General features: G+C 48.7%; 4 protein-coding genes across 4 annotated transcripts; 1 reads left to right on the forward strand and 3 right to left on the reverse strand.

Moving 5' to 3' along the window:
* Positions 1 to 1,141: 1,141 nt before the first annotated feature.
* LONRF3 (LON peptidase N-terminal domain and ring finger 3) lies at positions 1,142 to 21,427 on the reverse strand. The gene is made up of 12 exons (XM_063142040.1): positions 20,683 to 21,427; positions 18,381 to 18,499; positions 16,954 to 17,076; positions 14,464 to 14,619; positions 12,598 to 12,829; positions 11,203 to 11,293; positions 9,682 to 9,796; positions 9,323 to 9,444; positions 8,820 to 8,978; positions 8,133 to 8,295; positions 7,277 to 7,426; positions 1,142 to 6,423 (listed from the first exon to the last, which is right to left on the reverse strand). The coding sequence occupies exons 1-12, from the start codon at positions 21,425 to 21,427 to the stop codon at positions 6,262 to 6,264; spliced, it is 2,337 nt and encodes a 778-aa protein (XP_062998110.1). The 3' UTR covers positions 1,142 to 6,261.
* A 2,784-nt stretch (positions 21,428 to 24,211) lies between these two features.
* On the reverse strand, positions 24,212 to 35,531 carry COMMD5 (COMM domain containing 5). The gene is made up of 7 exons (XM_063141778.1): positions 35,330 to 35,531; positions 33,243 to 33,403; positions 32,963 to 32,991; positions 28,416 to 28,466; positions 27,511 to 27,606; positions 25,606 to 25,681; positions 24,212 to 24,521 (listed from the first exon to the last, which is right to left on the reverse strand). Exons 1-7 carry the CDS (start codon positions 35,514 to 35,516, stop codon positions 24,420 to 24,422), a joined length of 702 nt encoding a protein of 233 aa, XP_062997848.1. The 5' UTR covers positions 35,517 to 35,531; the 3' UTR covers positions 24,212 to 24,419.
* Positions 35,532 to 36,523: 992 nt separating this feature from the next.
* On the forward strand, positions 36,524 to 45,803 carry FAM199X (family with sequence similarity 199, X-linked). The gene is made up of 6 exons (XM_063141690.1): positions 36,524 to 36,918; positions 37,795 to 38,014; positions 38,338 to 38,487; positions 39,539 to 39,700; positions 41,702 to 41,965; positions 42,226 to 45,803. Exons 1-6 carry the CDS (start codon positions 36,725 to 36,727, stop codon positions 42,394 to 42,396), a joined length of 1,161 nt encoding a protein of 386 aa, XP_062997760.1. The 5' UTR covers positions 36,524 to 36,724; the 3' UTR covers positions 42,397 to 45,803.
* A 19,281-nt stretch (positions 45,804 to 65,084) lies between these two features.
* Positions 65,085 to 71,739, reverse strand: ESX1 (ESX homeobox 1). Its single transcript, XM_063142041.1, has 5 exons — positions 71,637 to 71,739; positions 70,888 to 71,170; positions 69,266 to 69,311; positions 67,517 to 67,803; positions 65,085 to 65,307 (listed from the first exon to the last, which is right to left on the reverse strand). Exons 1-5 carry the CDS (start codon positions 71,737 to 71,739, stop codon positions 65,085 to 65,087), a joined length of 942 nt encoding a protein of 313 aa, XP_062998111.1.
* Positions 71,740 to 141,997: the final 70,258 nt, after the last annotated feature.

A 141,997-nucleotide genomic window follows, 5' to 3' on the forward strand; every position in this document is an offset into this window, starting at 1 on the left:
ATTAAAAAGCTAAGGAGGGCAGAAGTTCAGGGGAAATGTTAAAGTCTTCCAACAACTAACGGAGCCCAGGCATACATATATGGAAGTCAGCAGACATTTCTCATGCTCAGGAACAGGCAGCTTCTCTGCCTTTCCCAGCTTGGAAAAAGGCTGCCATAGATTCTGGAGGCAGCGTGATCTTGTCAGTGTGCTCAGCTCAGGTCCGGATTCAAATCCCTCCTCAGCCATAGAGCTCTCTCTGGTGTACCTTTGGTCAAGCTCCTTGTTCAGCCAAACCTCCCCCCAAAATACACATCCCAGTGAGGACGGGGCAGGCTCTGAATGTGGGGTGTACCTGAAGGGGAGCAGAACACCCTGCCACGTCCTGTGGCAGATTCTTGTACCTTTCTAGAATGCTTCTCGTATAGAAACTGACCCTGTGCACATCTGCCACTGACACTTTCAACTGCCTGGGAAAGTGGTAAAACACACACACACGATAATATAATAGTGTTTTATTTTTCTCTCTCTCCATCACACACACGCTTTCCAGGCCCCCGCTCAACTGAGGCAGGTTATGTCTCAGCTCCCTTTTTCAGTGCTAAGCAGGGGAAAGCTCTTATCTCTGATGAGTAGCTGACTGGAGATAAGAGCTCTTCCCTGCCTGGGCAACGCCCCCTGGGCCAGAGGTTCCCCATGCCTGAGTGTCAAACTAGGACTGCGGATAACCAGGTTCAAATCCCTGCTGACTAGGTGGGGCAGCCAGTCTCAGTCAGCCTCACCTCACAGGGTTGTTCCGAGGATAAAAGGGGTGGGCAGAGTCACATCTACCACCACAAGCTCCTCAAAAGTAAGGTGGGATATCGATGTAAAGTGAAACCATTAGAAACTCTTGGTTGTATGACATTTTATTTATACCAGTTTGATGTCTTCCAGAGGTCTGGGACTGTAATTTCCATCATCCCCAGGGGCAATGGATGTTTTAGTCCAACAATCTGAAAGGCACCAGGTTGAGGAAGGGTGATTTATGTCTTTCAGGGGGAAATAATACTTCATTCTCTCCAGGGGCTGGGAGTTGTCTCGAGAAAGTTTTGCAAACTCACGGTGATCAGCCACAACGGCACTCCTATTAGTTCAGCCACCGACCCAGGAGGCGAGAGAGTAAACAAAAATCATGTTTAATGACCAAACCACTAATCACACAAAGCATCAATGCAAATGACATCGTTAATACATCCTAACGCAGGTTTTATTAGTCCTGGAAATACATCTCAAACGTAACAGACCTGAACAAAGTGAAAAGTAATAAAAAATAAAATTATTTTACAGAAAGAGGTAGCTGGACCATGATAAGAGTTTAAACTTAATTTCACTTCAAGTTCATCATAGTGCAAGAGGTTCGCTCTCCTTCTGAAAAAGGCCATACAAAGAGATGGAACTACCAAACCCCACACGCTGGACACCTTGAACTGGCTTGATCCCTGGCATTAGAAAGATCATGTAGTCCCATGGGCTCCTGAAAGAGCAGACCTGGGTGCCACATTCAAGGGCGTTTCTCAACAAAGAGCCATTGTGATGTCGGCCTGGCTGAGGAATGCAGAGGAAGGCGAGGGTCAAGTATCGCAGCGGTAAAACGGGCTGGAGCTCTGGTGCTCCCCAGCTGGGTTGGCGTACCACCCCATAATCTACAGCTGGCATGGCCACTGGCTGCTTTGGCCGGGGATGATGGAAGTAGTAGTCCAACACACCCGGAGGGGTGCCCAAGCTTGCGTTGCTTGGATGAAGGCCAGGTTCTATTATCATGAGCGACAAGCGGGATGCCATTCTTGACTGCTCCGCCTTTGTGTCAGAAATCCACACACACAACTTGCCATGTAAGAAAACAGGCAGAGCAGGAAAGAGGATGGGCTCAAATCTCTTCTGATAGACTAGTTGTCTACTTGCAGGGAGGTTTGTTTCTTCATTTGTAAACATGGGGGTCGTTCAAAAAGGCTACAGGGTACCTCAGGACCCCCCTGCCTCATCCCCCTCCCTGCATGTGCAGCCTAGGCCGAAATCATGCCAGAAACATGTAAATTAAAAGAAAGGGTTTTGCTACACTGCTGCTTTGTAAACCACTTTTGAGCCTCAATTTTTAGTCTCAATTACTTTTTTTTTTAAAAAAATGCTTCTTCAAAAAAAGAAGATGGTATATATATGGCTCATGCAGTCTGAGAAGCTCATGGATGGCAGCCAACCACCACTGACTGCAGGCACGTCAGTCCAGGCATTCACTCATTCACAGGTTATGAAAGCTGGCACGTTACGGGCAACTCAGGGCCGAAGTCATTGGAACGACGCGGACCGCAGAAGAGCGTTTCAGCCCCTGCATGGCAGCCGCCAGCGAAGGTCGCCTTCTGCCCCACCATCAGGCCGCCTGGGCGAGGAGCTGGGACTCCAGGGTAAACCCACGTATTTTGCACAGTGTTCACTTTAGAAGAACAGACTGGTTCGAGTTTTGTGGTCTCTGGAGGCGAAAGGGGCGACGGGAAAACCATGATGGCCAAGAGAAGAGCGTGGCTGCAGACGATGAGACAGGGCCGATACCCCACGGAGGAAGAAGGTGTCTCGGCTAATTCACTGCATGAATCTTGGGAGCGGCACCTGACTCTGGAGTGCCCTCCCAGGGGAGGCCCAGCGGGCGACATCTCACGCCAAGACATCGTGGCTTTCGGCTTCATTCTGAGCCATTGCGAATGGCCAAAGCTCTATTGATCCTGCTTCATGGTATCCTAGGCTGACTCCGTACTGCTTGTAGCCGTTACTCGTTTTGGTTGTCGTTTCGTATTTTGTAAACTGCCTTGGGCACTCTCGGTGGGAAAGACATAGAGGATTTCCTTTTAAAAAAATAGCCATATCTGTAATAGAAAAATGCTAAGATCTACACTCTCCTGATAAGATATAGCCCTGCCTCAGTGGTTTGGCGTTTGAATCCATCTGGTAACTGCACCCAGAAGGGATGCAAATGTTAAAGAGACTTGACCTTGTTTTAAGGGATTGATTTTCAGTATGAGTCAGGGGGAAGATGACCGGGAATTTGTCACGCAAACTACATCTGCTGGAATTCCTCTTTGACACTGCTGTTATAGAGGTGCAGGAGCCCTGCTCACATTTGCATCTGCCCACCTTAATTCCCCCCACCCCTTAATTTGGACATATTTCTGAGAATTTAAGAAAAGCCTGCCTGGAAATACAATAGGAAGACATCTGCCCCAGTAGAGATATTACAGAAAAACTGCATAATGTGAACTCTTCTTTATATTAACGAATTCAAAAACAAACAGTGAATCAGATAAAAAGTTTTACATAAAGCTGGTAATGCCAACTACTGCCACTCTTTTTCTATTATTTATACCTAGGGGTTTTATTAAACTGGCAGGCTACGTTTATAAGGAGAGGTTTTTTAAACTTCCCTTTGAATTCTACAGTATGTTTCCTAATAAGTGTCTGTTGAAACTCAAGAACAAAAGAGCAAAGAAACACCCGCACACACACACAAATCCAGTACTGAATTATTTCAGTTCTCTCAGGCGGGCACTGCCCTACCTCTTCAGACTTAAAGAAGGAGAGGATGCCTTTTATCTGTCAGATGATCTGACCTTGTTTTAACTAAAATGCAATTTTGCAATCACTGTAATTCTTAGTGTACGTTCACTCTTCTGAACGGCTATTTCCCTCCCTGTTGCTAGGCCGTGAGATCCTCATGGGAAAAAGCAAGGCGATCCCAGAGGCCTGAAATCTGCCCTTCCCTGCCTGAAGTACAGAACTTTTAACCATCAGCATTTGCACTCGAGCACTTTAGCAGACAGCAATGGCAATGTGAATGGCCAAACAGCACTTTAAAGGGGACCTTCTCACATCTGAGCTTCGGGAATGTACATAAAGCAGCTCTCCCCAACCTGGTGCCCTCCGGATGTGCTGGGGCTACATGGCTGGGGCGTGGTCGGAGTTGCAGGCCAAAACATCTAAAGGACACCAGGTTAGGGAAAGCTCCCAGCAGACCTTTTCTTCTGCCCCACCCCCCAAGGCTGTGGAAGGGCCTCTCACGGAGGAGATTCGTCAGCTTAATGCTCTCTGTGAGCTTAAAACAGCTGTGAAGACTCGTCTCTTCCAGCAGGCCTACCCAGGTGGATTTTAAACCTAAGAATTTTAAGATGTTGTGATTGTTATTTTAATATTGTATCGGTTTTATATGCTCTTTTAACTAATTCTATGTATTATATTTTATTTAGTGTCGTTCCCCACCTCAATCCAGAGGGAGAGGCATATTATTATTCCCCAGGCAAGTACATTGGGAATTACCCACTCAGGACTGTAAACAGATGGGGATTCTGCTTCCCCTTCTTTTCAAAGGCTTCCGCCTCTGGCCTCAGGCTGACTATTGGTCTCCTCCCCCTTCCACTGCTTGCCCTGGGCTCAGTGGCTTAAAGAAAAGCTTAGAAAATCCTCCAGAAGAGGTGCTGTCAATGCCCAACTTCCCTGCCTTCACTGCAGCATTCACTCCACCCCCAAACACCTTGTTTTCCCACCCTGTCACGGCAAGCGCTTCTCAAAACAAAGGAAATGAAAACGCGCGGGGCCGCCCCGTGCCCCAAACACTCACAACCAAGAGATCTGGCACTCTTCGCTCTCTTCACCTCTAGCAACCTCGCAGGTCTCCAAGGGGTGGGTGTGGGTGGGGTGGGGTGGGGTGGCACGGCTAGCCAAAGCAGCTAAGGCTCCCCGCCACAGCTGGCCTCCCCCCCACCCCCCATGGCCACACTGAAGGCACGGCCGCCCTGGGCCTGTTTCAGCGGGAGAAAGTCCTTCATCTCCCAGCACTGCTGCCTGGGGAAAGGCGGAGCCGGAGGGCTCCTTTCTGGCAAAACCCACCTGGAATGGTGCCCTCCATCTAAAGCCAAGGTAGACCTTGACCCAGTAGCCTCAGGCTTCTGCTAGCAAGAATAAACAGTTTGAACATCCACCACTCACTGGTTTGGGCTTTTTTAAGAAGAAGGAAAAGGGGACTTCAGGGCCACGTTGCCTGGACACATCCTTGAAAGGCAGCAACAGCGGCGATATGCAGGAAACCTGTTTAGGCCCCCAGGAAACGTTGAAGACAAACAAATTATCAAAGCAAGTGATTCTGCATCCCTAATTCTCCTACTTCATTCTGTTGCTTCCTCTGCTCCAATTCAGTATAAAAATCATAAATTAGTAGAGCGGCTTAACTTTCCTGGATGCATACATAAATCCGTACACACATAGGTTCTGATCCTAAACACATTTACTGAGGAGTAAGTACCACTGAATACATTGGGACTTACTTCTGAGTAAGCATGCACAGGATTATGCTATGCATTCACAACTGAAAACAAAAACATTTTAGTGCAAAAATAAATAAATAAAAGAGCATTTTAGCAAAAGTTCATGAGCATTTTATATACAGATATATAAAAAACCTGAACCCTTTGAAATAAGACTTTAGCTACTCACTGAAATAACACAGCAATATTGTTAGTATTTCAGCTTCACATTAAACCAGACAGTTTTCAATGCAGCTATTCCAATAAAATAAAATAAAATTCAAATTATGAAAAACTCTTTAAAAAAAGATTAATGGCAAACAAGTTCACTTCTGTTTTGTTCACTTTCACTATATATTCACCTTTGTTTATATTCACGAAAGTGGGTGTGTTCATTCTGTATATAAACAAACACTTAGGTAATATGATCAACAGTGCAGAAATCGAAGAACCAACTCAAGAACATTAAGGCTGCAACCCTAAGCATAATCATTATTATCATACAAAAGTTAAGACCCGTTATGCTGTTTGGGACTTACTTCCGAGTAAACATGCTTGGGACTGCACTGCATGCGTTCCACACAATATCTATCAAAAATTCCGTATAGAGCTTTTGCTGTGTTCCCAAACTTGAACCATTTCCTTCTCCAAAACACTTCTCTTCAAAACATTAGTGCACCTACATATCGGCTCTTTCACCCACCAAGGCTACAACTTGTGCTTTCCCTTCAACTGCCAATGAGAATGAAAAAACTACAGCAACCAGAATGTTCACTTGCATTACAAATGCCTCTTCTCCGCTGATGTCTTCTGCACGACCAGCCGTTGATCAGCATTAGCGTGTGTGAGAGACAGAGAAGCGCTCGAAAGATCTGGGCGTTCGGAAGCGGCCACAGGAAGCAGGGATGGACTGGAACGCTCAAGTATTGCCAGAGGTTCCACAGGCCACTTCGCGGCATCACCGTGACCGTGCACGGGACATGAAGGCAAAGATGCGCTTGATGCCGTTGAGCCGGTCTCTCAGGGACGTCATGGCAAGGAACGGGAGCTGGGCTCTGCTCTCCAGAGGTAGGACGGCCAGGATCCACCACCCCCAGGCTGGGCCATTAGGGCTGGTCTGCTGGAGAAGAACAGGGGAAGCAGACAGCGAGAGGAAAGTGTCATTCGAGAGTGAATGGCTGGAGCAGCAGGGCAGGGAGAAGGAAGGGCTCTTGCACACGGCTCACGGTTCAACAATGGTGTCCACTCCCTCCCCCACCCCCAAAAAACCATAGTGACGGCCACCACACTGGATGGCTTTACAAGGAGGCTAAACAAATTCCTGGCGGAGAAGGTTATCAATGGCTGCTGAGGGCTGCGTGCCGCCTCCAGCATCAGAGGCAGTAAACCTGTGTACACAATTGCTGGGGAACATGGGCAGGAGGGTACTGCCAGAAGTGAGCAGGGAGGAGGGCATGGAGTTGCCCTGTAACACAGGAATAGTCCTCTTGGTTTCCCTCCAGATGTTTTGGACTGCAGTTCCCCCAATCCTTTGCCATAGGGGCAGATGGGATTCATAGTCCAAGACATCCGGAGAGCCACCAGGTTGCCAAACCTTTCCTACAACAAAAGGCCACCCTGGATTTCTCAGGACACGCATTACGTGGAGCTGGGAAGACCTGCGTCGAGAAGGGAGCCTGGGGACCAGCAAACAAGCGTCGTGTGCCCCCTTCTCACCTCCCTGTTCTGAGCTCCCCACCTGTTGGCAGGGCCCTCATCCCCAGCCTCGGGGGGTGGGGGGCTCCTTGCCTTCAGCGGCTTTTCTTCACGCAACCTTCTCCAACCTGGCTCCCTCCAGATGTGCTGGTCAACACACCTGGAGAGCATCAGGTTGAAGAAGGCTGCTTTAACTGAAGGCTGTTTGTGTGCAAACAGATCATTTCACAAAACCAGGCTGGAATCCATTGTTTCGGCCCCAGCTTAATGCCCCGTACCTGCGGGTTGGAGTCCTTAGCAGGCATTGGGCCAAAGTGACTGAGGATGCGGCTCTGGAGCGCCGGCTTGAGAGAACCGAACCACACGGAGGCCTGATCGTACACAGAATGGTGGAGAGCCGTCAGCCCGGCGTAGTCTTCTCCTTGGACCTGGAAATGGCCAAGAGCGTCAGCAAAGGAAAGTGGTCGTGCCACAGGGTTGTGTAAAGGCAGGACGGCGCTGGCAGCTTTATGCCCAATCCCTTCCCTAATAGCTTTATGCCCAATCCCTTCCCTAATAGCTTTATGCCCAATCCCTTCCCTAATAACGCCTAACTTGGAGTCAGCCTTCACTTCCATCGAGCTGCCCACCACAGCCCCCGAGACCTCTTTCTGGGTCGGTCGCTGCTAGCTCCGATTCCAGCAGGTTGTACTTGAAGCTGGGTTTGTTTCCCCAACGGGCATCACTTTACACTCCCCAATCGGGGACCCTCCAGATGTTTTGGACTTCAGCTCCACTAACCCTTTACCACTGGCCCTGTTAATGAGAGTTACCCTCCAAAACATCTGAAGGGCACCTGATGGAGGGAGGCTGTGGCAAAATGTTTATAGAGGGCTTTCCGTGTTCGTGTTTCGCATAATCCTCCCGGCCGGCATTTGGGGGCCACCTAGAAAGTTTGTGGCAGAGGCAAGTTTTGTGCCCAGGATCTTCCATCCCAATCTCTCGCTACGTATTTATTAGTGGGGGGGCTGTGACCTGCTCATGCTTTCCAAGGCGCCTGCCACCCTCAGATGCGCTTTAGACGAGGGCTGGGTGGGCCCCCCGCCCTGCCCCATCTTGGCCCCTTTCCGCCAAGCCCTTCCAGGCCATGCTCACCGCTTGATCTTCTATGTACTCAATATCTGCCGTGTTGTATCCATCCCGCTGGCGATGCTGGGTCACCTTGAACCTCCTCTTGCCAACACTGTCCACCACAGATCGTCCATCGGCAAAGAACTCCACGTTTCTGATCTCCAGGATGCAGCCGTAGTCTGCAAATCTGTTGGCCGGAATGGCCAATAGGAAGAAAAGGCATTGGGTCTTCGCTGGCTGCACTTCGTGCAGGTAACTGCACCAAGCATGCCTCGCAGCGTCCCTCCTTGCTATGTCTACGGATGGTTTGCATTTGCCTGTTCCGTTCGCAGCACAGCCGTTTGCAGAAATTAGGTCTTTAAGGCCATCTCCGCAAACGGATCAGGTTTAAAGAGACTCCCACCCAAATCCAGGAGAGCGAAGGATGGGAGTACAGTCCCTGACACGTGAGAATAGTAGGCTGGGTGCTTGGATGCTGCCCTGAACATCCGGCGGGAGGCGGCCAGGGCCGCCCCGAGACATGTTGTTGCCCAAGGCCCTGGCCCATGCCATGTACAAAGCCCGACTGGACTGGCAGTTGAATCTTACTTCGAGACTGGGGATGAGACAGTGTCCCTGGGATGTTCCTCCAGCCACTCGATTTATTGATGGGTTGACTGCATTTTTATACCGCCCAACAGCCGAAGCTCACACCCTCCCGCCCTCACTCACCCTTTAACAGGGTCCCCCATGCACATCCCAAACTGCCTGGTGCCGGTCTCCATGCATCTGCGGATCATCAGCCGGTAGCAAGGCTCAAAGATGTGCAGTGGGCAGGGCACAGTGGGGTAGGCCATCGTGCAGACGAAGATGGGGACGTTCTTATTCAAGCTGCAGGACAAACTCGTGTGAGGGCCCTGAACCCGCCGCGCCTGCTGGCGGTCAACGCAGTGGGGAGGCAGGAGGGGAAGAGAGGGCCCCCCGGGGAGGGCCGCGGAGATCGCTCGCTTCGTTGCTGCATGCGAGGACTTCGGGATGGTTCGCTTCGTCCTCTCTGATCAACCCATCGTGTGACCTGCAACTTTTTGCCTCTGCTGCACGGCACTACAGCTTGCCCCTGAAACAGCTCCCATGGGGAAAGCCTGGAGACTGGCAGCCCAGCCCCCCAACACAGCCTGTACCCCCTTCCACGAGACCCGCTTCTCCCCACCCCTGAACGAGCGACTCTGACATACTTGGAAAGTTCCACCATTTCCTCTTCGTAAAGCTTCCTCCTCTCTGTCAGCTCTGCAGGAAGGTACCTCGCGATCAGGTCCTCCATCAGCGCCGTCTGACGGTGCTTCCTTGTTGCCAGGCACTGCAGCAAAAATGGGGATTCCTGTGAGGCACAGCATGGGAACTCCCGTCCCCTGGCAAAAATGCCCAATCCGCCTGCTTGGCTGTGGGCGGTGTGCATGCACCCACTGTGCAGTGGGCCAGTGCCGGGTCTGCAGCAGCTTTTCCAGGGCATCCCACCCCCAGTCCCCTTGTCGGCCAGCAGGGGGTGCCCCCATCCAGCAACAGCCCCTCCCCAAACACATCGTCTCCGGTTTACCTCCGAGAGCTCCTCCTTGCACAGGGGGCACTTTGGGTTGTGATCCAGGCACCTTTCGAGGCATTTCAGGCAGAACGTGTGTCCGCAAGGGGTGGTGACAGGTTCATAGAAGAGTCTGGAATGGGGGAGCCGGGGGCAAAGGAAAGAAAAGGGAGAAACACAATGCCATCTTGCAGCAGCCTCCATTTGCCCATGAGCGGCGGTCTGCTTCACCCACACGGCGACCAAGACGTTGAACACCTCAGCAGAATTGGAAATGCTAGGAGGGCTACCAGTGGGGCCTGCAACAAAACATTGCAGCGTGGAGGGCTCCTGTTCAAGGTTCCAGCCAGTTCCCCGCCCTCCCCTGTTCTTCCATTTCCTTCCCCTCTCTGCATGTTCAGTCCGCACTGGGGTCTTTTACCCACTCCCCACATACCTTAATTTCCCTTAAAAATATGACAATTCTGTAAACGGCAAGGGTCTCCCTGAGCCTGCGGATGCAGCCCTCCCATGGGTGGGTGCTGGTGTTCAGCTACATAAAGATTCACACTCTGACAATGAGTCCGCTTGTGGTATATAGCGAGGGTGGCAGAACCACTTTCAGTCTGAGGGCTGGATTCCAGTTTGGGCAGGTTTTCGGGGTCCGCATTCCAGTGGGTCAAACACTAAAGGGGCGGGGCCAATGTTGCCACCCATCCCACACCTTTTGCCTTCTGGCTCTCCCACCCCTGGAACGCCCCCCCCCCCGCCCTTTCTCCAAAATGTCATTGGGCGAGAGAGAGGCTGCCCAGTCCGACCGGGCGCATCACAGAGACTTTGCAGGCATCTCGGTTTGCCGGCCGGTCAGTACTCGTGGCAACGGATGTCAGTCAATGGCACGTCTTGCTTGGGCAGGCAAACTAGGTGAATAGCGGCTTTGGTTCATTGGCAAGGAGGTCACGGGGCCTGCAGATTGCTGGGCATTTCGCAGTGGACAATCAACGTGCCTCAGGCTGAAACAGACGGTGTCGGCCTGTGCTGCGTTTCCAGGCTGCAGCTGGCCTGGGAGCCTGAGCCACGGGGCAGCTGCCAGGTGGCTGTTCTGGCCACTGTTTCCTGAACTTGCTGCTCCCCCTCCTCAAGAGGACGGATGCCACTTCTGGCCATGAGAGTCACTTTGGAACCACCCTTAACCACGGTTGAAACAAACCAGCTTCCATCTTAATCCAGACTTAATTCCAAGCGGGTTTCATATCCTGGTTAAAAATGGAACTGCTGTAGATATGGTTTGGATGCGGAGGAAAAGGACACGGACCCAAACGCAATCTGCTGTCAGACGGAGCTTTCATTGTGATACATGGAACAATCCCCAAAAATGCATCAAAAATGCCCACATTCCAAAAATGTGCACAATGGATGCCTTCATGTGGGACAATGCACATGCAAACACGCATGAGCTTTTGTGCAAAAAGAAAAAACAAAGCTCGCAACCCAACATGCCGGCCCTGAGTCAGAGCGAGCTTCGTGTTCTGCCCCCCCCCACATAAAAGTTTTGAATACCTCAAGCACAAAGAGCACTCCAGGTCAGATGGGTCCACGGAGTCAAAGAGAACACAGTTTCCAGTACCAGAGCCTTTAGCATCACTTGCATCTATTAACAAGAAGAGGGGGAAAGTCACACACGGCCACACACACGTCACAGAGCTGGAAGGAGCATGTTTCCCACTGATGCCAAACCGATGTGCTCCAGACACCCACAGCCAGCAAGTGAAGGACCCGTTTCTCAGAAAAAGGTGTATTATCCATCTCACATTTTGGTACCTTAGAATCACTCCTGCAAACCCCAAATCCCAACATTCTGAAGGGTTTAATTCAAATGGTGGGTGTTTTTTTTTTCTATATTAGAGGACGTGGCTGTCAATCAAAGTGATGGCCTCCCACTCTCGTGCCCTCCAGATGTATTGGGCCCCCATCATCGGAATGATAGGAGTTGCAGTCCATCACATCCGGAGGGCACCAGGCTCGGGACATCTGCCCGAGACTCTCATGTTTAATCAGGAGCCAATCTACGTATTATTATTTATTAGTATTACATTTCTATCCTGCCTTTTTTCCTCTTGCAAGGAACCCAAAGTGGCATGAGGGGCCCTCCCCTTCCTCCCCCCCCTCCTCTGCATTTTATTGACAGAACATGCAGAGCCAGGGGGTAGAAATCTGGACTGTACCACTTCAGGGTAGGGCTTATATCTTTGCAAGCTCCCCAGATGTAAAAAAAACCCAACCCCCTAAAAACTCCCTGCATGTAGTGAACTAGAGCCGTCTTCAAAGGTTCTCCCTCTTCCTGATATGTTAGCTTAACACAGTCTGCTGCCTCTTCTGCATATTGCGTAATTTCCTACAAATACTGTTATTAAGAAGTTGTGAAATTAAATAAGTATCTAGTCTTGCATAAGCACAGGTGAAATCTTGCTCAGGGCTTCATTCTGCCCCCTTTTAAGTTCTTTTCGTCTCAATTGCAAATTGGATTTTGGTATTTCGTATGGATGTTTGTGTGTAACTTTTGGCGAGCATTTTTTTTTAAAACGGGCACAATTTTGTGTGCACTCTTGCAAATGTGGGCATTTTAGAAAGCAACCCATTGTGGATGTTTTCAAATGTATGCATTTTGTGCACATGTTTTGAAATGTACACTTGTTTGTGCTCTGGTTTTTTTGGGGTTTTTATTTTCCTCAAACCGCATTGCAGACTTCAGACATGCATAGATCTCGGTGGTAAACTACGTTCCAGTTTGCGTTGAGGTTCGGAAAGAGCAAATTTGGCAATTTCCCACTGAAGTTCCCACTGAAGTTTCTCACCTGTTCCTGCTGTTGCACTATTTCTTCAGTCACCACATGCACTGATTTGAAAAGGAAATTGCATTTCGGCCCTGAAGCAGAATTAAAAGCAGCAGCTTACCCCTTTTCATGATTTTGCTCGGTCGGCTGGCACTCGGGACCTCTTCTGAGCAGCGCTTTTTCTTTAGATGTGTGCACTGCTGAGAAATCAGGAGGGCAGTCCCTGCTGCTGCAGAGGCGTCCAGGTCCCCTTTCTGGCTCTCCGTCACCTGGATGGGTTTTCTCAAGCTGCTGCAGTCTGTCGTTGTCTGTCCTTCGTGGAGAGCAAAACTCATCTCCTTGTCCGCATTTGCCTGCGGACAGAAAGGTTACTGCTGACAGGTCCAGGCAGGTCCTTCTTCACAAGATCTTCAAAGGAGTCCTTCCGACATACGCTCACCTAGACAAGCTGGCAGGGTACACAGCAGCCCTGAAACCCAGAGGCTTTAAGCAAGGAAGCAAGCCAGGCTCAGTCAATGTCTCAGAGGGCATCTTGCTAAAGAAGCAGCTACACATATGTGTGATGGGATATGGGGGATGGGCAGAGATCAGTTCCAAATTCCGCCCCACTCTCCAAACATGACCAAGAAACAAAGAAAAGCAAGTTTCATACTTAATGGCTGAGATCACCGAGGTAGGGAAGAGGTTTAATGCCTAATGGTGGAGTCCTCAAGACCTGTCTTCCAGCCCTGATGCAGGATGGCCCGTGACACCATCAGGGGTGCAATGGGCATCTTTGTGCACAAAATATACTCTACTCCCCCACCCCGCACACACACACCATTCTTGGAAATCTAAACTGTACACCAGATAGTTGGGACTAGAACTCCCATACTCCCTTGAGTACTGGCAATGCTGGATGGGTCTTATGGGAGTTGTAGTCCAAAACATCCAGAGGGCATGGGGTTACCCACCCCTGAATCTATGTTCATTCTCCCCACTGGATCACTCACAGCAACAGGGCTTTTGCTAGTGAAATACAGCACATTCCAAGTGCTCCAAGTACACTTCCACATACATTATTTCGGTAATCTTTACAAGAAAGCCGTAAGGTAGATCGGTATTCTGCCACTATTGTAGCTGTAGCAGAGACAGAGAAGTGAAGCAGGGCCACCATTAGACTGCTTCTTCAGGCTTGGGCTCCCCTGCAACTGTCGTCCAGCAGCCCTTCCATCAGGCTGGAGAAGAGGGAGAAGCTGCCCCACTCCATCAACTCAGCTGAAAGCCCAGCCCCTTTCAGACCCTCCTCTCTTTGAGTTGTTTTCATTCCAGTTGGTGGTAACAAGACCAACAACATCTGGCTGCACTACAGCTGTTATAGCATTATGTCCAGATGTTATAAAATTGGTATAACATGAAGAACGGGTGCCTCAATTTTCTTGTTTTCCTTTTCCACCCGAGTCCCTTTTTTCCTTTTGTGTCGTGTCTTTTTAGACTGTAAACCTGAGGATGGGACTGTCTGACTTTTACTGATCTGTAAGCCCACCTGGGAGCCTCTCCTTCAGAACAGCAGGAGAGAAAAGGCTTTAAATAAATGCAGCCAATGAACACATGCATCACTACAAACACCAGTTTGAACTCATCGGCCTGGAGGATCTGCACAATCCACTTCTTTCCCACTCAAGAGATGCCCATCCTGAAATGTCCCTGTGGAAAAGAACCCCACCCACGTGTTTCCACGGCCACGGTCAAGGGGAGCCTCAGGGGCTTCGGGAGTCTCTCCGTGGCATCCCAGGGGCCAAGGTTGTGCCCAACGGGCACTGCGGCCCTCCGCAAGTGGGAGAGGAGACCCCCGGCATCCCCCGGCGATATGGTGCGAGTCAGCCCCATGGAAACCAGCAAGAGGCACGCATGCAGGAGGGGCTCTCGGGCCAGAAGCAGCCTGTGCCGCCTCCTCACCACAGCAAAGAAAAGCACGTCAAGAGTGATCACCACAGGCGAGCGTTACCTTGGGCGAGCTTCGTAGGCCGTGGCCGGCGCCTCCAGATCCCAATGAACTTAAAGGGTTCCCTTTTAATCTAGAGTGACGGGACAACAGCTGCAGGATACCGGGCAAGTTCTCCTGAGCGTCCCCCGGGATACACGAAAATAAATTACGTAGAAGCTGTGGTATAAAACAAACACGCACACTTCACTATTCAGTCCCGTGATGGAGCCCCTGCCTTGCCCGCGGGCGGCCCGGCGCCCTTGATCCCCGGAAGCTCCCTGGTGGAACGAACCACCTCGGCCCAGCAGCTTGAAGGGCTACGGCTGGTCAGAGGAGGCCGGTGGCACCGACAGCAGTGGGGCGGTGAATCCGCTCTGGGTTTCGGTCAGAACTCTGAAGGAGCTCCCCAAGGTGAGAAGGCGGCTTCTGGCTGAAACCCCCCCAGCTCCCGTCCTCCAGCTGTGTTGGGACTTAGGGAGGTGTCAGGAACTCGTTAAGGTCTCCTTGGGTCAGGTCTGACACAGGCGGCGCCTCCTGGGCCAAACGTGGACCCCAGGCTCACAAAGGGATTCAAGGACCAAAATCACAGCTTGCGCCCAACAGCACGTCTACACTTGGAAAATGTGCATGAAAAGAATCGTCCTTTTGGAAGAAGGGCACAAAGACACTTCTCTCAAAGGGAGAAGAAGGCGCTCGTTTCAAAGATGCGCACAACGGATGCATAGGTTTGGAAAAAACATGCGCGGAAGCACAAGTGGATCGGCTCTGCCCCATGTTGAAAGCAGCCCCATGCCCTTTCCGGCTCACCTGGCACAAAAGTGGCTGCAGTGCCTAAGAGCAGGGCGCTGGCCTTGCAATCGGGGCCAAAACGGTGTGTGTGTCAGACTGGTCCCCAGAGCATTATCATCCTCTGCAGGACCAGCAATTCTAGCTAAGCAGGCAGCCAGGGTGCTTCACAGAGTGGGGGCCGTGGCGCTCGGCCAACACCGCCTGGCAAGACTCAGCTGAGATCTTTGCGCCGGGCTCCGCAGCACAGGCGCAGACACCGTCATTCTGCTGACCCGAAGCCTCAGCAGTGAAGAGCCTCCTCCTCCAACCAAGGCGCTGTCACTGCGGCTTTAGAGGATGTACTAGTTCAATACAGCTCCTCGCTCAGGCAAGCCATAAGCCAGACCCACCAGTTCAAAAACAGCAACACACCACGCCGCGACGGACCAAGGCTAGGGCTTGGCAGGAGAAAAGATGTCAGGAAGGAAGGCTATTATACATCAGACACCGATGAATTTGCCAAGAAGAAGCAGTTAAGTTTTAAAACCAGTTGCAAAACTGCTCCAAGGACTGGCAAGAGGAAGGACAAGATGGCGTGTTGGTGACATCATAGTCACTAGCCAATCGACACACCACCCCAGCCAGCTTTTCCCCAGTTCTACCTGAGTCATGCCAAAAACCTTGCAGAACTGGTTTTCAAAGTGCATCCCAGGATGGAAAACAGTGTGTGTGTGTGTTTGAGGGAAGCAACATTGCTGTTATTGAATTACCTCTGCTTCTTTTCAAATGCTGACCCTAAAACCTTTTCAAACCTTGACCCTAAAATGGCATTGCTTGGATACGTGAGACAATAACTGATAGCTAATTGGCTAGAAACGTGATGATGATGATGTACGTAGTGGCATCCATGTGCATTGGCACTATACAAAGTAAGAGGGAACACTTCCCTGCCCCAGGGAGCTTACACTCTAAAATCTGACACCGTAAGACAACAGAGGAAGAAGAAGGGAGTGGAGGCAGGGGTAAAACAGGGGAAGAAGATGGGATGACGATTCAGTTACACATTCCGAGACAGCCAGAGCACGACGACGTGGGAACCGGGGAGCAGTGCCAGAGGATTTACAGAAAAAGTGAGCCCCGAGGATAAGTTTGAAGAAGTGGGAGGGGGCACCGTGCGGGCGATGCAGGAGACCATACCAAGAAAATGGGGCAGCGAGGGAGGATGTCACCCACCCAACCCACAAATCCCTGGAGCAGTTTTAAAAACGGCTTTTTCTTCTTTTCTTTAGCGGCAGTGGGGAAAGCATGAATCAATGTACCTGCAGCACTTAAAAGAATGTGAGCATGAGAAGGCGGAGACAAGACTTTATGACCAAGCAAATATTCAACTTGCTAGCCTGTAGGTTTGCCACACTGTGCACAGCAGAGCCAAGAGGAAGCAGGGTCAGCCTGTGCGTGAGGAACCTGTGGCAACCTCTCCATCACTGTCAACATAGGACCATCATCCATGTGCAAGGCAATTTATACAGTAACAACAAGGCAAGAGGTCTCTGCCCCAAAGAGGTTACATCAGTTATACCCAGAGATTACGACCCTGGGGGCCATACTGCAGCAGCACTGCCAGAGTGGAACCATGTTCCATAAACAGACAGTCTATTTCGTTTCTAATGGAAGAGGGGGGCAGGGAACACAGCTTCACATTTAGACATGCAACCATTGGCGAAAAAGATATTTGGGACTCACCCTTTGAGCCTCTGAATTGGCTGTTTTATTCCCACCATCCAAAGCAAGGCAGAATAAAAACTCGTGTAAAGCTTCTTCTGTCTTTCCAAGGTTAGCCAGGGCTTGGCCCTTCCGCAAGTGGCCCTGGAAGAAGAGGGGAGGGAGAGGGAGTCATCAGTGCCTTTTCGAGGCCCTCCTGTGAAACCTCAGCATTGGAAGGGGGACAAGATCATGCCGCCGTGCGGCAGAGAAGACGGCACCCAGAGAGCCTGCAGAGGAAGGATCTCGGTTCACATCACCCCTGGGCCATCTCTCACTGGCTGTCCTTGGGCAAAGAACAGCCTTTCTTCGCCTAAACTACCTTGCAGGGCTGTTCTGAGGATACAGAACAGCCCGTGTATTTTGAATGGTGCTACAGATGTAACAAACTTCTTCTTCTTCTTTTTTTTTTTTTAAAGCATCCTCATAATCATCTCCAGGGTTTTGTTTGAGCCGGAGAAGCACTTTCAGAAGGCCTGAAGTACGTGCAAGGATGGAAATGTACTTTGAACATGATCAGACGCACTCCTGTCACAAGTCAGTTACAACCCAAGCCACTTCCCTGGGGTTAGGAGGATGTGTGGGAAATGGCCACGGCTCAGCAGTGAGGCCCCCCACCTGGCATATGAAAGAGGCTCCTTCGTGTTTCCTCCCTGGACTCTCCAGGCAGGGCTGGCAATGACCCTCAAGCCCTGGAGAGCCACGGCAAGTCAGTACAGGCAACGGAGAGGCCAACAGGATGGCTCAGTAGAGGACCGCTTCCTACGCCAGCGTTTGCCTTCAGGCAGGCTTTAGCACAAGCTTGTACATGTAAAAACACACACCTCTGAGCATCCAAAGCACTTCACAAACATTGCTGTGTTGTGAGGCTTTATGATAATTCTGGAAGGTAGGCAAATATTGTTATCCCCATATTGCAGATGCGGGGGGGGGGGTGAGGGTGGGCTGGGCTGGGCTGGCTGGCTGGCTGGCTAGGAGGGAGGGCGTTGCTTAAGGCCACCAAGTGGGTGGATGGCAAAAACCAATCAAGAGGCATTTGTAGCTCAGTCCCTGTTGATTGTGCTAAATCAGCTCATTTGTGGCGAACAAGCCACAGGCAACCAGGCAAGGAATCTTTTGTATACTAGGTTGATCCCTTCCTTTCAGCCTACTGGTTTGCCAGGAAAGACCAAAATGTTTGAGGACGAGTAATCTCTGTGGCCGTATTTGCTTTGGGCTGTCCTCCCTCATCTCGAACGTTACCAGTTCAGCCACCCACAATCCACAGACGTGTCTCAGATCGCCATTCAAGGAACTTCCCGTTGAGCACAAGAGGAGGAAGCCGTGGGACATGGGCTGCTGCTGTGGCCCAGCCTGTGGCAGCCTTGCTCCATGAAACAAGCAAGTCTTAACTTGAAATTGGAACTCACCTTCAGCCAGTACGGCTGGAGCCTACAGGCCGTCTCCGCATCATTCAACGCTTCTTCGCAACATTTCAAGGTGGAATTAATCTGGGACCGGTTGCTATATAACAAATGATCATTGGGAGCTGTAAGTAATGGAAACATTGACTCAGTACAACGATTAATTGAACTATTGGCATGATTAACGGACACCCGCGCTCTCCCGGAGTCCCTCGGCTTCCTTGGCTGTCTTGGGAACCTCCATCAGCCATGTTTGAAATTGACTAGAGGCCCCTTTCTCTCAGGAACTGATGTTAAGAGAGCCATTGCATTTGTCTTGCGCAAAGCGCTTCAAGAGTTGCACAAATGCGTGAGGTGCCAGGAAGATAGAAGATGATGCACACGGTGTGTGTGTGTAGAGAGGGCATTAAGGGTCTGTCTGCAGCAGGGGGCATTTCAGACTCCCTGAGCACCTCAGGCCCATGGATCAGGTCCAGGTGCAGCCCTCTCAAGACCCCAGTCCAGCTGCCCAGAGTTCCCCAGGAAGCCACGCCCCTTCCCTGGCCCCTCCCACTTCCCCCCAACCACCAGTTGCCTGGGGGTTCCCTGGCTTGGGTGCTGTTTTCCCCCTCTTCAATCGAAAAGGTGGAAATGCCCCTCTGAAGGCTGGAAGAGCTCCAACCTCCAACTTCCCTCTTGCAGCGAACAAGTGGAGCCGTGGTGGCGATCTTCATCCTGACCACTGGAGAAAGGGTGAAACTACACCGCCCCCCCATGCCCCAATTGCCATGTTCCCAGTCCTGATCCCCATGGCTACTTAACTACTACTTCAACAACAACAACAACATCCAGACATATTAAACGCAATCACACATTTAATGTCACGCATAGTTTGGCTCCTTAGAAGAAGACACATCCAGAGGGTCATGAATAAAAATCACCAATGTTGTGATGTGTACTTGATCTGCACAACATCCAGACACACTGCAGAAAAGGGGCAGCAAGAGGTCATTGATCTGGCACACAACAGGTACCCCTAGTTTGGAATATTTTTTATCCCATCAACCTGGCTTTAAAAAAGATACACCAAGGATGGCTCATTTTAAAAGAAAAGTTGCAATCAACAAGTCAAGGACCCGACATGTTGCAGGGCTGTTTCCTGTCTAAACAGGCTCAGGATTGCACCTTTCGTCTACCACACTGGAGGTCGTTATTAAATAGTTTTACCCACCACATTGTAGTTAGGGAGTTCTGGGCTTCTGCAGCCTGACTCTTTCTTTACGCCCCCCACCCCACTCTCACCACAGCAGAAAAGAGAAAGGCACAGGCCCTTGATAAAGAAGACCCCGAAGTGTCTTAAGACTGGCGTTGAACCCCTCAATTTGACATAACAAAGACTTCTTTTAAAGCACGCTGCTTTTAAAAAATCGGTGGTAGTGGGGAGATTCCTTTGCAGGCAAAATGCAGCAATTCACATCCAGAAATAAAACCTCAATTCTGCAGAACGAGCGAGGGACTGTGACAGTGAGTCATTGGCAATTTGGCTAAATACGATCAGACCTCCAAGAGGATGCTTTCGGAAACACGACCCATAACTCCCTCACTTTCCTCGTTACACAACCATGGCGGTGGAGGGGGAGGGGACAGAGAATTCAGACCGGGCTACCAAGCTTACACAACATAGCGTTCTCCTGACCCACTTTCACTTCAGACTTACCAAACAGACTTTTGTGAAAGTTTAAGAAAAAAGCCTCCCCCCACACCCCCGTTTCATAGCTGGGAGAGAAGGCGATAACGGGGAAGCCACATCATTGGCCGGCTTCCTCTTCTCCTTCTACTGTAAAGAAGAAGACCCGATGCCAAGTCCATGAAGGGCTTTGGGTGCTCGGGTGCTCTTCATACCTTCCGGTGGGTGCGAAGCCTGAAGCTTACCAAGAAATACTACCTAAGCCTGGATATTCAGCTTGAAACTTGGATTGATATGGTCAGAGTCCCAGAAGGAACACACGCTACCCATTTCTTTTTCAAGGGGGTGGGGGAAAGGTGTCGCGGGAGTGAGCGCAGGCTGGTTTACACGTGTCTATTCATTTCTGGGTGCCTGCAGCTTCAAAGGGAGTTCTGCACGTGTGAGCTAGTCATCCTACGGATCAAACCCTGAGCGGAACTTTGCCAGCCAGCAAGGGAGCAGAGAAGACCTGTGTCATACACCCGCCACGTGTGAACGAGCCGGAGGCACGAGAACGCTCCCGAGCCCTGGGGAGGGGGGAAGCGGCGCCGAGGGGCTCCTCCGTCTCCCCAAAAGGCGCGGGGCGGAGGGGAAGCGCGTTACCTAAGCGGACGGCCTCGTCGTACTTCCGAAGGGCAGCCTGCAGCTTCCTCTCCTCATACAAGCGGTTGCCTTCGTGCCGGAGCCGAGACGCCGCCACTTGCCCGGGAAACCACTTGGCCAACAGGTGGCTGAGGACCACGTTGACCCGGAGCCGGGGCTGCGCGCCCGGTCCCTCGCCTGCCGCCGCCGGGCAGAGGCCGCAGCCGGCCGCTCGGCGCGCCCGGTCCCTCTCCAGGCACGTCTTGCAGAAAGTGTGCCCGCAGAGCAGCGAGACGGGCTCGTAGAGGAAGCCCTGGCACTTGCGGCAGCTGAAGGGCGCCTCCCGGGCCGCTGCCCCGGCGCCTGCTCTGCCGCCGCGGAAGCTGCGCGCTAGCCCGTCCACTAGCTCGCCCAGCTGCTCCGCCCGCAGCGCCGGCGCCGCCCGCGAGTGGCCCGAGGCCAGCCGCACGAGCTGCAGGGCTTCGGCCAGCGGTGGCCCGGGCGCCAGCCACGCGGCCCATGGGCGCGCGGCCGGGCGCGTCGCGGCGTCTGCCGAGGAGGCGAGCGCCGGCCAGCCGCGCGTGGGGACGGCCTCGGCGCCCGAGCTCAGCGCCAGCTCCGGCTGTGGGGAGCCCATGGCCGGCTGAAGGGCGCGCAGGCGGCGGCGGCGGCGGGGCGCGGCGAGCTGGAGCCCGCAGCCCTCGCTGCTGCCGCGGTCGCTGCGTCTGCCCCGTCTGGTCCCGGGCGACGGCCGCACGCGCTCCATTCGGGCGGCTCCTCGCCACACACGCCCCTCTGCAGAAGCAGCCCGCCGCCGCGAAGTTATGTAAAAGGCGCCCATGTGACGCTCGCGCTTCCGCCCGTAGCCGCCGCCCCCTCCCCGCTCGTTGGGCAGCGCCGCGCCGGAGCGTTACAAAACGCGAGCAGTTTCAGAGCACGCTGCTGCCACTTGGGGCGCGCTGGCGCGGGTGGGTTCCGCAGGTGGCGAAGCGACCGGCCCCGGCCCTTTCCCCGCTGTGGAATGCCCTCGACCCTTCTTTCCTTCCCGGATGCCAGGGGCCGAAGGTGGGACTTTGGCCACGCGCAGCACCGCGCTGCGCTCCTTCCCACACAGGCCTGGCCCGTGAACTCCTGCAGGTCGCTCTGGAGAACGACTGTGGGACACAGTCATTCATTGTATCCCACCCAGGGAGCAGACGAGTCTGGGGCAAAACGCGCACGGGCCTCCGCGTGGACAACTGAGTGCGCGCGCACTACCGCTGGACGCCTGACTCCAGGGTGACGTCCAAGGGGTCCGTGGCTCCTGGAGACAAGGCCTGGCTGGAATGGTGTCGTCTTAGCAGTCACTTCAAAGCTGCGTCGAGCAGTTGGTGTGTTTGTGGAATACCGCCCCCCCCCCCAACCCCAGCCGATTGGGTTCAAAGCCTTCACCGCTGCAAAGATAACTGCCCCATTTACGTGTATTTAAATACCGAAACGGATGTTTGTGCACGGCGTGCAGACACAGTGAATTAATAATAATACTATTTAATAATAATAAATTTGTTACCCGCCTCTCCCTTTGGATCGAAGCGGGGTACAACATGAACGCGAACATCATGTAACTAATTAAACCATTTAAAACATACATTATTAAAAGCAGCACATTATTAAAAGGCAAATTTAAAATTCAAAATTGCACCGAATTTGGCCTGTTTAATTCCTTTTGACAGCAGAGCTGCCACTCGGTGCATTGTGGCGCAAAGCGCTGGGAGTGGCCCTGGCTAAGAGGCGAAGGAGGCTCAGCTTTCAACATGCACGGCGGACGCATGTTGCCACTGGGAGCACAACACCGTTCAGAGGCCGATGATGGCCTGATCGCCGCTTGCAGTGGGAACCGCTGGTGCAGTGTATGGACGTCGAAGCAAGCTGCCAGCGGTGGCTTTGGCTTGGGAGAAGGGCGGAGCGATGAAGAACAGAGAAGGCCCCGGGCCTGCGGCACTGCGGCTGGCAGCTCTTCCCAAAGGCCTCTCTCTCTGTGCCCCTGGGTCGAAGGGGGGCGTGCACGATCATCTCCCACATCTTCTTGCAAGAGCTCGAGACTAGCGCAGCTCCGCCTGGGCCACGGGGAGGAGGATCGCTGGGAGGGGAGAGGCCTGGCAAGGTCTCACCGCTGCTGTCCAGGGCTGCTACTGCCAGGCGAGGACAAATCGGAGCAGGGATGTTGTGGTCACTCCACAGAGCCACCTTCTCCAGAGGGGTTGACCCCAACTCCCATCACCCCCAGCCAGCTGTGATGTTTGCACTGGCTGGAGGAGCCCCGGTCGGGGACGTCGTCTGCAAGAGAGCGAGGCTTTCTGAAAACGCTCAGAGGCACTCCCTCCATTTCCGAGGTTCAAACAACAAGCCCCAAACAGCCCCATCCATGCCAGGGCAGGAAATGTCAGCAGAGTTGGGGGAATCCAAAGTTTGGAGCTGTACAAAATACTTTGGGCAGAGCCCCCCCCCCCCCCCCCTGACTAGACTGGTGAGGACCAAGTCCGCGAAGCGGCCACAGAATATTGATTTGACTGCCTGGGAGCGAGTGAGACCCAAATCCCAGAGGGAGCAGCACTCCGCACCGCAACGTTTGCTGCCGGTCGCCCTTCCCTAGAGGCGTTTCCTCTGCGCCCTTCATGCTGTGGCGTCCCTGCTTTCTGCTTATGGCGTAGTGCGCTTTTCATTGCGTTGCTTAATCATGGGTGGGCTGGATATTTGGAAGAATCCTGTGCAGGATGAGACCAAAGGTCTAAGTAGGCTGGCATCCTGCTTCCCATGGTAGCCAACCAGGTGCCTCTGGTAAATCCATGGCCCTTCGGTGGCAAATGCAGCCTCTGAGCAAGGAAGCTTCCTTTCTGCATTGTAGAGGAAATTCCTGCCTTTTCAGCAGAGGTAGGCAAACTATGGCATGGACCACAACTCCCACCAGCCCTAGCCATCAGGACCAATGGTGAGGGAGCACAGGAGTTATGGGCCAAAGCAGGCTTCCCAGGCGAAGTCAGTCATCCCAAGACACGTCAGTCACAAAGAGACTGATGGCATTATATAATCCACAATTTCATAAGAGATGTCTGGAGGCGGTGCAGCAACGTTAACATTTCAATGATCCCCCGCCCCCCCTCAAAAAAGCCCAATGTGCCCGGAAGGGCTGGAGTTGCATGGCCTGGGAATATTTCCTTGCTCCTTCATCATACTGAGGCCTCTCTTAAATTCATTCCATGCAGCATGAAAAATGTACCAAACAGGATATATTTTAAAACAACCAAACAGAGGAACAAATTAAACTCCATTGCTGATGCATTTTGCTGATTTCCAACTAAGGTTTTGTTTTGTTTTCTGTCCTTTGAAAGCTGCTCTGCTTACCCTCTTCTCTTACCTTTGCATGTTGATGGAACAGATCACTCACAAACTCTCTGCAATGATTAGTGGGATGAAACACAGGTCGTTTGGAAAAGGGCTTCTTAGCATCCTGAGGAACAGCTGTTTTTGAAACCTTTTGATGAATCATACAAAATGGGGTCATCAGCACGGATAATGCTATTGTTGTTTATATGTAGAATTAAAAAGTAAAAACAAAAATCGGGTAAAAAAGCACCTTGCAACATATGAATGGGAAAATATTTACAGCCATATCACAAAGATTATGTTACAATACATGTCACTGCAAAACCGGAGTTTCTTGTCTTGCTGTTTTGAGTGGCTCCCATGTCATATCCAAGTCCCTGATGAATCAAAAACCTTCAGTCCTGAATCTTCAGAATACTTCTTTTCTCCAAGTCATTCATGTCTTTCAGGATCAGAGCAACATTGTACCTTAATTCTTGGAACTTTGCAACTGGCACCTGGGATATAAAATAACAACAACAACAGTCAGATAATCAACTGCACGTATTCATTCGTAAGTCTATTCCATCCTGTTTCCAGATCAATGTGAGTTTTTAAAAATATTTAAAAAACTGGAAAAAATCAAATTATTTTCGGACTCCCCCCCCCCCAAAAAATACATGTGTTTTAATCCAAAATATGTATTTTTATACACATTTTGCTATGCTTTTGGATGTAAGAACTGCACTGCAAAATTCAGAGATGCAGAGGACAGTTCCTGAGGAGAAATCTGGGAACCAGTTGGGTTACCTGCCTCCAAAAATAAAAGGATGTTCTGACCAATGACAGATTTGCTAATAACTGCCCCCCAAAAGGTGCTAATCTGCAAAAAAATCTGGCCCAGACATGGCTGTGTTACTCAATAGCCAGAGAACTTTGGCTATTGAGCAGTACAGAAATATAATAAATATAGAAACGCAATAAGTAAGGACGCTGCTGCCTCGTCCAGATGTGATCAACTGAGAAATCTGTTCCTCTTTCAGCCTGCCTGACAAGCGTCGTTTCTTTCCTCACTTTGCCAAATCCCATCATTAGATTCATGGCCTGGATGACAGATAAGCTGGAGAAACGGCTACTTGCCTCCCTCACGACTCTTCATCTCCCCAATCAAGCGCCCTGAGGGCAGAAGCTCCATGTTTAAGAGCTGCTCCATGGAGTGTGTGTTTGCAAGCCAGACCAGGGGTGGGTAAAAGGGTGCTTGCCATTTGGGAAGTTACTGCACACCGTGGCATTCCACATTTATTAATGCAGAACTACGTGGCCCCCTCCCTCTTCTGCCTGGTGGCCCCATTTTGGCTGAATCACTGACGGCACCCACTGCCTGAACAGTGTAGATAAAGGGAAGGGCCCTTCTCAGAGCATTGCGGGAGCTTTCGTAGGAACGGTGTTCGACGTAGGCGGAATCCTCAGGAAGGCTGCCTCACGGAACAATCCGGTGAAAAGAGCCTATTTCTGAAGGCTTTGCACTTCTTCTGATAGCTATTTCGCTTTACTGCAAAGAATTTAATGGGAGTCACTTCCCATGGAGCTAACAGAACTTACTTCGAAACGATGGGCTGACCCGTCGGAAAGCTTCAGTTGCATCAGAATGGACGGCTGCAAAGCACGAGCCACGGAGCTGGAACCAACCACAGGGTGACTGTTAGAGCATAGCGGCATGACAGGCATGCCCGGAAGGCGCCAAGGTCTGTCTGTCCAGGGCCTAAAGCAGAGCCAGGAGGCCGCTGCGGCCGTGGGGTGGAGGCCGCTCAGGCTGGGTTCCGGGGGTGGGAAATTGACCCCCAGCCTCTCTGAAGTGACCCCCTCCTGCTGCACACCACAATGCCAGCCAGGGGCACTGGTAGGCACTTAAAAGATTCGGAGCCCATCACACTCAAATTTGCGTAGGCTAATTGGGATCTACATAGGCAAAAGTGGACATAATTACCAGGATGGATTTAAATTCCACCAGAGGCAAAGGCAGCCAATCCGTTTCTCATCTCAAATCGTCCCAAATGAAATGGTCTCACAGCGCCCGCGGAGGCACCTCCTTCAGGGCTGCCGCCTTCTCCTCTCCCCCTCGCGCCCCACCCCTATTCTCCAGAAGCCTGTTCTCACCCAAGGTCGCTCCCCATCCTGCCAAGAGCGCTCCCCATCCCTCCCATCTAGCAAAAGGCTTGATTTCTGTAAACATGACAAGTGCCAGCGTTTCTCAGTGGGACAAGCATCCCGCCCCAAGCAAAGCGACGCACAGGAATTCCACACTGAGGAGTAGGAAGTGGGGAGTGCATTCCACCAATGCACTTTTTTCCTGGGGAAAACTCTGCATTTCTAAAGAAGCCTTGTTTCAGAAAATGAATTAGCCACAGAATGAATGGATAACTGTATAAGTCAAACTGGGCAGTTTCAACATTGCAATTAATCTGAAAGGAAACCCCCACCCCCACCATAAAAAAGCCTGTTTATTCATAATGGAGAGGAAAGGGGTTAAAAGGAGGGCACACGTCAAAACCAAGAGCAGACATCATCCAGACATGCTAAATCAGATCCAAATCCAATTAGAGGCCTGGAAAACGCTCAGATTTAAAATACCCACATTGCTGGGCTACATCTCTGCAAATGGGTACAAGACCTCCCGGCCTCTGGGCCAGGGAAAGCACCCATCTCAGAGGCAGCCTTGTTTTATTCCTACAGTCCCCCAGACAGTGACCCCATGAGTGGCAGAAGAATTCACTGAGGGTGCTGGTTCGGTCTGCCAGGAGATGCTGCCAGAATTTGGGCAGAAAACAGCAGACAGAAGAGCTGGATGGTCAAGTCCGAAGTCTCTCTGTAAAGGCTGTTGTCAGGTGATGAACAGGACGTTCCCTGGGAAAGGCTGCGAGGGATGGAAAATGAGGAGGAAGGAAGGAAGACCCAAAACAGAACCCACACTGCTGCGTGCACAGTGCGCACGGCCACTGGTCAGAATGTGGCCTTTTGAACTTTGGCTTGTGCAAACTGTAAGCACAGTGGTTGAGAGATCACACTATTGACCTGTGCTGTTCTCGATGGACGTCACACCTGCCTGCGCCTTGCAAATCTGAGTCAGGGGTGGGAGTGGGGCACCAAAGGCACTCCTCTCCCAAGGCGCTGCTTAGCCAAGGGCCGGCTCTGGCTGCAGCACAAAGCTATGGGTTCAGACAGCCCAACAACCTGTTTCAACAACAAGCCATGGATCAACGGCAACCCACACTCAACCCTGATTGTGAGTTATCGTGATGCGTGAACTGTAATCTTGTACAGTCGTAAGAGGTTTGGGAAACACTGGCATAATCTAACAGCAGATGTGGCTTTCAGGAGTTGATCCAGCGCCATCACTTATGATCCACCAATAATCGTCAGCTCCAAAACAGAAGTGGCGGCCCAAGCAGGTTCGACCCCCCCCTACCCCAAACCACACGGATGCTATAGGGACACACGGTTCCATACCTGGTAGAAATGGCCACATCCACTCTCCACCGGAAGTCGTTGATTCTAGGCAGTTTATTGGCCTGCTTCTGAATTGTGGCTTCAAGAGCAGGTCGCCTGGCAGTGAGAAAAACATATGCACAGAAACACGTTTGCCTACTGGGAAAGTAGTGTTTGGGGGCCGGCTGCGCCCACCCACAGCAGCCGTTGAATGAATGGGGAAAGCCCACCCCCACGGCACCCATTTTGCTATTGGTCCATGTTGTAATGCAAAGTATTAGGCCAGGGGGGTGGGGGGTGGGGAGAGAATGTCTTGATTTTGAAAGGCCAATTAAGACCCTTCAGTTTTACAAAAAACAACAACACCCTGCTTCTGCATGTGGCTTACAGCATTATACTGCAGTAGTTCTTAACCCTAAGAGCCCAGATGTTGTTGGAAGCAACATTTCCCATCAGGCACTGGTTGGAAATGATGGGAGATGTAGTCCAAAAGGTCTGGAGGGCACCAGGCTGCCTCTCCTTGAAATCAGCACCCAAGGGGCACGAGCACCTGCCTTAGGACTCAAGGCTGGGAACCACTGGCCACGGGAGCGCCCCCGTGCCCCTGGCAGGCAGGCGCCCTTTCTCTGAGCATGTGAGGAAGGATGGCCAGGTTTCACTTTGGAGGCTGCTGCAGTTATATTTCTGCTGTTCTTCCAAAGCTGAAGCAAGGTGTTACAGGATGAAATTCAGCCCAGGAAACAATACCAATATTATTATTATTAATTATTATTATTATTATTATTTATTTATATAGCACCATCAATGTACATGGTGCTGTACAGAGTAAAACAGTAAATAGTAAGGCCCTGCCGCATAGGCTTACAATCTAATAATCCAATATGAAGGGTGAAGGTTGCAGCGGCCTTAAACAGCCCTCTACTAACCTGTTCCCAAAGGCGATGGTGGCAAAGTCAGAGATGAAGTCTTCCGGAATCCTTGAACAGGGAAAAGGACAAAAGGAAGGAAACAGGAAATCAACCCAGGGAGGAAGAATTCTTTCCCCACTAATATATTTACTCTTTTGTTGTTTGTAAAGGCTGCTTGGGCTCTGGTGTCAGATTAAATAGGGAGCGAAGAATATATTAACACTTGGCATTTCCTTCCACATAAGCAGACCATTAAACTGGGAAGTTGTCTTTGGAAAGGCTTCCTGTACTACAATCTAGTGCAAGAACCTTTGCCTGAGTAGCAAAAAGCTTTAGAACAAATAAAATAAAAAGGGGGAGGGAGAGATCAGGGCTGGCCCTACCGTTAGAGTGAGGCTACTGCCTGAGGCAGCAGGTTTTGGGTGTCACGAAAAGCCCGCCAATTATTAGTTATTGATTTATTATTGCATTCTCATTACTGTACTGAGGGAGAGGGATTTTCTGCCTCAGATGCCGAGGCCACTTGGCTGGCCTCGCCTGGGGCAGGGGAGGGATTGGCTGCTCCACCTCAAGCCGCTTGGATCAGCTCTCGAGGCTCTGGCTACACGCGCATGCTCCGAAAGCCCCAGGGGCTGGACGGCATCGCGGAGAAGCCCTCAGGGAGTGAGCCTGGGGGCATCCCAGTGGTCCACAGGGCCAAGGGCCAAAGGCCAAAGGGGCAGGGCTGAAATGCCAGCACTACGTTAGCTTGCGGGTGAAATCCGAGGCAAGTTTAGAAACAAAAACAAAACCAAAAGCCTTGCAATTCCCAGCATGCCCCACTGAGACACGGGCCGTAGCTAGACCCAAGGTTTATCCCTGGATCGCCCAGGGGTCAAACCTGTTCATCAAACCTGACACACAGGGGATCCAGTGCTCAGGCAGGGGCGAACCCCGGATGATCCCAGGATAAACCTTAAGTCTAGCTGTGGCCATGCTGGCTGGGGGATGCTGGGAGTTGTAGGGCCTTTTGTTTTTGTTTTTTGGCATCGTATAGCTTACTGCCAGTAAGCTAAGCCTGAGAAGAGGCATTTCAACCTTTCAGAATTGGTAAAAAAAAAGTTGTACAAAAGCCAGGAAGCCACCACTTGACGGCCCATGGTTCTGCACGTGATCAATCCACTAACAGTTATTGAAGCAGCCAACAACTCTTAACATTTCTACATTTCTCACTTTATCTTCCACCCACATCCAGGCAGAAGTTGGGTTCTTAGGAGAGGTTTTATCTAAACCTCCTGAAGCCACCAGCACACTGGCTGTTGCTTGAAGCACTAAATCCCAGGGATTCCAACCTAACCAGACCTTCCCCAAGGACGCCGGTCAGTCCCTGCAATCCTCAGGTGACAGCACGTGCAGGGAACCGGGTCCTTGCACCAGGCACACCTTTGCGAAGTGCAAAACTGGAGTGCCAAGGTAAACACACTCAATGTAGGGCAGGTGACGATGACATGAGGAACCCTTTGTGTTGAGACTGAAACGCACACAGCAAGGTGCAGTGGAAAATCAGAGCAAACTGGACAGGTTTACAGGTCCCCAGGCTTGGCTCTGAGAGACAGGGAAGAGGAAACCGGGCAAATGACAACAGAGCAACCTGTGGCTAGTGCTGCTGCGTCCCCTGTGCGACCACAAAGGAGGGGCTTGGAAAGGCTCTTCACGGCAGAGTCAGGCAAGGGGCGAGAACGGGCCGGAGCGAGGCCAGGCACCATCACCCACGGGCTCTGCCCTCGGGGGCTGGGGGGGCTGGACCCCCGAGGGCAGAGTCGGCCCAAGCGTTGCTGCTGCGCCTCCCCAACGCTGCCACCCGGCTCGTCCGTTGCTTCCGGCCCGGAGTGAGTGAACAGGGGCGGCAAGGCGGGGGGAGGGGCTGGCGAGCGCGGGGGCCACAGGATGCCCACGCACTGCCCTGCCTGCACAGCAAGTCAGCTGGCAGCCGTGGCACAGAGAGGCAATGGCAGCAAGGAGGAGGGGGCCCCTCTGAGGTCACCTTGCCAAGCCTCCCTCCCCCTCCCCAAATAGCCTGAAGCCCACCCCAGGCCCTCCCTCCAAAGACATGCACACGGAGACAGGAGGGGCATCTTCCGACTCCAGTTTGCTTCGTGACTTTCAGCACATTGTACAATGGGGTGGGGGGAGGAGAGCCAGGATCCAAATCACTGAGAGGCGCCTTTGGCCTGGCTCCATCCCTTGACCTCCCGCCACCGCCCTTGCTGTGTTTTCCCAGATTGTGCCAGCTTTGACTCACCTTCAGAGGGAGAAACGCTCCCCCCACCCCCCACCAGAGCTCAGCTCCTGGCAGCAAGAGCTGGTGTGGTTTGTACTTTTGGCCCGCCCGTTCTGGCTTCAGCCCCGCCCAACCCTGGAAGTTGGCCCCTGAGAGGTTCGCCAAAATGGAATTCAGCCCTCACACTGAATAGAGCTTCTGCCCCCCTCCCCAGTGGTCCATAGCTGGCTGCTGCCGACAGGTCCACCCTCTTTTCCATAGGCTGAGCTGCGGTGATGTCACAGCATTTCACAACCAACACAACTGTGATGGGGGTACAGTCCCTACAGTTGGCTTAATTCTTGCGAAAGAAACAGAAACGGTGGTTTAACCACGTGAAAACCACACACAGGACTTTGGAGTGAGAGAGGCTGGGTGGGGAGAGGAAAGAGAGACAAAGGGGCTGGAAAACTGGGAGGTAGGAGGGAGCAATTGGGGCAGGGAGAAGAGACTGGATGGCATATGGATGCATTTTTAAAACCTTGCCAAGTCTTTGCTGCAAGGTCTTCAGCTCTCTCCCATTTTGCTGCGTCAGACATGCCAGGCAAGGCTTGAAAAGCCAGCCCGCCCGAGCGCCGCTCTGATGCCAGGTTTTTATGCTGAGCCGCCCGGCAGGGATTTTCACTCTGCCCATGTAACGAGCATCGTGTTTTGCTTGCTAATTAGAACGAGCGATCACACCCAGACAATACGGGCAGATTTCATGAGTTCTATCACCATCCTTTGAAAACAAAGGAAACATGGCGGAAAACAGAGCTGGGTCCCTTGTTCTAAAGGGTCGACTGTCTTACTCTAAATATATGAACAGAGGGATCGGCAGGTACAGAGGCGAGAAAGCTGTAATCCAGACGAAACGGACGACGAGGGCCACCTGTCTCCCGGTGCCTGCTAGAAAACATGCAGCCTGCACGCAGTGGGATCCCCAAGTCAAGCAGCAGGATTAGCAACGCCCGGCTGATCCCAACGATCTCAAGAGCCAATCTGCATGCAAAATAGCCCCTGAACGGGGCCCTGAACAGGGGTGCGGCCCTCGTAAGCAGTTACGAGTGCCAAGAAGCACTTCCCTGATGGGTGGGGAGGCTGTGCCCCAGCTGCCCACTGCAAGCCCCACTTTCTCCAGTCTGTTGGGAGACTGCCGGTGTTAGCAGGATGCTTATTAGAGACTCTGACCGCTGTGCAGAGCCTTACGCATGATAAAACTGCGGCAAGCCTGCAGCCTGGCATCGAGTGGGATCCAGACCAAGTTAGCCGCATGTGGGCCCCAAATAAACCAGTGTTGCTACCTATATCGATAAAAAAGGATAGGTGTCTGTCCGGCCATCCATCAGCACCACAGTGCCAAGAGCGTGAAACATCTCAAATGTGCCATGCATGCTAAGGGGACTTTGGGGTTATTTTGTTTTTAAAATGCATTAATGTATTTTAATTTATTTACATGTGTCCATGTGGTTGACACCTGCAGTGATACCTTCAGCCAGTAGGGGCAGGCCTCCCTAGCAAGCACATAGCTGTGCGGTCCATAGAGTTGGAAGCCAGGGGAGATGAGGAGGCCAAGGGAGAGAGAGCTACACCGTTGCCTCTTCCCTCTGCTGTAGGCCAGTCCCCCTCAGGGGAATGGAGTGGGCAGGCTCTCCCTCAGGAGGCTACGGGGATAGACCATGGGAGGGCCACGCTCAGGGGTGCCAGTGGGCGTGGCTTCACTGGGACGGGGCAGGCACAATGAATCCCAAGCAGACAGCTGTGCATATTTGCTTGAAGGCTTTGCTGAACCAAACTCAACGTTACTGCCACCTGCACAAAGCAGCCGGGCCTTTCCGCTAGTGATTCAGCTAAAGCAGCGATGGCAAAGCCAGATCGGAGTCTAGTGGTGACAGAAAAGGGGATTCTCCCAGGGATTTAACATACGCTGCGCAGTGCCCCATGGGGATGCCACGCTGTGCGCAAACGGAGTATCTGACTAGGCCAGCCGAGCGATCCTTTGGGGGACGGCTGAGTCCCTTTCACCATGCTGAGAGAGGAACAGAGCTCTGAGAATGCGTGGCAGCCTCCAGTAGAGAGATCTTGGCCATGCAGACTTTGCCCCTGCATAAGCCTACGCTGAAGGCGTGAGAACTGGGGGTGTGCCCCCCACCCCCCTGCAAGGCGGGGAGCCCACTGCCTCAACAGTTAGCGCAAGAAGGGGGTTCTTAGAAGCCACCTATCTGTCATGGAATCCGGTTTATAAAAGCACTAAGGGATTCAATGGATCGATAGAAAACACACATACCGAAGCTCCTTTAGATCTTCTTTGAAAACCTGTAGGATAAACACAAGAAAAAACAAAACAAAGAGAGGACGTGGGTGAAAGAAACAGAACGGCCTTCCCATGAACATCAGGGGAAAAAACTAGTTGGTTTGAAGCACCCCACCCGGGCACGTCCCCAATTCTTTTCAGCCCTGTTGCCACCTTGCCAAATTTTAGCCACGTGGCGGCAGGGGTTACACCAGAGGCCTGGAGGTGTGGCGCACGCAGGGGGATGTGAGAGAGGGGAGCGCCTTCCACTCACTTCCTGCTTGAGAGAGGATGTGGGCAGCCTCAGAGCCTCCCGGAGGAGGGTGTACATGCCCGAGATCAGGACGGCGAGCTGTTCGTCCGGCAGGCCGGTGCTCTCGGCAATCGCCTTCAACGACTCCATGCAGTCTCTTCCCTCTAATGCACTGACAGTGACTGTTTCACAACAAAAACAACATAAAGGTAAGTTGCCTGCTTGGACAATTTGGTAAAGGGTGGAGCATAGAATATTTTCCGCCACTGAAATGAATGGAGGCTGTGCAGCAGCAGCACCAGCATCTGGGGGGTTTGTACCCACAGTTTCTGTTGTAAAGGGTGGGGCTCATGTAGACAACTGGGGGTTACCTTATCCCTTCAATGGGGAGGAAAAGATGCAGTGCTATTTCAGCAGCGCAAACATAGAATCATAGAATAGCAGAGTTGGAAGGGGCCTAAAAGGCCATTGATTCCAACCCCCTGCTCAATGCAGGAATCCACCCTAAAGCATCCCTGACAGGTGGTTGTCCAGCTGCCTCTTGAAGGCCTCTAGTGTGGGAGAGCCCACAACCTCCGTAGGAAACCACTTCTTCTAAAAGCAACCTCCGCTGGTAAGTGCCGACAGGACAGTAGCAAAAACCAGGACACGGAGAAACAAGAAGGGGGTTATCAGCCTGCTCGGGGGACCTCAGGATTTGCAAAGTACCCCCTCTCAAAAAAAAAAAAAAAAAAAAAAAAAAAAAATCCAAAGGGGGAAAAAACTGTAAAGGGCCCCCTCCCCCTCCAACAACTCAGTCCTATGAGGACGCTGAACTCTTGGCACAATGGCTTCAACAGCTCAGCTCAGCTCAAATGTATGTCACCGGCTAGGGAAGGTGGAGCCAAGCCCAAGAGGTCATGGTTAACCAGCAGTGCCAAGGAAGCCATCACAGAAAAGTCGGCTTCCTTCAGGACATGGAGGTCTTGGCCCCAAGCAAGGAAAATAAAAGCGGGAACAGAGGCGACGCCAGCAGACAACAAGAGATGCGAAAAAGCATTTTGAAGAGCACATCGCCAACAACATCAAGGCCAACGATACAGAATATCAGAAGCAGGAAACCAGCTAGCGAAGCCATTGAACGGCTGGATATATTGTATTTAATGTTGTTTCCCGCCTCGATCCAGAGGGAGAGGTGGGTAAGGAAAAAAATATGATGATGACGATGAAATTAAAAAGTGCAGAAAAGGACAACTAAAATGTTCGAGAGGCTGGAGCCTCTTTCCTGTGAGGGGATGTTACAACGGTCTGGGATTGTTTAGCTTGGGAAAAAGGAGGCTCAGGGGAGACCTGGGAGAGGTGTACAAAATTACAGGTCGGGTGGAGAATGTGGACCGGGAGGCATTTTTCTCCTTCTCTCAAAATAGTAGGACCCAAATGCATGTGTGTGTGTCATCTCATGAAGCTGATTGGTGGGAGTTTCAGGACAGAAAAGGAAGGGCTTCGTCACACAGTGCAGAGTTAAACTATGGAACTCCCTACCCCAAGATGTAGTGATGGCCACCAATTTGGATGGTTTTAAAAGGGGGGTGGAATTGGACAAATTCCTGGAAGAGGAGAAGGCTATCCATGGCTCCTAGCCCTGATGGCTCTGTGCTGACTCTAGGAGCGGGGCAGTCCTGGTTTGTGGCCCCCTGGGCTGCCCCTGAGCGTGAGCAGAGTGCTGGGCTAGACGGGCCCCCGGCCTGACCCAGCGTCGGGGGCTTCTTGCCGCCATCCAGCTCCAAAGGCGGGGCTGCGAATCGCGGCCTGCGGAGGTTCCAGCTGCCGCGCCAGAGCCCCAAGGGCCGCCCGGAGCGCGCGCCGGAGGCAGCGGCGCCGCCACGTCCGGCGAGGCTCCGAGGCCGCCCGGGCACAGCCGCCCGCGCGAAGAAGGCAGCAGAGGCGGCGGCGGCCTGAAGCCCTGCTGCTCCTGCCAAGTCCCAGCGCCGCCCAGGCGCCACCCCCGCCCCTGTGCCGCTCCACCCCACCCCACCCCCGCCGAGGTTTCATGCTGCAGCCTGCCCGCGGGGCGGATGGGACCTGTAGTCCCTGCCTCGCCAGGGCGGCGGGGGCGCTTCGCGGCCTACCTTTGAGGAGCCTGCGGAAGGGCTCCTTGCCCAGCTCGCGGGCGCCCCTGGCCAGCGCCTCCACCTGCGCCGGCAGCCGAGGCCCCAGGAAGCTCACGCGGGACCCCACGCGGCCCTCGACGCCCGCCGCCGCCGCCGGAGCAGGAGGGTGAGCAGGGAGCGGGGCCGCCGCCATCGCCTTCGCCATCGCGCCTGGGCTCGGCGCCGCCCGCCTCCTTCTCTCCGTGCCAAGGCCAAGGGCGCCCCCTGCAGGGCCTTCAAGCCTCGCCCCCGGCTGCCGCCCTCGCGGGGACCCACGGCGCCTTCCTCCGGAGGAGAGGAGACCCACGCGGGGCCGCCCTGCTGGCGCGTCCGCGCTCTACTGGCGCTGCTGCTGCTGCTGCTGCTGCGCACCCGCGCGCAGGAATCGAACGCAGGACCTGGAACAATCAGGGCCAGGATGCTGTGGACGGAGGGGAGGGGAGAGGCGGGGAGGGGGCCCTTTGTGGGTCTCACCCCGCCGCCTCCCGCCGCCTGGAGGGACAAAGCGCGGGCCTCGTCCTGACTGCACCTGCGGTTAAAGCGGAGGGGGCCCTTTGCGCGCGCCCCGAAGCTCAGCTCCCCTCGCCCCCCAGACCACCCCCCACACTTCTCGACACGCCTTTATTCCCAGTACAAGATCTCGTGTATTCCGTTCCCATCGGGGGGGGGGGGGGCAGCAGCAGCATCGTTGCCCTGCTGCAGCGGACACCAACAACGAAGAGCCTTGTGGTGCCTGGAAGGCTGACCCATTCCTCCTGCCATGCGCTCCCCGGGACAAAGGAGGCTCTGCCGGCCCAGGAGGGGAAGCAGGGGGCGGAAGTCCGCAGGCACGGGGCAAAGCCCTGGCTAGGAACGGCCCTGCTGCTGCCACCAAAGCGGGGCGAGGAGGACTGCTGGGGGCCTCGGAAGCTTGCACGCTTCCCCGAGGCGCGCGGGGCGGGGCGGTCCTGGCCAGCTCCCTCCCCCCGCCCCGGCCCGGGAGAGGCTTCGTCCCTCCTGCTTCTGAAAGGCCGCCGGCACTTGCCTTTCCACCTCCAACGCTGCAGGGGGCGCCGTTACATGGCCGGGCAGCGGCGTGGGGGAGGGGAGGGCAGAGACAGGGAAGAGGAAAAGAAACCCCCTCTTGCCGGAAGCTCTGCCTCCTCGTCGCCGGAGGAACCGGAAGTGCTTCGTGCAGGTGCCAGCGGCGGCTAAGGTGGATCGTGCCGGCCGCGTGTGGCGGCGTTTCCTTCCGGTGCCAGAAGGGGCGACGGCGGCAGACGCAGACGCGGCAGCCAGAGCAAGAGCGTCGGCGTCCCCCCGGCATGGCGGCCGGCTGAGCGCTTCCCTTCCCCGAGGGCGGAGTAGGCCCCGCTTCGCCGGCCCCGCGGCGCCATGGCCGGCGAGGAGCCGCAGAAGTTCCTGGCCCCCGACGAGCCCGGCGCCCTCCTCTCGCCGCCGCCGCCCCGCGCCCACGGCGGCCTGGGCCTGTGCGACGAGGGCTCGGCCTGCCTGGACGTCAGCGACTTCGGCTGCCACCTCTCGTCCTGCCACCGCACCGACCCGCTGCGCCGCCTGCACGCCCACCGGTAGGCCGCCTCGGCAGGCGGGTGTGGGGGGCAGAGGCCGAGGGGGGGCAAAGGAGGCTCAGCAGGGGGCCCCCCGGGACCCCCCCCCGTTAATCCAGTCACGGGGCTTCTCTCCAAACACGACCAGGCCGTCTCTATACGGGGCCCTCAAGCCGAAGCCCTCTGGGCGCCGTGCAAAGACAGAAGCTGTTAAAAACGAGAGAGGCGGGCGGGGGAGGGGAGGACGACAGCATGCAAAGTTCCCAGAACGGTTCATGTAGAGGCAACATCGACCCACAAAACACGTTTAGACTAATTCGGCACCTGATGAAACCCTGCCATGTGCTGCACAATGCCTGAGAAAAGAGATGGGTCTTAAGCCGGTTCTGAAGCGACAACAACGTCGGGGGCCCTCGGGCCTCATCAAGGAGGTCGTTATAGAATTAGGCGGCCGTCACCGAGAAGACCCTCTCTCTCATGGCCGCCTCACCAGCCTCCCTCGGAGGGGGCACCCGGACAAGGGCCGTGGCTGCTGAGCGTAGTGTACAAGCCAGCCTCGTGTCGGGAGAGGTGCTCCATCAGGTATTGCAGTCCCAAGCTGCATAAGGCTTTATAGGTTAAAAGTGCTGTATAAATAGAAATACAGTCAATCTCGCTCTAGTACGGATGACTGACCAGGTGGCTTGTGTGCCTACCTGCCTGTTCAGGTGCGCTAACTGTTGTGGTTTTTGATCTTTAAACTGGAACTGGGCGCCCTCCAAAGAGAGGACTGTTCTCCAGAAATCTTTGTGGTGGACACCTAAGCCTTTGCTATTGTTTCTTTTGTCAGGGAAGGATTTCAACACTGGGTGTTTCCAAAGTATTGATGGTAAAAGTAACTGCTGCTCTTTTTTGCAGGTGGAACTTGACTTCTTGCGGCACCAGCGTGGCCAGCTCCGAATGTAGTGAAGAGCTGTTTTCTTCTGTGTCTGTTGGTGATCAGGATGACTGCTTCTCTCTCTTGGATGATCAAGAGTTGACGTCTTTTGATTTGTTTCCAGAGGGCAGCGTCTGCAGCGATGTCTCTTCCTCTATTAGCACGTATTGGGACTGGTCAGACAGTGAGTTTGAATGGCAGGTAAGGATACTTCTGCAGTTGGGCGAAGGGAAAGAAACTGGGCTGTCTGGGCATGAAAAGCTTCCAGGGATCATACAACAGGACTCAAAGGGTTGTGTTTTCAAAAGCACAGCTAAACAGCAGTGTAAAGCTAGATCTGCTTACTCAGAAGTAAGTATGGTTCGTTTCTATAGCGTCTGTACGTCTGTTTAGGATTGTTGCCTAGGATTGCAGCCTTAATTTCCTGTGTTGAACATTATGTTCCATAGTTTGTTCTATGGCATTGGACTGCAGTGTTGTGTTCTGAAGTCTTGATACAATTTTCTTTTGTCTGTCACTGTAAGTTGCCTGGCAGTGACATTGCCAGTGGAAGTGATGTGCTTTCTGACATCATACCCAGTATTCCAAGCTCTCCTTGCCTGCTTCCAAAAAAGAAAAACAAACACCGGAACCTCGATGAGCTTCCATGGAGTGCAATGACCAACGATGAACAGGTGAAACCTTTGCATTTGGAAGAAGCAGTTGACTCTAACCTTGCAAACATGTATGTATGTTTGTTTTAATGTCAGGGCTGGGCAACCTCTGGCCCTCCAGATGTTTTGGCCTACAACACTGATCATTCCTTACCGTTGGCAATGCTGGCTGTTGGCTGATGGGAATTGTAGGCTGAAACATCAGGACTGCTACAAATTGCCCATTCCTGACTTATATGAAAATGTGTATGCCACCCTTCTGATGCATTACTCAGGACAGCTAACAGCAACTAAAAGCAACCCTAAAAGACAATAAAATTTGAAAACAGACAATATGATAAAAACAGACAGATGCAGCAGATAACAGGCATCTGATAAAAACCTATCAGATAAAATCAAAGCTTGCCCCAAACAGGAAGGGTTTTGCCCTATGGTGAAACATCTTAAGAGAGGCAGCCCCCTGGGGCAAAGAGTTCCACAGTGGTGGTGTGGCCACAGAGAAGGTCCTTTATCTTGCTCCCGTCCGCTGAACCTTCACCACAGTCAGGACATAGAGTCAGGACACTTCCATCAGATTTAGGGCGTGGCATACGGGTACAGCAGGGACAAACTATGGTTGGTAAGAGTAAGTGCTAATTCCTACTTAATTAGAGAGGGAAAGTTAATTTCTCATTTTGTGTTTTTGTGTGGATGTTACTAAGGGTATCTTAAATTGTAGCAGAACTGACATAATTTATTCCCATCGTTTATTGCCCAGGCACTATACACAAAACATCTAAATAATAAATACATGTGCGCATAAACCCATGCAAATACAATCAGCTAGGCAGCCAAGCACAGTGTAACTAATAGCAGCTGTCAGGGAACATCTGAGAAGAGAAACTAAGGTTGACTTGCTGTCTAAATGTGATCAGGAACGGCATTCCGGGGGTGGGGGGATTCCACAGTTGAGGGAGGGGGCTGTCTCCCATCACCACTGTCCTCCCCTCTGAAGGTGGGAATTCTTGGAGCAAAGACTTCTCTTCGTGACCTCCATGGACGTCATTTGTAACCACTTTCCTATTTTTCTTAGGTGGAATATATTGAATATCTGAGCCGTAAAGTCAGCACAGAAATGGGACTTCGAGAACAGCTTGACATTATTAAGATTATTGATCCCACTGCCCAGATCTCTCCTACAGACAATGAGTTCATTATTGAACTAAATTGCCTCACTGATGAAAAGCTGAAACAGGTATCTTAAAGTTTCACGAGTTTCCTTTAAACCAAGTGCCTGTTGTCTTGCGGAATGCGTTGTGTTGCTGCATCTCTACGTGGCGATGATTGGCTGTTCTTAGATACTAAGGGCTTGGCTTCGTGCTGTAATGGTTTCAGGTGGCCTGTGCTTGGGTTCTTGTAAGGGCAGGTTAGGGCTCCGCTTACGGCAGGGTCAAGAATACCTGGTCAAATATTGGTGAAGAATTTATTAAAGCATTAACTCTTGTTAGGAAAACAAAGTTATTTTGATGATCAACAGGCCTGACACTTATGGAGTGGTATCCAATGAACTCCTGCTGCCAGTAGAACTGCTTCCCAATACGCATCCTCAAAACCTGCTCTGGAGGCTTGGAGAAATTTCCCCTGTAAATTGTGAAGGGGGGGAGGAGAGTAAAGTTCCAGGGCCCAAATGGAAGTCAGTTCATGGGATGTTGGATTTCACCCATGGAAACAATGCAAACAAAACCCAGGCATGGGCAGACGCCAGGCTTACAAGATCCCTGAGATTCACTAACCAGAGCTTTGGTGCAAAAGAAGTAGACTTGGAATTAAAGGGTTCGGAGCCTGAGGACCTGCTTTGAGTAGTTGAACAGGATGAAGCTTATGCACAAACCCCACTTCCGGTTTCCCCAAGCTTTCTTCATTTCAGCAGTATGATTTAGGGTGCGTGTGTGCGTGTAATTGTATTGCTATTGTAGAACAATTGGAGTCAGAAATCCTTGCTGATCTACAGCAAGTAACATGGAGATTTACTAGTAGATTTGGATGTATTTTTTGTGTGCTTCTGAGCTAACCTATTGAGAAACAGTGAAATTGGTTTGCTACACTTAAAAAAAATAAAATCGTTAGAGCTTTTTAAAATGTTAGGTAATGTTCCCCAGAATGTAAATGATTCAGTGGTTTTTATCCTGGTGCACCGGTGCTGGCGTATGGTTACAAAAATGGAAACACCCCCATCACACAAGCAGTGACCTTTATAATTGACATCTACTTATGATAGTGTTTCCAATTTGATACGTCATCTAGTACAGCTGTTAGCTGTAGGAGAAACTTTGTTTTCAGGGGTGAACACCTCCCACTCCTATTCTTGTGGACAATTTACACTGTAAGGAATTATTTTTGAAGAAAAAGTAAGGTGCCAGCTACACAGTGTCATTCTTGTCTTGGTTGGATATCTGAATATTTGGCACAACACCTTCCCACAATTGACAGGCAATTTGACAATATTTGGTCAGGTAACTAGTGTGCCCACCTTCGAGCTGCGAAGAATATAATGGCTCCTGTGCTTTCCTTGGGCCGGTTTTCATTGCTTTGACTCTTCCTGGAATTCTGGTCTAGGCAAAATTAAAGTGTGTGTAGCTTGGCTATTATGTATAACAAAGCATGATGTAGTGAAGGAAATGTATCTATCTCCCCTCTCGCCCACTGCCAAAACGTGAGTCCTAGGGCATCATAAAACCTGGTGAATCTTATTGTGGAAGGGCGCTTCCATAGCACAGAACCTTCACGGGAGCCCCGGCATGTGGGGGTCACGTGCTCTTCCAGGTGTGTTCAAGGCTGGTCCCCAGGCCCCACCTCTGTGTTGTGGCTGCCTTGCCCCCACCCCCTGACTTTCCACCAGATTTTTATAGTGCAGGGTTGTGTTTATTTTTCTGTCCTACCTTCCTGTTGCAAAGCTTCACATTGGAGGTGTTCCTCCTTTGAGATCCTAGTCCTAGGCTGTTGAGGGCTTTAACAGTATTTTGAAAGCCTGGCAGCAAAGTGAAAGCCATCAGACTTAATGAAACATCAGAGTTATAATATACCTGTAAGGCGTTCCAGCTGGGACGGGCTTTTTGAACCCCTTTTAAGTTTCTGGGCATGCTTTGCAGGTAGCCCCATCTAGAGTACGTGACAGTATTTCAGTCTTCTGAAAGCCTGATCGAACATTTCTATGCGTTTTTCATTTCGGCTCTTCCTCCCCCGTCTGTCCATTTAGGTCAGAAATTATATCAAGGAGCATGGCCCCCGGCAGCGGTCGGCGAGGGAGAACTGGAAGAGAAGCAGCTACAGTTGCGGGAGCGCCAGTGGAGTGAGCGGGGCCAGTGCCAGCAGCAGCAGCAGCGCCAGCATGGTCAGCTCAGCAAGCAGCAGCAGCTCCAGTGTCGGCAACTCTGGTTCCAACTCCAGCGCCAACATGAGTCGCGCTCACAGCGACAGTAACCTCTCTGCGAGTGCCGCGGAACGGATCCGGGATTCCAAAGTAAAGCTCCAGATTATGCGATCGTGTGCCTAGAAATAGGGCTGGATGGATTTCTTTTTTATATACAGAGGCTTGCTGGGAGCTGCAGGACTTCCTTGTTTACAGATGCATAGGGAAGGGCATCCGCAATAAATGAATATTTGGGTGGGCAGGACCCTTCCAGAGCCACTGCGTGTGGCGGGAAGAAAGCACCTCCTGATGACTTGTACCTCCGCTAAAGTTGTTGGGTCTGACTCTGGCCGTTCTCTTCCTTTTAACAGAAGCGGTCTAAGCAACGCAAGCTTCAGCAGAAGGCTTTGCGCAAGAGGCAGCTGAAGGAGCAGCGGCAGGCGCGGAAGGAGCAGCGGAGCGGCCTGTTCCTGAATGAAGAGGTGCTTCCTTTGAAAGTAACTGAGGAGGATCACGAAGGAGACGTGGAAGTCTTGATGTGAGGAGGGTGAATTGATCAGTGTTCTTTCTAAGCCTTAAGCCCTATGCTGTTGTTTACATACACTTCTACCAAGGTTTTGATTGGAGCTGGGACAAGCTATTCTCTATCCTATGTCACTCATTTATATTTTAAAAACAACTTTTTTTGCAAGTGATAAGAAATCAAGAAGATATTCTTTAAAAGCAAACAAACCTACGCTAGTGTATTTTGCTCTCAAATGTCTGTGTATATTCTGCTGGAAAGATTGCATTTCCTTCTTAGTTCCACTAAAACTATAGAAAGGAAGTGTTTGTCCTTGGGCAAAAGTATATTCCTTCTACCCACTGTATACCCACTAACTGTTTAGTTAGACTGTTTTCTGTAAAAAACAGAAACTACAAACAAGGGAGATTTCATTCTTTGGTACTGCAGTTCTTCCAAAGCCTAATGCTATGCGAAATCATTTTTAAATTCCCTGAAATGTTCATTGCAATTCCATTTAGTGAAGTGCTTGGGAAATGTGTGAGCTACCAAGCCAAATGCATCCTGTCAGTCATGTATAGCAGCCCAGAAGGAGCTGTATTAAACCTGTGTTTCTCTGCTTGCCTGGGAATGCAAAGCCAGTGGGTGGGGAGTATTTGCAAGTGCCTGGTAGGCCCACGAGACATGGGCTGCATTGAGTTTGGTGGGTCACGCATTGTAAACACACCTGGTATAGTGTTATAAAGCATTGGGTCAGCGAGCAGAAGGAACCCCCTAGTAACAAAGACACATTTTTCTTATAGATGTGTGTTCCTTTACATGGTCCTAATCACTGTAGTGTCATGTGCCTTAAAATTAAGTTGAGAAGTTTTATTTAAAGTGAAGGTTATGGGGAGACAGTTGCAAACCTTCAATAAAGAGGATCGGAAGTTCCAAAACCTGGTTAATCCTCCAAACCACTCCAGCTTTTTGAAGAAGCCATATGTTAGCCACTGTCATTCTATCACTAGTGAAAGGTGACAGTTTTTCATCCTGACCCTATGTTGGAATGCTTTCTATCTAAAGTCAGATATGAGTCTTTATTCAGTCTAATGGCTAAATGGATCGGATGTGGCTAATATTGATGAGTGGGTTTCTAGAAGCACCATGTGGAAGTGTGAACTGCAAACTCCTTAAGCAGATGCATGTGAAAGGACAGTTGCTCGTCTTGACTTCTGGCCCTGCATCTACCTGGTTCAGCTTCCATAATGTCAACCTGTGGGAGGAGGATTCATATGTTTAGCACTGCATACATGAGCCTTGGGTTCACACGCTCCTCTCTTGTGATGTGGTCAGGTCTAGATTGGAAGCGTCAGTTTCCATTTTAATCTAATCACAGTTTGCTTATTCTGAACTGGGACAAACTGCTTAGTTTGTCTGAACAAGCTAATTCCAAACTAGTTTCTGATTCTGGCTAAATTATATGCCATGCTAAATTATACTTTAATGTTATGTCCAGACCATGTCTACCTGTCTCAGTTTAGCAGAAGATGATACTCTGGATGGATTTCATACTCTTACAAATGTTTGAAATTCAGTATACACGTTGGACTTCCTATATACCATCTGTAACAAAGCATTTCCTCTTCTTAGTGTTTAAAAGTAATGCTTAATTCTTGAGATAACCCAGGCTCTAATTTCAAAATGTAGAGTCTTTTTTAAAAAAAACTAACTTCATTTATTCCATGTTGTAGCATACCTTTTAAGTATTTGATCCATCTGCTTCCTCCTAGATCTTGGTTCTTAAAACCGAATCAGTGTCACAATACTTTCCTATGACTATTTTTTTTGGAGTACATTATGTATTTACTATTTTTTAAAGTTGGTGGTCCATCTAAAATTAACATGCTGGTCTGCCAATGAATATCCATCTTGACTTGCATTAAATTATAAATCCAAAATGTAGCTAATTGGCTAAACTGCAATCTAAGGCCATGCGTTTTCCTTTTATCTCATAGTGAATACTATTTACAATTTTGGAAGCAAAATTAGCAAGTAGGGGGGATTTACTAAGTAGCCTTCTGTCTGTGCCCTATTTACCTTGAGTTCTTCACAAGCTGCAGAAATATTTAATTAGTATAAGTGAGCAAATAATTTCCTCCCCCCCCTTTTTTCCCCCCTTTTTTTGGGGGGAATTATTTCTCTCTAAGCTTAGAAGGAGCACTGAAAACTTGATTGGAAGAAATTGCTGTTCCCTTAGCTTAACTTAAATATGGAGACCTGTTTACATTTTGTATGTAGGTGTGTATATCTGCATTCAGTTTCCTCTTCTATTAGTAATGTTTCAGTAACCGTGTTCTAAGACTGAAACAAAGCCGTAATGTTTTTGTAAAGCAGAATAAAGGCGATTACGCTCTGGTTCTTACCACTTACGTTGGCAAGCCCAACATCTGAAAATATCTTTTGGTTAGTGATAATCTTTTCTTTTTAGTTCTATTTTTCTACATGGTGGTCAAAGAAAAATCATAGAGTTTTCCAGAGAAGTTCTCTACATAAAACTGTATATATGAATTTAAAATCCTTTAAGGCTGGTGTACAATAGTTGTAGAAAATCTTATAGAACATTAGCCAAATTTCTTATTAACACTGAAATAAAATGACCTGTTAGTGCTCATCTCTCTATCTCTCTCTCTCACCTGCTTTTTTTTTTTTTTAGATTGCTTCAGCAATAGTTGGCACATTGGCCCGTTTACATATTAGCATGCTTTTGAGTCTTTGGCAGTCAGGTTTTCCAGTGGATCACTGTTTCTCATGGCTGTCATCTGAACACTGCAAGTTCCCTTTTGGATCAATGGTTCTATCAGTGGTCTTGCAAAGATTCCGGATTGTGACTTGGCAATGTGGTCAAAATCAAAGCAATAGTGGGCAATTAGCATATGACGTGAGCCTGGATCATGTGCGTCTTACTGAACCGGAACACCTGAGGGGGAAGATTGGAGGGGAAATGTAGATGATTTCAGAGGTGTTTTGTAATACTGTTGAGAATTAATGCATAGCAGCTAGTAAAATTGGTCTCCTGATGATAATGTGTTTCATAACCAAAGCAAAGAGGGTGTTTAACTTTGGAGAAAATGCTTCAGATGGTATATATATATATATATATATATATATATATATATATATATATTAAAACTGGACTATTTTTTCCAGAATTTCTGCTAAAAATGTATTGTATGCTGAAATGCACATGTATATACAACTACTGTACATTCTGTATCTAGTTGCAACAATGTTTGTAGACAACCTTTTCTTTTTTGATGTTGTGAAGGATTGAACCAATAGGTATAAAAAATATTGAGCAAATGTCTCATTCCACCTCCCCAAAAAGGCTCTCAATTGTATTTGAAAATAGTCACATGAATAAGGTAGTTTGGAATAGCATTAAAAAAATGCAACATGCTTATGCAACTGATTATGTATAGTGTCCTCTTTGGGAAGGATCTATAGCTAAGTGGATTGGGTCCCACGTTGTTGACTTGCACGGTGTAGACAGGCAGCATCGGTCCCTGTACCCGTGGAGCTTATGAACAAAAACAGTCCGGTGCGGGGAGAAAAGCAGAAGGAGGGGAGAACGTCGGCCAACGCTGTGAGTCGTAGGTTTGGTTATGGGCTGAAGTTGGGTCTTGAGGGGTTTGAATAAAGGCATGGCGCTTCAAAGAGATGATCAGGGAGATGCTCACAGGGTCCTAAGAACCGTGTCGCACAAAGAATAATTCCAGTTACTGTGACATTTTTGTTTAGGCCAACACTGTCAGCTTTGTTAATATAAAAACTCTCGTTTCTCTCCACTTCTGTGTTCTGCCTACTAAGGAAATGGTACGCTTGCCTGAGGAAGGATGGAGACATTTTTTGAGCGGCAACAGGATTTTATGTTTTTCAGAAAGAAGCTATTGTTTCTTTTTTTACCAGTAGCCCTTGGAAGGGTCCTAGATGCAGCGCAAAACCACCTCTGTGAAATGTAGTAAAAAGGGAGCCCTATAACTGCTCTCCTCTCATTTTGCTTGAAAGTGGGGCTGGTGTCCGCTAGGGGGAGCGTTGGGGTTGTACTATATCCGCCTGGCATTAAAAGCAGATGAAAGGGCTTCTGGCGTTCCAGCTGAACAAAGCACGTGCAGAAGTCCCGTTTTGGTGGTGTGAAACAGGGAGCGAAAAGCTCAGACACAGTAAATGGTGCAGAAACAGCGAGGCTAGAAGCGGGGGGGTCGGGTTGGATAAACAGCCAGGCAAAGAGGTGGGGGAGAGAAATGGTGAGAGAAACAGCAGGATAATGGGATGGCTGGGAGAAAAAGAGCAAAGACAGGAGCTAGGAAAAGAGAGCGAGAGAGAGCGAAGGCTAGAGGTGGGGGAGTGGGGAGAAAGCAAGGAGAAGGATTGGGTAGAGGGGAAGAGCAAAGGCTACATAGAAAGGCTGGAAAGCTGCATTTTCATTTCATATATATACAAATCCATGTACGCATATTAAGAAAAATGGGAATTTTAAAAAAGTGTTGTGGGTGCCCATGGGCGCCATGTTAGGGACTCCTGGCCTAATTCAATGGACCAGGGCTGTCCAGGGTCTGCGGCAGAGAGAGGATTTCCCATGACCTGATCCTGCTACCTGACCCTTCTAACGGGAGAAGTTGTGGACTTCACTTGGGGACCTTCTTCATGCAAAGTATGTGCTCCACCACTGAACTCTGGACCCTCGCTGTGGCAGTGACCCCTTTGCACTTGGGACAAGCCCATCTAAATAACTTGACTCACGGTGACTTTGTTTCCAAATACAAAATGCAGGAAGCAAAAAGTAGTGGCTTGCAAGGTATATTCTTCTAAAAGGTCAGGTCTGCAAAAACACTAGGGAGAGTGCAGGCTGTTGTGTCCAGTTGCAAAACCAGTCAATTCTAATGCCTCAGAACAAATCCCCCAACTGACTGATAAAACTATTTGCTGAGTGATAAAATGAGTAATTCATGGAGCTGAATACCTTGTTGGTGCATGTATTAAAATTCAGGAATATATCTGTCTGCCTGGAAATTGCAGTTAATACAATTCCATATAATGCTTGAATTCATTTATATATTTGCACAGCTAGCTGTTGGATAAAGAGTGCTAAAACGTGTACAAGAAGTTCATCACTTGAGCTTAATTGCACACAAGATTTCCGGCCAGCACTGATGTTTAAGGCCAACAACAACAGGCCGAGTGATAGAATAAATGCATTAGGGGGCCATCAGTGCAGACCTTCTGCTTTGCGTGGCAAAGGGGCACATTGTCTCTAAAGGAGCTTAGTAACATTGATTTCTGATTAATCATTTTACTTAATGACTCATCTGTGATCGCAGTGCTACGAAAATGTCATGTTTACTTAGTGGCATTAAGTCCGTTTATCTTCCGTGCATCTGGAGAATTGCCTTGCCAATGTTAGATTGTGAATGCACGTCAGCTATACGGTGATGAGAAGAGGGGCATCAGAGCATTTGTTCAGGCGAGTGGAGGCCGGGCATTTTGGACTCAAATGTGCCGCCCCTCATCTGGTCACAGTAACCTGGTACAGGCTGATGTAATGCTTCTGATCTTTTAACGAAGGCTTTGAGTGGGAGTGGTTTGTAGGCGTATGCGCATCCCTTTCCTTAACCATGGATTAGTGGTAATGCCTGCACCAGTGCTAACCATGGCTTAATTCCCAACAGGGTTCTCCTATGTGCCAAAACATTGAAAACATGGTTTCAAATGAGTTTGGACTTTGCAGGGATCTCCAGTGCCTTTGGAATGCTGAGGGTGTGTCATGGGTGCCCTCGCAAAATGGCTCCTCAGAGGCAGGCTTACCAATTGTGGCAGGGCTGGTAAAAAAATGCTACCCAGAAGGTAAACTAAGAGAACCAAGCAAAAGTGGGGACTGAGCACTAAAAACAAAATCATTTGTTTGAAGTTACAGAGTTCTGCTCTAAAATCCATTTCACAGACGGCAAACTGATGAAGCTCAAAGTCAGATAACTTGGCCAAGAAACTCCATACAAAGGTGGAGGCTGAGCTCCAAATGCCAAATCACCTATTTGCCCCCACAAAGCCCAAGAAAATACCCAGTTCACAAGAGGCAAAACTGGGAATCCCCTCAGAAACACACCTCCCTCCCACACACAATCCAAACTAAATTCGCTCCTCACCAGAACAGGCAAACCAACTAGCAGGCCTCCCACCCCCCAGGACGCTTCCTGCCCCCTCCTCTTGCTCTGCCCCCTCCACCCCCCTGCTTAGCTTTATCTTTTCTATTTATTTTCTATTATTCTTAGACATTAAAGATGACCCTGGAAGGAAGGTACTTCACTTTGCAGCATGCATCTCCAAAAGTGGCTCTATATTTGGGGGAAATGTGGGGGCAGACCTTCTGCCTCTTCCCCACCCACTTGAGGCAGAGAAATCCCACCACCACCAAGTAGCTTAATGTCTGTTCCAGGTTATATGGTTGAAAGCATTAAAGACAAAATCAATAAGTATGTAGAAGGACAAGCCCTGCTGAAAAAGAAGCACAGCTTCCACATAGGTAAGTCCATCTGACTAACCTTTTAGAATTCTTTGAGAGTATCTGGACCCAGGCTGAGGAAGGCTTTGAAGGTCACAGGCAGCCTGGCAATGAGCTGGGAGCCTGTGCAGGTGATGCTGCGGGGTGAGATCCCCGCGGCTGGGGCCCCTTTTGCCACCGAGCATCAGTGTTCTGAACCAACTGCGGTTTCTGAGTATAATTCATTTCAGTAGTCATGCTCCCAGTTTCCATACACGTTTTAAAACCAGCTCAACCCTTAGGTTAGGAATGCCTTTAATTGGGTGATTGCCCTCATCTTTTTTATTTCTTTATTAGATTTCTATATCACCTAATAGCCAAAGCTCTCATTAATAATCATTGTGATAAATTAAAGTTTGGAACCCTCTTTTTCTAATGTAGCTTTTGAAATGATTCCCTCCCCCCTCATTTTATTTATGTATTTTATTACATTTATATACCGCCCCACAGCCGAAGCTCTCTGGGTGGTTTACAACAATTTAACAATGCACGATTTTGTTTCTCCTTGGTACTAGGTTGGAGGGTTTTGTTTTTAAAATCAGAAGCAAAATCTTGAGGGCTTCCCCCCCCCCCACCCATGTCAAAGTGCTGATGCAATGGGTTTTATGCAGTGGTAATCTCTTAACAATCCAAACCAACAATGCACAACCTTACAGTTGCTAACAGCAAACTATGTAGCGAACATGATTGCCGCAATTTAGAAGACAATGTAATCGGGAATTCTTGGTGGAGTTAGATCCTAATGCTTTTTTGCTACAGAGTCTGTTTGGCTTCTAGTGAAAGGGTGAAGGGCAAGGAGACCTACCATTTTTATTTGCTTTTCCTTAAATGGAAGGTTTTCAGAGGGGCAGGGGGGAATGACAGTCTGTAATTTTAACTTGGTTTATTTAAGTTAGTAAAATCTCCCTAGTAAATACTGAAGAGAACAGGTGTTATGAAAAAAGACCAACAAGGGTAACAAGGGGGTGGTTATGATAAAATGGGATCGCCCCATGTCCTGGAATACATGGGGTGCGTGGGTGGGCTGGAAGTGTGACCCCTGGTAGGTCTGGGCCAAGAGCTGGATTGGAAGATGGAACTTATGAACGGGCTTTTGGGAACAGTGTTCCTGGGATTTCTGGATTGCCCAGGGAGATGGGGCTCTCTCAGATATATAGACCTTTAATCCTTGAGGATTTCTTTAGGCAGTTACTTTCCCTTGGGATATGGCAACTGTAGCCTCTTTGGTTATGCAGTAAGTAATTAGGCTACAGATGGTGTGGTGGTTATTTATTATTATTATTTTTTAGGGTTGCAATTGGAGCAAAGACACAACAATCTACTCAAATGTTTCTTTCAAAATCGTGCAAGACTGTTGTTTTGATAGAAATTGTGTTTGCCAACTAGGTTTGCCATGTCTCCAGCAGCATCTCAAAATCTAGCACTCATGGGGCAGGGGCAGTGAGGACATGGGTGGGACCCGGGGCCGATGGCAGCAGCCGGCATGCTGAGGCAGGTTGTCTGGGTCTCACCACACTCGCCGGGACCCACCGAGGAGGCCTGCTTTGGGCTCCTCATAATATTTTTTCTTGCCTGGCACTCCATGGGTGTACCTAGCCCCCCTTTTAATTTCCCACAAAGCTCCTGACTTAGCATTGTTCTGGGACAACGTCCCGTGGGCTGTTTAAACCATGGGTTGTTGGGGCCGTGCAGGAGCAAGCAAACACGCTGCTTGCTGCCTGCTCACCACTTCCCCTTTACCTCCCATTTGATGTGACCTGTGTGGGGCAGCAGGGATGCTGTCAAACCTGTCCGCATTTCGTAGACTGTGTCAGGTGTCTGTCATTCTCTTCTCTGTTCATTGATGGGACCGGTGTTTTTTTAGGGATGTACGAGAATTTCATTCCACTTGTGCTGACGTGCGTTCACGCAAGTGCGAATTTGTGCAAATCCTCCTTATCCCTGAAAGACTTGGAAAATGCTGGTCGACTTCAGGATCCACAGGCCGGGTTCATAGAAACCTGGACTCCTTCGACAACTCTGTTGTGGATTTCTGGCAAGTTTCTGGATTCCCCCCCCCCCCATGCGCGCGCACACACACACACACACACACGTTCCCATTTAAGCTTATTTTTCCAAGGTGCTGTTTTGTTGAAATGTGGAATAGGCCTCCTGGAAAGTCCTTATCTGGACGGAGATAGCCTAGCTACAGTTATCCATGCTCTGATAACCTCTCGTTTGGATTACTGCAATGCGTTATACGTGGGGCTGCCTTTGAAAACGGTCCGGAAACTTCAGCTGGTACAAAACAGGGCAGCACGCCTACTAACAGGGACTGGCTGACGAGACCACATCATGCCAGTCCTTTTCCAGCTTCATTGGCTGCCAGTCCAGGTCCGGGCCCGATTCAAAGTGCTGGTATTAACATTTAAAGCCCTAAACGGCTTGGGGCCAGGCTATCTGAAGGAACGCCTCCTCCCGTATGTACCTGCCCAGACCCTAAGGTCATATTCAGGGGTGCTTCTCCAGGAGCCCCTGCCAAAGGAAGTGAGGCAGGTGGCTACCAGGAGCAGGGCCTTCTCTGCTGTGGCACCCTGGCTGTGGAATAAGCTCCCTAAGGAGGTTTGCTTGGCACCTACATTATATGCTTTTAGATGCCAGGTGAAGACCTTTTTATTCTCCCAGCATTCTAACAGTCTATAAATAAATTTTAACTCGATGTTTTAAATTTGTAATTTTGCATTGCTGCTGTTTTTATCTGGTTGAGCTTTTATATTGTATTTTATATTATGGTTTTATACTGTTGTTTTATACTTTGAATGTTTTTAATTTTTGTGAACCGCCCAGAGAGCTTCGGCTATTGGGCGGTATAGAAATGTAATGAATGAATGAATGAATGAATGAATGAATGAATGAATGAATCTCCCTTCTGCCTTATTTCAACATGTCCTTTCCATCTTGTCCCAGGGAAGGGCTGTGGCCCAGGGGTTGCCAGTGGCGGCTGGTGTGCCGTGGTGCTGGTGGGGGGCAGAGGGCTGGGACGGGCCGGGCCAAGGCTCAAGATTCTGCTGAGATTGTGGCAGAAGGGGAGGGCAGGGCACACCCTGGCAATTGGCAGCTGCAGGCCAGGCCCTGCATTGGGGCAAATGTACCTGGTTTTGGGGTGGGTGGGATTTCTCTGCCACAAGTGGGTGGCAGAGGGACACCCCTCCCATTCGCCCCAAATATGATGTCGTCTCTAGTGGAAGATCCTGTGATGCAGCGGCTCTCTAGGGATCCAGGCAAGCGTCTCCCAGCCCTCCCTGGAGATGCCTGAGGGTGAAGCAGGGGCTTCCTGCGTGCAGAGCAGGGCCTCTCTCACCAAGCCTCAGCCCTCCATCCGTCCCGTCCCCCCCACGGCTGATTCAATGACCCTGGCCACCACCCACCAAGAACCCCCTGTGCACCTCTCCACGTTGGGATCACGAGGGAAAGGCAGGGCTGGGCAGTTCCATGCCTCCCTTGTGGGGTCCACCTTGGCCCCAACAAAGAGCTGGTCCAAACCGGTTACTGGAATGGCCTCCCATCAAGCCAGGCTGGGCCCTGGGGGTTTCCAGACTCTATAGCAAATCAAGTCAGTGGATTTGGCACAGCTGTTTGAACTGCTTTCCAACCTTTTAGAATTGGGGAAAGCCATGCAAAATCTGGGAAACTACCCAATGACCAGTGGTCGGAAACCGGGCCAGGGCCAGGGGCCGGAGGGGTGGGTCCAGTGGGACACTAGAAGGGCTGGATTTGGCCCACAGCCCTGAGGTTCAACACGCCTGGTGCACGCTCACTGTCTTGCAGAGTTGTGTCTTCAGTTACATCTGTTATTGGATCCTTCTGTACGTGGCTATTGGTGCATTTTTGCTGTTGCATTACGAGTTATCCCTGGAATCCCACTTTCTTTGGTTCTTTCCTGTTGGGCAAACTTTTTATGTGCAGCAGTTTTAAGTTGTAGTTAGCTTAAAGACATTGCTGGTACTTGGGTGACGTCGGAACTTTGGCTGTAGCCAGACAAAAGCTCAGTTTCAGTGCCCTTGAATTACAGCTGTTTTTATCTACATTAATTTGCTTTGTCCAAGTAAAATGGGGCTTGACGGGACGGCGCAGTTGTCTGATGAGAGCTGAAAAGCAGCACTTGCTGTAAGTAATTTAAATTGAACTCTATTACCGTTTATGGATTTATTCTGTTTAGAATCGATAAGGGTGGGGGTGGAGGAAAGCCCACGGGCTTTGAAGCTAATGCCAATCATTTTTGGTTCAGTAGCTCTTTACGTCCACCGCTCTCACCCCACCAATGTTAGCAATCTGTCTCCTTGGGGAGACACAGGCTGACGTTCCATCAAGTAGATTCTGGTGGAAGTTCCCCATCTTTTCAACTAAAAATAAAGGCCACCATTGAAATGACCCTATCAAACTAGTTCCTGACGCCCAAGGGGACCTTTGGGCTTGTGTTCCTTGAACAGCAGCTCCCCACGTTGTACATCAATGCAGGGGGCTTTCAAAAGCAGTGTGGGGTATGGCAGCGGGGGCCGGGAGAGGCTCCGCTTCAAAGAAGAGGAGTCAGAGGTCCCACTGGGCTTGGACGCCTCCGGGACCTAGCTCTCTTTGGATCTCAGCGCTCGTGAAAGTACTTGGCCAGTGATCAAAGTAGCTTGGGAGGAGGCTATCCCCGAGCAGCTTAGGCAGCAAAGCCAGGCCAGAAAGAAATGGAAATGCAGCACTGGCGACAATGCATTCTATGTTCATTTTCAGTTTATGGGAAAGATGATAATGTTAGGCAGTGGAACAGTGATACAAATCCAGGGCTCACTGAAACACATCTATGTGAAACTGTTCAATGGCTGGTTGCTAACTACAATAAACCTGACTTGGACTTGGTAACAATAGTAGACTGTGTGCTTGGATGCCACCCTGAACATCTGGCAGGAGACTGCCAGGGCCGCCCCAAGACATTTTGCTGCCTGAGGCACAGAACAAGATGGCGCCACCTTCCATGCTGTGTAGGAAACCCGACTGGACTGGCAGTTGACTCTTACTTCGAGACCAGGGACGGGACAGTGTCCTCCGCTGCACCGGAAGGCAGAAGCTAGCCTAAGGGGTGCAGGGCAGACTGCGGGGCTCACAGCTCGCTTCTCCAACACCTGGCTGCCAGCTTTCGGCATCTGCTGCCTCACTCTGCCTAACGGCAAGGCTGGAGACTGAAATGGAGAAGATCAGTTGTGGTTCATGTGTGCTTCTTCCGTTCTGCTTAAATGTTTGTTCAGACAAAGCCATTTTCTTTGAATCAAGAAAGAACCAGGCCAGGGTGGGGTGGGGTATAACATCAAATGTTTGCAGGCTGGGATCTGAAGAGCTGCTGTAGGCCTGTTGGTTTCTGGTAGGACAGGGGACGAGATCCTGACACTGCACAAAATGCTGTTATTGCCCAATTCGCTCCGAGTCTGAGAATGTAATAACAGCTCAGTTGGATCCGACCAAAGGCCTATCTAGTCCAAGCACCTGATGCCCACAGTGGCCAACCACATGCCTCTGGGAGCCCCCAAGTGGCCCACGAGGGCGCTTCTGGTCTTGGAGGCAACATGTAGCTATCAAGACTAGCTGCCTCATCTTCTATAAATTTGCCTGATCCTGTCTGGGCATTAGCAGCCATCGCCAGACTCTGCCATAGAGGCGGTCATCATTTAACCGTGTGGATATGAACACTGGCATTTGCATTGATGCTGACCTCGCCCAGGGACCAGGGGAAAAAAAAAAACTGATTTCAAGAGATTCCAATGGGTTTTTCAAAGCAGCCTGATGTGAACCCCAAAGCTCACACCTTTCACTGTGGAGCAGAGGATTCTGATGAGGACAAGATACAGGAAGCTTTCTCAGGAGTAGGACAGCCAGTACCGTACCCAGGGCCCTCCCGGCCAGAGATCAACAGTCCTATCCTCCTCCTCTGAATCAGGCAGAGCTTCCACCCCGCAACTTCACAGAAGTCTCAGGTTAAGAAATCAGGCGAGGTCCCTTTGACAATCAAGTCAGCTCCTCCAGAAGAAGTAGAGCTGACTGCACTACAGGTCCTATCAACCTACATAAGGCCTCAGTTGGCTTTAGCTCTCTGCTGAGGCAACGTCCTCCTCTTGCCCTAGTAGGAGAGAGTACCAGCCAGCAGGACCAGCCCAGATCTCTCCAGGATCCGGCTCCCTTCCTGCCTTGATCTTGCTACTGGCTTCCCCTGTGAGCCTCGAGGAATCACAGAATGGGATGTGGCACCTCTTGGATTCTGTGGCCCCAAGCAGCTACCGGTGCTGCCTGTCAGACAGGACTGGCCGTTCCACGTCACACATCACACACATATGAATCTGTTTGATTTTCTATTTCAAAATCAGAGTCCATCCCTTAACTTCCAGCTACGCTCTATGTCTAAAACTTACTTTGATAGTTTCCAAGCAAGTCCCTTAAAACCAAGCCAAACATTCCTGCCCCCGCCCTCACTCGTGCACTTTAAACTTTCCTTGTACTTAAAGTGGGCCTGAAGAGCTAATATAATCTTTTTGTGCTGTGAACAGCTATAAAAACATCAAAGGTTTGGATAGCGGGTAGATGCATATTTTGTAATGCATGCCTATTGAATTTCCATTTTGTTACTCTATTTAAAGAGCGGTATTATCATGCCCCATTTCCTGCCAGCTACTTCTATTTGTCTGCACGACGGGAGGCAGGACACTTTTAGGTCCAAAAGAAATTATCTCTCAGTAAATTACTCCTAACTCCATTATGGAATACTAAATGCTATTCCCCTGTTTGCTGTACCTGAGCAGCGCCAGGAGATAACATTGCAATTTATTTATTTGGTTTGTCATCTCTGCCTAGGTGACACGGCGGGCCCATTGGAGCAGGGGAAGGTGATAAACTAACAGCTGCATTAGATCTGCCAGGGAGAGTAAAGTTTACTTTGATTATGTAGTAAGTGTCAAGATGTACAGTAGCCTGTGTCAGTTTGATGGCTCTCCTAACATATAATGGCTCGCCTTTTTCATGGTCGACTGGATGCTAATTTTTGTCTAATAAGGGAGCTATCAGTTGAAAGTGACTTCCAGAGTAGCTGAGTTCTTTATCCTCCCCAAAGGGAAACCATTCGTGAAATTATTTTAAAATTTGTTTAGATTGCTTGTTGCATTTATTCTCCCTCCCCTTAAAGCATTCTGTTTGTTCAAACTAGGCTCTGAGTTTTCCAGTAAGTTTCTCTGCATTTGTAATATTGTGTGAGACCACTCCTGATGGAAACATTTACATGCACATACACCAAGACACCAACATTTATTTATTATTTCATTTATATCCCAGGTTTTGCCCCCCACCCCTTGCAAGGAACCCAAGGGCAGTTCACATGGTCTTCCTCCTCTCCATTTTATCCTCACAACAGCCTTGTATTTTGGAGAACCAGCCGAGGCCTCTCCAGACTGGGACTGAAATGGTGTCCTCTCTTCGAAGAGGTTCCAGTCCACGCCTGTTGAAGTCAATGAACCGTAGGGAGGGGGAGGGGGAGGGGGAGGGGGAGGGGGCAGGGACCGTGGCATTGCCCACCGCCACTCCGCACCTGGATGGCAGCAGGCTGAGCGGGCCCACAGGCCACCTGCTCAGTCTTGCCTGTTGTGCTGAGATCTCTTCCATTTCTGTTTCACGTACAGGTATGATTTCCAAATGCATCTACGCATGCAAGTTGGTGGGGTTTTTTGTACTTTTTTGGGTGTGTGTGCGTGCATTCCCCCCCCGCCTTTTGTCTAACCCTAACTCTCTCCCAATCGGAGTCTGTACGGCCCCTCCGTCACCCTTCAGGAGGTGAAACCAGGCCTTAGGACACGCTCAGCCTGATCCCGCGGCTGCACGTGGTGGGCGAAGGTCAGCAGTGGCCAGCAAGTTGTCCTTTGGGGACAATTATCCACCATTTCGGGTCTCACAGGGGAACTTTGAGAACCTTCTGAAGACTGCTTGGAGGAAGACAACTGGAATAGTCTGTCCCAGGATTTCCTCCCCCTAAATGAGGCCTTTTATGGTGCAATTGCCCCACCTCAAACACCGAGTTCTAAAGGGGGGTCTGGACATCGTCGTTGTCATCTTCCATTTGTAACCCTTCTATGTTTCCCCTCCAACTCCCTCCCCCCCGCAGAAAACCCATTAAGGAGAAAAAGATGGAATAGCGACATAACTCCTTCAGGTTGGTAGCACTGGAGCCCTGTTTGAGGGGCAGGAGGGCTAGGAGTGATCCACCTGGAAGCCCTCCCAGCTTGCGGGGAAGACCCTCCCCTCATGAGCTGCCGCGAGGATCCCTGCTTTGAGCAGGGGGTTGGACTTGATGGCCTTATAGGCCCCTTCCAACTCTGCTCTTCTAGGATTCTAATGAGGAGCCTCCGCCCTTCTGCCCTGCCGGTGGCCGTGAGCTCTTGATTTCACAGCAACCTGCCTGCTAAGACAACAGTGCTTCAGATTCAAACACTCTTCTCGGGTGGCAAAAGGGAGAGTTCAAAGCAGCCCTCTGCTTCCTTGCTTCTTTCTGTTCAAGGCAGAAGAGGCAGGAGAGATGGTTCATGGACCACTTGTGGTGGTGGTGGTGAGTTGGCTTTGGGTGCTCGCAAGAGCCCTGCCCTTTTTGGTGGGGGTGTTTTGGTTTGGTTTGAAATGCGCTTCCATTTCCCATTCCTCGTCTCTTTGTTTCCTTAAAAATAAGGCTGGAATAATGTCATTCTTTCTTGTCACCTTCCCAAAAAACACAAATCCTGTGATTTTGATCAGCACAAAATAAGCCCACAGATAAAGGTGCTCTGTCTGGATAGGCTTCTGTGAAACTCGAAAACTGAAATTATTTTGTTTAATTGTGTGTGAAAGTCAACTTTTGTCAAAAATCTCTCGCTGTGACTGGGTGCTTACAAAATGCAATATATTTCTTCTCTTTAGCAGATCACCTAAATACATTTCACCAGCAACCCTCTTTTTTAAACTAGATGGAACTGTAAATCAAGCTGTCTTGCCTCCTTCTGCTTTAGTTCACAATCATGTCATTGGGCTGCTTATTCCACAGACTCTGAAGTGGCGTCCTGGGGGTTTGTCGTCGTCCCCCCCCCGCTCCGCCGCCCCGACTCAGCTGCATTGAGTACTTTTGTCCTAGTTCTCTGAAGATCATGACTGTTAAGGCAGGTCTTTTTCTTTTTTAAATGGACTTTTCTTGCTTACCTTCTCTCTCTGTCATGCTACCTTTTGGTGCTGAGTTCAGTGCTGGATGACCTGCCATCCACCCCCCTTTCATTATATTGATTTCTTGTCCTCATCCGTACTCGAGAGTAAGCCTTGGGTAAACTTTCTCTCCATCCTCATCTTTTGTGAGCTGGAGTTTGTGGACAGAGGGGTTGGACGTTTGATTGAACCCCCCCCCCCCCCAATATGGTTTAACTGTTAGAGCGTTGTACTGGGACTCAGGAGATCCGGGTTCTGGTCCCCCCTGGCTACGAAGCTCACTGAATGATGATGACTCTCAGCCTAGCCTGCCTCGCAAGATTGTTGTGAGGGATATAAATGTCATTAAAATAAAAACAGGGTCCACAGGTTGCCAAAGCAGGGTTCCCTATTCCATTGAGGTTTATTAGCTGGTTTAAGGAAGGCCAGAGGCCTGGCAGTCGCCCATCCACAAGGCTGCGGCTGCAGACTGAGTCTGCAGGCTCACCGGTCACCTGCGTCACAGCCTTCTACACCATGCTGAGGTGTTCTGTATGTCTATTTAAATTAAAAATATTTCTAAATGTGAATCTACACATATAAATTAGCCTATGCAAATGTTATGCAAATCGGGGTCCTCTTTTTTGGTGATTCGTAAGTGGCCGTTGGAGGGGAGAGTGTTCCACAGTGGCCGGGCTGTTGGAATAGGGATGGGGGACCTCTTTTTCACTTAGGGGTCACATTCCCCTGAGGGGAATCTGTTGGGAGCCACAGGGTGCCAGCGAATGGGGCCGAAGCCAAGAGTGGGTGGATAGGGCCAGAGCGAAGAGCAGGCCCTTTCTTTCTTCGACATTCCCTCCTCTCTCTCTCTCTGTCTCTCTGAGGAATTGTGGCTGGGTTGTACACAGCATCCTATGTGGTTGGAAGGCAGCAGGGCGCTCAGGCTGTGCCTGGAGGATGTTCCCTTTTCTTTCTTCCTTATAATTTTTTTATTATTTCAAAAGCAAGGAGGACATTTCCAGTGGGAACGTTTCCGTTTCACATGGTGAGTGACACCATGTCCTTCCTTGGAAGACAATGGCAGCGGATCTCTGTCAGAAAGACATCCAGGGGGAACTTAGGATTTTTTTGTTTTGTTTTTGGTGTGTATGAGAGTGCAAGTGCGATCCGCAACAAAATGTTTCAGTGTGGAATTCACTGTTCCAGCCAGCCAGCCAGCCACACCCTCAGCCACAATACTCCATTTCGTTCCAGCCTAGTTCTCAGAGAAGTATGCCAAAATCTCTCTCTGTTGGAGACAGTCTAGAAATTCACTGGACGGCCGAGGACTGTTCTTTTCCTCTAGGCCATGGGTGGGGAGCCTCGGCCTGGCCCACTTCCCTTCCCTAGATGGCCCCACACCCTTTCCAATAACCACCAATAATTTGGCCGTTCCCCACCCAAAAAAGTTGGAAGTGCCTCCCCTGAGGCCTAGTTACTGGCCGAAAGTGCTGTAAGCTGCAATATACTGGCAATGTATTATTATTATTATTATTATTATTATTATTATTATTATTATTATTATTTGTGGCATTTATATACTGCAGAGTATAATAAAATCTCTTAGCAGTTCACAATGTTAAAATACCATATTAAAAACACCGCTTTAATATGCAGTATTGAAATACTTCCACCACCGGCAAAATCCAGGCGCATTCAGATGGAGAGAGGCTCAAGGAGCAGCCCTGGGGGAGCCTGGCTGAACCGGCATGTTCTCAGGCGGCTGGCTTGGCCCCCACCGCTCTTGTCTTCGGTGGGCCCCATCCACCACTGGACTGCCGCCCTGAGACCTTCTCCAGAACTGAATTTGGCTGTCCGGTTGAAAGAGATCCCTGTTCCAAACTGGGGTGTAGTGTTCTTTTTTTATATGGTTGTTTCCAGTGTTCTGGACATGCTTTTTTATCTTAGTGACCACTTTTAGGGGCACTTGATGACTGAAATGCAAGAAACATAAACAAAATAAATTTGATGGATCTATAGCTCCAGTAGATCAAACTGGGCCAACGACGAGCTGAAAGAGTCGGAAACGTGACATCTGCATGAATATAAGGACACAGGCACCTTTCCTTTTTTATAATGACGGCAACGGCACGCGGATCGTGCGGGCAGGACAGACTGCTCTGCAAGGTGGCTGCTTCCACGCAACAGCGGCACGTCCTGAAAGGCTTGCTCACGCATTCCTGATCAATATAATTACGGCTACTTTACATGAATTAAGCCGTTTGTCTGGCGTTGGGACTGGGGCTGCTTTTCTGCTGATTCCGTGTCCTCCTCCTTTGGTGCTTTGGCCCCCGTGGAACCTAAGGGCAGGTGCGTCTCTGCGGCTCACAAAGCCCAGAGAAAGCTCTCGCTGGAAACTCTTTTATCTCCATCTGTATCTGAATGTTAGAGTCCCTTTTCCAATTACTGCACTAATTGTTTAAGAGATTGCTAGAATAAAAAGAAGAAGAAGTTTGAATCACTAATCTGTTTTCTTAAAAGGACTTAAAGGGCTCAGAACCTGAGCTACATACTTTTTAAATTAATTTTCTTCATGAATACCTCTTTCTCAATACAGATCTGTGAGTCAGAACACCCTACTGTGTTGCTGCTTCTGTCTTTTCTTCTAACACCTGGCTTTACTATTCACACATTCTCTCATTCTCCCTCCTCCATTTCTCTCTTCCCCCGCGGCCTCACTCCTTGCCACGCAATCCCTCTTTCCTGATAGACAAATGTTTTTCATAATAAACATTTTGGAAATAAAAATGTGCTTGAAGAAATCGGGACAATTGGGGTGGAAATTGCAGTAGAAGATAAAATAATCTGTCTTCAATTGATTAAAAAAAGTAGCCCTCCGCCCTGTTTCCAGAAATGAACTTGAGGTGGCTTGCAATAATACAGCATCATACAAGATATAAAGCCACATAGCCATCAGACCCACATAAAACTATAATCGTGGTGAAACAGCATAGGGTGGAACCGTGACACAAACCCAAGTAGCAAAAACAGCAAGGTTAAAGCCATGGTCCAAAGGGAACAGCATTACACACACGCCTTCTTCAGTCTCCATGTTTTAATCCACAGGCCTAAACGCGCCCCATATCTTGCCTGAATGGGCATTACATGAGGCAGGGGTGCAGGACATTGGACCCGGGCCCCCAATTTGGCCCTCTGGAGTTTCCCAGAAGGCCGTGCTGCCTTTCCTCTAGACCCACCCCTTTTCCTCAGGCTGCCTGTCAATTGACCAACCATTCTAGGAGAAGGAATTGCCTCTCCGGCATCTTATATTTAATGGCAGGAAGAGCTTTAAGCTGCAACGTACTGGTAAGTTTTGCCTTTGGCCCCACCCACCACTGGAATGTGGCCCCCGAGAGCTTCTCTGAAACAGAATCCGGCCCTCGGGCTGAGAGAGGCCCCGCCCGCCCGCCCGCCTGCCCAAAGGTCAGCTGAGCGTGCAGCCATGCTTTTCCTCGGCTTGCTCTGAGAGGCTGCAGCAGAAGCGGAGCCCCGATCTGTGATGTTCTGCTGGTGTTGCTGATGGTGATGTCATTGCGAACGTTGAGGCCTCGGGGGCTGATGGGTCAGGCGCATCTTTTGCCAGAGTCCTCGAAATAGTTGATCCACGCAAGCTAAGGGGAGGCATGTCTGCCCGGCAGCGGCGGCAGCAGCAGCAGCAGCAGCAATGTTCTAGAGGTTTTGGTCTGTAAAGCCCCTTTCACACATACAGGCCCGTCACTTGGTTATGCAGCGGACCTTGTATGCGTGTGAATGGACTCCTCTGAAAAGCCACCAGACAGCATCCAAGGGGATTCACAAGTCCTGCGTCTCCCACGCACACAAGCCCACCGAGACCCCTGCTGTCCTGCACCATGGCGGCCAGGCTGTGCCCACCTCTGTGTTCTGTGTGTTTTAAGAAGGACATGGACAGATTGGAGCTTACCCAGAGGAGGGTGATTGACGGTGGAGGATCTGGGAACCAAGTCCAACGGGGACTGGTGGCAGGAGCAGCGTGGGCTGCTTATCAAGGGGAGACATGATAGCGGCTGTTGAACGTCGGAATGGCTGTCACAAAGAGGACGGAGCAAACTCATTCTCGGTTGCGCCAGAGGGCAGGACTAGAACCAAATGGTTGGAAGTTGTAGGGAGGTAGATTTGGGCTAAATGGTAGGATTAACAGCTGGGTGGTCCACCGTCAGGGATGCCGTGGTTGTAAGACCCCTGCACTGAGCAGCAAGTTAATCGTGGTTACCCAGTCAGAACACTTCTTCACCTCCCTGGGCTGCAGAAGAGGTACAGTGTCTTTTTTTGGGGGGGGATACCTAGTTCTTTCCAGCCATGGATTCATAGGCTAGGTTTGCATTTCACCACAACACACACTCAGCAGTTGAACTGTGGGCTGTTTGTTGAACTGTGGGTTGTTTGTTGAACCATGGGTTAGTGTATGTCTGAACTCAGGACACTATCTGCAGGGTACCTTGTTAACTACCCAGAATAAGCCCACAAACTGTGGGTTCTCAAGTGGCTCGTTTGAGAAAAATAAGCCACACTGTCCTGGGTTTAACCTATGGTTCAACAACCCACACTCCACCTCTGAGTGTGGGTTAGCATGTTGTGACATCCCAGTCACCGTATATTTGTCCAGCCTTTTTGATTTGGAAATCAGTGTTTCAACTATGTACATGTGATATATTGTTGGTGTGCTACTCAATTGTTTTAAATGTTGTGTGAAATATCAGCATTTATATTACTTGTTTGTTTGTTGTTCTGTATGTTTTACATACATAGCTTCCCTTAAGCCTATTTTGTTTTGTTGTTTGTTACTAGTTAAGGACAAGATCCCTTTTAATGGCATTTGTTATTGTTTCACCTGGGCATTTAGCAGGTGGCATCCACCCATGAACTCGTTGCATTCCTTCTAGTTGCAACTAGGGCTAGAAAACATTTTCAGACTCAAAGAAATCAGCCTGTGGCATTTATTTATTTATTTATTTTTGAAAGCCCTGGAGAACTGCTGCCAGTCAGAGTGGGCAATACTCAGCTAGTTTAACCCAGCGTCAGGCAGAGGGCAGGACCGTTGCTCAGCAGCACAGCACGGACTTTGCAGCCAAATGACCCAAGCTCAGTTCCACGGCAGCTCAGGTTGGTGGTCCAGGAAATGCTCCTCGGGAGTCTGGAGAGATGCACTCTGTTCAAACAGAGGTGGGTTTCGTCCCTAGAGACACCCCAGGAGCCCTTTTGGACCTAACCCAATGCTCCCCTGCCCTCCAGCACAGTATTGTCAGAGATGAGTCTTACTGCACAATCCTAAGTGTGTGTAAACAGAAAAGTGTCCTACAACACCAAGCACTCCCCATGTTGGCTGAGAGGTGCTGGGATTTGTAGGACTGTTTTCCACCTAAAGATGCACAGGATTGCACCCTTAATGCATTTACTCCTCAAGAACAACAGGAACAAAACAAAAAAACAACCCCCTTAATTCTTTCCATGCTTTTAAAGGGGCAATTACAACCTTGCAAATAAATAAGCTGCAAAACTTTTTCCTAGCCAGCCCTGCCTCCCATGATGTGTGAAGTCATTTGTAGCCTTAAACAAAATCCTTTTGCAAACCTTCTTTTCCTAGTCACCTGGTGCCTATTTCTCCTTGCTCTAGGAGAGTAGACAATTTGCAAAGCTAGATTATTCAACGAAAGACTCAATAAACTGGTTTGCCTCTGGCATAATATAGTCTTTTAAAATACTTGCCCTTTATTAATGACAGTGTTCAGTTTCAGCGTGTTCTGAATTCAGACTAATCAGACAAATGACCTTTATGGAAAAGACACCAGATTATAAAGCGCATTAAGAGCCAAAGCCTTGAATGTAACATTTACTCAACTAACTTATTAAGCATATAAACAAGTGCAATACATTTTGTGCAGACCCTGAATTAAAACCTCACATTCTATTTTTTTAAATATATCATACTTGTGTTCTTGACCTCTCTGCCAATTTGGTGAATCTTCCATCCTGGGCATTTTTATATGCCAGCGTGACCTTGCAGAGTCAAACATGAAATCAAACATGTGGATTCCTATAGGAGAAATGACAATACTTAGCATTTGTATAACACCTTGTAAGGCTGCTGTCCTAAGTATGGTTACTGGAAAGTAAGCCCCCGTGTTCATTGGGCTGACTTCAGAGCCAGGATGGTGCAGTGCTTGGACTGAGACTCGGGAGACTGGGAGTTCTAGTCCCCGCTCAGCCATGGAAACCCACTGGGTGACTTTGGGCCAGGCGATGACTCTCAGCTGAGCCTACCTCACAGCATTGTTGTTGGGATAAAATGGAGAAGAGTAGGAGGGCCATGAAATTCACCCTGAGCTCCTTGCAAGAGGGGTGGGGGGAAAGGCCAGGTTTAAAAAAGCCAGGGGTGTTTTGTTTATTACATTTATATCCTGCCTTTACTCCCAAGGTGGCATCGATGGCTCTCCTCTCCATGTTACTCTCACAACAACCCTGCGAGGTAGATTGAGGTGGAGAGAGCTAAGCCACGGGCTTGAGGTCACTCAATGAGCATTATGACTGAGGGAGGATGTGACCTTGCTCCCAGCTGAGCCCTCAAAGCACTTCATGTAATCCAGGGGCAAGGGACCTTTTTCAGCCCAAATGATGAATTCGGAGGAGCTTTTGGGGCTGGGTGGGGCCAAGGGCAAATGGGGTGGAGCTAAAATCACCCCCCTACAAAAGCACCAGCATCTACGTTGGCTTTACGTCAGCCTGTGTGAAACAACACCGTCCGTCCGTCCGTCTTCTCTCTCTGTCGCCAGGCGCATCTCGTTCGGGCTGCCTCGGTTCCCTTGGCCGGGCACCGCAACACACCCGCTGCGGCCGGATCCATTGACGGGGCGACGGATGGGCTCGGACGGGATTTCAGCCTCTGCCAAAGGCGGTTAACAGAGGCGCTCCTTGTTGGAGCCGGCGGGACCGAGACACAAGGGAGGGGTTGGCGGGGAACGTTCTGTGGCCTTGAGCCTCTGGTCTGCGACGCTGGAGCTTTTCCTCAGAGCTGCCCGGGGGTCGGCGAAGGCGGTGGCGACGGGGTCGGCCAAGGCCCCGGGAGCTTTCATGAGGACGGAGGCAGTGGTCACAAGAGGGTTTAAAGCACTGAGGAACCTGGATTCATGAGGGGGAAAAGGGAAGGTCACGATCCACGCCTCTGCGGAGCAGTGGCTGCCCCAAGGCACGGAGAGGGGCAGGAGGCCAACGTGGTCAAAGGGCCTTTTTTGCAGGGCAGCCTCCAGGGGCGTTGGACTCCCACTCCCATCATCCCTGGCCAATGGGGCCATCAGGGGGGCACCAGGGTACAAAAGGCGGTCTTTTAAAGGGAGCTCTATTACCCCCCTCCCTGCAGCCTGAGGTGGCTTCTTACAAACGAAACAGAAAACTTGCAAAAGTAGGAGGCGCTACCAAAAACGAAGATTTTGGGGCAGGGTCCACAGAAGGGGCAAAGGGCATTTCGGGAGGAGGGGAGGGAACTGTGCCTCACATACTAAATTCCTAAAAGAGAAATCTGCATAAAATGGGGCAGAGGGGTGCGTGCGGCCCCACAGCCCCCCCTCCGCAGGCTGCCCCCACCCCCCGCTGTAAACCACAGTGAAGACTGATAGAGGATTTCCAGGGTTTGGACGGCACTCTGAACTGCATTTACTTGACCCAGGAAGTGAAAGCTGCTGATCTCTTCCTTGTGGCTGCCCCAGAGGAGGAGGGAGCGGATGAGCCTGCCCGGCGGCTCAGTGGGGGCCCTCCTTGGCCGAGTCTGTCCTCTCCTCTCCCTGGCCAGCGGGGGCTCTTGCTCCGCCTCCTCTTTCCCACCACCACCACCGCCGCCGCTTGCTTGCTTGCTTGCTGGACAGTAAGCAGAGGCAGGTGGAAGCAACTCCAGGGAGCTCTCCTCAGGGGCCCCTTCTGAGGGGTGGGCCCTTGGCAGGGGCCCAACCGGGCTGACCCTCGGCACTCATCCTGGAACCAAGTCAGACTGCATAAGGCGACAGCAGCTGAGGTGCCTTTATTAAACCATTTAAGTTGCAATCCAAAACATTAAAAACAACAACACAACAGCAGTATAAGCCGAGCTGCGGGGCTTTCCCAGAAATCCAGGAAATTTGTCTACATTTCTTTTCATTTACAGAAATGTGTTCACATCGCAGGGTGCAATTTGCATGATTTACTCAAATTTTGGCTGCAAATTACTGCCAAAGGTGCATATATCACAGAAATTGCACCCTACAATTTATGCATATTTCTATATAGGTAAATGGAAAAAACACACGAAAAAATCCGGAAGCTGGCTTGATGCAGATCAAGTCTGGCCATCGTCTCATGGCGAAATGAGCTGACGTCCAGGGGGCTGAGCTGATGGAAGCTGGGTGAGTCCCCCTCTCCCCCTGACATCCCTAGACACATCACTGTCAGCAATGAAATCCACCACATCACCACAACGCTTACAACCTGTGCGTCCCGCCCAAAGGCACACAAGCCACCCCAAACCTCGTTAATGCAATTAAAAACACAAGACACAATGGCAAAACCTGCACACAGCAGGAAGAGTTATGTTGCAAATTTGGCTTCTGAACATTGTCTGACTTTTTAATGTTTTGGTTGCAATTTGGTTGTGTTGTGTTAATATGAATTTTGTTTGTTGTATAAGAATTAATACTGCAGTTTCATGTACAGTATTTACAACTAGTTTAGTGCCAAATCCTGCTTGTTTAATTGGAATGGTCCTTTTTACATTATGGACATTTTCTCTTCCCCTGCAGAGAAGAATGAAAAATTACAAGATGCAAACTTTGCAATTGTTTTTCTCTCTTTTTCTTTACGTGTTGTATATCCTGTTCTGTTTTGTTGATATGCACAATAAAAAAGGGGGGAACTTTGCAATTGTGCATCCAGGGTAAAACTGATGACCCAACATCCTTTTAAGTTCCTTAGATTAAAACACTTATTTAAATTGCATTGAAATCAATTGGATGGATCATGTGCAAAGATCTTATTCATGGTACAAGAGCCAGGAAACCACCCAAGGACTGGTGGCCTGGAGAAAGAGAGAGGGGTCAGTGGAAGGGGCAGTGCCGTGGGGGACGGGGGAACCAGAGGGCTGGACTTTGGCCCTGGCCTGGAGTTCTGCCCCTCTGTTCTAAACAGCTCCCAGATAGTTTTCTTGCCAATAGCCCAACAGCTGGATTTTATGCAGAATTAGCCACGCTAGAGTCCATCGAAATAGGGAGACTTCGAAGCCTGCCTGCCTGGGCACCGGATCGGGTCCGTAGGTGCCCGTCACCATCTCAGGGCACCATCTTTGCACAGACAAGGTCATGATTACCTGCCAAGCTGAGGGCTTAAGACCGGATTCCGGAAAAGGGACGTCCATGTGATGCTGCTCAAGCCAAACGGAGCCAAGCTTGCAGGGCTGAAAGCGGGTGCCACCGGAGGTGCAGCCACGGTGGAAATGGGCACCGAGCGCCAGGTAGGGTCCAGGAGGGGCGCCTGCGTCAGTGGGACATCCAGGTACAAGCCAAAGGGGTGCCCCAAAGAGAGGCTGGGCAGGGTACCCAAGATCTCCGTCTTCTCCCGTTTCCTCCACTTTGCCCTTCGGTTTTGGAACCAGACCTTGCAGGAGAGAGAGAGAGAGAGAGAGAGAGAGAGAGAGAGAGAGAGAGAGAGATGGATTCACAACAATATGCCACCCTGAATTAGCAATGCGAGATGGTCTTCTTCTTCTTCTTCTTCTTCTTCTTCTTCTTCTTCTTCTTCATCATCATCATCATCATTATTATTATTATTATTATTATCATCCCTTTTATGGAAACTCTCCCCATAACTAAAGTACATGAATGTTATTATAGATCAGAGGCTTCCCACTTGTAGCCTCAACCTATGATAAGCAACCCAGGTTATCTTTCTTGGTGGAACCTCCACAGTGTGCCCATGGACACATCTCTGGTATCCGCCAAGCGTGGACCAGTCTGAAAGGGACAGAGGGCCACCTCGCCCAGGTGGTTCTCATCACTGGCATCACAACTTAGAGAGGGAGGAGGATGGCGCTACCCAACCTGTTTTGGGTCGGTGAGCACATTTGGAGTTTTGAGAGAGCGTAGTGGGCACTCTCACAAATTGGCTGATATAGCAGGTCACAAAACAGTCATTTTCCAGAAGGCAAATGGGTGGCGCTTAGAGAAACAGCCCCCACCCTACACAAACACACACCACAACAAAACAACAAACAAGCAAGCACATGCTACCTATTTGCACCCACGGATGCCTTCAGCCACACTCTCTAGTACCTCAGGACACTTTCTATCACCTCAGCTTGCCTTTTTCTTTTTCCTGGCTGGCTGGGCACCTTCAGAACAAAGTGCCCACTACTTTCGTTTTCATTTTCTAAGAGTGCCTCAGGGGCCCAGAGGCATTCTTCGAAATAAAGGTGATCCTGGCAGTGGCACCTTGCTCTGAAACCCAACAAATTAAAATATCTTTAAAATAAAAACCCAAGGGGGCCTGGCAGCCTGGCAGATACCATGAGAGGTGTAGCACATTGCACCATGTTGGAGACCCCAGAGTCATGCAAACAAACACAAATTATAAAAGGCATGAAAATGTCAGAACCAAATCGAAAACCCGATGCTGTGATTCCAGGAACAGGGAAACATTTGTGCATGGGGAAGACACAAAGAGCAGCACCAGGACAGAGACCAAACAAGTTTCAGTAGAATTGCCATGATTATTTCTGAAGTGCCATTGATGGACACAGTGTTTTTACAATGCGGCATACAGAGGAAGGGGGGAGCAGAGCTTACCCCCCCAAAAAACCCTTTCCATTTCATGTTTTGACAGGAAAGGCAAGAGGGGCAGCCAAAGATGAGCATGGACAAGTTCAGTTACAAGAATTCAAGCTGTGGCCAGGCTTGGATATTCATGTACATTGATGGTGCTATATAAATAAATAAATAATAATAATAATAATAATAATAATAATAATAATAATTTATCCACTTTCTGTTTTCTCCCATCCAGAAACAGACAGCGATTCATTAGAAAGTTTTCACTATCAAAGGCCTGAACTCTGCCTTACCTGAACTCTAGCTTCTGTGAGGTCTAGCCGCATTGCAAGCTCCTCCCTGCAGATGGAAAACCAAGCACGTTATTTACTCCTACTCCTACTCCTACTCCTACTCCTATTTGTTAGCTGTACCCCTCAAGGCATCCTCCAGATCCTTTGGACTCCAAGATCCCAGCCAGCCTGGTCTGAGATTCTGGGCCTTCTCATCCAAAACATCTGGAGGGCCACACAGCTGATTTCTATTGGGTTGTGTCCAATGTTCTGCTTAGAGTATACCTATTGAAATGAATGGGACTTAAGTTAGACTAACTTTGGCTGTATAAGCCATTGTGCCCCCATTTGTATGCCTGGGGCTTTACAGAGGTATGAGAAGACTGGTCCTTGCCCTAAGAAGTTTAGAATCTAAAATTTGAACCTGGTGGAACTATAGAGGAAGGGGAGGGGGAGGCAAAGCTGCTGTGGTCTCCGTCACACCAGTTAAGAGGCTGCAGGAAGTGGGCTGCAGAAGGGGGAAAGGCCCCCTGCACAGATCCATTTTGAAAACTTTGGAAATCACTGGCCACTTGGACTGAAAGTAACCCAAAATGAAAGAAATAACCCAACACTAGTGCATTCAGTTTGTAAATCTATAGATTTTATATATAAATAAACAGATTTTAAAATGTGAAATGTGTCAGCAGGGGGTTGGACTCGATGGCCTTATAGGCCCCTTCCAACTGTACTATTCTATGATTCTATGAAAACACCAGCCTCAGTATGCTACAATGCACCAATTTCTGACCGCAGTTGTTGTTTTAGTTTCATATATATATATATATTAAAATCTATAATTTGTAAATAGGATGTGCTGAGTCCTAGGCATCCCATCACCTACATCTTGGTTTATTTAAAGTCCACCAACTTCAAAAAAACAAATGAAGCAAAACCACACTTTACGCAACTTCGTACTGGCGCCCTTTCTGTTTCTCCCGCCCCGCCCCCACTCAAGGGAAATGCTGTGTATTTGCTAAGTGAAACAATTAGACCTGATGTTTTCCTGTCCAGCGTAAGAGAGAGAGTTAAACCACAGCAAGAAAGGGGAGGCTGAATTATGATTTCCCAGTCAAGGCATTTGTTCCATTTTGGCCGGGGTGGGTGGGCTGCGTGTCCTATTTCTGAGCATGAAGTAAAACTTGCGGGGGAGGGGGGAGGTAAGTATGGGGGAGTGTTCAGCTTGCCTCCGCCCTCCCCGCCCCGCGGCTGCACTTTAAATTGCTTCCGTTCCCATCAGTCCTTAGGGCTTGAGGGGGGCACAATCCACGAGCGGAATTGGGTCTGCGGCTATCACATCTACGTTGGCCTTGAATCTCCCTAAGAAATATGTCAGCCCCTCCTCTTCCTCCAACTCCAGAGCCCTGGCGATGGCAACGTGGCCCGCGGCTGTTAACGCAGTGGCCGCACTTGTAGCCCTCGGAAGGGCCGCGAGGGAATCTCTCCGAGGTGCTGAACCTCCTCGCCTCCAAACGAGAATCTCCAGCACTTCGGAGAGCTCCTTTGGTGCTCCAGCCGGATCTGACTGAAACCCAGACGGGATTCCCAGCCCCGCCCAAGTCGGAACCATTCCCCCCCCCCCCCGACGAGGCGCAGCGCCCTACCTGGTGAAGACGTCCGGGTAGTGGGACTTGCGGAAGGCACGCTCCAGCTCCTCCAGCTGGAAATTGCTGAAGGTGGTGCGGTAGCGGCGCTGCTTCCTCTTCAGCGGAGCCTCGACGGCGCCCCCGGCCGCTGCGCCCGGCCCGGAGGGGAGCCGTCCCCCCGGGCAGCCCGGGCCGCTCCGGCCCGCCTGGCCGCCGCCGTCCTTGTCCTGGCCCGGGGGAGCCGCCGCCGCCGCCTTGGCAGCCGGCGGCGCTGGGAAGGAGGGCTCCGCGGGGGCCCCGCCTGCCGAGCGGAGGAAGAGAGAGCGCGAAAGAGGGGAAGGAGAGGGAGGGAGAGAGGCCGTCAGCGCCGCCGCCGAGGCTCCGCCCGCGGAACCCAGCGCCGGGGCCCGTTCCGCCGGCGAGGCGAGCCCAGCGCACCCCGCCTCGGCCGTGCCGCTGATGTCAACGGCATGGCGGCGCCTCGGGCAGCCCCCCCCCCCGCCTCCAAAGTGGGTTTAGCACCTTGGACAGCTCCGCGAGCGGTCTGGCCGGCCCTGGCTAAAACCCAGAACGGATTCACAGCCCCGCCGAAACTGGAGCCCCCACCCTCCTCGACTTCCGAGCTTGCAAGTCTGGGCTGAACCCCCAGAACCCCCGCGGCCTCTCCGGGTGCTGGAAGGGGCGCCCGGAGCAGCTGATCCGCGCCCCGAGGGCACCCCCACGCGCTCCACCCCCGCTTCGCCCGCGCCCCCTCCCGCGCTGCTCACTGTGGGGCCCGGCGGCGGGGCTGCGGCTGCCCAGGATGCTGTCGATGAAGTAGGACGTGAGCAGGTGCAGGGCGGGGGCGCCGGCGGGGCTGTGCCTCTGCATGGCGGCTGGTCGCCCTTCGCCCGCTGCCGCCGGGTTTTATTGGAGCCGGGCAGCGCCCCCATTTGCACCCAGCGTCGGGGGGGTGGCCGGGGGGACGGCCGTCTCCTGAGCAGGTATTTGGCCTCTGCCGTCGGCGAGGGCGGGGGGAGCGGGGCGGGCGGAGGAAGCGTGTGTGCCGGGGGGGAGACGGACGGGCTGCCCCATCCCTTGGCAGGAGGAGTGGAGGGCGCCCCCGCGTGGAGATTCAGGCGCGCTGCCTGCAGGAGGCGCCCCAGCGCCATTGAAACGGAATCGCTGCAGCGGTGCAGCTAGCCGAGGCTGGTGGCTCAGAGGCCAGTACATCCGCTCTGGGTTTCAGTCAGGACCATCCAGAACTCTCAAGGAGCTCTGCAAGAGATCCAGAAAGGGTTTAACCCTTTCCTTCCTGTCTAATACTTTCCAACCCGAAATTGCCCCCAACCTGGCTGCTGTTTCTGCCCAAGGCAAGGGAGGGCTCTTGGTTTTGGACTGAACCTTGGGGCCAGCGGGGGGGGGGGGGAGGAAGCGCAATAGCAGCTCGTGTGAACACGTGACTTAGTTTGGTCCCCACTGTAAAAGAGAACAAAGTGGAAAAAAGTAAAAGCTTCTGTAGCCCCACCTCCCACGCCCTTTCTTTTGAATGTGTGCTCTTTTGCAGCCGATTGGGGGCCCGAATGATCCGGGCGTCCCGCCCCCACCCAGGGCTGGCAAAGCTGGTAGTAGGCCCCGGCCAGATGGGAAATGTAGGCCCCATTTCAAACTGCTCATTAAGTATTTTAATCAGTTCTAAATATATATGAACTAGAACGATTTGTAAAAAAGGTAATGGCAAACGATTTTATTCAAGATGTACGGTATATAAGACATCAGTTCTTCACATTCAGAAATGATTTACGTGCTTTTCTTTGGGCAAATTCTTCATCAACAACAGAAAAATCAAGCAACTTTGCCTTGTCAAGGTTAATGTTCAAAACTGCTAATCCATTCAAACGTTCTTGCACAACTGAGTAGGCCCCCTCAAAATCATAAGTCCAACTCAACTGCCCCCCCCGCCCCCCCTGCCCAGCCCTGCCCCGCCCCGGCCGCCACTGCTTGCAGTTGGGCTCCCTTCAGGGGCGGCTGGTGCCCACCCGGGCTGGTGGGGCAGAGGGCAGAGCGGGGGCTCCGTATTCTAGTGAGATTCTCGGAGGGGGGGGGGCGGAGGACGAGCCTGGCCATTGGCCGCTGCTCCCCCTCCGACTTCTTAACACCTGTTGCAGCGGCACATCCCAGTCCAGTCTTCCAAATAATTTCTGGGGAGGGTGGGGGGACGGGCATCAACAGCGATAGGTCTGGGGATGTTGCTCAGTCAACATTAGACGGGGATGGGGTGGTCGGACTGGAATGCTGCCATGAAAGCAACACTCTGTTTTAACCACCAAGAGATCAGAAGTCGCCAGGAAACTGGATCCCTTGCGCCCTCTTGTGGTAGATCCCGACAGTGCTGTTGAGGTAAATCATAGAATCATAGAATAGTAGAGTTGGAAGGGGCCCATAAGGCCATCAAATCCAAACCCCTGCTCAATGCTGGAATCCATCCTGAAGTATACCTGACAGATGGTTGTCCAGCTGCCTCTTGAATGCCTCTAGTGTGGGAGAGCCCACAACCTCCCTAGGTAACTGGTTCCATTGTCGTACTGCTTTAAGTCAGGAAGTTTTTCCTGATGTCCAGCCGGAATCTGGTTTCTTGTAACTTGAGCCCATTATTCCGTGTCCTGCACTCTGGGAGGATCGAGAAGAGATCCTGCCCCTCCTCTATGTGACAACCTTTCAAGTATTTGAAGAGTGCTATCATGTCTCCCCTCAATCTTCTCTTCTCCAGGCTAAACATGCCCAGTTCTTTCAGTCTCTCTTCATAGGGCTCTGTTTCCAGACACCTGATCATCCTGGTTGCCCTCCTCTGAACATGCTCCAGCTTGTCTGCATCCTTCTTGAAGTGCCCAGAACTGGACGCAATACTCTAGATGAGGCCTAACCAGGGCCGAATAGAGAGGAACCAGTACCTCGCGTGATTTGGAAGCTATACTTCTATTAATGCAGCGCGAAATAGCATTTGCCTTTCTTGGTATATGAGCCAACAGTATATTATACTGTTGGCTCATAGTCAGCTTGTGATCTACAACAATTCCAAGATCTTTCTCGTTTGTAGTATTGCTGAGCCAAGTGTCCCCCATCTTGTAACTGTGCATTTCGTTTCTATTCCCTAAATGTAGAACTTGGCATTTATCCCTATTAAATTTCATTCTGTTGTTTTCAGCCCAGCACTCCAGCCTATCAAGATCACTTTGAAGTTTGTTTCTGTCTTCCAGGGTATTAGCTATCCCACCCAATTTGGTGTCATCTGCAAATCTGATCAGCGTTCCCTGCACCTCCTCGTCCAAATCATTAATAAAAATGTTGAAGAGCACTGGGCCCAGGACTGAGCCCTGCGGCACCCCACTTGTTGCCTCTCCCCAGTTTGAGAAGGTTCCATTGATAAGTACTCTTTGAGTCCGATTCTGTAGCCAACTGTGGATCCACCTAATAGTTGTTCCATCTAGCCCACTTTTAGCTAGTTTGTTAATCAGAATGTCATGTGGTACTTTGTCAAAAGCTTTGCTGAAGTCAAGATATATGACATCCACAGCATTCCCATCAGAACCTCTGTCCTTGACTTGGAGAGGAACTAACTTGGCCAAACTCAGTATGGGGCATCAATGCCAGGGAGAAAGTAGCGAGGCAAAAGAGTAGCAAGGCCCATCATCCCCTCCATCACGTGTCTATCGTTCAAGTGGTATTCAATATTAAGGGGGGGGGAATCCTATGCAGAGGGAAACCCCAAAAGGGCCCTATGCTGACGGAGCATGCTCATACAATACTGACTGACTTTGGGGGGATAAAAGAAAAGAAAAGTGTGTGTGTGTGTGTGTGTGTGTGTGTGTGTAGGGATGGAATTGGATTGCTGGGATCCTGGCAGGGCTGGCCCTGCCATTTGGCAGAACGAGGCAACTGGTTCAGGCAGCTGAGTCTGGATAGCAAAGAGTTATTATTTTGCATTCTTTCCTGCCAGGGAGAGGGAAGCCTTCCTGTGGGATAGGCCTAATTTTGCACTAGCCCATCCCCCTCTCCCTATAACACCACAACAGCAATTAACAGCAGGACTTTATCGTCTGCTAATGCCTGCAGAGCAAGCTGGCTTGGAGGGCTCTATTAGCCAGGGGAAAAGTTGGCAACAGCTACCCACAAGGCAGTGCTTGATTCAGGGGCTCACTGCCTCGATCCAGACTCCGCCTTCCGCAAGAGGAAGGCCTCTCCCTCATAAGAACATAAGGAGAGCCCTGCTGGATAGGACCAAAGGTTCATCCAGCCCACACAGTGGCCAACCAGCTGTCGACAGGAGACCCACAAGCAGGACATGATGCAACAGCACCCTCCCCAGTCCCCACCCATGTCCCCCAGGAAGCGGTGTACATAGGAGTACTGCCTCTGATCCTGGGAGTAGCACATAGCCATTGCATCTAGTAGCCACTGGTAACCTTCTCCTCCGGGTCGCTCACAGACGGTCCCTCTACCTGATCTTTGGGGATCCCTTCCCCCTCCCACCATAGCTCTGCCTGTTCATCAGGGTCTCTTGACTCCCTACGTAGCATTTCTGGGGGTGGGGCGGTGGTGGAGGGGCTGCCGTAGTGAGGAGGGGTCATCCATCTGCACACTCCAGTCCATTTCCCCTCCCAGCTGTTTTCTGTACCCTGCTGCCAATATTCCATTCTATGGCCACTATACATATTGAGGGCTCATTGGGCTGTTTTGGGGGACCCTGTTTCCCCCCCTAAACAGTTTTGTACCTTTTCAAACCTTGGGCTTCCCCTGAGCATACAGATACCTTCCCAGTGTGTCTGCAGGGTGCCTTTTTGTCTATGTCAGGAACAGCACTCATGGTGTGAACATCAGAAATAGAGGGAATGAAACCAAACTGTGAGAGGACCCAATTATTGACCCCTGTAAAATGGGGGTTGGTGGGTTCGTGGAGCAGCACCAGATCTTGAAAAGTTCCCCTGTTCAAGGTGTGTGTGTGTAAATTCCAAGAGCATCTTTGTTTGTGATTTGCTTTAAAAAACGTACAACTACTACTGCATAGGGCCTGAAATAATTAATCCAGTACAAAAGAATGAGATCTTGTTATATCTTTAAGAATTTGATACACTAGGCATGGGTGGGGTTTTTTTTACAATTGGCTATATAAAAAAAAAGCTCTCCAGAATGTCCTTTCAAAAGAAGCATATTGTAGATCATAGTTTTCACTGGAATATCTTTTTGATTTGTATGTTAAACTTGTGTGTAGCCACACGGGATGTCTTTAGCAGCCTCCTCCCTGTTTTGCTCTAGTTCATCGGTTGACCTGCGGTTGTCACTTCGTTGCGTTAAATAAGAGCTGAAGCAATTGAGTCAATGGTCATTTGAAACACATTGCGATGCCCAAGTGCCAACGCAATATTAGCATCCATTATAGTTTACGTTGCCTCCAACCATAATAAGCTGTCAAGTTAGGCAATTAAGCTGCTTTGATTTACCAGCTGAAATCTCCCCTTCTCCTGAAACAATGCGCCAATTTAGCCTTATGGATGGATCAATCTGCCCTGAGTTTAAGTTATTTTGACTTCTGCAATCAGGAAGAAGAGTGGAGGAACTTGTTTTAAATGAAAGCCTAAAAGTGTGCCTGGCACTTGGGGGTTGATTAGGGTGTTTGCCCCCTTTTTTGTTTTGTATGTATGGGGTAGATAACATCTGTCTCCTCCTTAATTGCTGGTGGATCCCTGCTTACATTCAGTGGAAGCTGGTAGCTCTGATTTTGGTGGGTTTTAGTCTGACCAGTCAGAACTCTAAAGGAGCTTTCCAAGTTGCTGAACGCTTATCCCCCAAGTGGGTTCAGCACCTTGGGTAGATCCTTTAGGGTTCTGGCTATTTCTGATTGAAACCCAGAATGGAATCACAACCCCACAAAAATCATAGAATCATAGAATCATAGAGTAGCAGAGTTGGAAGGGGCCTACAAGGCCATCGAGTCCAACCCGCTGCTCAATGCAGGAATCCACCCTAAAGCATCCCTGACAGATGGTTGTCCAGCTGCCTCTTGAAGGCCTCTAGGGTGGGAGAGCCCACAACCTCCCTAGGTAACTGATTCCACCGTCGCACTGCTCTAACAGTTAGGAAGTTTTTCCTGATGTCCAGCTGGAATCTGGCTTCCTTTAACTTGAGCCCGTTATTCCGTGTCCTGCACTCTGGGAGGATCGAGAAGAGATCCTGGCCCTCCTCTGTGTGACAACCTTTTAAGTATTTGAAGAGTGCTATCATGTCTCCCCTCAATCTTCTCTTCTCCAGGCTAAACATGCCCAGTTGTTTCAGTCTCTCTTCATAGGGCTTTGTTTCCAGACCCCTGATCATCCTGGTTGCCCTCCTCTGAACACGCTCCAGCTTGTCTGCGTCCTTCTTGAATTGTGGAGCCCAGAACTGGACACAATACTCTAGATGAGGCCTAACCAGGGCCGAATAGAGAGTGTAGGAAATGAAAGGGTTAATTGAGTTTTAAGATGCCCTTTGTGCTTTCTGTAGACCCTGCAAGAGGAAGTAGCTGACTCACACATCCCAGAGAGATGTGGAATGGCAGAGAAGGGGGATGGGACTAGATAAAGGTATCCTGTTTAGAAATGTATCCCACTCCTCTTGTACACAGGTTGTGTAAATGTATCCTACTCCCCTTTTTCATTGTCAGCTGACCCTATGTGAATAAAAGTGGTGTGCAAGCTCCGATCGGGGTCCCACCCTGTTCGAGTCGCACCTCAGTATACTGATACGTGGTGTCTTCTGCAGTGTTTTCTACGCTCGTCTTTCGTACCTAAGGTCAGGGACAAGAACCTGCCATATTTCTAACAATTTCTGGTGCCGTGACTCTGATCCGTCCCTGAGCGGGCTGCGGTAGTCCAAAGCTGCGAAGGCACGGTGGAAGAGAAGTCGCGACCGGCTGAGTTCAGCTGTCTCTCCAATGTGGGACTGCGCTTCGGAGCTCCGTAGAACCCGCTGGTCGGAGATGGGCTAGGCTCGAGCCACTGCAGACGCACCTTAAGGGTCGGTCCCAGACGGATGGAGTGAACAATATGTGCATTTGTGAGTGTGTTTGGTTAGGAACACCAAAGCACCTAGAGGGGGGGGGGAAACTCACTTGTTTGGGGTGTGTATGAAGGACAAAAGGAGGACTTTTCTGAGAAAGTCCCACGGTCCGCCTGAAAGTGGAGTTCCGAGCCACGGTTCCTCAATTACAAGCTGAAAGGCGGATTGAGGTCGGCGGAGAACAAAGTGATTGACACGTCTGTGTGAGTGTTTGTGTGAGTTCTAGGACCCCTATAAGAGGATGGGTGGTTCACAGTCCCATCAAGGAGGGGGACCCACGCCCTTACAGTGTTGTTTGAAGAATTTTAAAGCACTTGTGTGGTGATTATAGAGTAAAGATGAAAAAAGATAGGTTAGAACAACTGTGTACTAGAGAATGGCCAGTATTGTGTCCTTCTTGGCCAAAAGGGGGTTCTTTCTCCCCGGCACTTGTTAGCGCTGTTCATGTTATAGTGACAGACACAGGGAGATTAGATCAGTTTCCTTGGCAGACTGTGGTCACCTCTAAGCCACCACCCAAATGGGTGTTTGCCTGCGAAGTGTTTCAGCAAGGAGAAGATGATGATCTTGTGCCTACTCCATATACTATGCCCACGGCCCCCATGGCATCCGCGTCAGGAGAGTGAATCTCTCGCTAGTACCCACTGCCCCACATGGCATGACTCCCAAATGCTCCTTAATTCTTGCCTGCTGGAGATTAAGTCCACAATATTGGCAAGAGCAAGAGTGCAGTTTCTGTCCGGGAAGCCTGGGGCCACTGAAAATGAAATTACAGCTGCCCTTCCTACACAAGATCCTGGTTGGGACGTGAATAGTGATGCAAGAAGAGAAAGGCACCAGAGATATTTTTCTCTGCTACTAGAAGGAATGCGAAAGTCAGCCAGGAAAGCCCCGAATCTCAGTAAGGCCCTTGATATCAGGCAGGAGAAGAATGAGACTCCAGCTGCCTTTTTGGAAAGGCTGAAGACAGGGTTTGAGGAATATACGGACCTTGATATGAGCCTACCAGAGAATTTGCGTTTAATGACTATGCAATTTATCGGGCAGGCTGCCCCAGATATTCAGAGAAAGCTCCAAAAGACTCCGGGAGCTCTGAGATTGCCCCTGCTGGCCTTACTAGAGATAGCAAGGGGGGTGTTTGAGAGAAGAGAACTGTGAAGATGATAGCAGCATTTTAGAAGGAAGGAGAGGGGCAGAAGAAGGGACCAGGTGGATTGTGAAGAAGTCCTTGAGATAGATACCAAACTTCGCCCCGACCTGTCAGACGTACCCCTTGTGAAGCCAGACCTTGAGATGTTTGTGGATGGATCCAGCTTTGTTAAAGATGGACAGAGATATACTGGATGTGCTGTAATCATGATTAAACCCGCTCGAAAGTACCTAGAGAAATTGCCCAGTAAATATTCAGCTCAAGCAGCTGAGTTAGTGGCATTAATGAAAGCCCTCGAACTTGGAAAGGGGCAAGAAGTGAACATTTATACAGACAGTTTGTATGCATTTGGGGTTTGCCACGCCCATGCTAGACTTTGGTCCACTCGGGGGTTTGTGTCTTCAAATGGACAGCCTGTACAACACCAGAATTTGCTAGAACAACTTCTTTTGGCTGTTAAGCTTCCAGAAAAAGTCTCCATAATGCATGTGCAGGCACACGGGAAGAGCACTGATCCATACCTTCAAAAAGGAAACCAGCTAGCAGATGAGGCGGCGCAGGAGGCCGCTAGAAAAAGAGCTGACTGTGATGGACCTCCCAGAAGGATGGAAGGGGCTCCCAGATAGAAGAATTTGTATCCCAGAGGCCTTAGTACACCCCCTTGCTGTAATGATTCATGCCCAGTTGGGGCACCCGGGAATGACAGCCCTGATTGAATATGTTAAAAGGCAAATGTTTTGCCCAGGGATCACCATAGCAGCGAAGCGGGTCACCCAGAGTTGTCAAGTATGTCAGAAGGCTGGACCTTCTGCAAAGGAAGTGCCACCAGGTGGTCGGCCGCTTGCAGACTACCCTTTCCAAAGAGCGCAAATTGATTTTGCTGAGCTCCCGCCCTCCAAGGGATATAAATATCTTTTGGTTATTGTTTGCCAGCTTACGGGGTGGGTAGAAGCATTTCCTTGTAGAAACTGTACAGCTTGCATTGTGGTTGTTAAACTGTTACAAGAGATTGTCCCCAGGTATGGAGTATCAGAATGTTTAGAGAGTGACTTAAGGTCTCATTTTACTTCAGAAGTAACACAGGCTTTTGCACAAGCTTTGCAAATTGAGTGGAAGTTGCATGCACCCTGGAGGCCTCAGGCCTCAGGGCAGGTTGAGAGAATGAATAGGACCCTGAAGAGCACGTTGCAAAAATTACAAATAGAACTTCAGATGTCTTGGGTAGATGCATTACCTATAGCCCTCACCAAAGCACAGGTTATGCCACGAAGAGGAATTGGAGTGTCACCCTTTGAGATGCTTTTTAGATTTCCACCCCCATTCCCCGGTCACATTCATTTGGAGTTACATGGGAGATAAGAGACAGCCAATTACGAGAACATTTAACTGGCCTTCAGTTATGTCTTTTACAGCTTCAAGAATACGCAGTGACCCGGCAGACGCTTCCCTTAGACGCCCCACTGCATCGGTTCCAGCCCGGAGACCAAGTGTGGCTGAAAAAGTGGAATAAAACAACTTTGGGGTCATCTTGGGAAGGGCCATATGTAGTTGGACTGGTCACACATGCTTGTGTAAAACTCATTGGGTCAAATGAATGGACACATTATAATAGATTAAAACCATACATCCCTGAGGACACCAACGTAGGTCCCCCTGCTGCAGCACCGGAAGCCGACAGGGGTCCCACACAAGAAGCCAGCAAGGAAAAGACATACACGTCAAAGTACCTTGGGAAGGCTAAGCTTAAAATCTGTACTTATAAACAATAATACACGAGAAGAATACACTGCAATACCTCGTAAAAGTAAAGCAGATAAGTGAGACTTCACATCATTTTAAAGAGGAAGTGAGTCTCAAAGGGAGGATTGTAGGAAATGAAAGGGTTAATTGAGTTTTAAGATGCCCTTTGTACTTTCTGAAGACCCTGCAAGAGGAAGTAGCTGACTCACACATCCCAGAGAGATGTGGAATGGCAAGGAAGGGGGATGGGACTAGATAAAGGTATCCTGTTTAGAAATGTATCCCACTCCTCTCGTACACAGGTTGTGTAAATGTATCTCACTCCCCTTTTTCATTGTCAGCTGACCCTATGTGAATAAAAGTGGTGTGCAAGCTCCGATCGGGGTCCCACCCTGTTCGAGTCGCACCTCAGTATACTGATACGTGGTGTCTTCTGCAGTGTTTTCTACGCTCGTCTTTTGTACCTAAGGTCAGGGACAAGAACCTGCCATATTTCTAACAGAGAGGAACCAGTACCTCACATGATTTGGAAGCTATACTTCTATTAATGCAGCCCAAAATAGCATTTGCCTTTCTTGCAGCCATATCGCACTGTTGGCTCATATTCAGCTTGTGATCTACAACAATTCCAAGATCTTTCTCGTTTGTAGTAAAATCTGAGCCACCAGCCTCCACTGCCTTGATGTCTTTGATGAAAATTAACCTATTTTGAACCAGTTTAACTTCTGTGACTTCCCCCAAATAATGCTGGGATTTGTAGTCTTGGGTCATGGCTGTCTAACTGTGTTTGAACTGCTCCAACAGGTTCAAGGCCTGCAGGTCAAATTTATTTATTTATTTATTTATTTATTTATTTATTTATTTATTTATTCATTACATTTTTATACCGCCCCATAGCCGAAGCTCTCTGGGTGGTTCACAAAAATTAAAACCATGAAAAGCATAAAAACAACCAACAATTTAAAAACACGTATACAAAATACAATATAAAAAGCACAAACAGGATTAAAACCACACAGAAAAAATGATATAGGTTAAAATATGGAATTAAAATGGCAAAGTTTAAATTTAAGTTAAATTAAGTGTTAAAATACTGAGAAAATAAAAAGGTCTTCAGCTGGCGATGAAAGGAGTACACTGTAGGTGCCAAGCGAACCTCTCTTGGGAGCTCATTCCACAGCCAGGGTGCCACAGCAGAGAAAGCCCTCCACCTAGTAGCCAAATTTGGACCTGCTGGAGTTCAAGCCTGGCCCTCTGGGGTTTCCCAGGTGGCCATGTCCCCTTCCCACAACCATGGACAGAGTGGGGGTGGGGGTGGTTCCTGGCTTTGGTGCAATTCTCCCCCCCCTTCAAAACCCCCTCTCTTAAGGCTTAGCTAGTGGCAGTCAGAGCTTTGGGCTAAAATGGGCTGGTGTTTGGCCCCACCCCTTTTTCTTTTGGCCCCTCCCACACTAGAATAAGCCCCCCACAAGAGCTTCTCCAAAATGGGGTTTGGCAATCGGGCTGAGGTTTCCTTGCCACATCTTCTCTTTTATAATAAAGTCCGCCTACTTCCACCTCTTGAACTGCTTTGTGGACAGAACAGGTTGTGTTGCGAAAACTGAGGGGGGAAAGGAAGATAATACAGAGCTTGCAGGGACCATCAGGGCTTTATCTTGCTTTGGGTAGCTTTTAGCGGGAGCAGCAGCCATTGCACCACTCCTAGTCCTCACCTGTGACTCATTTGTGGGAATATAAGAACATTGGAAGAGCCCTGAGGCCGGAACAGACCAAGACTCCACCTTGTCCAGCATTCTGTTCACGTAGCGGCCAACTCGCTGCCCATGGGAAGCCCATGAGCTGGACACGAGTGCAATGGCACTCTCCTGCCCATGTTCCTCAGCAGCTGGTGTACAGAGGCGGACTGGCTCTGACACTGGAGGCGGCACAGAGGCATCAGGACTAGTAGCCATGGACTGCCTTCTCCTCCAGGCATTTGTCTTAATCCCTTTTTAAAGCCATCCAAATTGGTGGCCATCACTACACCTTGGGGTAGCCCCGAGCAGCTGGCGGGCCTTGCAGGACAGGAGAAAGTGAAAGCCGCTATTGCTGACTGGCTTCGGCTATTGGGCAGTATAAAAATGTCATAAATAAAATAAATGAAAATAAATAGAGCCAATGGGCCAAATCAGAATGCGTGTGGACGTACAGCAGCGAGGAGCAACCCGCTCAGCCACTCCACCCATATCCACACTTCTTATTGGACATTTTGCTAATATTATATTTGGGAAGGGAGAATAGTTTGCTTAGGAGGCACTTGCTCCTACCGCTCCTATCACAAGCTTGCTGCCCTGTTCCATGTGAACTGGAATTCGAGGTCGTCTGAAGCGTTCCGGATGTGGTGTCTGCAATTTATAAGTGCATTAAGGCTTCTCTTTATTCCACTAAAAAACCCCGTGCCAGCTCTGAATGCCATAGAATGCCATTTAATGGCTTGTAGGCACTATAAATCCTTGACCACGGCTGCCTCTGGGGCACACCGAGTGATTTGTCAGGCTGCAGTGGTGGTTATATTGCTTTGAATGGAAATAAGCAGAACGATGTTCAATCTCCTACGTCGCCAATTGAGCTTCAAAGGAACTGGGGGTGGGAGGCAGTGGTTGGATTTTCCCTCGCTTTAATGGTCCACAAGGTTTGGTTCCTGAATGGCCGGAAGCCATTTTGGTGTGTGTGTGTGTGTGTGTGTGTGTGTGTGTGTGTGTGTGTGTGTGTCTCTACTAGACCAGCCTTCAGATGTGCTGGACAACAACTCTCAAACAGAAAGAAAAGGACAGTGGCTGAACACGACACAAAGAAACGAAAGTGCTCAAAAGTACCCATCTGTGGGCAATTATTAGTATAAGAGGTGTGATTTATTATTCAAAAGGTGAAAATACAATCCCGCCAAATATGGCACTACTAGGCCCGCCCATAGACTAAAGAAGGGGAAAGGCACAGATGGGCAAGCGGGAGGGTTCCTTCTTTGAAAAGTCCTTGTGTTCTTCCTCCATTTACACAACAATTTAGAATTTAACAAGGCCAAACATTGGCAGGCCTTTTCCTCCTCTCCCCTCATTATCTGTCTTTGCCTTTTCTCTTGCCAATCTTAGGGCAATCTTAGGACAGTTTCTCATGGGGGGAAAAAGAGGAAATCTTGGAGAAGATTTTGCCAAGTGGCTTCTTATTTCTTGCCAGGGTAAAAAAAGAGAAATCTCAGAACCTTTCAGAGAAAAACACCTTCTGAGAGATTTTTGTCCCGCTGTCATTGTCGTTGTCATTCTTTGGGTCTGAGGACCTTCCTCGGGGTCTTCCAAACCCTGGGGGAGCCAATGAGCAAGGAGGCCATGGACCGACTGCCTCCTCCTCCGCACCTTCTCGCCGCCATCTAGGAGAAGGAGGTGAACAAGCAGCTTGCAAGAGTGAAGAGGGGGGCTAAAGAGGGCAACATGGGAAGGGCATGTATTTGGTAGAAGGGGGCTCTGACTCAGATGTCCGAAGCCCGAACATTTCTAGTCTTCTTTACAGGTTCGTCAGATGTTTTGCCAAGCACACAAAGTCTGTTAATTATTTTTTAAAATCTATGTTGAACTTTCCATCAGGCTGGTATGACTTGTCTATATGCGAAGGACAGCGTGCTCAAAGTGGCTAATAAAACTCACCCCCACCTCCCATGTGAGGGCTAAAGAAAAAAAAGGAAAGAACAATCCCATTGATGCTAATGGATTTAGTTATGGAAAGCCTCTGGGTGGAAAGGTTTAATCTGTGTGCAGTGGTCGCAGTTTGGATTGGGCCCCTGCACACTTGCACTAAATGAAGAAAAAGCTAGGTTCAATGACACACATCACGTCACATTTTAATGTAGTGTGTAGTAGTTAGCTCCTGAGTGTATCAACAAGACCCTTTGGACCGCCAGGCTTTGAATTCCAAAGAAGTTGAAAGACAACAGAGCTGTTAATCCATGTAAAGCATTTTTAGGTCACTTTTCTGACCAGCTCAACACAGCGTACAACTCTGTGTGTGTAAAACAAGCCGCTGTTAAAGCTCATGGATGCGTGTGAATTACACGACCATTCCAAAGGGAGAATTAATAACTTCCTTCCAGAGAGAGAGAGAGAGAGGCCGGGGAGGGGATATTGTCAGACTGAATAAGCATATTCTTGATTAATCGGGTCATTTGCAAGGCTGGCAGAGAATCAAGGGTGCCATAAATCAAGGACAATATTTTTTAACAGCTCTCTGCAATTTGAGGCCTTAATTGTATAACTCCCTCGTTGGAGCTGATCTGGGGCCTGCTCCCATCCCCTCAGCCAATGTGACATTTTTGGAGAAACCTTGGGGACGGCTGGGGACAGTGGAGGAGACGGACAAGGGGAAAGTGTCTTGGCGGTTCGAAATGTGGGCTCGTGCAAGGCAGGACTTCTTAAATTTGGAGGGCAGAACCTCTCCCTGCACACCGAGAGGTTTAAATTCGTAGAGCATCCTTCCCCAGCCTGGTGCCCTCCCGACATATTGGGGTGCAACTGCCACCCTGCCCAGACAGCAGGGCCTGGCCCTGGGCCCGGGCCCGGGATGATTGGAGAGCCTGCCTCCGCCTCCTCCTCCTCTACCAGCCGGCCCAATCATTGAGGACATCAGGTGAAGCGTTCCTGGTGGTTCCGCATGGACCTGTGGCCCATTGGGAGTCCGCTTAGAGTTTGGGATATACGGGCATTGTTAAATCTGTGCCATGTGTGTTTTGCGGGTGGCCAGGAAGTCTTTTGCTCCGCTGTCTGCTCATTGACAGGGTGGGATTTTTGTACGAGAATTTCGTTCATTTGTAGGTGCCTGGAAGGTAATCTGCACTTATGCATGAGTGAAATTGTAGGAACACCCCCCCCCCCACACACACACAAGTAAAAAAAGCAGTCCGCAAATCTGCAGAATTCTTGGGACTAAAAAAACAAAAACAAAAAACAAAAAAACTGGCTGGAGTCATGGAAATCCAACGTCCTTTGAACCTGTTACAGATTTCTTCAGTCTCCCTCCTTGGTGTTCAGTTGATGCCAGGCAAACACCAGCCTGGCTCCCTTCTTGGTGTCTGCTAGAGACATGGTCACCTAAGCATACCTTTCCTGAGTCGCCAGCCTGGTATAACTGGATCTTATACATTTTGTTTCTTTTTTTTGCTTTCCTGTTCACCATTTGGGTGAGATGGAGACATTTATCAATGACAGTTGTTGCCCATCACATCAGAGGATCCCTGGGTTTGGCTTTAGGATGGACAAGAATGAAAAACTGCCCCCTCCCACTGGAGACAGCGCCCACAGTGTTTCTGTGTGACTGTCGGGGCTGATCCACAGGCGGCATTCCCCAGATGGCCCTGCTGGTTGGGGATGATGGGAGTTGTACCCCAACACCTCTGGAGGCCGCTGGTTTGAGGAAGGCTGAATACAACTTAGCAAACAAACCTCAGGAAGAATTGGAGTGACCAGGAATAATCAAGGCAGCCACGAACGTTGGGCTTGGACACAGGCATAAAAGGGTTCAGGAACAAAGTGCTCCCCTTGCTTGTACATTATGATGACTGTATTATATAGCCGTGTTTTAAAGCAGGGTCCACAGTGTGGCACCCGCAGGGGCTGTGGCTCCTGTGGGCACCTCCAAGGGCAAACCCTTGGTCTGGTCCAGCATCAGGGCTCTTCTGAGGTCCTCCCACTGCCACCTCTTTAGCCTGCTTTTGACTAGACAGGCCCCTACGGCAGCCATGATGTGACTAGCTTGGGAGCCATTTTGTAGTGGTGCCCACAGCAGTTCCTCAAATTCCCAAATGTGTCCACAGGTCCACAGGGACTCCTGTTTTAAAAGGTTCACCTAAAAATGTAAACTCTGTATATGATGAACAGGTGAGGCCTTTCCTGGTGGTCTGATTGTAATTGTGTGAGGGAAAGAGTGTGGCCAATGCTGGCTGGATTAGATGGACCCTGGAGAGCCAACAGTGCTGGATTAGATGGACCAACAGTGGAGACCTCGGTCCAGAGCATCTCTGATGTAAAATCTAGAATGTCCATTTCCCCCTGACATGCAGACACGCATCCATACATGCATTCGCACATGCGTGTACACACGTGCACATGCAAGCACCCACCCACGCTCACACACATGCTCCCCCCCCAGACACTCCACTAAGAGCTAGGTCTATTCGCTTCATATTTCACCTTTCGAAAGCCCCGCTTCTCTCTAGGAACACTTTGTTCCCTTCAACTTCCCATTTGCAGTTTTGGCAGCCTGCCAACAATAACAGGGCTGCTACTTTGTAACTTCAGCCATGTGTGCCTTATCTGCTGCTTGAGAACAGTGCCACGGTCAATTAACCATGGAATGTAAACAAAGTCACACATGGCTGCAAACTGCCCAGCTAGCTCAATTCCAAAGAGGACCCAGTCTACCGCCATTGGAAGCCTGTGCAGGAACATGCATAGGGACACGTGGAAAGGGTAAAGGAGTGCACAAGGCAGGGAGTGGGAGTGGCCAGATGCCCCCAGTAAGAACTCCATTTACCCTCATGCAAGTAGCATGTAGGCATTCATCAAGCCCCTTAGCCTTGTCAGATCCAGAAGACACTAAGTTAATCCTGTTGAATCCACTCCACTGGATACCTGACCAGACATTGCCATATAAGGAAAGGGTTATGTGCAGGTATGCGGTGCAAAGCAAGTATTTCACACGTGGTAATGGTGACAGCCAGATGTTTTCCCTGCTGCAGTTCCTCCCTTGACCACTGCTTGAGTGCAACTGGGCATGCCTGAGTGATGTAACAGATGATGTGGACCAATAGGATGTGGGCAAATGACGTGTAACATCTGGACTATATATGCTGTGGTCTGAATGTAGCACGGTGTGATCCTGTCTTTGCTGCATGAGCGCCAGGTCATCACCCTATTCTCGAGAATAAACGTTTGGAGCCCAACGCCTTGCCTGTGATCTTTCGTGAGTGTTTCAATATTGGACTGTGATGCACTTGGGTTCAGCACAATTTATGCAACACCTCCCTCTGTCCCTACGGTATCATCCATTTATAACACTGAAATGAATGGATTTACTGCTTCGTCAGATGGTTAGAGTTCCTCTGTCCCGTCCCCCACCACCCCTTCGTAAAATGCCTTAGCTCAGTCCTCTTTGCTGCCTGGTGGATCCAGCTGTGTGGAAAAGGATGTCCTGAGCCATCAAACTGTCCGGTTGTGGCTTTAAACCAAAAGAAGTGTGCGATAGAACAGATGAATTTGTGAAAACAGTGCTCAGGTTTGCCACAAGATGTCACTGGCTTTCTATATACATACTTTGGTCCTGAAGCAGCAGCAGGACGGGGAGGCTGTGCTCCTATTTACAGGCAGATCTTTCACACAACCGCAGGGCTCTCGCATTTCCCCCAGTGATAGGAGCCTGTTTCAAGAGACCAATCTATTCCAAGGGGACCCTTTTTTCTGTATTTTAACTACAGCATTTTTAGCCTACCCTTCCGCCAAAAAGGCTCTAAGAGAAGTTTGCAAAGATAAGTCAATCTCTGCCCCATAGGCCTGCAAGGGGATTGGGAGGGAGGAGCTGGGGGGGGGAAGGTGTGGGGGGGGGAGAAAAGAAAAAAGAAAAGAAACAAGAGCCATGGAGTTAGATCCAAACATTCCACTATCATATACTCTAGGAACTTGATTTTGGAACTAGTGCTTAGCTGAATGAGGGAGGGTGTTTCACCCCTCATATTGGTTGGGATTATGTAGAAGAGACATTTTGCATTGATACGTGTGTGTGTGTGCGTGCGTGCGTGCGTGCGTGCACGCATGCTCTGCCCATCCATCCATGAATGGCAACCTTTGAATTGAGCTTCCTGAAAAAGGTGAGAGCAGCAGACCACTCTATTATTATTTTTTTTTATTATTATTTATTTATATAGCACCATCAATGTACATGGTGCTGTACAGAGTAAAACAGTAAATAGCAAGACTCTGCCGCATAGGCTTACAATCTAATAAAATCATAGTAAAACAATAAGGAGGGGAAGAGAATGCCAACAGGTACAGGGAAGGGTAAGCAGGCACAGGGTAGGGTATTATTGTGCCCAATGGAAGGCTTTCTGGTTTCTTAAATATTTTATGTGGAGGATGCCCTTGTAGAACCAAGTCTCTAGTAGCACAGCCTTTGCTGCCAGTCAGTGTCGACAATACTGGGCTGGATGGACCCAGGGCCTGACTCCATAGATGGCAGCTTCCGGTGCCCACTTCCTGCCTTCTAAATGGGGTGTGTGTGCTCCCCCACCACCTCGCCCCCCCGCCTCCCGTGCGGGTGAAATCTTCATTCCTGGCTCCCGCTTGATTTCCATTTGCCAGGACCGCATGAGGCGGCTCTCACTGGCCCGCGTCCTGCATCCTGCATCTCTGTCAGAGCCGCTCATTCGTAGCATGCTGGGAAGGCTGTGATCTGTCATTTTCTGTCAGCTCCCCCCTTCCCCCCTCCCTTGGGGAGCGTCAAGGCGAGTAATTCATTTAGCTTGTTTTAGGAAATGTCACTTTGCGATGCCGATAAATGAGGTTGGCTGCAGGATCTTGCCGAGACGCTCAGCTTGCTTTTCCTGCCACCCCTCCTGCGTGTTTGGGACGTGCATTTTTTATTAGGGTTTCTCTGAGCATCTCGCCTGAGGTTTTAGGCCTATTTTCTTTTTTAGTCCTTTGGCTTCGCTTTTCTGTTTGCAGCCAGTAAATTCTAGGAGGGGATCCATCCTGCTCCCGCTCCCCAAAAACGTTCCCTTGTATTTTGCTTTTATGTCCCTGAACGGGTTTCTTGCGTAGTTTTGCCAATTCCATATTGTAATTTCATTCTTCACAGAAGAGCAGTCCTGAAAACACGGGTTATTCTGAAGTTAAATCAAGTGGCTGCTTTTGTCTGGATGCAGTTAAGGTAATTTTAGGCTCTGGACATAATGGTCTGACCCTCCTCCGCCACCCCCCCACTTGTGCATTACTTCATTTCCTTTGCCATTTGGTACACTGTGGAGGCTGGTGCCCCTAATGTCAGTAGGGCGGTGAATCTGCCTGGGTTTCAGCCAGGGCCAGTCAGCACCCTGAGGGAGCTCTCCTAGCTGCAAAGCACCTGCCTCTGCTGCAGAGTGTCTTGGATGGGTCCTTTGGAGCTCTGAAGCCCGGAGTGAATTAGCCTCCTCACTGGCATCTAGTGCAGCCACTAGCCTCCCTCCACTGGTGGTAAACTGGCCCTCCTGCTGCTTCTGCTGAGTGGGGCCCTATACCTCTGCCCCCAAGTTCTGCACTGATGGCGCTCTGGTTGGTTGGTTTATTGAAAGCATTTCTTGATCCTGCTCTTCAGCCAAAAGGAGACTCCTGCAGCAGCTTACAAAGATGGACAATAACCTTGTTTTCAGCCTTGCATCCTAAACACACGACACAAAAGGAAAAGGGATTGGGAGGGACGAGGAAAACAGCAAACCCAGGCACTAGGTCTGCGTTTGGATGTCTGTGAAGTTGGCTTAGACACATTCATGGAGAGCAGGCATATCTGTGGCGGCAGTCAGGGGAGGGAGCTGGAACCTCTGAAGACCCACTCCTTGGGGCTACTGCTTTCCTGGAGCCACTTGGTTCCATTGGGGAAAACAGGGTGGGTGGGGGAAGAGATGGACCTTTTAGTCCAATCCAGCAGGGCTCTTTTTTGTCTTTGGGTGTTTCCAGGGGCAGGGCTCCAATTAGGCAGCATCGTGTGCCATCATTTCCTTGTTAGTGGTTTTTTCTGCAGGAACAGGAAAGAGAGAAGAAGCAGTGAGAAAACGCGGGCGGGTGTAAGCGGGAGACCTCGTCATCTGGATACCTGTAAAGTTCTTCGAATGAGGCCAGGCGATGGCACCCTTAAAGCCTCTTCTGCCGCAAACACTCTCTGACTTGGTAAAACGTGATGCTGAATTGCTGCAGGCGATGTTGCTTTTGCTCCTACGGCAGGAAGCTTAAATGCACCCAGAGAAAACGTTGCTCTGTTTGATAGAGAACAGACAGTGGGCCCCCATGTGAAGGAAAACCCTCCGTTAGACCCAGAACGTGATCCGTCTTGTTCATTTGGGCCTCAAAATACACAACAAACCCTTTGCCCTTGTTCTAGAGACATTGTCAAAAGCTGAAGAGGAGCCAAGAGGCAGCAGGTGGAGGGGACACACGCCGGGCGAGCCAAAAGCAAGGAACGAGGCCAGGCGGGTCCGTTCTGTTGCGCCAACTGCCTGGCCATCTGTCGGAAAGTGCTAGGCGAGCTGCAGGCTGGGAGGAGGCAGGCGGAGGAGCAGCCCATGGGGAGGTAATGGAAAGCAGCGCCGAGTGACTCAGGTGGTGGAAGGAGCCCTGTGCCTAGGCAGCCTCTGGCAGGACCTCTGTCCGATAGGCGCCCTGCATTGGGGGACCCCCTGACCAGGACCTTCTGGGTGCTGTGCAGGGAGGGGCAGGGACAGAGCCCAAGGAGCATCTAAACCCAGCATTGCAGACACTGGCTGGCAGCAGCGTCTCTCCAGGGTGTCAGGCAGGGTTTTTCCCCAACCCTACCTGGAGAGGCCGGGGGTTGAACCTGGGCCTCCTGCCTGCAAAACAGCCCCCCCCCCACTGCTCCACTCTGCTGGGAGAAGAGGAAAGGCTGGGCGTGATGTTGCAGCCATGAGGTCTGCAGGTCCATCAGTCTAGATAGGAGTCCTGATGGCGTTTGGAAGGTTTGAGCAGTAATACCCATTTACCTGGGAGTAAGCCCCATTGAACTCAGTGGAACTTTCTTCTTAGTAGAAATGCATAGGATTGAGGGGCAGAGCCTGACGGCCATGTACTAGTAAGCTTTCTTGTGATGCTCCCGGACTGGGTAGCCGAAAATCCAATTATCTCATTTAAATGGGCATGAATCTCTAATGAACATTAATGAAAATGTTTATGACCTTTAACTGATGGTGATAATGGTTTTTTTGAAAGTATAATCTGTATACGGAGTGGAGAAATCAGCGCGGCCTCTGGGCTGAGCAAATCAATTTGTCGGAGCGAAGAGTGTAAATCGAAACTAAAGAATTTGTTATTGTTGGACCTCTTCCAGCGACTGCTGAGTTAAATTGCTGTGATATATCACTCCTTATCTGTGTGGAGCGAGCAATTGGTAATAAATTTAACCATCAGAAAGCAATAAGAGAGAGAAGTTGTTTACTTGGATGGAATGAGAGACTGTTTTGATTGTTACCTGGAACATTAACCAACTGATTTATGCCCTATGCCGAACATTAGAAAACCAAAAAAAAAAAAGTTGAAAAAGCTACCTGGCAACGCCGTAAACGCCCCTCAAATCATAATCTTGGTCGCCTTGAGAAGGTGTCTGGGTCTTCGGAAGAAGACGCAGATAGTAGTGAGAGTGACAAGATGGCAGGAAAAGCTGGCAAGGAGCCAGCTACCATGGATGAAATCAGGAGCTTCATATTAGCAAACAACGCCACTATTTTTTTAAAAATGGATGAACATGCAGAAAAGGCAGACAAGAGAATGGATGTGTTAGCTGGCAAGATTGCTCAGAATGACAGGAGCATAAAGACACTAGAAGCAGGAGTAAATTTACTGGAGAAACGGCAAGATGTCTTTGAAAAAAGTTGTAATGTACAGTTTGAGGATCAAGAGAAAAGGCTGATCCAATTAGAAGACCAGAATTGACAATCTATGAATTAAGAATTTTTTTGAAGTATCAGGAGGGAGGGAGGGATTTGGGATTTGAAGGGGTTTTCAACTTTTCATGGTTTTTGTGTTTTTATGTATTTGAATTTGAGTTGCAGAACACATGGGATCGGAAGAATTATCAAAAGGCTGAATATGGATAAGAAAATAAAAATTTCAACGCTTAATGTAAAAGGTCTGGGGGCAGTCATGAAAAGGAGGAGAATTGAACAAATGTTAAATAGAGAAGGATCTGATATTATCCTTCTGCAAGAAACACACCAGGGATTCAATGGGGTAAATGAAATACGCATAAAATGGTCAGTTTATTATGAAAAGTCACTGGGGACTTCAAAAAAAAAATAAAAAATGGAGTGGCTGTATTGATTTCAAAAAGAAGTGGATTTATATTAGACACTATAAAAAAAGATTATAATGGTAGATATCTTATGATAAAGGGTCAAATTGAAGGCAAAGCGTATACATTAGTTAATGTTTATGCCCCTAATGAGAGACATAGAGAGTTTTATATAGAATTATTTAAAGAAATAGAAGACTTTAAGGAGGGGTATGTTATTTTAGCTGGGGATTTTAATATGGTTATGGATAATAGATTGGACAGGTCAAACCCCACTAGTGCTGAAAAAAGAAATAATATTACTATATTGAACAAATTGGTAAAAGAAAAAGGTTTTGTGGATTGCTGGCGTTTACTTAGCGGGGCGAATCCTGGGTTTTCATATTACTCTCCAGTTCATCATACATACTCTAGGATAGACTATATATTTGTTTCAAAAGAGTTTGCAACTAAGGTCTGTAAAATGGAAACGGGGGTTATTAAGGTAACAGATCACGCATTACTAAGTTTAGAGTTTACAGTTAGGAAGAATGATAAAGAAGCGTTTAGGTGGAAAATGAATACAAAAATATTGAAGTATAATAAAGTGGTAGAAAAAATGCAGAGGGAACTGTCAGAGACTTGGGAAATTAATGAAAAGGGAGGAACGGCAAGAGCAGTTGTTTGGGATACCATGTAGGCAGTAGCAAGAGGGATTTGTATTAGAGAAATGTGTAATTTAAGGAGGCAACAGCTTGCAGCACAGGAAAAGTTGGAGGAAGAGATTAAGAATTTGGAGAAAGATTATTGGCAATTTAAAAATAAACATAAATTAATAGAAATACAAGCAAAGAAAAAAGAATTAGAGAACATAAATTTAGAGCAAGTTCAGAAAAATCTGATTTATATGAAAAGGGAGTACTTTGAAAATAGTAATAAAAATTCTAGATTGCTAGCCAGACTCACACAAAAGGAAAAAGCTAGGAATGGGATAGGAATATTGAAAGATAAGCAAGGGAATTATTGTCATATAATGAAGGGTAAAATTAAAAAAATTCAAGAATTTTATCAAGAACTATATAAGGGAAAGGATATTCAAAAAAAGAAGTTGGAAGCTTATATAGAACAGTATATAAAGAAGGGAATAAAAATAGAACATAAAGAGTTAATGGAGAAGGTAATAACGCAGAGAGAAATTGAAGAGGTAATTGAGAATTTGAAAGTGGGTAAATCACCTGGGGTAGACGGTTTAGGACCGGAATATTATAACGTTTTTAAAATGTTTTTAGTACCGAAATTATTGAAGTTGTATAATGCCATATTGGAAGGAGAGAGGACACCAGAATCATGGGAACATTCATTGATAATTTTAATTCCAAAACCAGATAAGGACTTGACTGTCCCTGATTCATACAGACCTATTTCATTAATAAATCAAGATGCAAAAATTTTCTCAACTATTTTGGCTAAACGGTTAAATAAATTTATAGTGGAATATATAGGGGAAGACCAATGTGGATTTGTAGCAGGTAGACAAATGCATAATTTAGTGGGAAGAGTTTTAAATGTAATACAGGTGATAAAAAACTCTAAGGTTAAAGCGGGAATCTTGGCATTGGATATTTTTAAAGCTTTCGATTGTGTGAGCTGGGAAGCATTAAAGATGGTTTTAAATAAAATGGGATTTGGAAATAAATTTAAAGCTATAATAGAACAATTATACTCTCAAAATACAGCCGTAGTGGTAGTGAATGACGGAGTTACGGATAAGATACGACTAGCCAGAGGGACAAGACAAGGATGTCCACTCTCGCCTGTCCTGTTTGTAATAGTTATGGAATTATTGGCGAAAGCAATAAGAGATGATGGGGAGATAGAAGGATAGGTTAATCAACAATTATATACTATGTTTTTTTTTTAATTGAAATGGTGTATGTTTAAGTATTGTAGAAAATAAAAAATTTAAATTAAAAAAAACAAAGAAATGCATAGGATTGTGCGGTCAATGAGAGGAGATTGTGAGGGACCAGCAAGTGTTGAGTTGTGCTGACGGCTGTGGGATAAAGGAGCCATCATCACAGCCATCCCGTTGGAGAATCTAACGTCTAGCCACTAGAAGAGTCTGGAACTGTTCTTCCTAATAAAGATATTGCCCTTCTGTAGATTCTGCATCTTTCTCCCATGGACCATGATGGCCACCTCAGGCGTGTGTTAAATGCATCTTTGCAATGGCGTCGTTACCATGACATGATGCTCAATGAGTCTTTGCACTAGTGCCAGTGGGCATTTTTCCCTAGAAGAAATGCCCACTTCAGAAGAGGGATTTTCTTCAGGATCACAGCAGGGGAGGAAAGGATTTGCATTTTTTTAAACCTGAAGATTAGATGCAAAGACAGTCCTTAGTTGGAGTCAGACATGGAGCAGACACACAGAAATCACTGGGTCTTAAATGACTCTTGAGTAATTTATGTCCTATTGATTTCAATGGGTGTACTCTAAGAATGTCTAACTCTGGATCCAATCCCTTGTTTGGTTTGGTCCAAAGCTTAGTTTTTACTATTCAGCAGAGGTGGGTGGGTGCAACTTGTAGCCTTCCAGATGTTGAGCTGCAACTCCCATTATCCCTCATCAATGGCTAGGCTGGCTGGCTGTGGTTGATGGCAATGAGGAAGCTGCCTTCTACTGAGTCAGACCATTGGTCCATCTAGCCCAGTATAGTTGATGCTCAATAACCGCTGCGGCTCTCCAGGGTTTTTCAGCCTTACCTGGAGAAGCTGCAGGGGATTGAACCTGGGACCTTCTGCATGCGAAGCAGATGTTCAACCACTGAGCTATGGCCACACCCCGTAGATGTGGGGCAAACATAAACGGAGGGCCAGAAGTTGCCCACGCCTGCCATACAGCACTTCGCTTGTTGCAGAGACCTGGGGCGGGGCGGGGAGAGGTGCTTCTACCAGAGGCACAACGGAGGTGACGGTTGCAGGGACGGGCGTCACATGACTAAATGCCTCTGAACCAATCCCTGCCAGATCAGAGCTTTCGAGTCTGTCTGCAGTGCAAAAGAAAAAAAATGGGGTGGAGGGGCGGGGGAGAAAGAAAGAGGAAAAGTTGTGCTGTCTTCTTCTTCTTCTTCTTCTTCTTCTTCTTCTTCTTCTTCTTCTTCTTCTTCTTCTTCTTCTTCTTCTTCTTCTTCTTCTTCTTCTTCTTCTTCTTCCCATTGATTGACTGCGCCACACAGGAGCTTTCAAAATGGCCTGGCTGTTGGAGGCAAAACGCACTTGGCACGGAGCAGCATTTCAGCTCTCCTGGATAACAGGATTTCCATAATTTCCTCTCTTCTTCAAATGTAGGCTTCAAAAACTGCACTCGTTAGTTGATGTGTCGCATTTGCCTGGTTGGCTCTTGAAGACGGCAGCCCTCAGGCCGAGCAAACAGCTTGTGGAGGTGACTTGGAAAGCAGGAGGGATGTAATAAAGATGTCAAGTGTAATCAGGACACGCGCACACCCACACCCACACCCACACCCACACCCACACCCACACCACCCTTGCTATTTTGGTGGCAGAGGGTTGCGGGCAGGGGTGGGGGCAGAGAGATTGCCTACATGAGCAAGATGGGGCTTTGGTCAGTGGTGGCTCCACTTTCAGAGGTGGGGAGGCTGAGAGTCCATTCTATGTTTTAGTCAGAACCAGTGAGAACTCTAAATGAGCTCTAAAGGTGCTGAGCCTATTTTTGTTCCATTGGTTTCACTAGGATTTAGAGTGGAACCCTAGGTGTGTTTTCTTTGACGTAAGTCCTACAGTGGACTCACGACCAGGTCCTTGTACATAGGATTGCAGCTTGAGTCAAAACAGTTGGGTCATAACACACACACACACACACACACACACACACACACACACACACACAGAGAGAGAGAGAGAGAGAGAGAGAGAGAGAGAGAGAGAGAGAGAGAGAGAGAGAAGCTAAAAGAGGGTGATGATTGTTTTGTGAATGTCAGAGCAGGTGAGTATTTAACAGACATTTGAACACAGGGCTTCATCGTCTGACAGATGGTTTGGGTCTCTTTGCTGCTATTCTAGTTGGGAGAGGGGACAGGAGGCCTCTGGGTCCTCGGCCTGGTGTTTGCCTTTCCCCTCCCTTCTGCAGCCATGAGGCTACTGACCCATCATCTAGGACAGTTGTGGGCCAACACCAGGCACATATTTGCTAGACCCATAAGGTCCACCAATCCGAGCAGGGTGCAAAATGATGGCCCAGGGAGGCAAATATACATGTACTAAGAATTAAGGAACAGGGTGCCTCTGAGCACATACTGAGGCTGCGACCAGAACCAAGTTCACAAATCCTTTCACTCACAGATCCACTCTTGGTTCCCAGGCAATTCCCCCCCTTCCCCAGCAACTTAATTTAGAGGGCGAGGAGAACATTTTAGGAGTTCCTGTTGTTAGACCATTGGGAGTCAGAAAACATGGTGGATCCACTGCACATCACCCAGAGATGTGCAGTAGACTCTGATCTACCCAATGCGCACCCTTGCTCTGTGAAAACCCAAAGGATACGCTTCAAGCTCTTATTGAAAATGTTATTGTGGCCTGTGGCTTTAACCTGCACCTGCTTTCCTTCGAGGGAAATAAGTCTGCGGAACCCTGGATGCTTGTAAAACAACCCTTCTGCTAGCCTGGCTGAGCTGGGTTCTATAATGAAGGTAAACCCCTCCCCCCCCACAAGAGAATGGAACAATGGGCCTGGCTTACCACAACTGGGCAATTTATAAATGAGGAGCCTGGGAATGCAGTGAAATACAGCCCATCCTTGGGGGGAAATTAATACTGTAAAATGATTTCTTTTGCATATGCAAACATTTTCAATGCCTGCTTAGGAACGCAGGCGTTTCTCTACCGATTGCTCATTCCAGAATTCCACCGGCTTCGTTGCATTAATGAGAGCTTCTTCAGTTTGGAAAATAAAGGATGGGATGTGCTCCGTAGCTATTTCCATCTTCTCTTCGATGCCGATAAGCAGCAGATGGAAATGGGCCCAAACCATCCTAAATGCTTCGATGTATCGCCCTGCCTTCAAATAATATCCGATCAATCATTACTAAACAAATGCCAATGAGGCGTCCGACCACCTTAATGAGAGGGTGACGTCTGCCAGCTCTATATTACCTGGGTTATGTGCAATACAGCCATTTGGTGGACAATTTCAGCGGAGAAGCAGAGTTTTTGGGCAAACATAAAGGATGGAAAAACAAAGCCAGGGGCGGTGGAGGCATGGCACAATTAAGCAGAATGCCAGTGCACAAGTCATTAATTCTGCACTACTTTACATAAAAGCGTTGAGAATGAAGTTAATTAATACACAGAAAGTGAACGTTTTGAATTATTTTTGTTGGGGGAAATAGAAGAGTTTTGTTCCAAAGTTCAGCTGTGGCATCTGTTACCAAATTGTTCAAAGCATTGCACAATTCATTTTATTTATTTATTTATTTATTTATTTTGGGGGGGGAGGGAAAATAAGTTCCAAAACCTGGTCCTTCTAGTGTGCAGTGGAAAAAGGAACAGCATGGCAATGACCAGCACTTACAGCTCTTGGCTGAATAAACCCTCTCTCCGATGCATCAGCAAGGACCTGCAGCCCATTCTTGGAGGGACGGCCGTTCCCTTTCACACATGCTTTTGGTGGTGTTCAGCCTGTTCTTGCTTACGGGCTCTGCATCCAGCCTGAAACTTCTATTCATCTGCCCTAATGGAGATATCCATCCAACCAATGCTGTCATGGGACTAAGCCTCAGCCAGGCTATTGGGGTGGGTGGGTGGAGCTCATTTATCAGCACTTCTCAGAGCATGGCATAAGCCGTCCCACGAAAATTCAGCACCATGCTAATCTCAGGGCATCCTGTTGAATTTTAGTTGGATCTTTTTGACCTTCTTGAAAGCAATGTTCCAGTGTTTGGGATGGATATATAAAGAAGCAGCTAAAGGAAATAATGGTCCCAAACAGAATTGGCAGGGGTGTCAACATGAACACAATTTAAAGTTTTGGGGATGGGGGGGGGATTTCTACTCTACCAAAGTAACTGATACCAACTGGTGAATATTTGGCATGCCCCAAATTTAGGTTTATGTCTTTTGGTAGCGTCTTACTTGTCCAATGGACGTGGTGCAACTGATGGCTGAACCCCTTCTCGGAGGCACAGGGCTCTGCCCATGCGCACGCTGGCCTTCGCTGCCTGTTCCTAACGCCACTGCCTGTTCTGTCGGTTGCGCACTGAGACAGGCAGGTGACTGCTCCTTCATCGGCAGTGCTCACACTGCCTAGAAAGCCGTCCCCAAATTAGTCAAAGTGAGCATTTCATGGATATATATTTTCAATGCTCAATTTAAAGACCTTAAATCATAGTCCGCAGTTAATTTAAAATCTCAGTGTGAATTGGTTAGCATGTGTCTCTGTAACCTTTTAGGGTTACTTGAATTCTTTCCTCTTGGAAACAGGTTGGCATACATATTAATGAGACCCAGGTGTTAATGCCATGCGGTTTGCTTTTTAACTTAAAAAATATCTTTACATTAAAACCAGGGGCTCTTGCTGCAAGCATTTCTTTGCATAATTATAAGCCATGCTTTGGGCACAGCAGTGTCCAATCCATCCTGCATTTCTCCTCTTGCTCCTCCTCTATTCCCAAACGTCTTTTGCAGGCAATGAAGGAAAGCGAGGAGGGCAAGGTTGGTCTTATAGCAGTGAGAATCCCACAAGGTTCTGCCCGTTCCCCCCAGCTCTTCCTGTGTGCTGGAATGACCCTGCACCACTTACAGGGCAACACCTGACAACATAATCCTCCCAGGAGATCTGAGGTTGCCTGTCGTTCCAAGGAGGAGTCATGGGCTGTTTAAGAAGCTACCAAGCGCCTCATGGCTACACCAGAAGAAGAGGCTGCAAAAACTAAGAAGGATAATAGAAGATCCCACTGGTGACTAGAAAACATAGTCATCCTATTACTACTACTAGAATTTCTTACTACTAGCAAGTAGTAGTAGAAGTACTACTATTAGTAGCTACTACTACTACTACTTAACATAGGTATAGAGCTTTCAAGTGTTCAAAGAGCTCTTTGAACCTCCCAGGCTGTACCTCAGAGGGGGAAACCACCAGCATCCTGTGTCTCCTCAGTTTCTATCTGGGAGCCATAGGACGGCTCTTTCAAGAGAATCAAAGAACTTCTGAAGTAAAGCAGTTCCCTTGGTGTCTCTGTGGGATTCTTGTGGTGCCCATTTTCCTGCTGAAGCCTTCTAATTTCCCCAAATGCAGCCTTTTGTAGAAGCCAGTGCTCTGAGGTTGAATGGAAAGATGGGCTCTTTCAACCCAACAGGATGTTCTTTGTCTCTTGATAGCAGCCGTGTGTGTAGAAACCTCGTGGCTCCAATAAGTCTGAGGGCATTTTTAAAATTTTGATGCTCTGTGTCATTTGAGTTAAACTGGAAGGTTACAAACAACATGGAAACAGCCATTTATCAGAAAAATCCCCAGAAGCCTACAGAAGCGTCCCTTTCACTGCCTTTATCTTTTCTTAAAATTAACTTGATATAGTCGTAATTGCTGGGAATTATACGGCCTGTGGTAAAAAGCCATGTTGGACAAGGCTATCCGAGCCTCTTAGCAGGATCGTGGTGGAACGCGGTGGGATGTGGTGGTAAAGGTATGAGTTGGGGAGCTGCCTCTCCCAGGGCTGGGACCCCAGACTCACGGCTTTTCCCACCAGTCAGGTGGGGTTTGGGGAGTGACCGGGGATGCTGCTCAGACAGGGTGACCACAAGGCTCTCCCCCCCTCCCCCCAAATAGGCCAACACAGGACCCCGATTTACATAAAAAGTGACATGCTCATGTGTATGTATAACGGCAAATGTAGAAATAGCTATTATCATTTAAATATTCCTATTTAAATATAATGGGGAGGCTCTGACCAGGTGACCCATGCCGCCCCCTCTCAGATGAAGGATTCCTTGATGGGGGGAAGCTGGCCGGCTTCTTCCCCCAAACCACCGTATTTGAGAAGGAGCTTTTGTAGCAGCCTTCTGGCGGGGCCCATTTGGAAGTGCGCTTGCTGCACCCTCTCCAGCCGTAGCTCCCTACCACCACTGTCAGCCCTCCGCTTCCATGGCAATCACGTCCATCCTGGACAGTACTGATTGGCTAGTGCCCGGATGTTCACAGAGTGCTTCTTGTCCTCTTCCCAATTGCTCTTTCAGTTTTGCAACTGTTTGTAAAATGTTTGTGGCTGAACGATAAACATACAAACCAAGGTTGGGATCTGGGGAGTCACACGTTGCATCCCAGGACCCACCCAGGGAATGTTTGGATTGCTGGCACAAGCCTAGGGAAGGCACGCCTTTCCTGACGCTTTCGCTCGGGTGTCAACGTCTGGATCACTTGCTTTTCTGCATGTCGTCGCCCAGGAATAAGAACCGTGCAAACCCTAGGCAACGTGGATGGAGCATGAGCAGTTGTGTTAGGCCAATGAATTCAAACAAAGCAATGGGTTTGGCTGGCTGTTTTTTTTTACATATGGGGTGACGGCTAGGGCAAATCTCTTTATGCACAATGTCTTGATTTTTCACTCTGCAATTTCCCCGGGATCTCCATCCAAAGCACCCTCAGGGAAAGACTGGGGCGGTGATAAAAATAGCATAGGTTTCCCACCTCTACTCAAAAATATCTTGCAAAATATTATGTATTCCCCCCCTCAAAAGACTCGACCTACAGATTTTAAGGATGAACGAATGAGCCAAATGTCGTGGTTTGCAGGCACGGTGAGGTCCCTTTGTGAGCGGCAGAGGGGGGTGAGGCAGCTGAGATAATTGCTGATAAGACTTAAGTGAGTGCCAGAAACAAATGCTCACACAGTTTGCCAGCGGGTGAGTTAAAGACATCCATGCATTACCCTTCGTTCTACCGGGGAGATTTTGCTTGCATTTTAAGTGAACAAGGGTCCTGGTTGTTCTATTTGTCTTTTATCCATATGAATCTGCATTCAGTTGTGACTCAAGCTGCAATCCTATGTACAAGGACCTGGGCGCAAACCCATGGAACGTGGTGGAACTTACCTCAGAGTAAACCTGCCTAGGGTTCCAATGGAACAAAAGAGACTGCTTTAGCTTTGCTTTAGCTCTGTGAACCCTCAGCACTAGCCAATCAGTGCTGTCTAGAGTGGACTTGATGGCCATGGAACCGGTGTGTGTGTGTGTGTGTATGTGTGTGTGTGCAGTGGTGGTGGGGAGCTACAGCTGGATGGGATGCAGCAAGGTGTGTTATAGAGTCTATTTTCTCACAGTTGTATCCTGCAGTTCCTTCAAGTTGCTCGGAGTGGGATTGTCCCAGTTTACCCTCACAACAGTTGGTGAGGTTTAGAGAAACAGCGATTTGTCTAAGGGCACCCAATGAGCCTCACGGCATTTGAATGCACCCACCCACCAAATACAAACCCAAACCATGAGCCATTGCGCTACGTTGGACTTAGGAGCTCAAGCTTTCACCCTGGTTTGATTAATTAAGGATAAATGTCACAATTTAGCTCTGGTTCTACAATTCCCACCTCTATGGGAGCATTTGGACTCCTCTTCATAGAATAGAATCAAAGAATCATAGAATCGCAGAATAGTAGAGTTGGAAGAAGCCTATAAGGCCATTGAGTCCAACCTCCTGCTCATTGCCGGAATCTACCTTAAAGCATCCCTGACAGATGGTTGTCCAGCTACCTCTTGAATGCCTCTACTGTGGGAGAGCCCACAACCTCCCTAGGTAACTGGTTTAATTGTCGTACTGCTCTAACAGTCAGGAAGTTTTTCCTGATGTCCATCCGGAATCTGGCTTCCTGTAACTTGAGCCCATTATTCAGTGTCCTGCACTCTGGGAGGATCGAGAAGAGATCCTGGCCCTCCTCTGTGTGACAACCTCTCAAGTACCTGAAGAGTGCTGTCATGTCTCCCCTCAATCTTCTCTTCTCCAGGCTAAACTTGCCAAGTTCTTTCCGCCTCTCTTCATAGGGCTTTGTTTCCAGACCCCTGATCTTCCTCATTGCCCTCCCCTGAACAAGCTTGTCTGCATCCTTCTTGGTGCCCAGAACTGGACGCAATACTCAAGATGAGGCCTAACCAGGGCCGAATAGCGGGGAACCAGCACCTCATGCAATTTGGAAGCTATACTTCTATTAATGCAGCCCAAAATAGCATTTGCTTTTTTTGCAGCCACATCACACTGTTGGCTCATATTCAGCTTGTGATCTAAAACAATTCCACGATTCTTCTCGTTTATAGTATTGCTGAGCCAATTATCTCCCATCTTGTAACTGTGCATTTGATTTCTTTCTCTTAGGTGTAGAAATTGGCATTTATGTCTGTTAAATGTCATTCTGTTGTTTTCAGCCCAGCGCTCCAGCCCATCAAGATCACTTTGAAGTTTGTTTCTGTCTTCCAGGGTGTTAGCTATCCCACTTCCTCCTGCCAGCACAACAACAGCAGGCTACAGAACAGCTGGCTTCTGTGTCCTGCGTGAATTCTGAAAATCCAGTGCATCTGTGTGATATCTCTTATTTGGTGTGCTTTGAACTTGCATTCAATGACTCCTGCACCTGCTCTTAGCAAGCATTGTGCATGCGCTTCCAAGCCCCTCTTCGTAAGGGCTGGGCGCTTGATGTCGGTTTTAAAAATGAAAGCCCTGCTCTGATGCCACCACGATGCACCACCGAATGAGCACAGAATCCCCACCTCTTCGTATAATGCCTTGTTGCATTTGTCTCTTGCTTGTGAATATTTTGCAGCGAATGTTGCTTTGCAGGCTGTACGGCAATGGAGGAACAGATGGAGCAGCCACATGATAGCAGGGACATGGTAAAACTGTCAAGAGGATTCTGGAAAAAAAGAAGTTTCAAGCAAAGTGTCTGGTGAAAGCAAGAACTTCAGGGCAATCCTCACCCACCCCCCGGCCTCCCCAATAATGTTGTTAGACAAGTGGAGGAATGAAGTGACATCTCTAAACTCGGTCAATTAATATAATGGCCGTTGAATTAATATGAAAAAATATCTGTTATAAAACAAGCACTATTCACATACAAGGGTTCTTGAAATTTTGCTGGGTTTTTTTTTGAAAGACAGTTTCGTCAGAGTGTTGATTGATTTATCAATGTCATGTTTCGCTGGGCACAGGCGCTAACAAATAACTCCATTCTGATTATAGCCCTTTGATTAATTATGCAAACTGTGTGAATTGCCAACCCAACACATCTGCATAATTTCTCTTAATTTCCATACTTGATCGTTGGGAGGGGGAGAAGGAGAGGCAAAGGGTATGGTGATAAAACCTGCCCCTCGACTCCTCAAACTCTTCTTCAACGAATTCTTGCAGCAATTGAGGTTTTACTAGGCATTGCCTATGCACTTCCAAGCCACCTGTCTTCTTAAGGGCTAGAAACTTGATGGTTGGTTTATAAATGAAAAGCAAGATTCTCTGGAACCTGAATATGCCCAACACCACAGTAATATACAAATTACATGGAATCTGGATTCTGGCCCAGTTTATGGACTGAAACTGCCTTGCTGTCCCAGGAAAGAGAAAATGGGGCTGCAGCCCCATTGATTCCACTGGGTTTCTCAGTGGCATTTGATATAATTGACCATGATGTCCTTCTGGTCAGGCTCTCCAGGTTGGGGACTGGGTGGTCCCATTCATAATTGGGGGGCTGATGCCAGACATGGGTATTGAGGGAATCCACTAAGTCTTGTGGCATTTGCATGATAGGATCTCTCAGGTATCCATACGGTCTCCAATGTCTTCTCCAGCTAAGCTGGGTTAGGCAGAGAAAGAGATGATCTGGTCTTTGGGATCAGGAATGAACATGGCCAGTGTGTGAACAGAATGCTGGGTAGGGTTGGAGCCCTCCTGGGACCTGGTTGACCAGAATTGTCTCTTCATCCACTTCGTAGCCTCTGGCAACAGCAGTGACACTGTTGCCCAATTCTGTCCTGGCTGATCTTGATACAGGAATGGCAGGAGGGTCACAGATCCTCCAGGACTTATTAAGTGGGAACAAGGACATTCATGTGTGCTTTCGTATCTCTATTCTCACAAGTATTACTACGGGAGTGCAGGACTGGTCAAGGTTGGCATAGTTGGGCATCCCATACCTCAGCTGGGGCCCACCATCGAGAGCACCCTGAAGAGCACCCTGAAACACCTCCTCCTCCTCCTCCTCCTCCTCCTCCTCCTCCTCCTCCTCCTCCTCCTCCTCCTCCTCCTCTTCCTCCCCATAGCCAGCTGTTTGCTCACCTGCTTGCTCTCTTTGGCCCAGAAGGGGCACGCAAAGGAGTGATGGCAGCGGTAAGAAGGTGGTGCAGCAGCTGCTGCCATCTGCTTATGTAATCTCCTCTTATTTCCCCCCAGCATTTTCAGGTTAGAAGGACAAGTATGGAAGAAGACTCAGCGGCAATTTAAAATGAATGAGCACATTTATATCCTCAGTAAATATAGCATTCCGATTACGGGGCCTCTTGTAAGAGCACACAACAGAAATAACGCAATAAAAATAGCAGATAACTTTCCCTTCAAGTCCCCAAAGTCCCAATACGCTATCATCACTCCTCTTCTTTGGATATCAGCAGTAACAGAGTTGCACTTTCTTGAAATCACTGTCCAGAGGGACACTCAGACCATATGTTCGACAGAGACACAATTCCCTCTTATTCTTTAAACCAGTGCCACAAGAAGTTAGGATGCGGAAAGAGAAGAAGAAACACTGCAATAATTAAAAAACAAACAAACACACACCGAAAGACGAATAACCCAGACAGAACGTTCCCACTCAAGCAGCACAGAAAATTGTTAACGTGCTCTTCATAATGTACGAATAGTTAACTTTCACAAGTCAATCTGTTCAGGGTTTACAATTCAGTTCTTTCCAGCTAGGCCTCATCTCTATAGCAACCAATGTTTAGTGAAGAAGAAACTCAGAAGACCTCTAAACCGGGGTGAGCTACTTCTGGCCCTGTAGCTGTTTTAACTCACCATTGGTTGTACTGGATAGGGCTGATGGGAGTTGTAGGCCACAAGTTGCCCACCCCTAAACACACACACACCCCTCCCTGTGATGTGCACCTCAAAGTGCAACTCCCCTCTATACTTAAAGCAGGGTTTAAGTGGTAACCTCTAGGGTTACCACTGATTACCCTGAGGAGGAGGAACAGCAGATGGTGACAGGAGAAGAGGTCTCTCTGGGCGAGGCAATCCCCCCACTGACAGAGCCCCCCACAACTGAGAATGTCTTGCCCCAAAGTCTCCAAAATCTGGAGCTGGCATGGTGTGAGAATCTCTACCCAAAAACCCCTTGTGGAAGGCTCTTTTCCACCCATGGTATGTTGTATGAATGCACTCTAGCGCAGACTGTCCCACGTTGATTTTCAAAGCAAAGAGCAAGTTTGTCCTTTCCCCTAAAGACATACTAGAAAGCCACAATTGTCCTACAATATGTAACCAACAGTCTAACATGCATCTCAGCAGCTGCAGTGTGCAAAATGGTGGTCTGCACGTTGCCTTAGCATTCATGTGCAGGCATTTGACCATTTCGCCTAAAAACATCAAGAATTTCACCACAAATTGTACAGATGTGTTTTGCACCATACATAAATACTCTTCCAGCAAGAGCAGCTGCCTGTGAGAAGCCCACAAGCAGGACATAAATGCACACCACCCTTCCACCCATGTTCCCCAGAAACTGGTGACCTTGCACTGCCTCTGATATTGGAGGTAGCAGTTTGCCATCAGGACAAGTAGCCATCAGTAGAATTCTCCTCCATAAATTTGCCTAATCAAATGTGGTGGCTATTACTATGTCTTGTGGAAGCAAATTCCATAGTTTAACTATGCATCACGGGAAGACGTACATCCTTTTATCTGCCCCAAATCTCCCATTAATCAGCCACATGGAATGATCTTATAGAGTTCTAATATTATGAGAGCAGGAGAAAGAAAATGTCTCCCTATCCACTTTCTCCAGACCATGCATCATTTTGTACACCTCTGTCACGTCCGGCTTGTGGGTCCCTGGCCGACGGCTGCTTGGCCACTGTGTGAACAGAGTGCTGGGCTAGATGGACCCTTGGTCTGATCCAGCCTCATGGCTCTTCTGATGTTCTTATGTTCTCCCCATATTCACCTTGTCCCACTAAGCTAAATAGTCCCAGATGTGGCAACAAGCTCAGATATGTTTGCCTGCCCCTCTACTTCCCCAGAGAACAAAGATCAGGAAGCGATGGACATAATAAGATTCACTCTGAGATTAAGATATAGATTTGAATAAATCACCAGCAGAGACAGCCATCGGGTTTCAGCTGCAAGAGGAAGGATGCAGGAGAGTTTGCTCAATGTTTCTTCTCCACTGCACCAGCCGGCTTGTAGCACCTGATAATAATCAGTTGAGTCATTTTCCATTCTGAACCCTTCAGTTCTCCTTGTTTTTTTTTTCCCTTCAGGATAGGAAATGAAATAATGAGTGGCAATCGTTAATACATCTACCTCTCATGTTGAAGGGAGAGGGAGAGAGGAGAGATTTTTCAAGCTCCCATCTGTTCCTTAAGCCATAACAAAGGGGAAAGTATTCAGTGCAATTGTCCGATGGCATCTCCTTGAATGGAATTTGAGCAGGCCATTCCCTCTTTTTCTCTCTTTCGGCTGGTGTCTTCATTATCCATGGAACAGGAGCCCGGAGATCCCTATAGCAAAGCAGAGCCGTCCGGAATCCCCAGGAGAGACAATGGGTCTTAACCTTCAAAACTTTAAATGGTTTGGGCCCAAGTTACTTGAAGGATCACCTGCTCCTGTACCTGCCTGCCTATACTCTAATGTCCTCAGCAGAGACCCTTCTCACCACTCAGGGCAGCTAAACCGGTGACTACAAGCGAGAGTATTGATTTTGTCCTGCATGCCACTTTGAGAGAGTTCCACTGTTAAAGGCAGCCTCAACACAATGATAATTCTTATAGATAAATAAACAAACAAACAAACTATAGGAGTTGCTCAAGTTCCAGCGCTCCTTGTTTGGAGAGGGGACTTTTAGGGCCCAGAAGAGTCCTTGATGGGCTCAGGAGGGAGAGGGAAGCCAAGACACCCAGGAGTAGAAAGGCATCTTGGGAACTTCTCCTCTGATAAGGAAGGCCAAGGCAAGACCTTCTCAGAGTATTGTCAGGGGTTATAGGCGTGATAGACCCATCCTCACTGAGGAGGCCAGGGCCTTGCTATTTACTGTTTTACTCTGTACAGCACCATGTACATTGATGGTGCTATATAAATAAATAAATAAATAATAATAATAATCTATCCCTGAAAAGCCTTCATGTTTTACTCCTTGGTGACAAGGACTGGGGCCAGGTGGGCTTCTCTGTGGAGGTCTTTCTATAGTATTGGAGCAACACCAGAATCATAGTTGGATTTCTGAGGCTCAGGAGAGGCTGCTCTGGAGGGGCAGGGGTGGCCCAGTCACAAGACGGTACCACATGTTTCCCAGAAGGCGAACTGATGAGGCAAAATGAAAAGTAACTTGGTGGTGGAGAGAAAATTCTTTTCTAACAAATTTTGACTCAGTCAATGCAAAATGGGACTAATTTGTTAGTTCGTGCTGGTGGATAAAAGGAAGCAATGGGATCAGAGAGGAGAACGGGAGTGTGTGGGCTAAGGCCATTCCTTCCTTCAACAATCCTAAAGAAAGTTGCGCTTTCTTGCAATCACTGTCCAGAGGGACACTTGGACCATATGTTTGACAGAGACATAATTCCCTCTTATTCTTTAAACCAGTGCCACAAGAAGTTATTTTAACAATCTTAAAATAATATTCAGACTGGGGCCTAATCTACACCGAGCAGACTATTGCACTGTGAAAGTGGCATGAAAGCTGTATATAAGAGGCAGGAGCCACACGACTGCTTTATAGTGGTATGGAAGTGCACTGACCACTGTTGGGGCCCATTGACACAGCCATGTACCGCTTTCATACCAGGGTGACCCTATGAAAAGGAGGACGGGGCTCCTGTATCTTTAACAGTTGCATAGAAAAGGGAATTTCAGCAGGTGTCATTTGTATATATGGAGAACCTGGTGAAATTTCTTCTTCATCACACCAGTTAAAGCTGCAGGAGCTATACTAGAGTGAACAGATTTAAAAGAGGGCAGGGCACCTGCAGCTTTATTATTTATTTATTTATTTATTTATTACATTTCTATACCGCCCAATAGCCGGAGCTCTCTGGGCGGTTCACAAAAACTGGTGTGATGAAGAGGAAATTTCACCAGGCTCTCCATATATAGAAATGACACCTGCTGAAATTTCCTTTTCAATGCAACTGTTAAAAATACAGGAGCCCTGTCCTCCTTTTCATAGGGTCACCCTATTCATACCGCTATATCCTGCTTGGTGTGGCTCCTGCCTTTGCTATACTGCTTTCACAGTGTTATATCCTGCTTGGTGTAGATGATCTACAGTTGCCCCTGAAATTCTCTACTCTATTCACAAATGGTGAAATTATGGAGGACATTTTGCTGAATATTCTCCAGAGGCACACTGGAATTCTCTAACAGTTCAGGAGGAGCCTAGAAAACAAAAACAAATGACCACAAATGCAAACTGACTGGGCTAAGAAGACCAACAGTCTGAGTTGCATCTAAGGCAGCTTTCTATGTTAATGTCACTGTAATCTTCTGTGGAAATCGCTGCAAAGAAGAAAAGAAAATGGATTGAGCCTTATTTTGTTTTCTTTAGGATGAAAATCACTTTAGATTAGAGGGCGATGTTGTCAGCTTTAAAGAGGTCAGTGAACAAAACTGCTTTAAAAGACTGCTCTCTAATCCTTCATTTTTAGAAGAGGAAGCAATCCTGCCTTGTGGTAGTAGTGTGTGTAAGTGTGTGTGTGTGAGAGAGAGAGGGAGAGAAAGAGAGACAGAAAACATTTGCCTGCAGGAGCTTGCTTTGAACTCCCGCATTTCTGAGCCCTCTGAATCAACCTGCAGCGTGCTTTCATTACGAGTCAAGAGAATTTGGGCTCGCCATCAAATGTGATTATTTCCCACCCTCGAGCTGTTGGGGAGAGACACTGCTGCTTAAGTGTTCTCTTGCCTGGTGATCCAAAAACCAGCTGAAGCCTTGTGAAGTTTGGACAGGCTAGTCAGCACCCAGTTCATTTGTCTCTGGGGTTCCTGACAGATGCTGCACATTGAGGTCTTCTTGTAGTGATCTACATGTAATGGTGGTTACGGGCCAGGGGTAGGGTAGGGTAGGGTGAGGTGATGGCGCTGCTGGAAAATGTGCTGCGTTATGTGCTTTGACTCTGTGATTGAAATGCGGGTGGGGGCAACTAAGTCCCAAGCTGAAAATCTAAGCTGGCATGCTACACGACACCCGCAAACTGAGGGTCCCAATCCCATGGTTGCAGAAAAATGCACTCCTGAGGCACATTTGTTAGAAAACAGCAGCTGCAGCAGGTGGGTGGAGTGTGTGTGCTTAACCTTTACTTTGCCCTCTGGTTCGCTTGGCTTTCTTTTTTAAAACACAACATTTTTAATTGGCTTTCAACACTTGTTTTGGAATGTGACAAATGAAAGGAGGTACGTGTCCTTGTAATAAGACAAGTCTAAAAATGGGGGCGGGGATATCCAAGTGGACAAAGATGATCCTTTGGTCAGGATTGAGTGGGTGGAACAAGCTTAGTGGGGAAGGAGGTTGGGATTTGATCAAAGGCATCAGGCTAGGATGAGATAGTTCCAGGTGCAGCCTGGGGTCTGCCCCTGTCTTTTCCAGGGCTCTGGCCGAAGGCTGAGAGAGTTTCCTCATACATTGTCAAGGTGAAGCCTCAGGCAATGGCATCTTTCTTCAGTTTAGGGCAGAGATGTTTTGCCCCTGAACTTCCAAGGTTCCTGAGTGGCCATGTCCCTCCCCCCCACACCCTGGGCAGATTCTTTGCTAGTTCCTGGCTTTCACCCATCCGCCCTTCTAAAAGCTGGCAGTGCCTCTACTGAAGCTCAGTTTCTGGCCCCAAGAGACTGAAGCCAAAAAAGGCTGGCATTTTGGACCCATCCCGTTTGGCACCTGCCCACCACTGGAATGCGGGCCCTGAGAGCTTCTCCCAAAATGAATTTAGGGGGCTCCCCAGAGACTTTCCCCTTCAGCTTTCCCCTAACTAGTTCCCCTTTCAACTCTTTCATCTACATTCTCCCTCTCCATCCCCCACCCCTGCCGATGAACACTGAGACCTGAATGGAACCCAATTGGAGGAGAAAATGGCCTTTGGGGAGAGATTGGAGAGGTCCCTTCATGCTCCTCTTTTCCAGCCTTTCGGTCGGCCACGCGTATGATTCAGCAAACAGCAGGGCTGGGAAGCAGCATTTCCGGCACAGAGGTAGACGTTTCTCTCTCATTGAGCTCACTGAGAAGTAATGTTTAGAGCAACGACGAGAACAAATGACACTGCTATTTCACCGTATTAAATTAATAAAACATATTTAAAATGGCCACTTTATTGAGATGATGTAATAAATTGAATAATGTAATGGATTTGGAATGTTTCACATTGATTTAGGGTGCATCCTTGTAGAGTTCCTAACTGCTAAATTTCTGGTTATGGGCTTTGATGTCTCTTTAGTTAATTCATTTGAAGATTATTTAATAGTTCAATTTCCTTAATGATGCTGAAGGAGAATTAACAATATCTGGCTTAAAAGTCCTCACAAATCTAAAATACCTACTATCCATGACTTTAATAATCAGTCTCTGAGGATTTGAACTTAAGAAATTTAATATCTAAGGCTAGGATTCAATTGTATGAACAATCCTTTAGTAGAAAGATTTAATACTCCTATACCAGTTGATATTTTATGAGTCGCTAAGAAAACGGGCATGGATCATGGAGGTGTCACCTAAACCCTCACTTGAGCACATTCATTATTATTTAATCTATGATGCTCAGTGTTCCTAGAGAATCATGATTAGATTTTAAGTCACAACCAATCATGGTTAATACAAGAGGTGGGACGGTCCAAGCAGCTCAGTCTGTGCCCAAGTAGAAAGTTGCTCACATTGAAGATCTAAACCAGGATCAGCTGCGTTATCTCTCCCTTGAGTCACTGGATCTCTGCTAGTTCAGTAGCTGCAATACCAGATTACGGCCAGCTGTGCGGGTGGCGCTGTAGCAGAGTAAGGAGCTAGCTAGCAGAGTGGCCCAGAGTTCGGTGTATGGGTCCTGCCGCTGCAGTCCTCCACTGAAGGCAGAGGGGTTGAACCGAACTCCCGTTTTGGAGAGGCTTTTGGGAGCCATGCTCCCAACACCCCCAAATGCCAGCATATCACAGCTCTGGATGCCAATAACTAAGCCGTGGGGATGAGGGCATTTCGACGTTAGAGAATGGGGGCAAAACTGCACACAGGTTGGGAAAGCATCAAATGATCGGTGTTCAAGGAAAGGGTGGGGGCATGGACCTCCGGGGAACCCTGGAGGGCCAGATCGGGATCCCGGAAGGGTTGGATGGGGTCTTGACGTTCTACCTCTCTGCTTTAAGGCCACCGGGTCTTTCTACCAATGTGGCTTGCAAATATGGAACAGCTGTGCACAAAGTCCCCTACCACATGCGCAACCCTGTCACCGGATCACGCAAGGAAGAGTGCTCCAAAGAGCAGGCATAGGCCTTCACTGCGCTGAGCTTTTATGAGGATGCTGTTAAATCTCTTTCCGCTTCATGGCGCTCAATAGAGGGACGCCGTATTGCATCGCGAGGCATTACGGAACATTTTATGGGAGTCCTGTGTTGTATTTCTCCCCCTCCCGCCCTGCCTTGGATCTGCATCTGACTTCAGCCACTTGATCAGCTTTGTTGCTGTGGAAGCTTGAGGGCCCCTTTGCGTTTTATTGCTTCTGCCTAAATATTGTTGCTAATGTGTCAGTGTTCATGTGAGAAAGAGAGAATCATGCAACTCAAATTAGGTGGATGGCTGAGTCCATGAATCAATCAAGCAGCCTGCATGGGAAACTGTAAAATAAATAAGCACCTTCTGCATTTCCTACTGGAATGAAAGGAGAGTGGAGGGTGATCAAACCCGCCATCTAGCCACTGAGTGACAGACGCGGTCAGTTTTGCCAGATCAGTCCTTTGAGGCCAGGCCTGCACAAATCGTGACCCAGTACGCCAAGTGCAGCCCACCAGGCAGGTGCAGAGGCACGCCAGCCACCTGACAACAACATCCCCTCACCCTTGTTGCTGCAGTCCAAAGCAGGCAGCAAAGCCAGGGCTTTCCTGGGCACTACGTGGGAGATCCAGCACTCCCGTGCCCTGCTAGTTGCTGGTGCAGCAGTCCTGGGGGAAACTCCTTGGGCTCCCCTTGTAACCGAAGCCCGGGCTCCCAGACCCTGCTGGGCGGCTCCTCCACAGGTTCCCCAGACCTGTGGTCTACTTTCTCTACTTAGGTCTACTTTCTCTACTTAGCTTCTGTTGGGCAGCTCCCCGGATGGTCTAGACCTTCTGCCCGGCATGCTCTCCTGCTGCTCATGTCCCCTGGCTCCACTGTGGACTGGCAGGAAGTGCCAGGTTTACATAACCAGCTAAACATCTTAGGCTTGTATGACTTGACCTGGGCTGGACTGAAAGAGGGAGTTACTGGTTCAAGGCCACCCAGAAGGCTCCATGGTTATGCAAAGATTTGGACTGTAGCTGACCTAGTCTAAGTTCAGCACTGCATCCATTACATCACAAAGCTCTCAGGTCATTATGATTGCTGCATCTCATCCACCTTTATAAAGTTATGACTCGCCTAATCTGTGAATCTTTCCATTGAGATTTATGGGATGCAGCCGGTACACAGAGGGACATAGGAAGCTTCTTTAGACCCAGTCAGAGCATTGGTCTATCCAGCCCAGTATTGTCTACACTGACTGGCAGCAAGGGCTCTCCAGCATTTCAGGCAGGATTGTTCTCCAGCTCTAATGAGAGAGAGATGCCAGGGATCGAACTGGGGGCCTTTTGCATGCAAAGCATAAGAACGCCAGAAGAGCCCTGAGGCTGGATCAGACCAAGGGTCCATCTTGTCCAGCACTCTGTTCACACAGTGGCCAACCAGCTGTCCAAAGGAAATCCACAAGCAGAACATGAGTGCAACGGTACCCTTCTGCCCATGTTCCCCAGCAACTGCCTCTGATGCTGGAAATAGCATAGATCTATCAGGACCTCTGGAGACACTGCTGTGGAGGAATCTCTGACCTTCTGCATGCAAACCAGGTGCTCCACCATGGAGCTACAGACACTCCCATCCAGTGCTCTGCTGCTACTCAGAATTTATGGATTATTCCTCCTCCTCCTCCTCCTCCTCCTCCTCCTCCTGGGTTGTTCAGTGACAAAGGTCCCCAGGTCTCATGGCATGTGGCCCCACTTTTAGCAGCTGCTCAACCTCTCTCTCCTGCTGGTCTGCTTGGCCATGCAAGATACCTTCTGAGTCTGCCGATTGATGAAAGGCAGCAGCATTACAGGCAGATAACAGGTGGTAGAACTGCCGGCCTGTGACGCTTTGAAGATGAAACCGTTTACCTGACAGATCCTGGCTGAGTTGGCACAGCGTGGGCCAAAGGTGCTGGGAGATCAAACCTGCACGGCAGCAAAACCCAACATATTTTATTGCTTAGAATATCTTCCTCTGCTTGCAGCACATGTGAGGAATGAATCCTGGCATCCCTCTGAAAAGATGGTGTCAGCAGTTATCCTGTCTCATGCTTTAAGCACCCATCAAAAGGCCACTGGGGTGACTTGTGTTGCCTTTAGAAATTATTCCTCTGCTGGCACAAGATTCCAGTTGAACCCCCCGATTTTCTGCAGGTGCAAAAGCAAAGCCCCCGATGCCTGAATGTTTAATTTAACTTCACAGACCATGGCAGGACTCTTCATTTTAGAGAGGCAAATGTGGCTGCTCTTGAGGAGAGATGCTTATATTTAAATATACATTTATCCTAACAATAGGCTGGAGGAACCTTTTAATATTTATGTGGCCATAATTGATCTTTTGCCACTGTCAGAGGCTGCTAAAGACTTGTAGGGTTGCTATTTCAGTGCCATATGTTCCAGACAAATAGCACACCATGTGTCCTTCCTGCGCTTTGGGGAAAAGAACATTTGTAGAATATCAAAATAGCAAATCAGTTTGAACTGTCTTTTTTGTACCATCTTCTCCTCTGCTCTCCAGAAATTCATAGAGTTGTGAAAGTGCAAACAGCCCAGACTTCCACAGCCCTGCAATTGTTTGTGAGAACAACCTGGCCCTTGTGTTGCAGCTGTGGCCAGGAGCAAAGTTGACCATCACAGATCTGCACTGGCTGCCGGGTGCTCCTGGGCCCACATCAGCATGTTGGTTGTGACCTCCAAAGCCATCAATTTATTTATTTAATTATTTATTACATTTCTATACTGCCCAATAGCTGGAGCTCTCTGGACAGTTCACAAAAATTAAAAACATTCAAAGTATAAAACAACAGCATAAAACCATAATATAAAATACAATATAAAAGCTCAACCAGATAAAAACAGCAGCAATGCAAAATTACAAATTTAAAACTCCAAGTTAAAATTTATTTATAGACTGTTAAAATGCTGGGAGAATAAAAAGGTCTTCAATGGCATTCGCATGCATATCCGTGGGAGCACCACCTGCCGAAAGCCACTCCCTTTCTTTAAGAGCTGCCAGGGACGCCTTGCTCTGCTCATCCATCACTGGATGAAATAAAATCTTGGCAATCCTGAGGCAGGGCAACCTCTGAAATCATCAGGACATCTCACAGCTGGCATAAAAGTTGACACGATAACCTAATGTATTTTCCTGTGATCTTTACAGGGATGCACATATAGAATCATAGAATAGTAGAGTTGGAAGGGGCCTATAAGGCCATCAAGTCCAAACCCCTGCTCGATACAGGAATCCACCCTAAAGCATACCAGACAGATGGTTGTCCAGCTGCCTCTTGAATGCCTCTCGTGTGGGAGAGCCCGCAGCCTCCCTAGGTAACTGATTCCATTGTCATACTGCTCTAACAGTCAGTAAGTTTTTCCTGATGTCCAGCCGGAATCTGGCTTCCTGTCACTTGAGCCCGTTATTCCGTGTCCTGCCCTCTGGGAGGATCGAGAAGAGATCCTGGCCCTCCTCTGTGTGACAGCCTTTCAAGTGTTTGAAGAGTGCTATCATGTCTCCCCTCAATCTTCTCTTCTCCAGGCTAAACATGCCCAGTTCTTTCAGTCTCTCTTCTTAGGGCTTTGTTTCCAGAATCCTGATCATCCTCATTATATGGACAGGTAAAGCTACTTTCTATTGAATGAGTCCATCGGTCTATCAAGAATGGTATTATATACTCCTACTGACAGCAACTATAGAGGACTTTAAGCAGGTTGTCCTGAGCCTGACTACATCTGACCCTCAAAGCCAAAACTGCTGGAGGCTGAATTTGGGAGTATCTGCATTCTAAGCTTGTGTTCTGCTACAGAATGAAGGACCCTTTTTGTGGCTTTAATTATGTGTTGTGGCCTCCTATTTATTTAATGTAATGGTTAATTATTTATTGTTATTGATTGTAAATCACCTTAAGTGGTGTTTCTTTTTTTAAAAAAACTGACAGGTAATAAATCCACAAAAGAAAGAAAGAGAGAGAGAGAGAGAAGCTAGCAGCAAGCAGAGGCCTCGGGCAGTTCCTAGGAGCCCATCACAGCTCTTGCGCCTGCCCTGGGCCTCTTTCCCTGGTGCTCCAGGGGGTACCATTGGGTTTCTCCATGATCTCCTGCAACTGATGTGGGTGGGCTCACTGGCCAGCATCGGCCCACTAGCGCTGCCCATCAAATCCAGAGCCAGCCCTGACTGGTGAACAGCATTTGCCTCAGTGGGCCAGAAGTCCTTCACCAGCCCTCTCAGGGTCCCAATCCAGCCCTCTGAAATCTCCTTGATGGCCACGCTCCATCCCTCTGGCCCCAACCCCGTTCCAGCGACCACGGATCATTTGGTGGGTTCCTGACTTTTTCACCATCCCCCCCCCCCAGTCTAAAAGGTTGGGATGCCTGTCCTATGGGGCTTAGGAAGAGCTTCAAGCTAAAATAGGCTTCTTCTTCTTGGCATTTTGGGCCCGCCCCTTTTGCCTTTGGCTCTGTGCCCAACACTGGAATGCGGCACCCAGGAACTTCTCTGAGATGGAACTCAGCCCTTGGGCGAAAGAGGTTCAACACCCACATGGACAGGCCCCTGCCGAAAGCGAACCAATTGCACAGAAGAATTGCATCAATCTCCCACCCTTCCTCCAAGAAGCTCAGGGCAGTGCATGTAGCCTTTCCTTTTCTGCTATTCTCACAACAAGCCTGTAAGGTGGGTTAGGCTGAGAGGGAGAGAGAGGGAGGGAGACAGAGGGGGGGGAGATGCCCAAAGTCACCCACTGAGCTTTCTGGCTGAATGGGGATTTGAACCTGGGTCTCCTCCATCCTAGTCTGGCTCTCTAACCACTACACCACACTGGCTCTCAACAACCTAGCATCGTGGATTGTCAAGAGCCAGGGAACAAGAGGGCTGCAGGGTTGAGCTTTGCTGTGCCCAGTAGCTCTGACTCTGTCCTCAGTAACAGGGCTCACCTGGGTCCTGCTGCCAAGGTTGCAGTGTGGTTGCGGATTACGGTTCAGTCCACTGCCTGTGCGCCCGCAGTCCTGGGTCTTGGGAAGATCTTCATTCTGCCCTCCTAAGTGGATTTTTCCCCTTTTGCCAGGACTGTTCCTGAGGGCTGTGTGGCTTCTGCCTCTTTTCGAGTGGGAAGAGGAAGAGGGTTGACAGTGTTGCAGCAGCGGCCACTTTTCAGCAGTGATGCTTGCAAGCCGTTAGAGAGAAAACAACAGAGCAATGAAATTCATCATTAACTTTAACCATCTGACTAATTAACATGACAGTTGCTAAAGTGGAGTTGAGTTAAATGAAGTGCAGAGAAATGACACAGACAGACCAGGGGGAGAGGAGGGGGTCCAAAATGTTTGCTTGTGTGTGTGTGTGGGGGGGGGGCAAGTTTGAATGGACACATTTGTATATCTGCATTCTCTCCAGGGCCTCCCTAACTCACACACTTGATAGAATTTCCTAATTTGAACTGGCCCCATTCAATAGTATTTAATTGCAGGATCAATACCATTGACAGAACAGCCCGGTAGGTTGATGCTCATCCAGTGAAACACCATTGATAGATGGGAAATCACTATGAAGAACAAGGAGTGCTGCCAGCCTGAGCAAACGGGAATGGCAAGCGCCTGCCGACCCCATGAGGGGAGGAGAACTGGAACGGCTGCTCCCACCAGGTGTTCTCCTTTTACAGGCTCGCTCATCATCGGGGACCACGAATGGCTGGAGGATGACTCGTTGGCTGCCCATGATGGCTGGTGATGGGCACAGTCAAGGTACACCTATTAGCCAGTGGACAGGTGGGGCCACTCCTCTTCTCTTCCCCCTCCATGTGTGTGCATGTCAGATGGCTTAGAGAGGTGCCCTGCAACCAGCACTAGGGAAGTAGGTCTGGATTTTCTAGCTGTCTAGGGACAAGCAGCCCTCTGTGGGTGGGTTTGGGGGGCGGTTCTAAGAGGACGCTGCTTGTTTTGGGGGGAACTGATGATCAGCAGTCAGTCTTGAGCTGCTGAAACCCAATTTAAGTGGAAAGATTGGGTGGGAAGGCCTTACAGGCAGATTGTGCTTGCTCAGCCTGTACTGATTCTGTCTTAAAAGACTGGATTCTTAAAAAAGTAAGCAAGCAAGCAAGGAAGGAAGTCAGACAGTCCTGTTCCTTGCAGTTTCTATAGTATAATGCTTTCAGCTTCTGAGGGGTGTCAGAAGTTTCTCGCGCTGTCTAAATTGTTTGCTCCTCTCTTTCGTGGCATCCTTAAGTATAGCACATTAGTCAGAGGTGTTGCGTTGCAGCCTGAGTGAACTTTCGTTATATAAAGCTGAAGAGGACAGACCCACACCGTTCTTTCTGAACACTGATGTATAAATGTCAAGAAGTTCTCTCACAATTCTGTTGCTTTTCAGTTTTGTAGTAGCCAGGATTTTTTTAAAAAATGGAACGGCAGGAATAGCTTATACAATGGGTTGCGAAATGGAGGTCATGACAGGCGATCTTCGTCAGCCCAGTTGAATTATGTCCATCGCTGGCTGACATGGGTGGGCACAAGACAAGACTGCACGTCTTCCTGGAGTGTTTGCCTTGTCCCAGCACAGCTGAGGGTTTGCAGGCACTCTCTGTCTCTGTTCAGTTCCTTGGGTTGGACTGGTTGTCTCTTCTGGTGGCTCCCTGTGTGATTTGAGCCACATTATGAGGAATCTAATGTGGAACAGCAGCTCGGGGCCTCCAGGGTGATCAAAGAGCCAAAGTATTTTGAGAATACTGAATTGGATGACACTTATCCTAATTTGATGTTTGTGCCCTGCTAGACAAACATGACAAATCTTTGTACTGAAGATAAACAAGACAAGAAGTATAGATAATCCATAAAAGCTGGGGGAATGGGGTGGGGTGGGGTGGCAGACGGACGACTGTCATGCTGGCATTAGAGGATCTGATAACGACACAGCAAATTCTGCAATTAAGTGACTTAGCGTTTTGTAATGCTGTTATGTTTCAGCTAACTCATCCTAAATAGAATTAATTACGAGCTAATTAAAAAGCCCTCCTGCCTCCCTTTCAAAAATAACTCCACTGTTGACAACACTGGGTTTAGCTATTCACAGAGAGCCATAAATCCCAGCTCTGTTTAAGGGGGAAATGGATTGTTGTTCTAATACTTATTGAACACCTATAACAGATGTTTAAATCTCTCCAAGCCTAGCATAATTAAAATCATAAATCCGTGCTCATTTGACAAGAACGTTAGCAGGAATCAAAGATGTAAATAACCAAGTGGAGTGAGAAGACCTGATTTTGCCAAACTTGATGATCATGGGTTTCTGGGATAATCCTCCTTTTGAAATGTCTTATTCAGGTGGGCGTTCTGCAGGGAATGGAGGGGGCCTTCCTTACCTGTGGGCAGGGCAGGGCAGGGCAGAGCAGGCTCCCCCAATCCTGGTCCCTTCCAGATGTTTTGAACGGCCAGCATTTCTGACCCTCGACTCAACTGGCTGGGGCTAAGGCCTCTCTCCGCTCCTCCACTGCTCCCATTGGTGCTGCTGCTGCCACAGCCTGCCTTTGTGTTCAGTCTTTTCTTCAGAATCCATCATTTGTGCCACAGGAATGCTGCAGAACTGCTAAAATGAGGACATGAGGACAAGTTCGGGATCTGGCCAAGGGTCCACCTAGCTCAGCATCCTGTTCTGCAGTGAGGATGCAACCACAGGCTTACGGGAAAGCAGCAAGCAAGCAGGACAGGAGGTCAGCAGCCCCCTCCTGCTCCTCAGCAACTAGGGCTGAGAGGCCTTCTGCTTTGATGGCTGGGGTCTTTTGTGACCCCAAGCCGACTCCACCGATGCCATCTTTGCCATTGGAGTCTTTGCTCCCCTCTATGGTTGGTATGTTGGGCACGTCTCAGCTCTTCCTTGTCTTTGACTGACACAGTCGTCTATCCCTGTAACGATGGAGGAATCTGCAAACTCTCTATTCTCCCCCTTCCCCCAAAAGGCCCATGGTTCATTCTCTCTCTCTCTCTTTTAAACTGTGCCTTCCTGTCAAGGGAATCCAGACAATAACTTCCTTTGTGAATAATTACATCTTTCCTGTCAAAGTGGGATTACAGAGATGTTCATTTTGAGAAAACACCGCTGGGAGTGCTTTCCTCCCCACTGGGCATGCATGTGAACATCTCACCATCAGGATTTATCCTTGTAGGAGAAGCTGGCATAAATGCCTGCCATATTCATTGGAGGGCAGGTTGGCAAATTACGCCCGTTTTATACCCTCAGGGCAGTCTTGCTCTCTACTGCATAGGTGTAGCCATTGGGGTGGGGTGGGGTGGGCACGGGGACCACACAAACTGCCTGATGCCGAGTCACAGCCCATCTAGTATTTATTTATTTGTTTGTTTATTTATTAGGGCATTTCTATACCACCCAAGAGCCACATTTGCAAAAGATTCTAGCCCTGTACTGTCCACAGCTTTCCCAGCCGTACCTTGAGAGGCCACCAGGTATTGAACCTGGGCCCCATGGGCCCCTAGGGTCAGACGTGGACCTGGTCCCCATGGGCCCCATCCTTCTGCACGTGACCCATTCATCTCTCTGGCAGGCCTGCTTGCCTTTCCCTGGCAGTCTGCTGGGTGGGAAGGAAGAGGGGGGAAGGCGAGAGCCAAGGCAAGAGTGAGCGAAAGGGGCAAGGGGCGACCGGCTCTTTCCCCGCCTGCCACCACCGCCACGCGGCCCCTCAGGGTCCACCCGTGAGAAATGCAGCCCTCAAGCCCAGCCCCCAAAGCTGCTCACCACCTCGCACCCTTGCCTTGACGCGTGAGTGACTCAGAGGGGTTACCAACAGGCAGGCAGAGTGTTGACTTGCAGATAGGCAGTGGCAAACTTCTGCCCCACTGGCAAGCAGCTCACACCCTACACCAACCCACACTCTGCCCCCTTTCCCCCCTGCCAGCGGGCCTTTCCCAACTGCCATTCTATCCTCTGTCATTTTACCTGAACGCTCCATACTCCCCCCCCCATGCCCTCCAAACACATCTCCAGGGAGACGACGTCTCTCCCCATCGCCCCCAATACAGCCAACCCTTTAAAACACCTCCTCCTCGGCGTACCATTCCCTTATCAACTAGGGTGACCATATTTGGGAAACCAAAAAAGAGGACACCTAGTGTGTGTGTGGGGAAGCAGCTTTCTGAGTCCTGCAGAAAGTACGTTATTCCCCTGCCACCTTAAAGAACCCAATTGGAGTGGAGGAGGGGAAAGGATTTCATTCTGCACCACCACCATCCACTCCAATTGGGGCCTTTTCTATAATGTCCACGAATGACCCACTTTCCCCTTTAAGACCTCAATTGGAGCTCGGGGTGGGGGAATGATGTGCCTCAAGAAAGCATGTCACTCCCTCCTGCCATGCTAATGGCAGCCTTAAAGGGGAAGGTGTGTCATTCCAGGACATTATTGAAAATTATAGAAAATCCCCCCTGACACCATGGAAAGAACAAAAAACAGGACAAATCCGGGGAAATCCTGACACCCTATATCACCCTATATCAACCCCTGCTGTCCTCAGTCCCCAGAAATCCTGCTGCCTGAAGCAGCCTGACTCCTTTTGCCAGGCCTGCAAGCTACGAATTCCCGGCAGCCCCATGGGCTTAGTGTCACAGGGCATCCACAGGGTGTTTGGGATTCACGGTAGAGATGTCAGGAGGACGGGGTAGGTGGGTGGGTGGTGGAATTCAGGGGGGGGACACCCCCCCGGTGTGTGGGTGTGTGTCCCCTACTTAGATAATGTAAAAGGGAGGCCCAGCCTACTTAGTTATGATTGTTTTGGGTTCTCTGTATTTAACCTTTTGCTTGTGTTATGTTAACAGAAATCTATAGAAAAAATAGAGAATTAAATTGCATTTGCCATTGCTGTACTCAGTCTGTAAAATGGGGTTTCTCCCTCTAGCATGTCTTTTAAAAGAATGCTAGGAAAATTTCCCATTCTGAGAATGCTTAATTCCTTGATGATATGCCACATACCTGCATGTTGGAATTTTGTGACTTGATATGTAAATCTGTGGATGAGATTACCTGCTTTGCATATATTTCTAGTAGGGCTATAGGAGAAATTTGCAACAAATTCAGATGAGTTTGGATTTCTATGAATCTGACCTCTGGACTTTGCAATGAACTCGCTTTTCTCCAAGATGTGCCTGGGTGTTTTTGGGGCGGGGGAGGGGAGGAATTTGCACTAATTTGCATTAGTACGGTGCACATTAGCGGTAACTTGCCCTTGCACAGGAGCAAACTGTTCCAGGGATGCCAGCAGGGCCCAGGGCAAGTGCTGCAGCTCCAGCAGTGGCGCCTGCTTGTTCTCTCCCCGCACCCCCTTCAGCAGGAGCTATGCAGCTCTGTTCGGCACCAGCTGAAGCCTCCAAACCCGGCACTTTGAGGACGCGGTCCAAGTCAAAAGTGCTCAAAAGGAGCATGTTTTAAAGCACCACTAGGGATTATTACTTCAAGGTGACCTCCCCCTCACCGCCCCCTCCCCTGATTTGGAAAGTAGTTCTGAGAGACATTCATTAAGATTTTCGTTTTTGAAAAGGAAAATGTTTGTGTGCTGTACAAAGGTTTGAAAAATAAGAGTGCTGAAGTCTGGGGGAGGGTGGATTACATTGGGTGAGGTAATTGAATGAATCTGATATATATATATATGTATATATAATCACTCCTGCAATAGGAGCACAGGAATAATGATATGGAAATTTAGGGAAGGTTCAGTGACTTTCAATGTGCAACTAGTTTCCATTTGCAAAAGAGGAACGCTGATTTTAATTTCTGTATTAAACTAACATTTTTGGACTGATGAATGCTTTATGGAAGCAATCTCATGGGCAGTGAATTTCTGTTCCTGCCCCTCTTCTCAGTATCATCTTGGGCTGGCAAGTTCTGGCTCCTCTTCTAGTTCTCTTTGCCTGCAGAGCAAACTCAGCCTTGAGTCTTCCAAGGTGAGCGGCATTTCCAAAAGATGGAGCCAATTTTAAAAAAAGTTTATGGCGCATTTCATAATGTCTTGTAAATCAGACTTTGCTTCTCTTTTAATTAGGCCAACTGGAAACTCACAGCCACGGCCAAGCACTGGAATAACTTTATAGTGGGATAATTGTTTTAAAGCCTATTATGGCTTCTCCATTATTAAACATGATGCAGTTATGAACATGAACTTAAGTGCCCGTTTATGGAATTGCATTAGGCCTCTGTTCAGTTATTTCAGAGGTATTAATTCTACTCATGGGCAGCAGAGTAGGGAGTAGGAGAAGGTACAAAACCACTGCATGAGGAAGAAAGAGAAGCTGGGCCTAAGTGAAGAGTTGCAAAACTGGGTGCTAAAATAATAGCTGCATCTTTCAATGGTACTGAACACAGCTAGAGCCCCTGAAAAACACTAGGGGAAAGCGTGAGGCATCTGGAAGGGTTAAGCAGCCCTCTGCTATGATCCATTCCTGGGCGCCCATGGGCAGAGAAATGGGTTTCGGCCTGCATTTGCCACTGAGGCAAGCCTGGATCCGGCAATTACAGGACTGCTGACAGGGCCAGCCGGCAGTTCAGGGGAACGGCCATGTGTGTTGTCTTCCACTTCCTCCTCCTGACAAACAGCTGAATAAACAAATTAACCAGAAGGACAAGGGAAGCTGGCCCTGGGTTGCCCTGACAGCTTACCATAAGAGGGAGGGGGATTTCCAGAAAGAGGGAGTCCTACACACATGTGCTTCTGCCTGCTGCACTCATGCACATTCAGGTCATGGCCTTGGGGAGCTACTTAGCTATAATTACACCACCATGGAATCCTATATACCAGGGCTAGTCAACCTGGTGACCTCCAGATGTTTTGGACTACAACTCCCATCACCTCCTGACCACTGGGCTATGCTGTGGAAAATGGGAGCTGTGGTTCAAAACAACTGGAGAGCACCAGCTTGCCTGCCCCTGCTAGATACTAACAGCAAACCCATTCTCTGAATCCCAATGTAGCCAAAATGGGGCTAACCACACACAAGAAGGAGTAGGCTTGGGTGATTAAAAAAATAGATTTTTTTAAAAAAGGAGCATCTCCCTAAAAAGGTGGTACAATGAGGACTGAAAATACTCAATTGCTGCAGCATCTGTTGAGGGGAAAAACAGAAAACTGGGGAAGAAATGGAATCACATTGAGTATTCTGGAATAGGCTACAGTTGGCTGAGTGGGAAAGTGAATGAGCACCTTCATACTGCAACATTTTGATGCAGGTTTCCTTGTTAACAATGGAATTGCAATGTGCATCCATCATATCATGACATATCATGACATAGTCAATGGGACTTGTTATTTATTTTTTAGACACATTTAGAGTATTACCATTTCAAAATTCACAAGGTCTTTTTTGCATTGAGGTTAGAAAGAAATTTCCAGTATTTGCAGAAATCAAAGAGGAATGGCTTGAGAATGAGTTATAGTGAGTTATTAAACAAGCACCTAGATGTGAGGCTGAAAGTAGCATTCTAAAACAAAACAAAGGTAATAGGAGCAGCCTTGGGTGTCAAGTAGAATGAAAGACCTTGGAGACAAAAGCAAGGAAGTTATTGCAAAAGGTCTCCATATTCGAGCACATTTAATGGAGTATGACTTGCTAAACAGAGAGGCGAGGAAGACCTTGGAGCAAGCTACAGCAGCATACATTAAGGGAATCCTTAGGACAGAGGTCTGAAAGCAGCTACAAACTTTTCAAAACTGAAGAATAACTTTGGCTGATGACTGGAATAGCTGCAGCGTCATTCCAGGGTAAATGTGACAGTGTTGGCAGGAGGCGGTGGTAATGTATTATGTTATGGAAACGGTTACTTTGCAGCACCAAAAGGCATGAATGACAATGCATCAATTCCAGGCTTATGAACGGGTGCCCCTTCACCCAAATGGAAAGAGGGTTGGCGCAGGCGGTGTGACTTTGGGAAGCCCCGGGAAAGGACACCTCCCCAAGCGTGGTGGGGCTTGCATCCAAGGATGGCTGGGTTGTGCCATCTTGGGCACAGAAGGGTTAAAGGTCAGAGGGACATGAATTGTTCCCCATGAAAAGGGTGACTGGTGTCATGACTCTGGACCAGGAGTCCTCTCATGCAGAAACCTTGTTTGCCATTTAGAGGAGGAGCCGGATCCATTTTCCAATCCTTCCTAAAACCATTGAGAGTAACAGATTCTATGTCTCATCTTCTTAAGCCAAAACACACATCTTTTCCACCAGACTCCAGTGAATGGATCTTGGACTCACTGGAGGATCAGGAAAGTTCTGAGGAACATCCCACCCCACCCCAATAAGTCAACAAATTCAAAGAGGATAAGGCTATCAATGGCTACTACCCCTGAGGGCTATTACCTCTACAACCAGAGGCAGTATGCAGTAGGACGTGACCACTCTGACTTTGTCCAGGGCTCCAATCCTGCCTCAGTACCAAGTTGGCTCTTGCATGCTGGCCTGACTTTTCCCATCTCACTTGCTGAAGTGTAAAAATTATGAACTCATAGGAATTATATAGTTGGATTAACTCTAGTTTGATTTCATAGAATTTAAATTACAGGAATCAATCAATCAATCAATCAATCCTCATCAGACCAAGTTCTATATAGATCTAAGACTTGCTTCCAAAATCGGTTGGCTAAATGGCCCTGGAAGCAGGGCATGGTGATGGCAGTTCTTCATTTGTGCCCAGTATGTAGTGGTAGTCAAAAGCCTACTGCTTCTGAACAGGGAGCTTCTACCTAGCTGTCATGATCAAAAGCCATATAAAGGCCTATCCTAGATGGGTAGCCTTCTAGGCAAGTGGCCATGAGGGAAGGACCATAGCTTAGCAGTGGAGCTCCTGCCTTGCATGCAGAAGGTACCTCCCGGTTACAATAGCGTAGTGTTAGCATACACTGTGAGACAGCTCCTGACACAGACCTTGGACAGCTCCCTGCCATTGAGAGTAGAGAAATCCGGGGCTACAAGGCAAGTCTGACCTGGTGGTAGAAGGGGCCATTGCTTCCTCTTGTGGCATTAAATTCCGTAATTATGCCTTTTGCCCAAAGAAACAATTTCTGAAGGAAAACCTGATGATCAATGAGCCGTTAAACAAATTCTTAGGGTTCTCCAGATTTTCATGCAGTTTAAATTTTTATTTTTATTTATTTTTTACCATGCAGACTGATGTGGATGAAACCTATGATTAAATATATGTGACACTGACCTGGACAAGGTATATGAAACTGACATGGACCAGACTGATTCATCCATCCCTCATTGGACCTGGAATCTAATAAGTTTGAACGTGGGAAGCTCATTGCATTTCACAAGCGTGTGTTTTTTCTCATGTGAGTATTAAAAAGAGTCGCATCAAGAAGCCAGATTTCCCTTCGCTCATGAAATTTGCAAAAGCTTTTGGCTGCATTGGTCACAAAGTGACTAGTGTCAGGAACTGCCTCAGAAAGGGATTTTCAGGACACATCACAGGACTGACTTGACATCCTCTGTGATTACTCAGTGGCCGTAAGAATATTTGGCATGTTGCCACAGCAAAATAGGTTTAGATTTAGAGAATTTGGTCCAAGATTTCTGAGCAGGAATTATTTTGCTGTTGAACCATGATGCATAGATGGGGGTGGGGTGGGGATGGACAGTTTGAAAAGACTCCCCAGTTGATGCTCTACGGTGGATCCTCCTCCTCCTCCTCCTCTTCCTCCTCCAGTGACACATCCCCGTGTCACTTTTTGTTGTGATAGTTTTGGAGAGCATAGAAGTTGGAATTATGATACTGTGTGGAGAAACGATATGTCTCCAGCAGCATTAGCTGCCTTTGCAAGAATTAGGCTGCAACTCTATACACATTTGCTCTCAACTAAGTCCTGCTGAACTCAGTGAGCTTACCTCTGAGTAGATACGTGTATTATTTTATTTATTTATTTATTTAGAATATTTATATACCGCTCCCTATTGAAAAAATTCAGAGTGGTGTACAAGATAAAATGAAAATAAAAACAGATTAAAACAGTTAAAACAAAATTTAAAAGAAGCAAAAACAGAGATTCAAGGCTGCATATTAAGGAAAGGCTTCTTGGAATAAAGATGTTTCAGGAAGCGCCAAAAGGAGTACAAGGTCGGAGCCTGCCTGACCTCCAGAGGCAGGGAATTCCACAGGAGGGGAGCCACCACGCTGAAGGCTCTTCCCCTGGTGGATTCCAATCGTAGGATGGATCTAGGTGGAACCACCAGGAGCAGGAACCACCATGACCTCAGTGACCGGGCAGGTTGGTAAGGCAGAAGGCACTCTTTCAGGTATCCTGGTCCCAAGTTGTTTAGGGCTTTGTACACAAGTACAAGAACCCATTCAATGAAATATGGTCACCTTTTCTCGATTACATCAATGGTACAGATGTGGCATCCAACTCTGGTTTAACAAATCTTCCTCTGACCACAGTAATTGAAGGAAACAAGCTCGGTTCAGCATCTACAGAAATCGTGTTTGTGTATTTATTAGAAATGCTGTCTGACTTGTATGTTTTTATATATATATTTAACTTTTTTAACTGCTTTGTTAAATAGAGTTTAATAAAGTATATATATATATATTAAAAAAAGAACCTTAAACCTGGCTCGGTAGCGAACAGGCAGCCAGTGCATCTCCCTCAGCAGAGGAGTTACATGCTGGAAAGGGGCAGCTCCAGACAACAGTCGAGCTGCAGCGTTCTGCACTAGCTCCAGCTTCTGGAGTAGCTTCAAGGGCAGCCCCACATAGAGCATGTTGCAGTAATCCAATTTTGAGGTTACCAGTGCCTGTACCACCATGGCCAAGCTATCCCTCACCAGGAGAGGCCATAGTTGGCAAACCAACTGAAGATGGTAAAAGACACTCTGAGCCGTGGTGGCTACTTGAGCCTCCAATGACAGAAATGGGTCTAAGAGTACCCCCAAACTACAAACCTGTTCTTTCAGAGGCAGTGCAACCCCATCCAGAACAGGCAATGAGCCTGTCTCCCGGACTTGGGAACCACTCACCCACAGGTTTCCATCTTGCCAGGATTCAGTCTCAGTTTATTGGCCCTCATCCAGCCCATTACTGAGTCTAGGCACTGGTCCAGGACCCACACAGCCTCACCTGATTCAGTTGTCACAGGGAGATAGAGCTGTGTATGCCAGCGTATTGATGTCATTTAGCTCCAAATCCCCTAATGACCACTCCCAATGGCTTCATATAGATGTTAAATAACATTGGGGACAAGATGGTGCCCTGCGGCACTCCATAGCTCAATTGCCAAGGGGCCGAGGAGTGGTCACCCACTGCTACTCTCTGAAAACGACCCTGTAGGTTGGACCAGAACCACTGTAATACAGTGCCTCCAATGGCCATCCCACGGAGTCGATCCAGAAGGATACCACGGTCGATGGTATCAAAAGCCAATGAGAGATCAAACAGGATTAACAGGGTTGCATTCCCCTGTCCCTCTCTCGATAAGGGTCATCGATCAGGGTGACCAAGGCTGATTCAGTTCAGTAACCAGATCGGAACCCAGACTGGAATGGGTCTAGATAATTAATATCCTCCAAGAGTGCCTGCAGCTGCTCTGCCACAACCCTCTCAAGTACCTTCCCTAAAAAGGGGGTGTTTGCAACTGGGCAGTAGTTGCCTAATACCATTAGGTCCAGGGTGGGCTTCTTCAGGAGTGGTCGCACTACTGCCTCCTTAAGGACAGCAGGGACCACCCCTTCCCTGGAGCTGCACTAAAAACAACATCAAGCTCGCTGCAGAGAGAAACGATCTTGTCCTCAAAGTGTGATGCAAAAAGGTCACAGCGGGTCCTTGACTGGGCCAGGGCCCCATTTGCTGGGGAGGATGTTAGCAGCCCCCAGACCACCAGGAAGAGCTCCGCTGGATGGCTACTCGAGGATGCAATGGAGGCAGCAAAATAAGCATATTTTGCTGCCTCCATCCCACTTTGCTGCCCGCACTGCCACTGTAGAGGCACGATTATGCGCTCTACAGCGTGCTCGGTCATCTTCACTTCGAGTCTTGTGCCATTTGCACTCTAGCCGATGTCCAGCCTTAGTATACCAAGGAGTAGAGCGGTCTCTACAGGACTGGAGAGGGCACTCAGGTGCAATCAAGTCGATGGCCCTCCGCATCTCACCATTCCACAGTGAGGCTAGGGCCTCAGTTGGATCATCAGCTTTCTCCACTGGAAAATACCCAAGAGCATTCAGAAATCCATTGGATTCCATCAGTCTCCTGGGGCAGACCATCCGAATGGGTCCTTCACCCTTGCAGGAGGGTAGTAATGCCGTGAGTTCAAATCTCACCAGGAAATGGTCCGACCATGACAATGGGGTTACTTGGACCCCCCCAATCTTCAGACTACCCATCTCACAGCTTGGAGCAAAAACCAAATCAAGGGTATGCCCTGCTTCATGTGTTGGGCCAATGACAAACTGAGACAGCCCTATGGTTGTCATGGAGGCCATAAAGTCCTGAGCTGGAGTTCCAGAGACAGCCCAGCATGAAAGTTTAAGTTGCCCAGAACCACCGTCCTGGGCTCCTCCAACACCACACTAGAGACCGCCTTCACCAGCTCGGTCAGGGAGGATGCTGGGCAGCAGGGTGGGCGGTACACCTGCAGCATCCCCAATCTGTCTCTCTGGCCCACAATCTCCCTCCCTTAGTAACTGCTAATTCTATTACTACCTGATGTGTGGCCACACTCCTCCCCCTGGCTCTCACACAGGGGAGCCCCTTGCTTCAAGTACCATAGCCTCTCACTCTGGGCAGATGAAGCAGCTATAATAGGTGAAGCCCCCAATCTCTGCCTCTCCCTCAGGGTGGGGAGGACACAAGAAGTAATTATATCAATTCCCATGAGATCCCTGCTCTTACTCAGGGAAACTCTTCTCACACAACCGAGGAAATGGTTAAACAAGCAGCAAGTTGACAGCCCAGGGAAGAGAGAGAAACAGAGAATCACCCTCATGGCATCCCAAAGGGGCAAACCAAAGGGGCACACTCCCTTCGATGATGCCCTGACCAGGGTGGCCCACCACCGCATGGCAGGGCAGTTCTTATGCTCTTCAAGCCTCAAGTTCTCAACAGGCTTGGAGACAGCACTTTTCTGCCAATTGGCTGGAGAGAACCTTGGCAGTTGGCTCCACTCTGCAATCAATGAAACTGGGAGGTGGGTGAGGCAGTTGCACAAGCAGCAGGCTGCTGTGGATGGTAGAGCAGTCCTCTCCCCCAGTTCTCTTTTCTCACCAGTCCTGAAGTCTTCCCAGCCTCGTGGCAGGGCAGTTCTTATGCTCTTCAAACCTCAAGGTCTCAACAGGCTTGGAGACAGCACTCTTCTGCCAATTGGCTGGAAAGAACCTTGGTGTAGGGTTGTCATAATACATAGTCATGTTTTGGGGTGTTTCTATTTTCGTCTAATTCCCCTCTGATGAAGGCTGTGTTGGGTTTCCCATTCTCTGAATATGTCCTGTTTCACATGCTCCCTGGTTTCCCTTTGACTAGGAGCTCCTTTCCTCCATTACAAAGATGTCAAGAGGTAATTGGGTGGTGTTGCAAGCAAGCAGAATCAATACAAGGAAGTTAAAATGAATGGAGGAGTTGGAGAGCCGATTAAGGCTGCAACTCTGAACACACTTATGAGGGAACAAGTCCCCGCCACTGAGCAGCACTGCGGGACTTATTTCTGAGTCAACATACACAGGATTGCATGGTCGGGCTACAATCCCACGTGAGGGTTACTTAGCAGCACATTCGATTTAACTCAGTAGGACTTAATGCCCGAGAAAGCCTGCTGAGGAGTCTGCTGTATGTTTTCATACCTGGGTCCAATGCTTAGCTAGGAAGCAGGGGTTGAAGAACAGTCCAGGCTCTGGAAGGATTTGGGCAGGCTGAAATTTCACAGCACAACACAGTAGGTTTTGAGTTCTTAGGCATTAGATCCTAAGTGCTCCACACAGAAAATAAGCAATGTGGGGTTTTGGTGCTTCTCCCTTTTTCCTTTAAAGGAAGGGGTATGGTTCAGTAGAAGGTATCTTGCCTGCAGGAGCACCCGGATTCAACCCCCCTCCCTACTTAAAATGACCTTAAGTAGCAGGGCTGGATTTGCCTGTGGAGAGACACCATCAGCCAGGACAGACCATGATGGGCTACATCATCAGGGTTCGGGTCCGTGCAGCCCAGTCATGGGGATGTTGGCATACTTTGCAAACCCAACAAAGGATTCAGATCCCTTTATTTGCAACAGCCACAGGCAGCCATGGAATTTAAATTATCATGTGCAAGGGATAAAAGCAAGATTACAACTAGCTGAAATTACCCAGATTAGATTCTAAGAACTGACATCAAACACGGATGGTAGAATTAATACACTGTCCTTTTCACATGTAAAACAAACTGTCCTGTTTGTTGCCCTCTCAAAAACAAATAGATGTTGCCATGTGGCAGCGGTGCCACCAGCGTGCACCCCATGAGCAGAGCAAGGCATGCACCGATGTGATGTGCGCTGGAGTGTGTGAGCTGGGCTGGGCTGCCTCTCTGCCTGCTCACTTACTCAGGGGACGGCAGGCTGCCTGTGAGGCACAGAGGGAAGAGGACCGAGAGAGCCAGTCCACTCAGGATGACAGCAGCAAGCAGGCTTTGCTGCTTCCAGTGCGTGCAGGCTTAGGAAGATGTGCATGGCCACGGGGACTGCTGCCACTCCCAGCAACTGCCACCTGAGGCAGCCACTTCACTACGTCTAATGGCAGGGCCGGCCCTGGCAGCTCCTGTATCATCAAACCTCCAAGCGAGACATTGTAACCTTCCCTCCCCTTGGTCAACAATTTAGTGGACATTTCTGACTGAGGTGTTAGTAGAACATGCGCTTTACGTCCAGGAAATCCCGGGATATATGACAACCAGGATCTCATGTAGCTGAGCTAAGAAAGATGCTGAACTGGAAAGAGACCCTGAGAAGCTGCTGCCAGTCAGAGTCAACCGGGGCCTTAGAACCCAAGGTCTGGGGGCCAAAACTGCCCCTCCAGCATCCCCCTAAAGCCCCTCCTTTCCCCTCAAATACCAATGATTTGGTGGTTTCCTGGCAGTTTGAAAGGCCCACCCCCAGCCAGGCTTAATGATTCAGCTGAAGTCAGCTGGCCTGGCTGGTCTCCTGGCCACGCCCCCTTTTGCCTTTGGCCCCGCCCACCCCTGGAAAGTGGCTCCCGAGAGCTCCTCTGGAATGGAATTCAGCCCTGGGACTGAAAGCAGTTCTGCACCCCTGGAGTATTTATTTATTCATTTAAAACATTTATATCCCGCCCTATGTCAATAAGGTCTCAGGGCGGCCCTGGGTGAGATGTCTTGGACCTGGGCCCATTGTCTGGATCGGGATCAGGTGGACAATGGGCACCTGAGAGTCATATCTCTCCCCTGCACCTCTGCCAGGTTCCAGTGGGAGACATAACAGTTCTCCTCCACCCCCCACCCCACCCCCCGAGCCACACGCGCATGAGACATTTCGTGTTGAATTTGGTGGCTACGAACATGTGGAATTCATCAGATTTAGATGACAATACAATGGAGTGTGAGTTCAAATAAGCCAGAGGGAATTTCTCATCACTATCGTTGCCAAAAAAATAAAAATAAAAAATCTGCTTCCTTCCCTCTGCTGAAAAACAAAGTTGATCTTGAAGCAAATGTGACTGCAGTGTGACCCTTTAAGCACAAACCCAAAGACCCTGGGAGGGCCTGATGTGTAATATCTGTGTAAATATCTCTTTGTTATCTTTAGGTGCAAATGGAAGTGGAGGACAGATGACTATAGATTTAACTTTGCCTTTTAATACAGATATTTCCAACACTGATTAAATCTTCTCCCATGCTTGACATCATCTATTGGGATTTCATCCATGCATAAAATTCAGTCTGTAGCCCCATAGCATTGAGTCATACTTGACAGCTCAAAAGCCAGAGAGAATTGGATGGTATAAGTGTTTAATATGACAAAATGCAGGAAGACCCAAATGATATACAACAATATAAAAGCAATTTAACCACCAAAGGGAAACGAGAGATGACTTCTCTTTTGTGGTTTCATTTGTCTCTTTAATACTCTGTGGGCTACATTCTGAGAACACTTACTCTGGTGGAAATTCCTCCCATCTGAATGACTATAGATTTATAATCTGAAGCAAAAGATCCTGGAGACTGATGGAGATGCCATACTTTGGCACCAGCTCAGTGCTAGGATCCTTGAGAGTAGTCTTTGCAAGGTCAGGCCAGCCACAAGAGTTTGGCAATTAGGTCAAGAATGGCTGACAGATTAGAATCAAAAGACAAGGATGAAACAAGCTGCTGGTGAGGGTCTAGGAGGTGTCCAGACCTGGAGCTTGGAGACCAATTGGTTTAAAGGAGAGCGACTGCTGAGAGCAATTAGCTCAGTGGTAGAGTTAAGGACGTCCTTTGCATGCAGAAGGTGCTGGGTTCAAGGATGGGCCTCTCCTGCTGGAAGGACCAGGTAACGGGTGATTGAAACTAACCTTTGCTCTGCCTGAGATGTGCTGCCAGTGAGCAAAGAGAGTATTGGCTTAGATGGATGAACAGCCCGACCCAGGGGCCCTCGGCCATTTTGGACCCATGGGCACATTGGGGGGTTTGAGAAACTGCCGTGGGCACCACCACAAGATGCCTCATCAGTGGACTATGGGTCTATGGGTCTTAGGCTGCATCTTGTTCAGCAAAAGCCTTTGTTTTGTGTCTATTGGACCACATCGTCTCTTTAATAAGGGATTGTCTAATTTGATTAGTTGCTGGTGGTGCAACACAGCTAATGCTTCCTTTAAATATATACTTTGGCAATGAATGTCCAGTGGTTTGAGTCAGACAGGCAGAGGAGCATGAAAAGGCTGAGTTTGCAACTCTGGGAAAACCTTGCAGTGTCTCTCGAGGTGGACCTCCCTCCCTGGACATCTCATGTGGGATATGGGGTTCTGGTCTATCTATCAGTGGGTTTAAGCTGAGCCTTTACCAACACCCAACCTGTTTTTCTTTTGTTTTGTAAAAGAAATGCACAAATACTACAAATTCCCAAGGAGCCTCCTGTGGCCACTTTCCATAGGGAACCAAACCCAGGTAAACGCTACACACTTGGAGCTTCTCACCTCTAGTAGAACTGGGGAGCAAAGTGGCCCATAAGAAATCTTTCCTTTCTGTTCATGGTCTTGGTTCCAGAGCGAAACTAACTAACATTAAGATGATAAACAAACAAACAAACAATTAGTTGCTCTCTAGACAGATGGGCCCCTGCAATACATGCGGAAGGAAGTCATATAATCATGTACAGATGCTTCAGGTAAACTTTATTTACAGATGGGCTGAAAAAATAGAGAGTGATGCTTATTTGCTGAAAATAGTCCTATTTGCTGCTGCTGCTGGTGGGTTGCTTTGGCAAATCACTTTTAAATTTAAAGTTGTAACTTCACTTGCACAGTCGTGCTTTTGAAAATATGTCAACAATTTTGGGCCCTCAACTTGGACCCTCTGAAAGAACAGCATGTTTTCTCCCAATTGCACCCCTGGAAGAACTAAAAAAAAAAAAATGATTTTGCTGATCCAGAACCCTAAATGAGTTATCCAAGCTGCTGAAACTATTTTGGGGAAAGAATTCAGCACCTTGGAGAGCTTCTTTAGAATTCCGGATGGTTCTGACTGAAACTCAGAATGGGTTCACAGCCCCACCAGAATCAGAGCCCCAAGCCTCCATTGAGCCCAGTATGTCCAGGCCAATCTTCTCCAACGTGGTTCCCCACAACTCCCAGCATCCCTGACCATGGCCATGCTGGATGGGCCTGGTGGAAGTTGTAGGCCAAGACAGCTGGAGGGAGCTGGTCTGGTCTAAGCGGACTGACAGTAGCTCTGTAGCAGAGGACTTCCCCAGCGTTCCTACGGGAGAATCTATGAAGTGGAAACGTCACCAATGACCGCTGGGAGTCAGCTTGACATGGCGCCCATTTGCTCTACTGCCCAGCTATAGCTTCCTGCCCAGCGCCATTGACCCCTCCCAGCCGGTGAGTATCCACGTACTGTAGCCTCTGGTTGTTGTTGCTGCTGCTGCTGCTGCTGCTGCTACTTAACCCTTGACGTCAGCAAAGTGTCAATAATGAAGCTATCTGACTATAATGTCAAAGAGCTCCACGTATTGTGTATAAAAGCTATTGTGTATAGCTTTTATAGAGGCTTGTGGGATTGGATACTATTGCAGAATTTGGGAAAGGTAGACATGGTCAGTAACAGTCATGACCCTCTGAGAAATCAGTGGAAATGCAAGCAGAGGCTCCTGCTGATTCTCCCACACTGTGACGAAAGGAGCTGTTTATGCAGCTTATCTACCTGTCTACATATTCAAAATTCTTCTGGACTTCAACGGGTTCCTGTTTGTATTGATTCCAGCCTCGTGAAGGAGAAACGGTGCAGCTGGTCCAAGACCAAGGCCAACAGGTGCGCGGGGCGTGCGGCGTGCGGCGTGTGTTTTCATACTCCCTCCACTTGATGATCACAGTGCAGTGATTGCTGGAACGGGCCTGGAGAGGGCGCGAGTGGCAGGCACAGGGTGGCAAAGCCAGCTGGCTCATACTTTCCTGCCACTTCAGAACATTCAAAGCGGCTGGCAGGATTCCTAGCTTGTGAACTGGGAACCCAATTTGGAACTGGTGGCTAAAGTGAAATAGGCAATATTACAGGTTTTTGTTTTTTAAAATGATTTGAATTATAAGAGTGGAGTCACATGAGTGGAGACATGTTCATATCAGAGTTCAGCCATAGGCAGAGAGGAGAAGGATGAAACCAGGAGTCCAAAGGTGGTTTTCGCCAAGTTTTTCTTCAAAATATTGGTTCTGATGATGATTAGTCACCTTGTTGCCATTTTTTTAAAAAAAGAAACACACCAGAATGGCCATGGCTGCTGTTGCTCCAGCCAAGCCCCAGCCAAGGCAGGAGGGACTTTACAGGCCTTCCTGCTAGGAGGTCCCAATGGCCAATCCCAAACCCAGGGCTGTGCTCCAATCTGCAACTGGGGTGCGTCCCCCACCCCCATGCGGGGCAGCTGCCTTCAGAGCCAAGGGCTTCCAAGGCGAGCTCTAGTAGCTCTAGTAGCCACCACCACTGATAATGACACCCCACCCCCACCCCGGCACATTTGCTTCAGCTAAGTAATGCCTAGGAGAACTCACCACGTGACATTTCCAAATCCCTGCTGTTCCTGGGGTGGGGGTGGGGAGGGGTGCAGACAAATTCACTGCACAGCGAGGCCCAGCCCTGTGGGGAGTTCTGCTCATGTTTACAGGACAACGGTGGAGAACTAGATGCAAGGGGCGGGGGGAGAAAGGCATTTTAGGAGCCCCCCCATGTGTCTTCCCTCACGTCTCATTTTGCCTGCCCTCTTGGTTCTTCCTACTGGCTGGGGAGAAGGAAGGTAAAGAAACGTGTACAACCAACAAGGAATGATGAATCTTTTTGTCAGTGCAGCTGTTGATTTCAAAAGAGAGAGAGAGAGAGAATCAGAATGCAGACCAGTGAGTTATTTACTAAATATGTCCACGCCAGCAGTTCTCCATGTTTTGTATGCCAGTAGGGCTGTGGGATTTAACTAATTAGCTTCCTATGAACTACTGCCAGTTATTATGTGTGACAATGACCACCTGGTTATGCCCCAAATTCTGCCTAGTCAGCATTGCAACCTTGGGCTCCTAACATGACAATACAGGGAAAAATTAGAGAAACCCATGAGGGGGAGGGGTGGACTGGGCTTAATTTTTGTGTTGGGCTCAATTCTCCGGGTCGTTGATTCTCCTCAAGGGAATTATCTTTTGAATCTCAGCAGTGTACAGGGAACACTGAATTTGAAAAGGATTTTATTCTTATGCCACTTTAAAGTAGTAGTAGGTTAGTTGCAAACTGAGAGCAATCTATACCACAGACTTAAATTGATTTCATGACCACTGTTCACTCAGCCTTGGCTTCCCTATCTGCAATACCATAATTTATTAAAAGTTTTTGAAACTGCTTTTCAGGAAATAGGGCGGTGTACAGATTTCCAATGAACAGATAGTAACACATAAGGTCATCCATTTAAGACACACCCTTTAAAGATGAAGTGCACATTAATTCAAAACACAGAAATAAATTGTATAAATATACTGTTAAAAAATAAGGCGGGAGAAATCTTTATGCACAATGTTGTTCTTATAGTCAAAAAAGAGAAGAAGTCAGGAACAGAGAGTGAAGGCAGTGATATGGGGAAAGACACACACACCACACACACATTTCACTTCAAGGGAAGACAGCTGACATTAATAACTGTCCAAAGAAGACCAACATAAAGGCATGTGGAAAAAATAAAATAAAACTTAGGGCAAAAAGGCACAATTCTAAACTAGACAAAAGGTAATAATAATTAAATGGTGTTGTCATACAAAGAGCAAGGTAGATAACCATGTAGAAACTTTGAAAAATGGCAGGAAAATGCCAAAAGTGAAGACGAGAGAATGTCCAAAGTGTCTGTGTGGATGGGACATACATTAACAAATTTATTCTGGGAAAAAGTAAGACAAAAAGGAAAATGACATCAACCCTGAACAGATGCGTGTTCATTGAGCAGAAATGAGAAACAAAAATGCAGAAAATAGCCGTGTGAGAGAGTTCATGGGAGTGTTGTTGGTGCAGACAGTGTGTGCCTCTAGGTGTGAAAATGGTGCTGGCAAATGCAGCCAGGCCTCCCCTGAGCGCCAAACACACCATCAGCTAGGCAATTGGATATGTATGCCTTGCTGTTGCTCAGCAAAACGGTTTAGGAGTTTAAGAAACAGTGCTCGTTTCATCACATGCCATCAGTCGCTACAAATTCTTTGACTTGGAGTGGGTGAAGATCCCTCTTTCACAACATTTCCTGGATAACATCTACCAAAAATCTGAGAACTAAGATGCTTCAAAATCTGAGAACCAAGCATTTCCTGATCTCAATAACCCAGTGACCTTATTCCAGACCCCTGATAATGCAAATTTGCTCTGGAGAAATTCCTCCTCACCTAACCCATTCACACATATCTTGTACACTTCATTTTAAAATGGACAGAAGGTGGGGAATGAATATTATTATTATTATTATTATTATTATTATTATTATTATTATTTTATATAGCACCATCAATGTACATGGTGCTGTACAGAGTAAAACAGTAAATAGCAAGACTCTGCCGCATAGGCTTACAATCTAATAAAATCATAGTAAAACAATAAGGAGGGGAAGAGAATGCAAACAGGCACAGGGTAGGGTAAGCAGGCACAGCCATCGACCAGGGACCCAGGACATGGTGCAACAGCACCCTCCCACCCATCCATGTTCCCCAGCAACTGGTGCACACAGGCTTACTGCCTCGAATACTGGAGATAGCACACAACCATCCTACTAGCCATTGATAGCCTTTGCCTCCAGGAATTTATCCAACCCCCTTTTAAAGCCATCCAAATTGATGGCCATCACTACATGGGTCAAGTTGTGTCTTTTTTAAAAACCCATTTGTGTTGGTGAGTTCCTCTGTTCATGAATTATGTAAGCGGCGCTTTACTGAAAAATATAATCACAGAGTTATTTGTAATTTATTAGAAAAAAGTTTAAAGCCTGCTTAATGATAGTGCTTTATCTCGTCATAAAAAATTAAAATATAAATCAAAGGTATCATTAAATATAATTTCACCTTACTGTATATTTCAAAGTCCACGGGATGTTCTGTGCCAGTGCCTCTAATCTCTTAATTCAGATAAAAAAAGAGGTGATGTTGAATAAGTGACTTGATAAATAATGCAAAGCAAGTCACTTTTATACCACAATTGCGGCAAGAGAAATGAACGCCCAGCTAAAGTGTCAAAGATTATACATAGTTACTAAAACAGCCACATTCTGGTTTAAAAAAAATAAAAAGAAAGTTGATGATAAGAAGACAGCCGGTTCACAAGGCATTTCTAATTAATTGAAAGATTTATACAGATACTAAACATGGGGTATTTCATTGATTTTTCTGCTGCCTTCCTCCAGTTCTACAATAATTTTTGCTCATTTGTTGTATACAAGAGAACCTTTCTGTGATCACAGATGTGACATTCCTGGGATTGCTAAAGGTTTCTCGGGGGGAGGGATCTATATTTTTTCATGCCCGTCAGCTTGTCTAAATTTAAAGTGTCCATGATCCCTCCCGTGTTTCACAGAGAGTGGGCTTCGTGGATTTTGAGTGATAGCTCCTCCTATCCAGCCAGGGACACCCCTGGTAGGGAGGAGGGAGGAGGGGGGAGGGGAGGGGAGCTTGGCCAAAGGAGGCCCTGTAGCTTCAAAAGAGCCACAGCAACGCAGTTTTGAAATGCACGAGGGCATGATGAGAGGTGCTCTTAATGTCACACTGAGGAGGGCTTGCTGTGTGTGCAAAGAAGGCAACCCTAGCTAGGCCTGCCTAGTTCCCAAACTACCCTTTACTTTGCATGAATATCCCACAGTCATCAATTTCATCTGGCCTGCTTATATGGCTGTATATATTTGAATCAGAAGCATTGGGTCCCTTTTTGTCTTCTTTTCCTTTTTATCAATGGGGTTGTGAATGGTTATTACGGATGGATACACTTTTCCGTCACGTTCTTTTCCTTCTTTCCCTCCATTGCTGTTCTTCCTTGCCCACTGCCAAGGGCCGTGGGGCTGGCAAGGGGCAAGGAGAAGCGTCGTTGCAGGGAAGGCCCAGCGGCACCTCCAGAATGAGCTCCGGAAGACAACCCCCCCCTTTTCACTGGCTTTCCTTTGAATTGCAATTTGGGGCTGATGACTTTAGTCTTTATGTCTCTGTACTGGATTTTGGCTGTTTTTATCACTGGCATTTAATTGTATTTTTAAAATACTGTTTTACTGTCGTATGGTTTTCTTCTATGAGGTACGGCACCTTGGGAGAATTGTACCCTTAAAGGCAGCTTTAAAATGTTTCTAAATAAATCAAACAAAGAAGCACAATGTTTTGCACTCCTCCCTCTGGGCTGCTTCTTGTTCAACCCACCTTGTGGTCTTGGAACTTCCAGTTCCTTTTTCTTGCTCCCTCCCCTTCCTCTTCCTCTTCCTCCTCCTCCTCCTCCGCTCTCCGCAACAAGCTTTCGCTCACTTACACCCAGGCAGCCAGCTTAGAGTGAAACTGTGTTAGGCAGCTTTCCCTGACAAAGTGTGTAGCAGCACTCCTGAAGTAAGAGAGGAATCCTAAGAGAGGACCAATAGGATCGTTCGGATTCCTGGATCCAAGGTCGGAGAGAGTGTTGTGACCTCTGACCCGGGAGCCCAAGCTCCCCTCCCCCTCACAGCCGGTGTGAAGAAAACTGCACCGGTTACTTCTCTGAGTGACCTTGGAGAGGAGGGAAAGGGAGTTATTCCGTGGGGACTGGGGATTATCCCCAGCCTGCCTGATGCCTCAGCTAGTTTGTGAACTGCCCAGAGAGCTTTGGCTATTGGGTGGTATAAAAATGTAATAAATAAATAAACAAACAGGAGAAAACGCCCATCTAGCAAAACTGCAGAGCTGTGGGGAGGGCAGAGGCAAAGGCAGCCTCTGGGCTCCTTCTGCTCTGCATAGGATACCCAACAGCCTCTGGGCTCGGAGTCTAATGGGCATCCAGATAGGATTGCACCCTAAATTGATTCGAACTTCTTCCAAACTGGCTGTAGCCTGCATTTGTTGCCTCTTAATACTAAGTGCTATGTTGCCACGCTTTATATAAGGCAACTGTGCTGTAAGTCACACCAGGTTTTCTAACAACTGCCACATTTTGTTGCAGAGCTCACTTGTAATATTAGCATGTGTCACTCGTCAATGGGAACTAATGGATTATGGCAGTAGGTAAAATGATGGGCAGCACTATACTTTAATAGAGTAGGCAGAGGGAGCAGCTGCTGCATGTGGCCCTGAAGCACGGGCCAAATCCAGAACTCTGCCCCCCCCCGGAAGCCCCGCCCTCTTGGAATCACAGGATGCAATCACAGCCCCACCGAAACTGGAGCCACCAGTTGCCACTGCTTGGGAATAGGTCCCACTGAACAAGCTGACTAAGGGAGTAGATAATATATAACACGCGTGGCATAAAACGGAGCAAACCATCGAGCCATTAAACCCGAACTCTGCACATTGCTGATGGTCGCTCCTGTCCCCACCGTCCCAAAAAGGTGGGGGGAGAGGAAGCTCGCTCGAGATTTCCCGTCGACTGAGATCCACGCTCGGGATTATTTGCATCCGTAAATCAAATCCAGGTGTGCTTCTACGTTCCGAAAGCGGAAGATCCCGACTCTGGCCGCTAGAAGGCGCCAGAGCGTCGCCTCCGCTGCTCTTCCCCCGAAATCCCTCGGAAAGGTG

This window comes from Elgaria multicarinata, chromosome 15 (assembly GCF_023053635.1).
Source record: "Elgaria multicarinata webbii isolate HBS135686 ecotype San Diego chromosome 15, rElgMul1.1.pri, whole genome shotgun sequence".
Taxonomy (NCBI): domain Eukaryota; kingdom Metazoa; phylum Chordata; class Lepidosauria; order Squamata; family Anguidae; genus Elgaria; species Elgaria multicarinata.

Excerpts from the sequence above, each read along its gene's own strand:
- ESX1 (XM_063142041.1), bottom strand. The coding sequence starts at position 71,739 with ATGCAGAGGCACAGCCCCGCCGGCGCCCCCGCCCTGCACCTGCTCACG. Across the intron at positions 71,171-71,636 it reads CCCCGCCGCCGGGCCCCACA|GCGGGGCCCCCGCGGAGCCC; the intron begins GTGAGCAGCGCG and ends TCCGCTCGGCAG. Across the intron at positions 69,312-70,887 it reads TACCCGGACGTCTTCACCAG|GGAGGAGCTTGCAATGCGGC; the intron begins GTAGGGCGCTGC and ends TTCCATCTGCAG.
- LONRF3 (XM_063142040.1), bottom strand. The coding sequence starts at position 21,427 with ATGGAGCGCGTGCGGCCGTCGCCCGGGACCAGACGGGGCAGACGCAGC. Across the intron at positions 11,294-12,597 it reads GAGCAAAATCATGAAAAGGG|ATGCAAGTGATGCTAAAGGC; the intron begins GTAAGCTGCTGC and ends TCTTGTTAATAG. Across the intron at positions 9,797-11,202 it reads GAGTGCTCTTTGTGCTTGAG|ACTCTTCTATGAACCTGTCA; the intron begins GTATTCAAAACT and ends CCCCCATTCCAG.
- FAM199X (XM_063141690.1), top strand. The coding sequence starts at position 36,725 with ATGGCCGGCGAGGAGCCGCAGAAGTTCCTGGCCCCCGACGAGCCCGGC. Across the intron at positions 39,701-41,701 it reads CTGATGAAAAGCTGAAACAG|GTCAGAAATTATATCAAGGA; the intron begins GTATCTTAAAGT and ends CTGTCCATTTAG. Across the intron at positions 41,966-42,225 it reads AACGGATCCGGGATTCCAAA|AAGCGGTCTAAGCAACGCAA; the intron begins GTAAAGCTCCAG and ends TCCTTTTAACAG.
- COMMD5 (XM_063141778.1), bottom strand. The coding sequence starts at position 35,516 with ATGGCGAAGGCGATGGCGGCGGCCCCGCTCCCTGCTCACCCTCCTGCT. Across the intron at positions 32,992-33,242 it reads CATCCTCTCTCAAGCAGGAA|GTTTTCAAAGAAGATCTAAA; the intron begins GTGAGTGGAAGG and ends TTTATCCTACAG. Across the intron at positions 24,522-25,605 it reads GGTCAGCCCATCGTTTCGAA|GTGCCAGTTGCAAAGTTCCA; the intron begins GTAAGTTCTGTT and ends TTTATATCCCAG.